This window comes from Monodelphis domestica, chromosome 2 (assembly GCF_027887165.1).
Source record: "Monodelphis domestica isolate mMonDom1 chromosome 2, mMonDom1.pri, whole genome shotgun sequence".
NCBI lineage: Eukaryota > Metazoa > Chordata > Mammalia > Didelphimorphia > Didelphidae > Monodelphis > Monodelphis domestica.
In genome coordinates this window covers 38669429-38813607 of record NC_077228.1, presented here as the reverse complement: position 1 = coordinate 38813607, position 144179 = coordinate 38669429, and the positions used below count along the sequence as shown (strand labels likewise).

At 39.2% G+C, this 144179-nt stretch overlaps 1 protein-coding gene across 5 annotated transcripts; it reads left to right on the top strand.

Moving 5' to 3' along the window:
• The first annotated feature begins 36380 nt into the window (after positions 1-36380).
• On the top strand, positions 36381-139242 carry LRRC8B (leucine rich repeat containing 8 VRAC subunit B). Of its 5 annotated transcripts, none has more exons than XM_056815373.1 (6): positions 36381-36523; positions 101266-101321; positions 101708-101769; positions 115469-115570; positions 121955-124110; positions 134938-139242. In XM_056815373.1, the coding sequence occupies exons 5-6, from the start codon at positions 121981-121983 to the stop codon at positions 135208-135210; spliced, it is 2403 nt and encodes an 800-aa protein (XP_056671351.1). In that variant the 5' UTR covers positions 36381-36523; positions 101266-101321; positions 101708-101769; positions 115469-115570; positions 121955-121980; the 3' UTR covers positions 135211-139242. The 5 variants fall into 5 exon arrangements, with proteins under 5 accessions (XP_056671351.1, XP_007480421.1, XP_007480420.1 ...); XM_016429835.2 differs by lacking the exon at positions 36381-36523 and adding an exon at positions 46746-46999; XM_007480359.3 differs by lacking the exon at positions 101708-101769.
• The last annotated feature ends 4937 nt before the right edge of the window (positions 139243-144179 follow it).

The following is a 144179-nucleotide window of genomic DNA, read 5'->3' as shown; positions in this document are numbered from 1 at the left end:
CTCTCCAATCTGAATGTTTCAGAATGACCTCTCCAGCTCTTCCCTGAGCTCTTATTTTTAAGGGCAAAATCTTCTCTGTCACCTCCCCTAAGTCCTTACATCTACTAATCACTGTCGATGTTTCTAAAGGACCACCCATTTTGAATTCACAGCTGAGTAGTTTTAATCTCTTTAGTAAGTCAGGAAAAAAATGCTGCTGTGTCGACAAATTTCATTAGAAAAAACCTCTGAATAAGTTATCACCCTTTTAGGTTTAAGTAGTTTACAAGTTGCCCCACCTTTATAGGTACTTAGTATCCCATTGTATCAATTCTAAAACAGTCATGACTCAAAGAACTTCCTGTCCCTTCCATAAGCATGGATCAAAGTACTTTTCATTGTTCTCAAGGAGCTCTCTGTCCTAAAGCAGTCCTAAGTAGGGTAGAGTAGGGATATTCCCAAGGCAAGGAGCCCCCACACTCAAGTAGAGTTCTCACCATCTGCTAGGGAATTTTTTTAAGTAGAAGATTCCCCAATGGGGGAAACCCCTAACATTCATAACTCTGAGAAATTTTGAGGTTTACAATGGGAAGGAACAAGAGTTAGGAAGACCTGAGTTCAAATTCAGCCTTAGAGACTAGGTCATCTGTGTGACCCAGGGCAAGTCACTTTACCTCTATCTGCCTCAATGTCATTATCTATAAAATGAGAATAATATCACCTGCTCTTCAGGGTTTTTATAAGGATCAAACAAATACAAAAGCTGAAAACATCATGTAAATGCTAGCTATAATTATTTTAGATTTTTTTGTATAGGACTTTCTTCATCATTCCATGATCGAATTCTGAACAGCACCAAAATGCTTGCATGGGTTACCATTTCATGACTTTTGTTTTCTAGTTTCATCTTTTAAAAATCTAAATAATCAACATTCCCCCTCATATGAAAATATCTATAGCTATGCCTATATTTATAGCTGTGTCTGTAAGTATATATGTATATGTGTAAATAGGCATATGAATGCATATGTAAATGGTTGTGAATATGTTAATTCATTGAAAGTTGGAATTGTTCCATTCTTTGTTTTTTATATCTCTATTGTCTGGCACAGTTCCTGACATAGTAGATACTCATCTGATTGTTATAGGTGTAATTTCTGTTCTTGAAATTTATGTCTTTTGCCACCAGATGGCAGGAAGGGACCATCTTCATTTAGTCCAAATACAAGCACCCTACCTAATAATCAAAAAAGGGATGGAGAAATTAATGTGAATAAAAAATCCCTTCCGTTCTAGAGCTCAGTTCCTTCCCTTTTCTCTCCTCCCTCCACTTATAACAAATTAAAAAAGGAAAGTATTATCTTCCCTTCCTCCTTCACTTTAGCTAGTTGATTTCATCGGCACCCCAAATGTTCAGATTTCTGAGATAACCCTACTTCATCAGCATTCCATAATAGTTTTACACTGATCTAGTCTTTTAAGGCTTTCAGAGCACTTTATAGACATGATCTCATTTGCTTTTCACAATAGTCCTGTAATCCAAACCTACCCAAGGCTGCATTTAGGGAACAAGCATTTATTAAGTGTCTATTATGAACAGAGCACTTGGCTAAAACAGGTCGGTGCTATTATTATCCTCATTTTATAAATGATGAAACTGGAACTCGGAGAAATTGAGTGATTTGCTGAGGTCACACAGCTAACAAGTTATATGAGGTACTATTTAGTGTCTTCCTGACTCCATGTCCTGCTTTCCACTACTATGTAACACTGTGTCTTGGTGCTATCCATGGTCTGAATGCTATTCACATTCTATTCACTCAAATACAGGGTTTCTTAATATATTGATGCTGTGGATCCCTTGGGCAGGTTAGAGAAGCCTATGGACTCCTCAGACTCATGTTTTTAAGAACACAATAAAACTGAGACTTCCGGTTAAGATGGCGGCTTAGAGAAAGCTAAAGTTCAGATCTCTGGAAAACCCTTCCCAACCGATCTCAAACTATAAGCTCCTAAGGCGCCGAAATTCAAAACGATCAACAGCACAGACCCTGGGAACCCTCCTCCTGGACCTGGACCTGGTTCAAAAGGTACGGCTCCCCTCAAAAGCCAGAACCCGAGATCACTCGGACCTCAGGGGTAGGAGCGCAGAGTCCAAGGCTCCCGGAAGCCCAAGCCCGGCCGGGCTCAGAGAGCAGGGTCCTCAGAACAACAACCCTCAGGGCCTTCTACCCAGTCCAGGTGAAAGTTACTGCCTGGGGCTTCCGCTGCAGAGAGCTGGTCGAAACAACAGCAACCCTCAGGGCGGGCAAGACAGCCTCATGGGCTGGATCCTGCTATCCAAGTCTCAGTGAAAGTCCTTGCCCTCAGAGCTTGGGAAAGCTGCAGCCCATCCCCCCTGCAGGCTGACGAAACAGCCTCATGGCCAGTGATTCTGAAGGCAACTTCCTGAAAGCAAGCCGGGGGGAGAGTGTGGCCTCGTGGTCTGACCCTTCCATTCCAGTCCCAGTGAGGCATATTCAGTTTAACCCAGGGAAAGCTCATAGAACCAACATCTGCCCAGGACTAAAGCCTCTGATCACCAGACAGAGATAAGAAAAGCTAATCCTCCACATTCAGAGATGACAAACTCCACAGAAGCACAGAAGCCCCAAAATACCAAGAAAAATAAGAAGAAAGGGGCGACTTTGGACACATTCTATGGAGCCAAAATACAAAATACAGAGCAGATAGAAGAAGATATACAAGAAAATTCTCCAAAATCTTCCAAAGGAAATAGAAACTCTCCACAAACCCATGAAGAATTTGAATCAGAAATGACCAAAAAGATGGAAGCCCTCTGGGAGGAAAAGTGGGAAATAATGCAAAAGAAATTCATGCATCTACAAAACCAGTTTGACCAAACTGTAAAAGAAAACCAGGCTTTAAAGCAAGAACTAATAAAGCAAAGCCAAAACACCAAGAAATTAGAAGAGAACATAAAATATCTCACCGACAAGGTGATAGATCTGGAAAATAGAGGGAGAAGAGAAAATTTAAGAATAATTGGACTCCCAGAAAAGCCAGAAATAAACACCAAACTGGACATGGTGATACAAGATATAATCAAAGAAAATTGCCCAGAGATTCTAGAACAAGGGGGCAATACAGCCACTGACAGAGCTCACAGAACACCTTCTACACTAAACCCCCAAAAGACAACTCCCAGGAATGTAATTGCCAAATTCCAAAGCTATCAAACAAAAGAAAAAATCCTACAGGAAGCCAGAAAAAGACAATTTAGATATAAAGGAATGCCAATCAGGGTCACACAAGACCTTGCAAGTTCTACTCTGAATGATTGTAAGGCATGGAACATGATCTTCAGAAAGGCAAGAGAGCTGGGTCTCCAACCAAGAATCAGCTACCCAGCAAAACTGACTATATACTTCCATGGGAAAGTATGGGCATTCAACGTAATAGAAGACTTCCAACTTTTTGCAAAGAAAAGACCAGAGCTCTGTGGAAAGTTTGATACCGAAAATCAAAGAGCAAGGAATAGCTGAAAAGGTAAATATTAAGGAAAGGGGAAAAATGTTATCTTCTTCTTTTACTCAAACTCTCTTCTATAAGGACTACATTTATATCAATCTATGTATACTAACATGTGGGGAAAATGTAATGTATAAATAGGGGGTAAAGAAAGACCAAATAGAATAATGGTTCTCACACAAAGATTCACATGGGAAGGGGAGGGGAAGAAAACTCCTATAAGAAGGAGAGGAAGAGAGGGGGGGGGTTACTTAAACCTCAATCTCAGGGAAATCAACTCTGAGAGGGAAAAACATCCAGATCCATTGGGATCTTGAATTCTATCTTACCCAACAAGGGTAAGGAGAAGGGAAAACCAAGGGGGGGAGGGGGAGAGGGAGAACAAAAAGGGAGGGAAAGAGAGGGGGGAGGGGGAGGGAAGAAAAAGGGAGGGACTAAAAAGGGAAACATCAAGGGAGGGGACAAGGGGCACTGATTCAAAGTAAATCACTGGACTAAAAGGTAGAGCCGAAGAAGAAAAGGTTAGAATTAGGGAAGGCAATCAAAATGCCAGGGAGTCCACAAATGACAATCATAACTTTGAACGTGAATGGGATGAACTCACCCATAAAACGTAGACGAATAGCAGAATGGATTAGAATCCAAAACCCTACCATATGTTGTCTTCAAGAAACACACATGAGGCGGGTTGACACCCACAAGGTCAGAATTAAAGGATGGAGTAAGACCTTCTGGGCCTCAACTGATAGAAAGAAGGCAGGAGTGGTAATCATGATATCTGATAAAGCCAATGCAAAAATAGACCTGATCAAAAGGGATAGGGAAGGTAATTATATTTTGTTAAAAAAGAACACAATAAAATTTATAGGATAACAAATATCTTATCAAAATATTAAAAGAACAAGCTCATGGACTCTAGGTTAAGAAACCCTTGATTAGGTTTTTAATATATGATAGTGAAACCAATCACTTTTGTATTGCTATGGATTTCCCTGAGGTTCTTTGTAGCATTCCAGAATCAAGAGAATAAATGTGACATGTAAACTGACATTCTGACAAAGTATTAAGAAGCAGGCAGCTCAAGCTGTCATACTGAATTCAGCGACAAGTCATGCCCATCTTATCCCCTTTCTCTTTTTGGTTGGGGTCATTAAGTTGAGTAGATAAAATAAACTGCCATTGATCATATCCTTAAAGTGATTGGCTCTCATGCTTATAAATGAGGTGGACAGTTAAGGTCTAGATGAGAATAGGTAGATAGATATGTAACTGGTTGAAAAGTCAAACCCAAATGATAGCCATTAATGGCTCCATATCAACTTAGAAGATCTCTAATGGAATCCAGCTGATCCTGTGTTGTTTAACATTGAATTATAGGTCCATCAATTTATAGTCAGCAGGGACTAAGAGGTCATTATTTATCAATCTCTGATGAAGATAGAGTTGGCATGTATTTAATATTTTCAGATGACACAAACTGGGAGGAAACCTAATATGGGGCATGACAAAGTCAGGATCTAAAGTCTTGTTTGGCATTTAAAGCTTTTCACAAACATGGTTCCCAATGGACCTTTCCAGGGTCATTATATACTATTTCTCATTTGTTCTAAATTTTGGTCTTCTTCCTGTTCCTCATACAATATTCCATCTTTCTGTCTATCTGACTATTTGTCATATTTGAAATGTGTTCTGTCCTCATCTCCACCATCCAAAACCCTAAGTTTCATTCAAAATTCAATTTCTACATGATCTTTCTTTATTATCCCCAACTGCTAGTTTTTTTCCTCTTCCTTCAGCCCAAATTAACTTGATTTTATATATGTATACATATGTATATATTTATATATAAACAAAATTATATAAAATAAAATAAATAAAATAACATTAATATATACAAAATTAAAAATATATAACATACACATATAGGTAGTTTATATTCTATCAAGGGAGATATATATATATATACACACATATATGTGTGTGTGTGTGTGTGTGATAGAATGCAAACTCCATGAAGCAAAGATTTTTTAATTTTTGTCTTCAAAATAATAAGAAATCCCAAGCAAGAAATAGGAGACAGCATATATAATCTCTCTATAGGTCTCAATAATGACAGTTCAGAACCTTGAGCCTAAAAGCCCAATAAATAGTAGTATCCCTCATGCCCAGGCCAACAACATTGCTTCCAGCCTGTCCCCTATTGCCCACTCCAGCCAAAGAAGAGAGCAATCTTTCTTTACCATCATCCCATCATCAATACCACTCACACTGTCACTCATTAGTAGGTAAGCCCAAGAACACCTAGTCCTACCTGCCTCCCCAGACCACTAATTTCTAGTCTAGTAGGAATAGCCACTGTCCAGGAAAATAACTTTTAGGGATGAGACCTGGCAACTTCCTCTGCAGATCAGGACCTGCCTCTTCAGCAGACAAGTACTAAAGACTGTTGTGTGAAAGAGAATTCTTTACTCTATTGTCTATATTGAGTTAACACTAATTTAAGAGCCCCTATTTAGTAGCTTACTAGACTGAAGACAGATTTACTCTCCTTTGTCTACTTTTTAATTGAATCAACAAAAGATTGAACACCCTAAAAAAAAACAACTCACCTAGTAAGATACCTAGAGAATTCACAAATCACTTACTTAGAATTCCACCCTTTTAACTCAGTCCCAAACTTGTGAATCCTATGATTAGAGTTGACACCTTTAGAGGCCTTTGATAAGAGTTGACACCTCCAGAGGATGAGAGGTGTGAATCTCACAGACATTGTCCCCTGGGTAGTGCTAGACAATTTGGAAACTGTGATTGGTCCCTTTGAAGAGCAGCAGGGACAAGAAGTCACCATAAAAGCAAGCCCCAAACTCCCTCAGAGAAGGTTGTCTTGGAGAAGATAGTCTGAAGAGATTATCTTCCAGAGATAGTCTTCTGAGTGGGGAGGGTCTTCAACAGAGCTTCACTGGAGATTGCAAATTGGATTGTGGGCTTGGAGCCAGGCTTCAATTTAGAATCTGAATCCTGGACTACTTCATTGGGTAAGTGAAAGGCTGACTCCTTTCCTAGTTTCCTAAGAGACTAGCTTCCATATTGGAGGAGGCTGAGTGGTTACTCACCACCAGCCTTCCTGGGTGAGAGCTAATTAATCTCTGCCTGGATTAAGTCAACCCAGAGTAAACATTTAGGATAACCTCTCTAACTTCTTCACACTTCTCTACTTTATTGTTTCCTCTCTGTTTTTGTAAATATTTGTAAATAAATTTCTGACTCAAGATATAATAAATATTGACCACCACATAATTTTATAAAATTATTGTCCAACCATTAAATTTAACCCTTACACTGTCGAATGCTTTAATATCTGAAATAGATATGGCTTTACTAGTAGAAATGTCTTTAAAGAAGGTGCTTCACCATTTACTTAGCCATTGTACCAAAGGGCTCTAGGGCTTAATCCTATTTGTCTTAGATCCTCATCTATAAAATGAGTTGGAGAAGAAAATGGGAAACTATTTCAGTATCTTTGCCAAGAAAACCCCAAATGGAGTCAAAGAAAATCACATGCAACTGAAAATGGTTAAACAACAACAGCAATATAATATTTATGTAATAAGAAATAAATGGTCCATAGCTTTCACCAGACTGCTAAGGGAGTCCAGAACACAAAATATGTTAAGAATCCCTGTTATAAAGTAACTTTCTCCCAAAGTTGCCACTACTTAAGTATCAAAAAGTCATTTCCAAGACCATGAATATCAAATACCATTGCTATATCTTTATACCTCTTTCTTCTGAATGCAGCTATTGGGCAGAAGTTCTATCTCCATCCTTCTGCTTTGAGAGTTTTGCTATTTCTGAATTCCTTCCTCTTAGAATATTGTGGACTCCCTTTCTGTAGTGCAACTTAATCCTTGTCCTCTGGGAGAAGTAGTCCCATCTGAAGTCCCTCTTTATTCATATTGTAGTCACACTGCAGGTGAACTCTGTCTAAAGGATACAGGAAATGGCAACTAGGGAGTTCCACAATCATCTTGAAGGATATAAAAGATTATTTTGGGTAGTTCTTCATTTTGATTGTTTCTGAGATATAAATCCATGAAATCAGTCAGTTTCTAGAAAATGATTTTTTTTTCTTCAGTAGCCTTGTGGTTTCCTTCAATGTGCTATATAATGCTTTGGGAGTGGGTTTAGTTTCAGAATCTACCTGTTCAGAGCAGGTTTTATCAACAATGGCCTGATTAGCAAGAGTTATAAGATTTGTATATTCACCTAGAAAAGGTTAGAGAACTGTATGTAAATTTCTTTTCACCCTAGTGCAAATACTAATAATATGGAAATAGGTCTTGATCAATGACACATGTAAAACCCAGTGGAATTGCACATTGGCTATGGGAGGAATGTGGGAAGATGGGAGGAAAAGAGCATGATTCATGTAACCATGGAAAATTAGTTAAATAAATAAATAAACTTAAATAAATAAATTTCATTTTCTTTTTTCTTCTCTCCCTCCCTCCCTCCTTCCTTCCTTTCTTCCTTCCTTCCTTCCTTCCTTCCTTCCTTCCTTCCTTCCTTCCTTCCTTCCTTCCTTCCTTCCTTCCTTCCTTCCTTCCTTCCTTCCTTCCTTCCTTCCTTCCTTCCTTCCTTCCTTTCTTCCTTCCTTCCTTCCTTCCTTCCTTCCTTCCTTCCTTCCTTCCTTCCTTCCTTCCTTCCTTCCTTCCTTCCTTCCTTCCTTCCTTGACCCAGACTCCTTATTTGGTTGGAAATGCATTTGCCACTTCCAAGTCTAAAACTGGTAAGCATGGTAGCTTTAACCTACTCCATTTTTCCAACCTAGAAAGATTTGCCCCTCCTTAGGCAGACTAATGGCCCCTTTGCATCTAAGGATCATCATATTAATGCAAGACTTAGTATGGATGGAACTACTCAAAGGATCCACTAGTCTCACTATCCCCCAGATAACAGGGATTACTGGAGTCTCTTCTTTCGCTATTACATTAATTAAAAATAAGATAATAATCTTTATCGCTATAATTGTAGTAATCATTTATGTAGCATTTTAAGGTATACAAAGAACTTTGCCTGTGTTAATTCATTTGGTTCCTGCAACAGATATCTAAGGAAGGTACCATTATTATCCTTGTTTTACAAATGAGGAAATTGAAGCTGAGAGAAGTTAAGAAGTTAAGACTTGCTCATGGTCACAAAATTAGATCTCAGGTCTTTTTGACACCTGAGGTCAGTGCTCTATCTACTGTGTTAATCATAAAGTCCTCTGTAGATATATGGAAATTTCAGCATGCTTGCAATCTGAACATTCCATGCTACATCATTATCATCGTCGTCGTCATCATCATCATCATAAACAATAATAATTACTATCTATCTAATGCTTTAAGGCTTGCAAAGCACTTTATATTTGCTAACTCCCTTGATCCATGATGTAAGTATTATTATTCTCATATTACAGATAAAGAAACTGAGTCATAGAGGTTAAGCTACTTACTCAAAATTATCCAGAGTTTTAACTGAGGTCTTCCTGACTCCAAGTCCAAACTTCTATCTACTGCTAGTAAGAGGAGACTTGGATCTCTTACTTTTCTCTCTAGACATTGGTATATCCTTTCATTTGAACAATACGCCCAAATTCCTGTTTAGTTTTCTGATTTATAATGTATTGTAGTTTCCTAAGTAGTAACACTAAATTCTGCACACAACAGCCATATTAGAGAAAATATCAGCTAGATATGACTTAGTATTTTTCTTTAAAAGAATTTTTAATGTATCTAGGAAAATGCTTCCCACTTATATGTTAAAAAATTGACATTTGTTTAAAAATTTTTGAGTTCCAAATTCTTTTCTTTGCTCCCATCTCTCCCCTTCCCATTGAGAAGTATGAGAATTTGTTTTTAATAAACTATATTAATTCCTACATCTTAAAAGGCCCTGGATTCTTACATTTTTATAGGGCCATGAAATAGAAAGGCTCCAATCCATACATATCAAAAAGAAATACTGAGTTGAAATCTTGGATGTCAGGCACCAGCCAGTCTACAGATTGTTTTACTTTTTTTTCCCCTTTAGGAATGTGTTCCTTTCACAAAGTCTGGCAAACAGAAATATTTTACAATGATGTTTTTCCTGTGTACTTGTGGGAATGGAGAGAGATGAAAGTTTGACCATCTATCTTCTAATGAATTATTTACCAATTAGAGATGTCTTGGGATGTTCAAAGGAGGAGCTGCCTAATAAGCTTACAAAAATGTATATGGGCACCTGATCCAGGTCCATTGAAATCTTTGGCCATTCAAGTGGGCCAATGGCCTGTGTCACTTTATTGGTTATAATGCTAATGTAATCAATAAATTTATATTTCTGCCTCTAAGTCAATCTCTTAAGATAATTTTAATTATAACATAAGGCAAATGATGACTGATTATACATGTGAAAGTCATGCAAAACATTTTCATATTAGCAAGATTGCAAGAGAAAACGTAAAAAAAAAACAAGAAAAAGAGTTTGTTTTTTTAAGTATGCTTCAGACTGCAACCTTGAGTTTATCAGTTCTCTCTCTGGAAAGGTAGATAGCACTTTTCATCATGGATTCTTTGGAATTGTCTTGCAATAATGCCTTGATCAGAGTAGCCAAGTCTTTCACAGCTGATCATTGTTACAATATTGCTGTTACTATTTACAACGTCCTCCTGGTTCTGTTCATTTTGCATCTCATTAGTTCTTAGAAGTCTTCCCAGGTTTTTCTGAAACCATACTGTTTGCCATTTCTTATATTAATATTATAATATGATTTCTATAGTAGTATCAGACTATATATTATAATAGCATAATAGAATTCTATTTCAATCATATATCATAATTTATTCAGCCATTTCCCAATTAGTGAGTATTCCCTCAATTTTCAATTCTTTGCCACCACAATAAGAACAATTCTAAATATTTTTGTACATAGAGATATTTCTCCCTTTTCTTTGATCTCTTTGGGATATATTCTTAGTATTAATATTTCTGGTTTAAAGGGCATATGTATAGTTTTATAATCCTTTCAGCATAGTTTCAAATTGTTCTCCAGAATGGGTAAACTAATTTACAATTCCAGCAACAGTGCATTAGTGTTTGGGGTTTTTTTTCCCCCATGTCCTCTCCAGCATTTGTAATTTTCATTTTTTTGACATGTTAGCTAATCTGATAGGCCCAAGGTAGTATCTCAGAGTTGTTTTAATTTGCATTTCTCTAGTCTAGAGTGATTTAGAGAATTTTTTTTCACATGACTATTGATAGCTTTGATTTCTTCTTCTGAAAACTGTCTGTTCATATCCTTTGACCATTTGTCAACTGGGGAATGGCTCTTATTTTTTATTAATTTGGCTCAATTCCCTATATATTTGAGAAATGAGGAGAAATGCTATAAAAATCCACCCTGATCTCTCCCTTCCCACTTTCCTTCTAATTCTGGCTAGATTGTTTTAATTTCATGTTTGACCTGGCAGATAGACTCAAGTTTTTTACACACGACAGTATTTTTTGAGTTTTTCTACAATGCTGTCATCAACTCCATAATTATAAAATGACTCACTTATTACAGACACAAATATCCACTTCTTTTATTGAGGAGAGAGAGAGAGAGAGAGTAAAAAAGAGATTGAAAAAGAGATACATGTTCTTATCTTGAGCCCAGTTCAGGTGCCATCTTTTCCATGAAGCCATCCCAGATGCTCCAAGCTATAAAAAGAAATTCTTTAATTTCTTTAATTTAATGGGGAACATGGAGGTCCTCTTACCATAGAGCTATGTACCAGCCCACAGTAACAGGAAGTAGAAACTGTAGAGACAGGTAGGAGAAACCATAGAGATAGAAAGGAGGAGCCATAGAATAGAAAGTGAGGTAGGAGAAGGATATAAAAGGGGCCACCTTGGTTGCTTGGCTTGTCAGTTGCTGACAGTGGGTCAGTTGCTGATGGTTAGGGCTGGCAATTATGGGGAAGTTGGCTGCTGGACATGAGTTGGTCATTGGGGATTGGTTGCTGGTGGTGTGGGTCAATGATTAGTTGGTGATTGACATTTAGTTGCTGGAATATAAAGGTGCGCCTGAGCATACTGAGAGGGCTTTTGGCTTTAGCCTTTTGAAGGCTTTTTTGCCTTTTGGGTTTTGGGCTTTTGGTTTGGGCTGTTAAGTTGTTTTTTTTTCCTTCCTTGAACTTTTTGGAAGGTGGCTGGTCTTCATTGATATATCTAATTGGGATTGGATTAAACACTGATTGGGTTGGTTTTGATTGAACTGGGTTAGGTTAGAACTTTGTGGGGTGGTTGTTATTGGCGGTAGATATAGGTAAATGTAGGCAGTAGTTATAGATAGTTATAGGATAACTAGTATAGACATTAGGAAATTTCTTTCTCTATCTCTTTCCTATATTTCCCTCCTTTACTATAATCATTACTATATTCTTTTACTATCTCTATTTTAATTAAAATAAATTGCTAATTGTTAAAAACTGGCTTAAAGGGATAATATTAATTTACAACACAACTATATTCTTATTAAAACTTAAATTATTAAAAGCTGCTCTCTTATTTTGTCTAAATCCCTATTTTAAACCTTACAAAGCTGAAAATGATCTCTGCTATCACAGAATCTTAGAATTGGAAATGGATCTCAGTGGCCAATCTAGTTCATTCTATTTGTGAAAGGAGTCCTTGCTGTAACATATCCAGTAAGTCATCACTCAGCCTGATTCAGAATTTCTTAGCATACTTTGGAATCTCTGCTTTACCCCTTTGACATTCTACCTTGGATCCTACTTATTACATGTTCCCTATTAGATTGTATACTCTCTTGTTTGTTTCTCCAAGGATTACCACAATTCCTTCCACATAACCAGTACTGAAAAAGTAATCTTCTTTTGTTGAATTAACTGAACTGAACTGAAAGGAATAAGATCCCCGTTTGCATGGCAAATCCAGCTTTAGTCACATCTAGGAACTATTTTAGGAAATCCTAAACTGATTCTTTATTTTTTCTTGATATAAAATGTACTGACCATGAAATAATTCAGTATTATATCTCTCCTCCTCCAACTCTGCCCCCAAGAATCAAAATAGAATTCCCTCATATTACCATTCTGCTCACTGAAAAATAAAAGATTATGGAGGAAGCTTTGGTTCTTAACAAAATTTCAGGGAAGTCCCAAGGGTTTTGCAAGTACTTTAGTTGTTCCTTAAAGGCACAAATCTGCAAGGGCTGATTCAACCTCCTACCCTTTGAGATTATCTTTAATTTATTCTGTATTCATGCAAACATGCAAGCAACTATGTGCATAATACACATATGTATATAATAGGTATATGAATATATATAAATAGATGTTGTACATGTGTATATGTATATACATTTATACCCAAATAAACTGTATGCGCATTGTTGTTTGAATGTTGTCACTTCAGGGGGGCAGCTAGCTAGCAAGGTAGATTAAGAACTAGGCTTAGAGACAGGAAGTCCTGGGTTCAAATTTGACCTTGGACAGTTCCTAGCTGTGTAACCCTGAGCTAGTCACTTAACCCCACTGCCTAGCCCTTACTGCTCTTCTGCCTTGTAACCAATACACAGTATTGGTTCTCAGACAGAAAGTAAGAGTTATTAAAAAAAAAAAAAGAATGTTGTCTCTTCCATTAGCCCATGAGCTCTTTGAAAACAGATTATTTTCCCCTTTCTTTGTATCTCCAGATATGTCTGGAACATCAAAGATACTCAATAAATATTTGTTAATTTGATTTAACTTGACCTCTTAAGCAAGGAGAATACAGTGGAAAATAACTGATATGCCTTAGTCCCTGGATTTATATGGATTATCTCTTTAGAGAAAGTATGTTCCCCTCTAATATTGATGAAGTAGATAGGACAACATCTGGGCGGAGAAATCCAGGACTGGTGATTCCCATTGGAGAGGGTGCTTCAGACACTTTTCAGCTGTGAGACTCTGAATAACTCTTTCCTTACTTCACTTACTGTCTCCCTAAGAACTATCTCTAAATAACATGTCATCCAGGCAAACCTCTACTTTCTTCTGCATTTGAAACCCCTAGAAAGGCAGTGACTTGCCTATGGTCACATAGGTCAGATCATAAATCTAGAGCTGAAAGGACCTCAGAAACCACATAATTCAACTCTCTCACTTTTCAGATGAGGACACTAAAGCCCAGGGAGGTCAAGGGATTTGCCCAACGTCACACAGGTAGTAAATCTCAAAGGTAATACTTGAACTCAGGTTATCTGACTTCAAAGACAGTGTTATTTCATGTAAAACATGCTGCCTCCCAAGTAGCAAGTCTAAGAACTGAGATTTGAATTCATGTAAGGAAACAGAGACCCAGGGAAGTTAAATGGCTTGCGTTGGCTCTCATGGGTAATCAGTGGTGGAATAGGGATTTGAACTCAGGGTTTCTGCCCAGTACTTTGCCCCACCATATCATACTTCTGCCTAATGGTGTGGATTAAAGAATTGGAGAGGGATGAATTTGGGGCTCCTGAAATGAGACCACATCATTGAATCAGAGATTTAGAACTTTAAGGAGACCTAGAAATCACATAGTCCACACCTCTCATGTTTGTGAATTCTTTTTTCCTTCTTTTGTTACATTCCTTAGGGTTATGCTTCCAAGGCAGAGTTTCTGCCAGTCCTCAGTAGCGAGTCTTTCTCAGGTTTCTGGGCTCAAAACAACAAAAAAAAAAGTGCATCAGATCCCAAGAGTAACCCAAGCCTTTGGGGCCTCAGGCACAAAGCAGGGGGAGGGGGGCACCTGAAACCATCGCATGTCAGTGGGATTCCTTCCTTTTGGGGCTGAAGGAGAGCTCTGGGCTCAGATCTTATACTATTTCCAAAGCTGTATTAAGAGAATGGTGGGCAGACAGCCTGGCATACCTGCTTTAGGAACCAATAAAGATACCCACCCCCGCCCATATGGTAGAATTGGGAAACATTGGAGATGGCTGACGGTCTGTAGCTCATCTAAATAATTCCTCACTCGCCTCCAAATCTGGTGCCTCCTACTTTTCCAGTTTGATCTCATTACTCCTTCTTACCTTCTGCTTAGAACTGATGCTTTCTAAAGCAAAAGAGTGGTAAGGGCCAGACAATTGGGGTTAAATGACTTTCCCAGGGTCACTCAGCTAGGAAGTGTCTGAGGCCAGATTTGAACCCATTTTCAGACCTGTGCTTTAAGGTTTGAGAAGCACTTTTCATATTATCCTACTTGATCCTCACAAGAACCCTGTGAGGTAGGAGTTATTATTATCTCCATTTTACAGATGAGGAAGGAAGGGCAGGCAGAGGTGCCAGTAACTTGCCTCAGATCACATAGCTATGAATTATCTAAAGCAGGATTTGAACCCTGAACTTCCTTGTTCCAAGGCTAATGCTCTGTTCACTAGACAGCAAACCCCTCAAGGACAGAGTCTGTTTTTCCATTTGTCCTCATATTCCCCAGTACTTAGCCTGGGATCTTATCCATGAAAAGTACTTAATAAAATCTTGTTGAATTGAATTGCTCAAATGGTATTATCATTTCAGTGGACTGTACTATGAGAATAAAATCTAATTTCACTGCAGTTGATAATTTTGGCATTAATCTTACTCTTTTTTGCCCAATGGTGCTTTGGGTTGTTTTTTTTTTTCTTTTAACAAATGAAGTGGTACATTTAAAAAAATGATCACAGGGGTAGCTAGGTAACAGGGTATAGAGAGCCACACTTGGAGATGGGAGGTACTGGATTCAAATTTGACCCCAGATACTTTCTCCCTGTGTGACCCTGGTCAATTCACTTATCCCCAGTCACCTCGACCTTACCACTCTTCTGCCTCAGAACCAATACGTACTATGGATACTAAGTTAGAAAGTCAGCGTTTTTTGAAAAAGTGATCCCTAGGATTTTACTTCATCAAAGAATCATTAAAGAAGAAAGTTATCTCTCTACAAGGGGCTCTAATATAATCTCAAATGATGTTGATTGCTTTATTGTCAGCATTATTTCACCATTACTGTTTACTGAGGGAAGTTGCTAGCCCTGTTCATTCATCTAGTCCCTGCTGGATGCCACTTTTTGGATTTTTGCCCAATACCTTACTGCTTTTTGGTTAATCAGTCAGCAAACATTTATTAAGCATTTACTATGTGCCAGGAACTGTGCCAAGGATACCAAGAAAGGCAAAAAAAAAAACCAATCCCTGTCCTCAGGGATAAGATTAGACCACAGATGATATATTTGAGGTACAAAGAGTTAGGATTAGAGTGAGTAGGAGTCAGGATGGTTTGGAGTAGAAAAGGCTTGAGGCAGGGAGACCAGGTGATGAGGGATACAAACCCTTTCATCTTCCCTCTTCCCTCTCCTTCACTGGAAGTTCCCTATAAGAGCAATGATATCCTAGATCCCCATTCCTCACACTTACTACTTCATTTATGCTTGTAAATTAAATTAAACTAACCAGATGTGTGAAGAGTAGAGAAACAAGAGGAAAAATATGGTAAATACAAATGAGAAAGTAGATGAAGAATGATAGGGGGAAAACTTGGTAGAGATTGGCCAAGCACTACCTCCATTTCTCCAAGTATGTTCAGTATTATAGATCCCTCAAGCTTCTTAGCCACTTTGGGAAAGCAATCTTCGTGGTTAAGAAACTCTGAGACATAGTCTGAGGTGGAGTACATCCAAGAAGCTCTCTACTACTTTTGGCAAGAGAAAAGTGTTCCAAAGGTGAGGTCGCTCTGTTTAAATAAGTCCACTTTAAGCACAAGGTTCTGTTAGAGGCTAGGACAGGCAGAAAAGTCTCCACTAACCAGACCTCCTTGTCAATAACAAGTCTAATATCCATTGGTTCCAAAGGCCATGAAGACAGCTGGAGCAGGTAGATCTTAGAGCATGGTCAGACATCTAAGATACCAAGAACATTGACCAGTCATCCTGACTTTCATCTTGCCAGTGGATTTTGATGACACTGGAAGAGGATGAGGTTTGAATCCCATGCACACAAAAGTCAGTATCCTTTGATGCCATTGGTCTTCTGAAAAGGAATGATTAATGACAAGAAGACTGAATCAAAATTTGTGTTTTTCATGTAGGAATCTCAGACTCATCATGTCTCTCCCTTCACCTGATATGTTTCTCTCTTCCCAAGGATTCTCTCATCTCCTCTTCAAGAGTCTTAACCTTGGTATCATCCTCAACTCTTCATTCTTGTTCATTCCACTTATCCAATCTGTAATCAAGCTTGTCTTTTCTACCTTCACACATTGCTCACATATGCCCCCTTCTCTCTACCATCTATAAAAGGGAATTCTTTGTTCTCTTTGAGTTTATACATGTGAAAGGGAATCCTTTATTCTCTTTGCCTAGTTGGAGCTAACACTTTAGTTAACACTAACTTAAGTACCTCACCAGATTTTGAAGACAGAAAACTCTCCTTTGTCCACCTTTTGATTGAATCAACACAAGCTTGAACTAGGTGGAGGAGCTCACAAACCACTTAGAGAATCCACACCCTCAGAAACTCAATCAGTCAGGAATCTGTGAACCCTTTTGATGAGTATTCACCCCTCCAGAAGGTGAGAACTGGTTCCCACAAACACTCCCCCATGGGCAGTGCTAGACAATTTGGAAGACAGGAAGCCACTATCAAAAGCCCTGAATTTCTGGGGCTAAAGAAGTGGACTCCAAGAAGGAAGTCAGCTTCAAGAAGAAGGTCAGCTCAAGGAAGAAAGTTGGCTTCAGCAATCACCTTCAGCTCAACTCCTTGTCTTGACCTGCCTCCTGGAGGGAACTTGGGTGAATGGATAGCTGGCTTTCCCTTCCTGTCTTCTGGAGAGAGTTCAATTCAGTTTGAAGGTCAACAAGTCCTGGCTGATGTGGAAGAGAGAGAAATGGGAAAGCATGCAAAAATTTAGGAGCAGCTGAAAGTCCTGGCCTGTCATTCAAATGAGAGTATTCTGATTTGGAATCTGACCAGGAGAAGCAGTTGGAGGCAAACCAACTGATGTCTAAATAACTTTTCTGGATGGAAGGAGGGAAGAAGGCTGATTTTCTCTTGACTTGAGACTGAAGCTTGAAGGTGTCTTTTGGCTTCGAAGACAGAAGGAAGAAGGACAAAGTGCAGCTCTCTCTCTCTCTCTCTCTTGCTCTCTCTCTCTCTCTCTCTCTCTCTCTCTCTCTCTGTCTCTCTCTCTCTCTCTCTCTCTCATTTGCTCTGTTATGATAGTGACCGAACTTCCAGACCTATCAGCCATTTCTCTCAATTGAACTATATTTCACCATCCTCCAACCCAAGACTCATTGTAGTATTAGGGAAATCCCAACCCTCTTACCTCCTTTTTAAAAAAAAAAATTTAAGTAAAGGGTTTATTTGGGGAAGACAGGAAAGGATCTCTCTTCCACTCTTCCACACTGAGTAGAGCACTGGAGCAATATTTAGTTAGATAGTCTAATGTTGTCTCTACCCTTTTGCCTATTTCCTGGAGACTCACTGAGGCTAGGAACCTTGAATGTAACAATGTCTGACACATTTTGTTATTGTTCAGTCATGTCTGATTTCATGATTCCATATGGTTTATTTTCTTGTTTTTGCCAAAGATCCTGGAGTAGTTCACTGTTTCCTTTTCTAGCTCAGTTAAGAGATGAGGAAACTAAGGTAAATAGAATTAAGTGACTGGCCCAGGGTTATACAACTATTAAGTGTTGTAACAGTTAAATTAGTTTCTCTGCTAAAAGTATTATATTTTTAGAGGTTTATTAAAGATTATTAAGAAATCAAGGAAATAAGAAAATACAAAATAAGAAAAGCACATGTCTAGGGCTGAATAGCCCATTCACAGCCACTTACTCTACATCTTGAGAGACGTGTGTGCTTAGAAGTGGAAGCAGAGAGCCCAAGTAGGCGGTAAAGTCAGTTTAAATACAAATTTTGTTCTCACACTCAGGTGAGGACTCAGGTGAGATTATAGGGTATTCTGGGAAGTTCCAAGGACTTCTGGGGATTGAAGTCTGGGGTTCAAATCTCCATTTTTACAGTGTCTAAGGCTGGATTTGAACTCATGAAGATGAGTCTTCCTGATTCCAAGCCAGATGGTCTCTGTACTGTACTACCTAACTGTCCTACAGAATGGCTGACACATAGTAAGTGCTTAATGAGTGCTTGTTGACTGACTGACTAACTAATTTTATAACGGCAAGCAGGGTAGTTTGTACTGAATTTAAAGTTTTCAAAGGACAGTATGTGGGAAATGCCTAGAAAGGTGAATTGGAGCTGGGCTTTAGAAGTCAAGAAGAGTTGGTAGCTGGGTTGCTCAGTGGGTTGAGAGCCATAACTAGAGATGGGAGGTCCTGGGTTCAAATCTGGATTTAGACACTTGTGACCCCAGCAAGTCACTTAACCTCCATTGTATAGCTTCTGCCTAGAAAATGATATTTTATATTGATTCTAAGACAGAAGGCAAGGGTTTAAGAAAAAAAGGAAAGAAAAGAAACAGTTCATGTCCCCAAGGACCTCGTGGTCTATTGAGAGGGACATGTATTATGATAAGCAAATACAACATATTTCTGTAGAGTAGAGGAAGGGAGAGAACTAAGTACTGGGAAAATCTGGGTAGGTTTACCACAAGAGAAGGCATATATGCTAAACTTTGAAGAGCAGTGGGGCAGCTCCATGGCTCAGTGTGAGCCATACCTAGAAATGGGAGGTCCTGGGTTCAAATATGGCTTCAGACACTTCCTAGTTGTGTGACCCTGGGCAAGTCACTTAACCCCCATTGCCTAGCCTTTACTGCTCTTCTGCCTTGGAACCAGTACATAGTATTGATTTTAAGATGGAAGGTAAGGGTTTTTTCTTTTTTTAAAAAAAAGCAATTGAGATCCTAAGAGGCAGAGGTGAGGAGGGAGGCCATTCTAGGCACAGAGCACAGCTTGAGTAAAGACATGGAGAAAAGAGATAAAACATCAGGTTTTGGGAACAGTACAAAGAGTCCATTTGGATTGAATATAGTGTGTGCTATGGAGAATAGTGTGCAATAAATCTGGAAAGGTAGGAGAAAGCCTACAAGTTCATGCAAAGGACTTTAAAAGCCACAGAGGATTTTTATATTTCGTCCTGGAGGCCAATGAGTCACCAAAGCTTCTTAAAAAAGGAAGTGCCATGATTGATTTGGCAGCTATGTAGAGATTGGGATGGAGAAGGAGTAGACTTTTGGCAGGGAGACCATGTAATAAGCTGATAGAAAAGTGATGAGAGCCTGAATTAAGGTAGTGGCTTTGAAGTAAAGAAAAGAGGATGGATTCAAGCTACATGGTGAAGGTGGAATTGACAGGAGGAGTGAGAGAAAGAGCCAAGCGTGATTCTGGGGTTGTGAGCCTGGGGGGACTGGAGAGATGATGGTACTCTCAAAAGAAACATGGCGCCAGCATACTGCTGCCCATCAGTAGCAAACATGAATTGCCATCACTAAATGCTAACGAGATTGCAGATGGCATAGAAGAAAGAATACTGACTGATCTAGCAGTCAAAAGACTAACATTTCTTGGACACGTAACCAAGGGCAAGTGAGTCTACCTTACAGGTTATTACAAGAAAAGTGGGAATTACTTGGGTCATTAGGAGGGGTGTGCTGGCAAGTGTTTAATAAGTGGCTCTCCAAAACTCTTTGAAAAAAGTTGAATATGCTTTATTAGCAGCTTTCTTAAGTCTTGAGTGTCAACAACAAAAATAAACCAGACTAATCAGTAGCATTTACTTATTTCTGAGTTGTAAATGCTCATACTGAAAATTTACCAAAAGGCTCCCACCCAAGATGATTCTAGCACACCCCTGGATTAGCACATACCATGCATATATAGTCTCTAAGCCTCAATTTCCCCACTTGTAAAATGGGAATAATGATACTTTTACTACCCTCCACAGACTATTGGAAGGAATGTGCTTTGTAAACTTTATATTGCTATAGAAATAATAAAGTTGTTGCTATTGTTATCCTTCTTGAATTAAATTTTCCTTCTATGTCCAATAGAAATTCTGGCATGAAACTAAAGTTCTTTGCTATTCATATCTAGAGAAAGAACTGTGGGAACAGAAATGCAGATGAAAAGCATGGGTTGATGGGGATATGATTGGGGATGTAGACTCTAATTGATCACCCTGGTGCAAATATCAATAATATGGAAATAGGTCTTGATCAATGACACATGTAAAACCCAGGGGAATTACGTGTTGGCTATAGGAGGGGGAGCGGGAGGAGAGGAAAAAAAAAGAACATAAATCATGTAACCATAGAATAATATTCTAAATTAATTAACTAAACTTTAAAAAAAATTCACTCTATTGCATTTATGAATAACATGGAAATAGGTTTTAACAATGATATATGCATAACCCAGTAGAATTGCTTGTCAGCTCTGGGAACAGGGGAGGGAAGAGGGGTGAGAAAGATCATGAATTAGGTAACCATGGAAAAATATTCTAAATAATTTTTTTTTAAAAAGAAAAAGAACCTAAAGTTCTTGAGACTGGGCTAATTGACTTTTAAGACCTTCCACTAAGCTTCATCTTGCTCAGGATCTTGACTGAATAATTCAAGTCAACAAGCATTTATTAAGTTCCTACTATGTGTCAAGTGCTGAGAATACAAAAAAGAAAGGCAAATCAACATTACCTGAAAAACAGCAATAAATGTGTAATCCAATAAAATTGCAATTACCAAATGGACTATTTTTGGGTCATCTCTCAAGTTTTCGAGTTTTAGAGACTAGCATGAGAATAGTTTGGGACTTCATTATGTAGTAGTTCTACCACTAGAACCACTGATTGAGAAAATACCTTAGATGTCATGGAGCCCAGAACTGGTCTCCATATTTCAGAGGTGGTCTGACTTGATTGAGAATTAAACAAGATTGTCACTTTCCTCAATCTAGAAATCATACTTCTATTGATATATCTCATGTTTGCACTGGCCCTCCTGGCTGCGTTGTATCCACACTGACTCTTATTGAGTCTGCTAAATTCCCTACGCAGTTTTTGCATGAATGATTTCTAGCTATTTAGAGGCACCCAGTTGGTGCAATGGTTAAAGCATGGGCCCTAAATACCTAAGTTCAAATATGGTTTCAGATGCTTACTGGTTGTATACACCTGGGAAAGTAATTTAACATTATACTGTCTGCCTCAGTTTCTTCATCTGTAAAATAGGGATAATAAAAGCATCTTCACTTTTTTGGATTGTTATAAGAATCTAATAAGATAATATTTATGAAGCATTTAATGCAGTGCATAACGAATGCTTCTTTCCCTCTGTCTCTCCCCCGTATTGTTCCCATCCTGTACTTAAGGAATTGTTTTTAAGTCCTTATTTTTTCAAATAAACCTTAACTGGTTTAAGGACCACTACAATGGATATTATAACATCCAGCTGGGAAGAAGCAAAGTTAATGCATGGGAAAATGGTAATAATGGGAGCCAGGATTGTAAAGTAAGTCTCAAATTGTGGAAGGTCTGATAAAGAGTTTCAACTTCATCCAGTAGGAAGCAGGGGGCTGTTTATAGGATTTGAACAGAAGAATGACTTAGAAGACTGATTTGGCTACATTTTGAAGAATACTTTTGAGGAAACCAGGAGTGGAGATAGGAAGATTGACTAGTTGGCTTGTTTGGTTAGAAAGAATAGAAAGAAAGGGAAGGTTGTGGGAAACATGGAGATCTTTGTGCATTCCATTTCTTTCATCCATTGTTTAAGCCATTCTCTCTATTTTTCTGATATCTGAAAATTTGATAAGTATGCTACCACAAAAATAACAATAATTTGGGTTTGCATAATATTGAAGGTTTTCAAAGTTTTTCTTCACCATCAATGAGTGGGAGGTTGGGGCAAGTCAATCAATAAACATTTATTAAGTGCCTACTATGTATGAGGCACAGTGATAAGCACTGTTACAAATGTGGAAAAAAGAAAGATTGCCCCTGCCCTCAAGGAATTTACAATCAAATAAAGGAAGACAACATACAAAAGAAAGCCCAAAAGGTTGGGGATAGAAGATATATCCAATACAAGGGCATAGTGAAAAGGTTAGAGAAGTTCTGTGGTAGTACATCCACTCCTTAAGTGGAGTTTATGGCCCCATCTTCCAATCATAGGGACAGACAATAATGATAGAAGAGACTACTGAATTTGGAGACCTGGCATATGGATTCAAATCCCATCTTGGTTACTTATTAGTTGAATGACCCTAGACAAATCACTTAATCCTGCCTTGCCTTGGTTTCTCTATATGTAACATGAGAGTCCAATCCCAAATCCATGATCCTGCTATGACAAGTATCTGGCCAAGTCCAGTCTTTATAAACATGTGCAATGTGAGCAGCTGATGCAATTCCCACGTGGACTTTGGAGCATGAGACATTCTGTAACTTGTTCCACTTCGCTAACCAGGTAGGGAAGAGAAAGACTCCGGGTTGGCTTTTGTGTTAGAACTGGAACTGATTCAAAGGTACAAACTGGCCAAAGAGGGCTATTTCTTTTTCCTATCTGACTGCTATAAAACTCTAGAGAAGGAGAGAACTCAGGCCCTTCCCATCTGGAGCCCACATTTGACTCTTAAATGTAAATCTATTCTTTGCTTCTTTGTTTGTGCTTCTTAGTGACAGAGTCCTGGAAATGGCTATGATCCTGTAAGCTTTGAAAATCTGGAATATCAAGTATGAGAGCCTAAAAGTATGAGAGCCTCAATCCAGGCCAAAATTTTCCAGAAGCTAGATGGAAAGGAACAAAGTTTTGAGTCACCCCTTTGATCCAACATAGGTCTCCAGCACCCATGGATAAGTTACAGTGATCCATCCATCAGCTGTGTCAAATATGAAATGAACTTTTGGGGGAAACTGCTTTAAGTTTGAGCCCACTCTCCCCAGGAGTCAAGGTGGCTTACATGAGAGTCTGGCCCTCAATTTTGGGAAAAATGTTTTATATTTCTGTTTATTTGATCTTCTCAGGAAATATCCCTTTGAAAAATCCATTGCTATTGACTGGTTAAATTAATCTGAGGTACTAATCCCTGTGATTTAACATTGGTAAGAAAACCCTGGAATGGGGACTTGAGATGATAACAAATTACATGTAATGAAGATGAATAAAATTACATATAACAAATTTCCATGTTCTTGAAGTTTTATTATCCAAATTGTCTCCCTTTCTTCTTCCTCCCTCCTCCCAGAGCTAACAGGCAATTCAATCTGGGTTATATATGTATGACCATGCAAAATGTTTCCATATTATTCATTTTTGTAGGTGAATAATCCTATAAAAACAAAACCCCAAAACACATACACCCCCCCAAAAAACGTGATAAATCATATGCTTTCATCTGCATTTCTACTCCAACATTTCTTTCTCTGGACGTGGATAGCATTCTTTGTCAGAAGTCCCTCAGAATTGTTCTGGGTCATTGATTGCTGATAGTAGCTAAGTCTGTCATGTTTAATCATACCACAATATTGCTTTTATTGTGTACAATGTTTTCCTGGTTGTGCTTATTTCGCTCTGCATCAGCTCCTTCTGAAATCATCCTGTTCATTATTCCTCATAGCACAGTAGTATTCCATCACCATCCTATACCACAATTTGTTCAGCCATTCCCCAATTGATGGGCATCCCCTTTAGTTTCCAATTCTTTGCCACCACAAAAAGAGCAGCTATAGATATTTTTGTACAAGTAGGTCCTTTCTCTCCTTTAAAAAGTCTCTTTGGGATATAGACCTAGTAGTGGTCTGGATCAAGGGGTATGAATTCTTTTATAGACCTTTGGCCATCATTCCAAATTGCCCTCCAGAATGGTTGGATCAGTTCATAACTCTATCAGCAAAGCAGTAGTGTCCCAATATTGTCATATCCCCTCCATTGTTATCATTTTATTTTACTGTCATATTGGCCAATCTGATAGGTGTAAAGTGGTGCCTCAGTTATTTTGATTTGCATTTCTCTAATCAAGAGTAATTTAGAACATTTTTTCCTATCATTATTGAAAACTTCTTCATCTGAAAACTGCCTATTCATATATCCTTCAACCATTTGTCAATTGGGGACTGACTTGTGTTCTTAAAAATTTGATTTAATTCTTTACATATTTGAGAAATAAGACCTTTATCAGAGAAATGTGTTATAAAAATGTTTTTCCCCCAGTTTGTTTTTTTTTTTCTTTCTAATCTTGGTTGCATTGGTTTTGTTTCTACAAAAACTTTTTAATATAATCACAATTATTCATTTTGTATCTTGTAATGTTCTCTTTCATTTATTTAGTCACAAATTCTTCTCCATAGATCTGATAAGTAAACTATTCTATTTTCCCTTAATTTACTTATAATATCACTATTTACAGTTATATCATATACCTATTTTGACCTAATCTTGTCATAGGGTATGAAATATTGATCTAAATCTAATTTTTCCTCTAAATCTAATTTTTCCATACTGTTTTCCAATTTTCCCAGCAGTTTTTGCCAAATTGTGAGTTCTTATCCCAAAAGCTAAGATCTTCAGGTTTATCAAACACTAGATTGCTGAGGTTATTTACCCCTAGTCTATTCCATTGATTTACCCTTCTATTTCTTAGTCAGTACCATATTGTTTGATGATTACTGTGTTGTAGTATAGTTTAAGATCTGATACCACCAGGCCACCATCTTTCACCTTTTTTTCATTAATTTACTTGATATTCTGGACCTTTTGTTCTTCCAGATAGATTTTGTTATTAGTTTTTCTAGTTCTATAAAATAGTTTTTTTGGTAGTTTAATTGCTATGGCATTGATTAAGTAAATTAGGTAGGTTTATCATTTTCATTATATTAGCTCTACCTACCCATGAGCAATTAATGTTTTTCCCATTGTTTAGATCTAATTTTGTGTGAAAAGTGTTTTGTAATTGTGTTCAGTTAACTCCTCCATTTTTCTTAGCAAATAAATTCCCAAGTATTTCATATTGGCTAGAGTGATTTTAAATGGAACTTTGTTGGAAACGTATAGAAATGTTGATTGTTTATGTGGGTTTATTTTGTATCCTGCAACTTTGCTACCATTATTCATTATTTCAACTAGTTTTTTAGTTATTTTTGTAGAATTATCTAAGTATACCATCATATCATCTGCAAAAAGTGATAGTTTCCTTATTGCCACTTTAATTCCTTCAATGTCTTTTTCTTCTCTTATTGCTTAAGATAGCATTTCTAGTACAATGTTAATAATGGTGATAATGGGCATCCTTGCTTCCCTTCTGATCTTATTAGGAAGGCTCCCCATTGCAGATGATACTTGCTGATGGTTTTAAATAAATACTATTCTTATTTTGAGGAAAGGCCCTTTTCCCCTATGCTTTCTAGAGTTATTAATAGGAATAGGTGTTGTATTTTGTCAAAGGTTTCTTTCTGCATCTCTTAAAATAATCATGTGATTTCTGTTAGTTTGATTATTGATATGGTCAAGTATGCTGATAGTTTTCCTAATAATAAACCAGCTTGTATTCCTTATATGAATCCCATCTGGTCATAATGAATAATTCTTGTAATATATTGCTGTAGTCGCTTTACTAGTATTTTATTCAAGATTTTTGCATTAAAGTTCATTAAGGAAATTGTTCCATAATTTTCTTTCTCTGTTTTTGGTCTTTCTGACTTGGGTATCAGCACCATATTTATATCATAAAAAGAATTTGGTAGGATTCCTTCTTTGCTTATTTTGCCAAATAGTTTGTATAATATTGAAATTAATTATTCTTGAAATGTTTAGTAGAATTCACTTGTGAATCCACCTAGCCCTGGGGATTTTTTCTTAGGGAGTTCATTGATGGTTTGTTTAATTTTTTTTCTGAGATAAGATTAATTAAATATTTTATTTCTTCTTTTGTTAATCTAGGCAATTTATATTTTTTATAATTATCCATCCATTTCACCTAGATAATCAGATTTATTGTCATATAATTAGGCAAAATAGCTCTTAACAATTTTTTTATTTCATATTCATTGGAGATGAAATCCCCTTTTCATTTTTCATACTGGTAATTTGATTCTCTTCTTTCCTTTGTAAAATCACATTAAACAATGTTCTATATATTTTATTTTTTATAGAACCAACTCCCAGTCTTTCTATTAGCACAAGAGTTTTTTAACTTTCAATTTTATTAATTTCTCTTGATTTTTGAAATTTAAAATTTAGTCTTTAATTGGGAGGTTTTAATTTGTTCTTTTTTTAGTTTTTTTATTTGTATATATATGTATATATATATATATATATATATATACTATGTGCTGCTGAAAATAAGGCATTTTCCTTTTTTTCCTATTAAATTTTCTCTAGATATCTATTAAATCTAGCTTCAAAAATTTCATTTACTTCCTTTACTTATTTATTATTTGGTTAGATTTATCTGGTTCTGATAGGGGAAGGTTCAAGTCTCTACTAGTACAATTTTACTGCCTCCTTGAGCTCTTTTCATTTCTCCTTTAAAAATCTGGATGCTATATCATTTGGTGCATATATGTTAAGTACTTATATTACTTCATTGTCTATACTACTTTTTATCAAGATCTAATTACCTTCCTTATCTCTTTTAATCAAATCAATTTTTCCTTTATCTTTTTCTGAGATCATGATTACTACTCCTGCTTTTTTAAATCTCAGTTGAAGCCCAGTAGATTCTGCCCTACTCTCTTATCTTTACTCTATATCTGTCTTATGTGTTTATTGTAAATAACACATCATACGGCTCTTTTTAATCCACTCTGCCATCCACTTCCATTTTATGAGTGAGTTCAAAGCATTTACATTTATAGTTATGATTACCATCTGTGGATTCCCCTCTATGTTGTTTTCCTTTTTTAATCCTGACCTTTCTTCTTTTACTCTGTCCCTCCACACCAGTGTTTTGCTTTTAATCAGCCCTCCCCAATTCTCCTCCCTTATATTAATCCCCTTCCTACCACCACCCTTCTCATTCCACTCCTATTTCTTCATAAGGTCTTTTCATCACCCCACACACACTTTCCCCTTCCTTATATTACTCCCATCCCCATCATCCCCTTTCTTATTCCTCTTCTACTTCTCTATAGGGTAAGATAGGATTCTGTACCATGAAGGAATCTGGCTGTTATTCCCTTTCTAAGCCAATTCCAATGAGAATAAGGTTTAAGTATTATCTATCACCATCCTCATCTTTCCATCCACTGTAATAGATTTTTCCTCCTGTGCCTTTTTATGTGATACAATTTACTCTCTTTTACTCCTCTCTTCCCATTTCTCTAAGTGCAATTCTTTTTTTTTCATCCCTTTATTTTTTATCTATCATCCTAAATAGTTTAACTACCACACTTTTTGTCTATGTATACTTCTAACTACTATGATGATGATAAAAAAAATTAAGAGTTACAAATATAATCTTTCCTTATAGGACTGTAAACAATTTGATCTTATTGAAGACCTTAAATTATTTATCTTTCTTATTTACCTTTTTATACTTCTCTTGAATTTTGTATTTGGACATCAAATTTTCTATTTAAATCAGGTATTTTCTTCAGGAATGATTGGAAATTTCTATTTTATTAAATGAACATATTTTTTCCCTGAAAGAATATAGTCAGTTTTGATTGGTAGGTGATTCTTAATTATAAACCCAGTTCCCTTGCTTTGTGGAATATCATATTTCAAGCCTTCTGATCCTTCAATGTGTTGGATGCCAGATCCTGTGCAATTCTGACTGAGACTACATGATATTTGAATTGTTTCTTTCTGGCTACTTGCAGTTTTTTCTCCCTGGCCTGGGAACTCTTAAACTTGGCTAGAACTTGTTATTTGGGGATTTATTGCAGGAGGTGATCTGTGGATTCTTTCAATTTCAATTTTATTCTCTTGTTCAACAATATCAGGGCAGTTTTCTTTGATAATTTCTTGTAATATGATGTCTAGGCTTTTTTTTATTGTGAATTTCAGGTAGTCCAATAATTCTTAAATTGTCCTTCCTGGATTAATTTTCCAGATCAGTTGTTTTTTTCAATGAGATATTTCATATTTTCTTTGATTTTTTTCTTTTCTTTTGTTTTGTTGTTTTTTGATGTATCATGAAGTTATTAGCTTCTACTTGTCCAATTTGAATTTTTAAAGACTGATTTTCTACCATGACCTTTTGATACTTCCTTTCTATTTGGTACATTCTACTTTTCACAAAATTTTTTACTTCATTGGGCTTTTTTACCCTTTTTTTCCAGTAGATTAATTCTGTTTTTTAAGAACTCTTTTCTTCATTGGATTTTTATAAGTCTTTTTCCAATTGACCAATTTTACTTTTTATGCTGTTATTTTCTTTTTGGATTACTTTCATCTCTTTTTCCCATTTTTCTTCCACCTCTTTTATTTGATTTTTGAATTCCTGCTTGAGTTCTTCCAGTGACTGAGGCTAATTCTCATTTTTCTTTGAAGTTTTGCATGTGGCTGCTTTGGTTTCACTTTCTCCTACCAAGTGTAAGACCTGCTTTTCTTTGTTACCACAGAAATTTTCTATAGTTAGGAGTTTCGTTTGCTGTTTTCCCATTTTCCCAGGCTTTTTTGCCTGTGGACTGGGAGTTCTGAAAGCTGATGATCCTGTCTCCTCTGATGATGGCTTGCAGGACTCAAGATTATGAATTATTTTGCTCTGGGCCTAAGGACTTCACCACAGAACAAACTTGAAAGGACCAAGAGTTATGGACTTCCACGATGTACTTCAGGTTAGTGCCAGGGCTTGGGACTTCAAGAGGTGGGTGTGGAGTTCTCTGTTGGTAATGTAGGAAGGGTCCCAGGATCCTAAATTCCCAGGCTCAGAACCTGGTGCAGTAGGGGGGAGGGGTGGTCAGCCTGTACTACTTCTCTGAGAGAAGACTCACACTGACCCCTCAGGGAATCCCCTATGCATATGGCACAATCAGGAAATATGCTGCTGAAAGTCAGCCTGCCCTCATTCCATTTTTCACTACTCACTAATACATATGAACTGAAGGGACTCAGAGTTTGAAAGCAGGATCAAGACAATCAGCTCTTGGGAATAATTCCTAAAAAATAGAGAATGGACTATGGACAGCTAGGTGGCTCCATAGATTGAGAGCCAGGCCTAGAGATAGGAGATGCTGAGTTCAAATCTGACACTTCCTAGCTCTGTGACCCTGGGAAAGTCACTTAAGCCCAATGACCAAGCCCTTACTACTCTTCGCCTTGGAATGAATACATATTGATACCAAGATGGAAGGTAAGGTTTTCAGAGAGAGAGAGAGAGAGAGAGAGAGAGAGAGAGAGAGAGAGAGAGAGAGACAGAGACAGAGAGAGAGAGACAGAGAGAGACAGAGACAGAGAGAGACAGAGACAGAGACAGAGAGAGAGAGACAGAGACAGAGAGAGAGAGAGAGTGAGAGAGAGAGAGAGAAGAGGGGGAAAATGGAGGGAGAGAAAGAGGGAGAGGGAGAGAGAATGGGCTACCTCTCAAGGTAGTAGGTTCTCCTCATTTGAAGTCTTCAAAGAAAGTCTAGAATAACACTTTTTGGATATATTGTGTCAAGGGAATTCCTTTTTAGGAATGTATGGCTCAGACAAGATGGTGAACATGGTCCCTTCCAAATTTGTAGGGGTAAATGTAGTAAAGTTGTATGCCACACTGTTTTCACTCTTTGGTCACTTACCATTGCTCTATTGATCCCAAATAATAATTCTTTCTTACTATTTCATCATTAGTAGAGTTTTTATTTAAAGTTTTTTCTGTCTGCCTTAGTATTTATCAAAAGATTTGTCTGATTCCAAATTTTAGCCTTTCTGACATTGTTCCCATGGGAACATGACATTCTCTTGTATTTGTTCTCAGTTCACTTTCATTCTTTTAAAATCTGAGTTAGTAAATTTATAGAGAGCCACACTGATCTCCTTTAATAGCTCCCCCCCTTTCTTGCTCCTAGGAATCAGATTTGATAAGTATAGAATGCATGACTTTGACCAAGTCACTGATTGTAATGTTACTTAAAAAAAAAAAACAAATAAACAAACAGCTCTTATCTTCTGTCTTAGAATTGGTACTAAATGTCAGTTCAAAGGTGAAAGAGTGGTAAGAGTGAAGCAACTGGGGTTAAGTGATTTGCCCAGGATCATAGAGCTAGGAAGTGTCCGAGTCCAAATTTGAACTGGTGACCTCCCATTTTCAGGCCTGGCACTCTCTCCACTGAGCTACCCAGGGGTCCCTTGGGTATTTTAGTCACTTTTTAAACACAATTCCAAAATGCTTTCCAGAAGGGCTAAAACAAATTACCACTCCAATAGTGTTTTAGTAATGGGGGTCCCATTTTAGAAAGGCCTCTGATAAGTGGGAAAATGCCTGGATAAGAACAGTCAGAATAGTGATGGCCTTCTGTCCATGTTAACTGAGGATCAAGAGAAGAAACTGAGATGTTTATCTGGGAGAAGAGAAGGCTAAGGGATACCAGAATAACTTTCTTCTAGTGTTGTCTTCAAGGATGGCATATAGAAGAGAGATCAGATTTGTTCTATTTAACTCCAGAGGGGCGAACTAAAATGGGTACAAATTATAAGAGGCCAATTTAAATTGTCAGGCTAAAATTTCCTAACAACTAGAGCTGCCTTGGTGGGTAGTGAGTTCTACTTTACAAGATGAATAAGTGCTCTTCTGCTATACGGTAGAGAGGAGCCCTAAACAGCCTGTGCAGAGAAAGATGATGATGATGATGATGATAATAATAATAATAGCATTGTATAGAACTTGTGCATTTTAAAATGGCTCTGAACCCTGGGAGACTACATCTCCCAGAGCTCTCTACTTCAACTTCTTCAGATACATCCCACTTCCTTTGCAAACTTTAATGTTTGTAAAACATTTTACATTGTGTACATTTTTATTTTTTATTTATTTATTTGAATATTATTACAACTATTCTCTCATTTCATCCCCACAACTCTATAGGTGGTAGCTATATTATTAAATCTTGTTAAAGGATGAGGAAACTAAGGCAGACAGAGAGTAAGCAACTTGACAAGTGTCACATGACTAATAAGTATAAGACTGGATTTGAACACAGGTCTCCCTAATTCCAGGTCCAGCATTCTAGCCACTGAGTCATCTAGTTGCTTACTTTCTTTGGGGTTGCAATGCCCAATACAACAGGAAAAAAACCTCCTAAAGTAGTCAAACTCTATCCTTCTCCTAAGACAACACTAACATACAGTTTTAATGACTCTCTAAGATATCAAAGGCCCTCAAGGCTCAATCTTATGATACTAATCATAGTTAATAATTAGTAATTAGCAGGCAATTATTAATCTGTACTTGCCCTCGGGTACAATGAGCAAACTACAGAACATGAGCTAGAAAGGACTAAAGATCATTTAGTCCAAATCTTTCCCATTACAGATGAGAGACCAAGAGAGGGAACGTCATTTGATCACAGTCACATAGCTAGTGACAACACAGACTCAAACTTAAGTCAGTTTTCCCTTTCACCAGTGGTATCAAACTCAAATAGAAAGTGGAGGTGGGGTAGGAAGGGAAGGAGAGAGAATAAACTATATATAAGGATCCCTGTGCATCACATATTGACTTAGAAAACTATATATTAACATTATCTATTATATTTTTATTTATTTTGTTAAATATGTCCCAGTTATATTTTAATCTGATTTGTCACCACAATGGAGTATTGTGGACCACAAGATGCTTTCCATAGTTAAATGATGACTTTGCAAATAAGTCCAAACTCCCATCCACTTTTCTTCCTTTTTCTCTTTCTCTCCTCTCTCTAGTCAGTTAAGAGCTGTTTGCAATTTTTAATGTCTACTATTAGAACTTTGGTCACCCCTGCATCCTGAATGGCACTTTAAAAAAAAGGAATTGTTATAAAGTATCCATATGCCAATTTCGGGTCTCAGATGGCTCTTCTAGGGGAATTTCTTGGGTACCAAGTAAGAGATGCATTTTCCCAGAAAGGATTAGAGCCACAATAAAAATATGCAGCCATAGTGTTTTAAGGTTAAAAAATAACTTTAGGTACATCCTTAAATTTGATCCTTCCAATAACCCCCGGACATAAGTAATATAGGTATTATCATCTCCATTTAGCAAATCAATTGAAGCAAGGCAAGATTAAGTAGATTGCCCCAGAGTATTACATCTGGTGACAGTTAGAACATAAGCCCAGGTCTTCTGATTCAAAAGCCAGTGATCTTTTCTACTACACCATTGTGACAGATGGCCTGGAGGGGAAACAACTGTCAATGAGGACCTGGCTCAGTGTCAGACAATGGCAAACTTTTATTAGATTCCCATTATACTAAAATAAACAGAAAAAAGCAAGAGGAAGTCCATCAAGAGATACAGACAATGGAATTGCCAAGTTAAATTTGTTATACACTTGACAACTCCAAAGGGACTCATGTAGAAAAAGACCCTCCACCACAACCGAAAGAACCAATGGAATTTGAATGCTGATTGAAGCACACCATTCTTCACTTTATTTCCTTCATGAGCTTTTTTTCTTGTATAATCAACATGTAACTATCACATGACAAATGTGGAAATATATATTGCATGATAACACATGTATAACCTATGTCACATCACTTGCTGTCTTGAGGAAGGGAGAGGAAAAGGATGGAGAAAGAGATCATGGATTGCAAAATGTCAGAAAACAATGATTAAAAACTGTAACTACATGTAAGCTAGAAAGGGAAGAATAGAATGGAAAATTTTGTCTAATTTATTATACATTTAAAAAGCTAAGCAATATACATCTGGTAGGAATTCTCTCATCCTGTTCTCTGTATTTGGAAATGATCGTGTTTGTTAGTATCAGACAAGTTCATCATCATTTTTTCATACTGGACATGCTGTAACACCTGGGGAGGCTGAGGCTGATGGATCTCTTGGACTCGAGTTCTGCCACTATAGTGGGCTAAAATGATCAGACAGGTGCCAAGACTAAGTATAGAATAAAATGATATGGCCTGGGAGATTGGGAGTCACCAGGATTCCTAAGAAGGAACCTTAGACCCCCTAAGGGGCCCAAACTGGAAGGAGAACAAGTTAAAGGTTCTGTGCTGATCACAGTGGGACTGAACCCTACATTTCCAATATTAATAATATTAATAAAATAATAAAAAATTTTAAATCCCATTATATATAAAGTACTTAGGAAAACAAAAGAGGTTTAAATCTTTTCTATGAAGGACGTTATAGTGAATAGGGTAATAACAAAGGTAGAAAAATACCAGGAGAGTATATTAAACAGGAAGCCAGTGGAGATCAGGAGTAACTTCTGAGAGTATTTGCAATCTGGAGCAGCAGCTGACACTGGCTATATGATTTGGATAAATCATCTAATATCCCAGATAATTATAATAACAGCTGACATTTAAATAACATTTCAAGGTTTGCAAAGCACTTTACAATTATTATCTCATTTTATCATTTCAACCACCCTTGGAGAGAGGTAATAATAAGTTAATATTTATATAGCCTTTATATTCCATTCACTGAGCTAAGCACTTTACAGGGATGATCTCACTTGATCCTCACAACAACCCTAGGAGAGAAGTATCATCCTTATGTTATAGATGAGAAAACGGAAGCAAACAGAGGTAAAGTGACTTGCCCAGGGTCACACAGCTAGCAAGTGTCTGGGGCTGGATTTAAATTCAAGTCTTCCAGATTCCAGACCTAGCGCTCTATCCAGTGGACCACTCAGCTACCTGCTTACACTTCCTTTTCACCATCATTTCTTTTAATCCCTAGTTTCCTTCAAAGCTCAAATTAAGTCATACTTCCTACATAGAAACTTTTCTGATCCCTTCCCTACTTACTTGTGAATTCCCAAAAATGACATTGTAATTATTTTGTTTATGCTCACATGTATACACATTGTCTTCCTGGTTAGAATGTCAGCTCTTTGGGGGCAAGGATATTTTCTGTTTTTGTTGTTGTTGTTTTTATTTGTATCCCTAATGGGCCAGGGAAATGTTGTTGCTGTATGGTTGTTTTTTAAGTTTGTCCAACTCCCGGTGATCCATTTGGGGTTTTCTTAGCAAAGATCCTAGAGTGGTTTGCCATTTCCTTCTCTAGTTCACTTTATAAATGAGGAAACAGAGGCACACAGGATCAAGTGATTTGCTCAAGTGTCTGAGGCTAGATTTGAACTCAGTCAGATGAGTCTTTCTTACTCTTAGCCCAGCCCTCTATCTCCTGCCCCACCTAGCTATTTAATAAATACTTGTTAATAAATGGATTGCTAATATCTTCCTTCTGAGGCTCTCTTCCATCTTGTATGAAGATAGTTATTTAAACATTGTCTCTCCCATTAGAACATGGAATCCTTGGGGACAGGGACTATTTTGGTCTTTTTTCTCCCCCGTCTCCATTGATTAGCAGCAAATCTTGGGCTATAGCAAATACCGAATACTTACTTGTTTACGCACAGAGTGATTGAAATGCCATCACTTTCTTATCCTGGGATCTTTTCATCCAAAGACAACAGGATATTTATCAAATTGAACCCTGATAAATTAAGTGGATTTTTCTAAGAGGTAGGAGATGAAGAGGGGGAAGAAAGCTAGGATGTGATTTTTTTTTCCTCCAGGGAAATCTCCAGCTTCATGCAAACACCCAAATCTATCAATATGAATTCTATGAGGCTAGTTTTGAGCAACAACTTAGCAGCTGAGGGACATGCCCATATTCCCCGAAGGAAGATGAAAGTGGAAGACCAATCAATGCTTATCCTACCTCTAGCTTTGTCTCCCTTACACACAACGGAGGAAAGGGGAAGTGCCAAGGAATGACCTTTTGTTACACAGAAAGATGAAAGAGGAGGCAACCAGAATCTCAAGACAACCCACACCTTTAAACTCCACCCATACTTTGGCTCTAGTCAGTTTCTTTTGGGGTAGGGTCTAGGTCTCAGCCCTGATCTCTGGGGGTTGAAGGTGCCATTATTTTGCATTCTGTACAGTGGTAGAGGTGGGATAGTACAGGAAGAAAGACCAGTGGGTTTAGTAAGAGTGGGGCATGGGGGAGGTCCAGGATCAAATCCCATCTTTGCCACTTACTTAACTCCTGTGGACCCTACTTTACTCACCTACAAAATGGGTAGGTTTGGGTGAGATTCGCACTAAGATTTCTTCCAGCTCTCTTATCTACAATCCTGAAAGAGTTAGTGGAGGCATTTGTTTTCCAAGGACATTTGGTGGAGACATCAAGGTGGTGTGGAGATAGAGTGCTGGACCTAGAGTCTGAAAGACTCTAGTTCAAATTCAGCCTAAGACATTTATTTACTGTGTGACTCTGGGCAAGTCACTTAACCTCTGTTTGCTTCAGTTTCCTCTTCTTGAAAATGAGTATATAGAGATGGGAGGTCCTAGGTTCAAATCTGACCTCAGACACTTCCCAGTTGTGTGACCCTGGGCAAGTCACTTGACCCCCATTGCCTAGCCCTTACCACTCTTCTGCCTTGGAGCCAATACACAGTATTGACTCCAAGACAGAAGGTAAGGGTTTAAAAAAAAAAAAGAAAATGAGTATAATAATAGCACTTACTTCCCAGGGTTATTATGAGGACCAGGAATGCTATTTTGGTTCCTTTGCAAAGTTTAAAATGTCATATAAATGATGGTTATTATTATTAGCATTGCTGCTGCCTCTGCTATTATTTTTATTGAAAAGGGTGTTGCCTTTTAGCAGCAGAAAGTTGCTTCTTTGATCTCATCTCCTGTCTCTTACTAGAGCTCTGAGACCTTCTGAGACCTGTTGTTCTGATTGGAACTGACTGAAGGAAGCCATTAAACTCCCAAATTCTAAACAGTTAGGAAGTAACGGTGTCAGTTGACAATTTCAGTATGGCTAAGGATAACTAAGTATGCAGGCTCTTAACATGGTGGAAATGAAACTGAAGTTATTGGGGTCCTGGCAAGCCTTTGTGGGAATGGAGGGGTGAGTAGAAATGATCGGTCCCTAGAATGAATAGTCATTAGAGGTAGCTGCATGGTATAGGGAGATAGAAGGTGAGACCTGAAGACCTGAATTCAAATCCAACAGCAGCACTTGTTTCCTCATCAGTAAAATGCAGATGATAATAGCATTGACTTTCCAGAGTTGTTGTGAGATCAAATGAGGTGATATTTATAAAGTGTTTTCCAAATCTTAAAATGGTATTATGTAATTAGGGGAAGAATGGTTTGGTGTTAGAAGGCCAAAATAATTTTCTTATCTTTTCACTGAAATTCTCTTTAAGGATCTAGATATGTTTTAGTTGTTATCTTCTTTAAGGCCAGTCTAACTGGGGATAAGGTCACCCAATGTTTTTCTTTCTGGGATTCACAGTATCTCAGAAATGGAATGACCTGCAGAGTTCACTCACACTTGAACAAAGATCCTTTCAACTATATCTTGGTCATCCAGCCTTTATCTGGAGACTTCCAGTAGGGGAAGATCCATTTCCTCCTGAGGTAGTCCCTTTTACTTTGGAATAGCTATAGTTCTTAGAAAGTTTGTTTTTTTCTTCCCTTATATCAATCAAATACTTGTCACTTAATATCTCCTATCCATAGAGTTCAGTCTTCCACTCTGCCATCTATGTATTCCTCTGGGTTTTCCTCCTGGGGCAAAGCAGAACAAGTCTAATTACTCATCCATAAGGAAGTCTTTTAAATACTTAAAGACAGCTATTATTCCCCTTTGGGATCTATAATCACTTAAAATGGGCTGGCCATTTTAGGAGAAAGAGAAAGGTTCCGGTTAATGGGATTCATGTGATTCAATCACCAAAAGGTCATCTTTTATTTATCATTCTTGTCCCTCTTATTTATGGCTCATCCTTAGGTTCACTTAGGCAGGATAGCCAATAGTTCTTTCTGTTCATACTCTTGTCACTTTTACTAGGAATTCAACAATCCTTGAACTGACTTTAAATTCAAATCCTGTTGAAAGACATAAAGGACTGGGTATTTTTATCTCACTTTCTTTTAACCTGATTCCTTAGATTGTTAGGAAATCTCATTGATTATACCCTAAGGGTGGACACTATATGATTTTATATTGACGGTGCCAAGGAAATGTCTCTGGAAGACATTAGAAAAAGCTCAGCTTTGATCTTTTATAAAATTATGACCCAGCTTTCAAGATCTTTCTTGAAATTCCATTTCTTCCATTAACCCTTCTCTTGCTATTTCAGTCCTTAAGAGAATCATAGCATCAAAATTATAACAGTTGAAATTCTCTAGAGGCAGTATTTCTTAATTTTAGGTTAATTTACTAATTGACTACTCAAGACAATCTAAACTGACCAGTTTAGTCCTTCCACAATCTGGATTGGTACAAATGAGGCCAAATCCCTCTTGAGCTGCTCTTTATATACCCTTTGTGGCCTCACCACTAAGTCCATCCTCTGGACATCCCAAGGCATTTCTGCTTGGCAAATAGCCACTGAGGTGGTGGATTTAGAGACCTCAATTCCTCTCTCATTACTTTATCACAGGAAAAGTAGCATACTTTGTGGAGACTCAGAAGACACCAACATATCCTATCACAGGGCCAGACCACTGTAGTTCAACATGGGAATTAGAGCTTGTTGACTTCTCTTACCTAAAAGAGTTCTTGTAAACAGATAAATAAGGAGTAAGCCTCTACTCTGCTTCTAGCAAAAGCCAACCCAGTGAGGTGCCTTAAGGTCTGGGAGTAAGGCTGGCTGGCCTTCATAACTCAAGGCTTAAGAAAGGTTTCATATAAAAATTATTACAATTCAATATTAATGTCCACTAAATGGTAGTTAGGAGTGATTGGAAGGTTGTTAAAACCCTTGACAGAAATAGGAAAATTAGGAGAAGAGATAGTTTCAGATGGAAAGATAATTCATTTTGCTTTGAATATGCTGAGACTTAGGTCTATTGGACATTCAACTAGACATGTCTAGAAGACAGTTGATGAGGGACTGGAGAGAAATGAGAGCTGTATACATGGATCTGAGAATCATACATATAGAAATAGGACAGTTGAATTGATGGGAGCTAACAAGATCACCAAAAAAAAAGAAAAGCCTCAGAAGTCTCCCTCCATTCATTGGGGTAAGACATGGAAGATGATCTTGTAAGGGAAACTGGGAACAGCTAGACAGAACCAAGAGAAGGCAATATCATGAAGATCCAGGGAATAAAGTTAAACACTGACAAATGATGCAGAGAGATCAAGAGGGATAAAAACTCAGAGAAGGCCATGAAGAGATCATCGATGACCTTGGAGAGAGCAGTTTCAATCTATGTGTTCAGTTGTCAAATTACAAGGAGATTGTAAACCTTAAAATTTCACAGACTTATGAATGTTAAAAATTTTACTCTAGATTGAGGAATCCTCCAATTCCCTACTGAGAAACATTCCCCATTTTGATGTGAGAACTTGCCAGGATCAGAAATGGGAGGACCCCTACTCTACCCGTACTTAAGACTGCTTTAGGAGAGAAAACTCCTTGCTAAACAATGAAAGTACTTGGACCCATGCTTATAATAAGGCAAGGAGTTCTTTGAGCCAGGCCTGTTTTTAGAATTGATACAATGGGATGCTAGGTACCTAAAAGGGTTGGGCAAGTTTTCTCTTGATGAGATTAGTTGACTCAGCTGTGTTTTCTCTCTTTCAGACTTACTGAGGAGATTGGTCGACTTAGCAGAAATTTAGATGGGCAGTCCTTTGGAAAGCGTCTACAGTGATTGGTAGATGTAGGGACTTAGGGGAGGTGATATGAGAAAAAAAACCCTATATAAGAAAAAGCAGAATCTCTTGAGGAGATATCCTTTTGGAGAAATCCTTTTGGAGGATCTCTGATGAGGATCGCTTGGGAAGAATCTCTTGAGAGAGGCTCTGGAGAAGGGAAGTTCTTGGAGGACAATCTCTAAGGAGGTCTCGCTGGAAGGCTCTCTGGTGAAGTCAGCTGAGATGGAGCTGGCCTGGTGTTACTAGAATCCTTGTTTAGGCAGACCTTGTGGTGAGTGTTAAAAGACTGACTGACTGATTCTCTCTCTTAAGACTCAGGTCTAGGCCATATTGGCTTGAGGCCCTTCATAATTATTCCTTTCCTACTCTTTCTCTAATTCCTCATTATATTATTAATTAAAAAGCTCTATAAAACCCAATTGACTTGGTATTTGAATAATTGGGAATATTTCCCTGGCCACCACCTTATATTTGATTTAAAAAAAACCAAGACACTGTAGTGAAACATATTTTCTGCAGTCAAATTTACTCACCCTCTCTTATATCTATCACAATTTATATCTTCCACCATTTTAACTCACTACAGTTTAAGACCTCAACCGTTTTAAATCTCACAAGATGAGAAGTGCTTTGGAGATGAGAAAGTAGAAATAGTGAGTGGATTTACACTGGATATTTCTATGGAGGGAGAGACACACAAAGACAGAGTAACAAAAAGACAGAGAAATAGAAACAGAAAGGAAACACAAACTCTCAGAGAAGACAAGTGATCAAGAACAAAAAGAAAAAATGTCTTTCACTCAGAGAGAAGCAAAAGAGGAGAGTATCTAGAAAAGTATAAGAGAGTTTTAAATGTATAACAAAATGGCAAATAGTCTCAAAATTCTCAGTAAGGTAGATGGTAAGGTCTTCTGATGAGAGAAATGGGTTGACATCTTAGGGCAGTGATGGTGAACCTATGGCAACAGTGCCAAAGGTGACATGAAGAATGCTCTCTGTGGGCACATAGCCACCCTGTCCCTTCTCCCCCCTCCCCCTGAGTCCATTCATTATTTGAAAGGCAGAGGGACTTAGGCCTGATGACATTTTTTTATAACCCCTGCCCCTTGGCCCAGAAGTCCAATGTGTGGGTTAAGGGGGAGGGGTGGGGGGGCACCTGACACCCAGTGGAGGGAGTGGTATGGCATTCTCTCTCTAAAAGATTCATCATCACTGTATTAGGGTATAATAAGAAAGGAATTATTTTGAAAACACTGAGACGGGAACTGCGAATAAGAGTGAAAGAGTGAAAAGATCTATCAGTCTTCCACTCTGTGGGTTTGGTGTGCAAAGTTAGCACTTACCCAGTACTATTATTTCCTTCATACAATCCAGGGGGAAATAGGAGTTAGTGTTCAGAATATGCAATGAGGATTGAAAAGGCAGAACATTTGTAGGCGATGATGAAAAAAAAAAGGATAAACCAGTTTATGTAAGTAAAATGGAGCAAAGTTAGAAATCATGAGAATTTAAGAGGCTGAGAGTAGCTAGGTAGTTCAATATAGAGCTAGACCTTGAGATGAGAAGTCCTGGATTCAAATCTGACCTCCTATAATTCTTAGCTATGTAATCCTGGGCAAAGTCACTTACCCCCAATTGCCAAGTCCTTATTCTTCTGCCTTGGAACTGATACATAGTATTAATTCTAGTTTGAAAGGCAGGGGTTTTAAATAATTTGGGACATCAATATATAAATTGAAGTTCCTGAGGACAAGGGTAGGGGTTGAAGCAGAGGAGACTGTGAACAAATGGAACCTGAGTTTAAAGATTAGCCCTAGAGTGTTTTGTGTCATTAATATGTGACTCTGGATTAGTGGAGAGAATGCTGAGTACCAGGTTACATATAAGATTTGGTATAAAAGATATTCTTCAGTCTTCAAGAAAAACATGCTGTTCTAGACATGTAGGAAAGAAAATACTTCGGAAGTAACACATAGGTAGGGGGAAGCTGGCTCCTCAACACAACCCTGATGTCTAGTTTGCTTGCTTCCTCTTTTTAGTTGGTTTTTAGTTGATTCTCAGTGACCCCATTTGGGGTATTTTTGGCAAAAGTACTGAAGTAGTTTGCCATTTCCTTCTCTACTCATTTTGTAGATGAAGAAACTGAGACCATATTTAAACTCAAGAAGATGAATCTTCCTGACTTCTGGTCTGTAGTTCTACCCATTGCACCTGTCCCACCGCCTCCCCTCTAGAGACTTCAGGGAATTTCCCTTCAGGTGTGATTCCTTTCAGGCCTGTCTCTTGGTCTGAATTATCTTAGACTGACAGGCCAAGTGCTCATCTATTGTGTATTTTCTGTTACATGCTAATCTGTATAATTTTTCAGCTTTCTTTATTCTATTCGCTTGGATAAACTGACTTGCTTGATTTTCACTACTTGTGATTGTCTTTTGTGTAACCTAGTACTTGGTAGAAAGGAGACAAAATGGTGAGTTTAAGCTAAGGGCTATTCTCCTTCTTTTAAAAGATAGTGACCAGGGATGCTGGTAGCTTTTGTTTTGAATCTATTGTGTCCCCAGACCTCTGCAATATTTGAGGAAAAGATAGATAACGGTTCTAATCTGGTACCTCCTGAAAGAGACTGGAGGAAAGAATGCCCAGCCTGGCAGTACTTTGAGCTTTTCCAGTTCCTCCCCTCTAATCTCATGGCAGCTATACTGCTGGCTTTCTTCTTCTCCTTGGAGTGATCCAAGACATCAGTTCATATCTTTCAATAACTCCCTTTGGACTATGTATTTTTATTAGAAACCCCAAGAGGATGTACAATAGTTTACATGCTCAGCATACAGACTACAAAATGTAATGAATTCTTTGAGGAAGGAGGGTGAATGAGGAGAGCAAACAAATAGTTGCCAATAGGCTTGGGATCTGGTAACATATTGTGTTTTTTCTTATGTGCCAGCCTCTGTCACAATATTCAGATTGTTGGACCCCCAAGGAGGAGATGCTGCCCATTGATACTATTAAGGAGAGGGTCTAGAAATGGCAGTGGAAAACAGGCAGCATCCCTCCCTTTGGGGCCACACGGGCATAATGGTAGGGAGAGGGAGAAGAGGTAAAAGAACGTGCCAAAACACTGGAGAGGCTGAACAGAAAAGCACAGGCTTTTAGGTAGTTTCTGAGACTGCAGGGATATGGAAGAAGCATGAGAGGAACAGTGTGAATACAAAACAATAGAATGATGGTTCCACAGGGCACAGTGGAAAGAGAGGATGGGGAAAGGGATCCAGAAGTAGTTATGGATAGAATGATTGTGGGGGAGAGAGCTAAAACTTAGGCAGCCTAGAATTCCAAATCAAGGATTCTGTGTAAAGGAGAATTTGTTGGCCTTCTGATAGCAGGCTCTTCAGCTAAGAGCTGACTTGATTATTGTTTCCTGGGTAAAAAGTGGAAAAGAATGGGGATGAGAGGAGGGAGGAAAGTTGTCTTCAGTCCCAGTCCAAGCATTATAGACAACTGGTCTATTGGCAAGAGATAGGCTTGAGGGGGCAGCTGGGTAGCTCAGTGGATTGAGAGCCAGGCCTAGAGACTGGAGGTCCTAGGTTCAAATCTGGACTCAGACACTTCCAAGCTGTGTGACCCTGGGCAAGTCACTTGACCCCCATTGCCTAGCCCTTACCACTCTTCTGCCTTGGAGCCAATACACAGTATTAACTCCAAGACGGAAGGTAAGGGTTTAAAAAAAAAGAGAGAGAGATAGGCTTGAGAGGGTTGGTGGTAAGTGGCCTGTGTCTGAGTCCTTATTAGTTATTAAAGCAGAAGTGTGGTTGATTTTGTTGCTATTGTTGTTTTGTCATTTTTCAGTTATGTCTGATTCTTAGTGACCCTTTCTAGAATTTTCTTAGCAAAGATGCCTGGAATGACTTGTTATTCCTTCTCCAGCTCATTTTACAGATGATAAAACTCAGGCAAAAGGGGTTAAGTGACTTGCCTAGGATCACATGGCTAGTGTCTGAGGTCAGATTTGACCTCAGAGCTTCCTGACTCTCAGCTCAGTACTCACCAATATAACAATCATCAGGGAGGTCAACTCCATGCCAGAGTCCAGCTCTGATGATTTTTTCCAGCTATGGAGGAGGAAGCAAGTCTTTGGGGTCTTTGACTAAACCTGGTATCCAAGTGACCTAGTGACAAAACATAGGGATAGGCTGCCACATCATGGCATGAGACCTGTGGTTGGACCAAAGTCCCAGTCTGAGCTTGGTAGTCTGATGGTAAGTGATGGGAGCAGAAAACAAGAAGGCAAGAGTTCTCAATGTTATAGAAGACTTGGGCAATGATTACCTTTATGGGACCTTCCAGCTCTAAATTTGTGATTCTACAGTGGAAGATAATCTCAGAGGGAAGGCAGTTTGGGGTGGTGGGTGATTGGAACATGATGAGGCCTAGGAAAGATCTGAAAGAAGGTGCCATTTGACCTGGGTCACGAAGGAAGTTAGAGAAGCTAATCTTGTATCAGGATGGCTCTGATTCCATAATTCAGTGATTAGAGTAAGAGCAGTAGTCTAAAAGACCCAGGTTGTTTAATCATCACTCTCTACCACTTACTAGTCATGAGCCCATTCAATTTAATATGTATTATTGAGTACCTACTATGTGTCAGGCAATGTGCCAGGCACTGATGGAATAATATCTTACTGTCAAAGACTTTAGAATCTGTAGAGAGGAAACAGTTTTTAGAGGAATATATACAAAATATATTGAGTAAATGTAAAGTAACTTCATCAGAGGGGCAGAAGAACGCAATAGTAGCATGGCTTCAGGAAAGGCTTCCTATAGAAGGCAGCCCTGGAGAAGGGAGCAACTAGGTAGCATGGTGGATGGAGTTGGGAGGTCCTGGGATCAAATCAGATTTCAGAGACTGCCTAGCTATATGACCCTGGACAAGTCACTTAACCCTGTTTGAGGAGGAAACTCAGTTACTTCGTCTGTAAAATGAACCAGAGAAGGAAATGGCAAATCAGTATATTTGCCAAGAAAACCCCAAATGGGGGTCACCAAGAGCCATTCAGGAATGAAAAGGAATTATAAGTGGGAGATCTTAAGTGGCAATGGTTAGCAGGCATTTGGAACATTGGAACTGGAACTCCAGAGGGAGATGACAGACAGTTTGGATACTTGTGTGGGAGTCATGTGGGTAGGGATGATCCCATGGGAGCTGATGAAATCACTGAGCAAATGAGCTAGCCATAGGCCCAGAGAGTGAGAGCTATCAGGGTTATGTGGGTTATTTGGCTGAACCCTTGAAAATGACTCATTTAAGGCTCCCAAGGATTTGAATGAATGTAGGTCCTCTAACTTCAGAGCCAGACAGCTTCTTCTCATGTTATCTCACTACTCCTCCCTCTTTGTATTTATGTAGCAATTTTAAGGGTTACCAAGCATACTTTACCAATATTATCCCATTTGATTTTCACAATCATTGTTAAATAGGCATCTATAGTACAAAGTATCACTTAATCAACAAATATCTGTCAAACACCTACTAAGCATCAAGAACTTGCATGACACAAGGCATAAAGTGTTAGCAACAAAGGAGAGACAGACTAAAGAGTCTAGGAAACTGTAAGGAGTGGGGACAAGTTTCAGCTGGGAGGCAGCACCTGGGAGAGAACTTAAAAGAAGAGATGAGGTGAGAATACTCATAGCTGACTCTCCTTCCCTCCCTTCTCTCCAAGGCACTGAAGAAGGAAACCCAGCTAGATAAAGGAAGGGATGAAGCATTCTCCTAGAGGAAACTTTTGCTTTGTTTCCATTTGAGGATTGTTGGGATTGAATCTATTCTGAACTGGGTTTGGTGGGATACAACTCTGATTCTCTTCTCTCACTTTTACCTGAACTAATCCAGCCCACATCTACTCCAAAAGCTGAGTCCTTAAAATCTGCATTTTCTTCCTAGGGAGAGTCCCTGAACACACATTAAAAAGAAATGGAGATTCAATCTCCATAGCAACCTGGAGATATAAATCTTGCCTAATTGAATTATTGTGTTGTAGATTGTACTCTGGGGAAAGAACTTTAGAGCTGAAATAAGAAGCAAATCCTGGACTTAAAAGAGTTCTAAGAAAGTGGGTGGTGGAAATATTAAGGGCACTTAGTGGAGATGGTCTCTAAATGTGGTATTTTCCCCTCCCCCTATACAATTTCAATTCAAGAACCCCTTTCAAATCCCTATAAAATGTTGTAGTAAAGGGACTGTAACATCTCTGCCATTCAGGTGAAGATATAAGACAGGATCATAAAATCATAGAAGAATTTCGATTTCAGAGGCCTTGTAGTCAAATCCCTTTATTTTACAAGTGAAGAAGCTAAGGACTAAGGGAGGCTAAATCATTAGCCTAAATCAGGAAGGTAATAAGTATCAGGGGCTGGATTTTCACTGAGGTCCTCAGACACACGAGCAAATGTTCTTTCACTGGTCTATCACATGGCATGGGTTATGAACCCAAGCATCGTTGTGTTATGCTTAGCTGGGCCACTACCAGATGCAGAAAAAGGACTATTGTGGGGAGGAAAGAAGTATGCTGGGAATAGAAAAAGGCCTTATTTGCTTGGACACTTCGAATTTTAACTTCTTTAACTGGTTGAAACCAGAAGGTACAAGGAGGCAGATTTCTGATGGAAGAGGGAACTTCCTAATACGGACTGCTGTCCCAGGGTGGAATGGGCTGTCCTTTCAAGCAATGACTTGATGACCACTTTGGGGTTTTCATTCAGGGAGTTTCTGAAGTCCTTATAACCTCTGGGACACAGTGACTCCTGGGGATGTTGCCTTTGACTTGAGCCAAGGTGTCAGATCCAAGATGGGGTGGGGAAAGGAGTCTCCTGTGCAAAGGCAGCATCCACAACTTTCTCTTCATGTCTAGAGAAGATTAACTAAAGAGAAGGAGTTTTTCAGTAACTCTCTTGTGCCCTCCTGGGAAAGGTGTGTGTGAAATGGAAGGGGAGGGCTCGCGTGGAGGCCAAGATGCCCAAGCAGATAAGGAGGTGGGCAGAGAACGCTGCCTCGATTGGCATGAGGAGGGTCCAGCCGCCCACTGAACCCCCGGGGGCTCCGGCTCTCTGGCAAGGCAGAGCATTCGGCTACCACCTGCCCGCCTGCGGCTCGGGAGACACAGGGGGCCAGGAGAGGTACGTGGAGCGCCCCGGGAGGAAGAAGCAGCTGCGCTTTGTCTCCCGCAGTGAGTGAGTCACCAGCCCCTGCAGCCCCCGAGGCGGGCAGCTGCCCTCTCCCGCTTAAGCTGCAGCACTAACCACGCCGGCGGCAGCAACAGCAACAGGGAGCTGGCACCCAGCCTGAGCTGCTGCCGCCACTACAGCTCCTTCCTCCTCCTCCTCCTCTCCCCTTCCTCCCTCCCCATCCACGTCCCCTCCCCTTCCCCACCCCCCACCGCGAACTTAGTCAGCGGTTCGCGCCGCCCGAAGCCCATTGGCCGCTGGAACGCGACGCGTCACAATGGAGCCGGCTGGAGGCGGTGAGCCGGGCTGCGCTGGGGCTTCCCACTAAGCCACGGGGAACCGGGAAAGTGCCGGGCGCAGGGCTCGTCGCCTGCCTGCCCGCCCGTTCTCCAGGCTGCCTGCCTGCCTATCTGTCTGCTCGCCGGCCCCGGAGCCGGGGCAGAGCTGCTGCTGCTGCTGGGGGCCGGAGCCCTCCGAGGCTCGCAGGTAACCGGGAACGCGGGGGCTGGGACTCGCAGCACGGGGGAGAGATGGGGGAAGAAGGAAGAGGAGGAAGGACCACTACGACCTGGGGCGGTGGCAGTAGCAGCAGGTGGCTTGGCTGGGCAGGTGCTACCTGCTAGCGTCTCACCTGGGTGCGCGTGGGGCCTGTGGGCACCTTTCGCGAGTTTCATCCGGGCTGGGGCACAGGGATGCGACTAGCCTGGGGGAGGCCCCCTCTCTTCTTGGACAGGGGTCCTCTGACCTAAGACCTCGGGCGGAGGAGAAAAGTAGGGTGTCAATTCCCCCAGCTTAGGTCCCAGGACCTTTCCCCCCTCCCCCAGCTTCCTAAGGTGGGATCCTGAGTCTGGGGTGGGCGAAATGGAGCTATCCTTCAGCTACATCTTTGCCCCGCGCAGGTGAGCTGTTCAAGGCTTTGGATGCTGCTCCCCTAATCCCAGCCCAGTTCCTTTCTTGTGGATAAACAACTATTTTAGGTCTTGGCCGTTCACCTGCAACGTGGTGAGGCTTATGTCGTTTTAATGTTTGTTGTTGATGTGTGGGTGGTGCTACGGAGCCCATCTTCAAGTTCTTTCAACTGCTGAAAGCAGGTGCCTAAGGGTCAGAAGGAAAGGCTTGGTGTTGGCTCACTGCCCTGTGTTCCCAACTGACTTCCCAAAGTCCGTAGGTTGTCTTCAGGTTCAGATGCTACTTGTTCATGACTCTCATGTGTTTAAAAGGAAAAAGAACATCCCCTCCCCTCCAAATGCTACTTTGATGGATTCATTGTTCTGCTTTCCAAAGACTTTCAAAGTATCCCCTGTAATCGGGTATCTGTATGAAATTTGAAGACCATATGCTTTCAAGCCAGAATAGTTAGCTCACTCAGTGTATTCTAAGAAAAGGAATGAAATATTCGAATGTCCAAAGCAAAATCATTCCCTCTCTCCTATCATCCCTGGTCTACAACTTCAAGACACAACAGCAGTTTCACTGTAATTTAAGTAGGGTATATCACAAAAACTAACAGTTGTTCTAGAAGCAACCCTTTACACCCTGGACTCTCCAAGTGTAGATTGATCAGTTTGGCTTGTAGCTGTTGAATGGGCGTCTGCTTCTATCCTAGAAGGGCAATTCTACCCTACTGAGAGTAAAATGACAGCTGATCCCTTAAGAGTGACTTGGGGGTAATTCAGAGCTTTAAGTGCTATCTGTGAGAGCTTAAATTTATTTTAGCTAAAAGGCAAGTTGCTGGTTCAAACAGCCTAGGAGCACAAATGAGGGTCTTACCGAATAGTACAGTCTCCTCATAGCTTCTTTCTATATATCTTACTTTAGCACTCAAAATAGCCACCTTCAAATTAGCGCCAAACTCTGTAGCTTGTGAGAAAGCCAGGCCTGTTTCTAGAACTAGAAAGATGTTCTAACATGTCCTGCCTCGAGATGATCCATTATCGTATTTTATTGGTCACTTGCCGTTGACTAGTTGCCCTTTAAAATGAGGAGAGGAAAAGGATTCTTCATTTGAGACCTGCTCTTTCAGTTGCCAGAATTCTCAAAAGCAGGGCACTGCCACTCATAATAATACAATCCTACGTGAACAATAGGAAGAGACACCAAGTTGTGTTGCTATTTAGATTCTCCTGTTTTATCTGGTTCTTATCTAAAATGAGCAACACTTACTTGTTGAAGGAAGCATCTAGAGGGGAATTTGAATATTTAAATATATGAAAAGTTTCTCCGATGCTTTACCAGGAACATCCATTGTGTAATTTGGCCTCATTTTTTCAACCAGGTCTTCAAGGATGTATTATTTCTTTGGTGTGATCATGTTTACAGTTTACTTATACTCATTGTTTTTTTCCCCCTCCCAATACAAACCCAGTTCAACCACTCTTTGGTATATATCTAGTTTCTTTTAAATCAAAGTCAGCAACTATTTTACTTGTGAAGATACTGATAAGATTAAAAGTGAAAACATTCTTATTGTAGGTTTCTGTGGGATTGTTTCCATCCCCTTTCACATATCATGCACTTCCTCAACTGAGTGGCATATAGGATATTCCCACACTCCAAGTTTAGATCTTAAGACCCAGCAGGGTAGAGAAGACCCTTCTAGACAGTATCAAATTTTTACCAATTGTGGTTTATGAAGAAATGTTACTGTCATTTCGAACATTGTATCTCCTCCCTCTCAAACTTAGCCATCTTCCTGCCCAGGGCACAACTGTTTACCTTGTATATATTTCTTTGATGTCTATAGTTGTTTATTGTCTCATTGGAATGTGAATATCCTAGGGGAGGAGGACTTTAGCTCCCCCCCCCCCCCCCCCCCCCCCGCCCCCTTCTTTTTAGCATCCTCAAAGCTTAGAACAGTGTCTGACATATAGTAAGTGCTGAATAAATGTTGACTTGACCCAGTTTCCTAACCTCAAAGTTAGCATCTCTTTTCCTCACTTCCCATACCTAGTCAATTATCAAGTGATTCTGGGATCTAGAGCTAGTTCAACCTCCTTATTTTATAGATGGACATCTGAGGTTCAGGCAGGTTTAAATGTCTTTTCCCAAGGTCACACAATAAATATCAGAGACAGGCTTTGAATGCAGATCTCCTGCCAGCATAGACAATGCTCTGTATTCACTCTATCAGGCCCAAACATGTGGAACATCTGTCCCCTTTTCTCCACTCCTACAACCACCACTCTGGTTCAGACTTATCCTTTCTCCGGACTATTACACCAGCCTCCTAATTTATCTTGCAGTTTATCCTCTACCATGTAGGGCTACAACAGTTATCGAAGTGATAGCCTTAATTCACATACACTCTTCTTTCTGGCATTTAAAGGGCTTCACTGTTTGGTACCATCCCATTTTTCTAAACTTAATATACATTACCTTCTGCACTCTATAGCCCAGCAGACCTGGCTTCCCTGCTGCTTCTCACATGTGACATTCCATTTTGTAGGTGCCTTTGTGCCTTACATGAGCTCCAGATTTTTACTTGGTTTGGTTTATCCTTTGCCACCTCATTGGTTTTCAGATTTATTGTCCTGTCTATATCTAGGTAGTAAGACTATGGCTATGCTCTTGCTATTGTCAAAGGAAGAAGTCTCTCGTTGATTAAGGGCATTAAGTTCCTGAAGTAGTCATCTTGCAGTGCTCACCACCTCCAGCTCAGAACCTTCTGGATCTTTGGAGAACTGCCACTTTCCCAAGATGCTTAGCCCTAGGCCAAAATCTTAAAATAGGCCCAGTTTCTTGGTTCCTCACTTTCTTTATGTATTTCTTTCCCACCTCCTATGCTCTTTTCCCTAGGCTACATGTGCTCTTATGCTGTCCCAAATGGCATATTTAAAACTGGCTAAGTCACATACTCTAGGATTCAGCCTCTTCATCTGTCTGATTTGGAAGAGCAATCCCTACTTACCCTACCTTCCTTATAGGAACTCTTCAACTGAGTATGGACTAGGATAGAGGCCTATTGTGGAAGATTTAATTGCAGTTCTCTAGCTAGAAGTCTCCCTTACTGTCCAGGGGTAGGAAAATGTTTGTCTTTTCCTCCTTCTGTTTGCAAAATCTTCCTGAATTTATTATTGAGGTCTAATTGATAGCTATTCATATACACACATAAAACATGGGCTATAAAGTTTGCAACATCCTGGACATACATTATTTCCTTTGAGCACTTCAGTGATGTAGCTACAAAAGTGGGGTTGTTTTCACTTATTTTACAGATAAGGAAAGATAAAGGAGACACAAAGACCTGTCATGAACAAATAGCTAATGAGTCAGAGGTGGACATTTGAACACGGGTCTTCCTTATTCCCAAGTCTGGTTGTTTTGTTCACTACACAGCAATGTCCGTGATACTTCATGGTGTAGCAGTAAAGTGATGAGATTATTTGAACAAGGAGCTGAGCTTTTATGGAACTAAAGAAGTGTTGTCTTTCAAATATTCACCTTGGGAGGCTATACATTTACTCTGATGATGCTGTCACTGCTTTAAATATTTTTAGCAATCCTCTTTTAGAAGAGTCTCCAGAAAGCTTTTCAAGCCACACCAGAAAAAGAAGTCTCATTATTTATAGTTACTCCCCCCTTTTTTGAACTAAAAAGATATTATATCCAGATGGATGATATTCACCCAACTTTGCTAAAAATCAAATCTTTCTCATACGCATATACCTCCCACCCCTCTGCAAAGAATGAAGATTGCTGCCATTCAGGATATTCAAAAGAATTATAGCAGGCTCCAAAGGCCTGCACTAAAATAGCTGGAATAAAGCTTATATTTTCCTTGATTTAAACTCTTAATTGGCCTTCCTGATTCCATTTCCTTTACCTTCCATTCTCTTCTGGAAATTGCTTCTAGATTATTCATGACCACCATTTTTATGACATTCATCCAGTCACGCTTACTGGCTCCCCTCTCTCCCTTATAGGATTGAGGTCCAAAGTTTTTACCTTTATGAATTTAATACCACCACAATCTGGCCTCAGCCTCCCCTTTCTGTCCTTAACACCCACAAGTGTACTATATGTAAATCTTTTCCTGGTTATGCAAATAATGTCTCCTTTACTGTCCCCCCAGCACACCATCTGTTTTCTTGCTTCTACTTTTGCTCAAGATGTTTTTGTTCCTCCACTCTTGTCTGTCTCTTGCTCACTCTAGAATAAGCAATGTTTCCTTCTACTCAACCTGTTTTGGGGAAAAAAAGTGCCATCCCAGCTAGCAATGATCTCTTCTGAATTATTTGACACTTGATCTTCTGCCCACATTTAGAACCTTTTACTTGTGATTTTGTGGTGTTTATTTGCGTATACATGCAAGTGCATGCTCCTCTGGGAGGTCCTGGGGGTAAATTCCCAATTTATGAATGGAGTAATGTTGCAAAGGTAACTTTATAATCTGTTTGGGATTTGAAGTATGTTCCCCACCTCTTCCCATAGAAACAGTATTGTAAATGATGGTTAAATTCAGGCTAATCCCCCCAAAGCCCATTTAATCTATAATATGTTTGAATTTTGGCCCAGGATGAGAAGAGCTAAATCTGGAAAGCTTCATCACCAGAAAGTTGGCTACAGTATGATTTCTTTTTTAGACATAGGATAATAGCTTTTGAGATAGATGTGATTGTATAAAACATGAGGACCAGTGGTGTCCAACTCAAATAGAAACAAGGGCCAGTAATCTCTGCAGAATGATCCTTGTGGGCCCCAAATTGACTAGGTTCCAAAATATAATGTATTTTTTGTTTATTAACTATTTCCCAATTTCATTTTATCTGATTCTGTATACTAAAGAGTGTTGTGAATCCCATATGGCCATGTTTGAACATTGCACTAGACCAACCACCTCCTTCATTTTTTGGATAAAAAATGGGAACCCCCAAAAGGAAAAGTGACTTCTTCAATGCCACATAGTTAGTGGCAAGGCTGGGATTCAACTGCAGGTCCTACTGCTCCAGACTCAGGTGTCTACAGAGGCCTACAGGGGCTATCATCAGCACTGGTAGAGAGTATACACTTATCAGTGAAATCAGAGAGTCTTTAAATATTGAAGAAGTTGTTACAGTATCCTAACACTACCCATTTGGATTCTTTATCTTCAGAGCAGAGGAACATAGAACCTAATCAGGAGGAAATTGAAAAGTTCTTTCTTTGGGGGCGGGGGGGGTGGGAATCATCTGACATAGGGCTTAGGACACTGGAATTCAAATGGGAATGCCTGAGTTCAAGTGCCACCTTATTACACATCAGCTAGTTATTTGACTCTGGGCAAATTTAGCCTATCTATGCCTCATCTGTACAGTGGGCACTTGAGGTGGCCTCCAAGATCCCTTTGAGCTCTAAATCTGTCATCTTCTAATTCTTCTATAGGGTTAGTCCTAAGCAAGCTTTTCTTAATTTTTGCCACTCATCAACTTAGCTTTATGCAAATGTTTCACCATCTAGTGTCCATCTTCCCAGGCTCCTAGCACTTTCAAGCTACTCTAAGCAATATGTGTGTATATGTGTGTGTGTGTGTGTACATTTGTATGCTCACATGTAACTAGACAAGTTCCATCATTTACATCATTTTTTTTGGTATAATGGGAACCAATAATATTTGTCTTGTGGGACTATCAAAAATATACACTGATTAAGAAAAATATACATTGATTAAGATTTTAGGTACTTAGGAAGACACCTGTGAATGGGAAAGGGAAGTGAGAGTAAGTAAGATGAGGAAGGAGGAGTAATAATAGTAACCCAATTTGAAATGTAGACAATGTAGAATAGAATACTGGGTAAGAAATCTAGAAAGGTTGGTTCTAGTCAAATTATGGAGAGGAGGAGCCTTGACTGCTAGAATCATTCTTTATTTATCTTTTATCATTCTTCATTTATTCAGAAGGATGCTTGTGGAGGAGGAGGAATATGTAGGATGGGATTGAACAAGGATAGGTTTGGGGCAGGAGAGGAAGGATCTTAGCTTTAGAGCTGCAAAGGGATGGGAAGGTCATTGGTCTAGAGTCCCAAGTGACCTGAGAAGGCTTGTCTTTCAGTCCCCTCATTTTAAAGACAAGGAAACATTGAGATCGTAGCTGTGTTAGTTTCAGAAGCAAGACAAAAAACAGTGTTTTTAACTGTGTTGTCAAACAGCTAAACTGGCCTCGTTTTGTTGATCTGAACTAAAAATACAATGGACTGTGAAGACATAGAAGGCATTCCATTAAAAGATAGATGCTTCTCTGGCATGAATGGCTGAGATTCTAACCCATCCCTCTCATTGAAAGGCAAAGAAACTACAGTGAAATGATATAACCCATGTTACATAATGGTAGGGACAGGACTTGAAAAAGTCCCTTTCATCAAGCCTATGTCGGTCCTGATTTGAATCAACTGGTCCAAGAGGCAAGGAAGAGGAGCGTCATCCAGCTTATGAGGCGGGCATGAGCATCCTCTCAAGAAAGGCTTGGTTCCATATAGATTCTTCAAAATGTCAATCATGAGAATAAGCTGTATCCACTTTTGGAAGACATGTGCCTCGCTGTACTAAAAACAGATGATTACTGCTTGGGAATTCTTTACTTTTGCAGGACTAAATTCTAAAGACATCTGTAAAGGAAGTCTGCTTGGGAAGATAAATAGATACAATGAATGCTTTCTTGAAGTTAACAAATTTATCTTCCAAGTATTATTTTTGGATAAAAATGTGCATATTCTGCCCTAGAGGAAATCAGCTGGTGGGGGGAAAGCCTCTTGTTTCATCCTTGGATGAAAGTCACTGAAATTCTGGAACTCGTTCCCACCTCTGATTCCTTTTAGGCCTTCAGATGCATCTACATGTTCAAAGTAAGCATCCTGTCTTCAAAGCCATCAGTTACTCTCCATTCTTTTCAAAGGAGATCAACTGTGAGACTGACTTTATGGAAAGAATAGAAAAGGACAACTCTCATCCTCTCTCAAGAGCTATCTAATTATGTCATTCCTTTTCCAGTTTTTCTTCCTCTGCCTACACTCTGTTCTTATTTTTAATCATTTTTTGACACCTCCAAAATAGTTGAGAACCAAATGATGGTTAACTTTACTGGCTAAAGTAATTTCTGAATCAGTAACTAGGAAAAAGTATGGATGAGCTACATACAAATTATTGCGGAAGCCTTATATTCTGAGCAGAATAAAATGAACCCACAAAGAAAGGGTTCAATAATTACACCAGCCTTTCTCAAAGTACTTTGGCCAAAGAACACTTCTGACCTTGAAGTATTTTTACAGAACTCATAAATAAATGCTGATTTTGGGGTAAGGATGCAAGTATATTGATTATGTCAGGTTTATCGGTTAGGCCGGCATCATAACTGATACAGCCATACAGGTCTCCATGGCTCTCTTGTAAACAGGGATAGCCCAAGTTGGGTCAGGTAGCCTTTGGTCATTCCAAGATATCTTTATTGTTGATAACTGATTTTGAGGTGGCTCATCAACTTATCCATTCTTCCTCATTCCCACACACAGGTAGACAGGTCACATTGGCTGGAAAAGGATCTTTCTTTCTTTCATCTATTAAGCAAATTCTGTTAAAAAGGAAGATATTCCTTAGAATTCCTAAGGACAAAAAAATTACAAAACGCAGACTAGATGGTATCTCTGACCCAGATCCCAGAGGAACACACAATAATTCTCCCCAATGTAGGAGTTAATACAGTATATGAAAAACAAATTCTCAATTCTAAACCCGTGTTTCTCTCCATGGCCCTACCATCATCCAAGTTCAAGTTAACCTTTGTTAATAACTTTAGTGCCATCCGTAAACCTTCCTCATCCTTCACCTTTCAGAACCAATTAGCTGCTAAGTTTTGCCAGCTGTATTTGAAAACATCTCCCTATCTGTTCTCTTCCTTCTTTTCACTCACTTCAGACACTTATCACTTCTTGCCTGGACAATGGCAGGGACTTCCTAAATGATCTCTTTTTTTCCCTTTTTTTTCCAATTTGTTTCCCAGTCTCCCAAATTACTTTTATTTTAATTTCAAAATTAATACAAAGTAAAATGAGCATATATATATATATATATACATATATAGATGGATTTATAAACAGAAAAGAGGATTATTTGTGCATGAAATTGCAAATCTCTATTATGTACAAAGTTGCTTTTCCTTTTAAGTGTAAAATAAATTCAAGCCATTATTATCAAAGCTACCCTGCTTGTCTGTAGTTTCTCTGACTTTGTGTTCCCTTTTGTGCATTAAAAAAATCCTTCATGACCGTATTTTTTCTTTACTTTCCTTTTTAGTGACCTTTTCCCTTTTCCCTCCCACCTCCACCCCCCAGTGGGAAAAGAAAAAGAAAAAGGAAAACTGATAACAGTTAGAAGCAGGCAAAACAAATCCCCACATTGGCCATGTCCAAAAATGCGTGATTTATTCTGCACCTTGATTGAGCCTATCAACTTTTTGTGAGGAAGGAGGGGAGGTCCCATGTTTCCTTTTGGGACCCTGGAATCATAGTTGGTCATTTTTTCTGTAGTTTCCCACCTGACTCCTTTCCTGGACTTTATAATCCTTAGAAACTCATCATCTTGAAAGATCAATATCAACATCCTCTCAGCATTCCCTGCCCCTGAGGCTTCCCCCTAATTCCTTCCCTCAGACTGGGGAAAGTAGAGGGAGGGTGGACATTGGAGAGCTCCTTCCAAATCCTCCACCATTTAAGGATGGCAGCCTCATTATTCCCCAGCCTAGCTGGAGGATTTCATCATGACATTTTCCCCACACCCACACACTTCAGCTTCCTTGTGTGTGTTGTGTTCCCCTGTTAGACTGTGAGCCCCTTGAGGGCAAGGACCATGTTTTGCTTTTCTTTGTATCTCTGGGCTTAGCATAGGAACTAGCAGGGAATAGGCAATTGAGTTGGGTTTATTGACTGTGGACTGTCAGAGTTCTTGAGGCTTTCAGAGTCATATATCTTACAGTATTATTAATGTATACATTGTTTTCTTGATTCTGTCCTTTTCCTCAGCATCAGTTCATCCGTGTCTTCCCAGATTACCCTGAGAATATCTTTTCCTAATTTCTTATGGAGCAATAATATACCTTTGTATTTATTTACATGGAATAATTTGTTCATTTACCTCCCAGTTGATGCACATGCCTTCATTTCTAGATCTTTTTTTATAATAAAAATATCTACTATAAAGATTTTTCTGTAGATGAATCCTTTTCCTCCTTTTTTCCATCTCTGTTGGGGTATAGGCTCAGCAATAATGTCACTAAATGATGAAATTTAGCGAATTTGAGAGCATAGTTCTAATACAGTTTTCTGAATGAATCTTTCTAGGATATATCCTGTTTTGAAAAAACAAACAAACCTTCAGCAGCAAGTTATTCCAGTATAAATTACAAGTTGCTCATCTGGCATTTAAAATTATTGACTCCCACCTACCTTTCCAGGCATTTTATCATAACTTTAAAACTAACATTGTAAACATTTGCAGATTACCCCTCCCTTAGTTTGTGAGAAATACCTTATACCAAAGGAAAACAATTAAGCAGAATTAACAATGTAAGCACTTCATCTGAAAGTGCATGCAGCATTCCACACCTGGAGCACCCACCTATTTTTAAAAAATGTTGATCTATTTTCTCTTCTTCCTTTTCTCCACCTCATTTAAAAAAATAAAAGAAAAAAAATTTGTTGCAATAAATGTGCATCATTAAGAAAAACAAATTCCTTCATTGGTTGTATATAAAACTATATGTGATGCATTCTGCAGCCTAATCTGCTCTTCTCTGTTACCCTCTCTAGTCACTGATTTTAGTATTTTATCTCCTACCTCTGTACTTTTTCCTAGATGCCCAAAGTGTAGTCCTTTGTCTCTGTCCCTTAGAATCCCTAACCTCTTTCAGGCTCATCTCAGGTTCTGCTTCCTTTTCAAGTTTTATTTATTTTCCCCTTCCTACTTGGTAAATATTCTTTCCCTTCTTAAATTATCTTATGTTTACATGTATGTGTATACATATTATGTGTAATATGTATACACATATATGTGGTAAATATAGATAATATACAATATATGGGTATATATCTTCACATATGCATATATACATATCTATATATGTGTGTCTATATATACATACATGCACATTTATAATACTCTATGATAGAATATGTAGTCATACTTATTATATATACATATACACATTGAATATTCTTGTATAGTGATGGTGAACCTTTTAGAGAGACCTAGTGCCCAAATTGCAACTCTCATGCTACATGGGAGCCCCACCACCTTACCCCAGACAAGGGAAGGAGGAAGTGTTCCCATTGGGCTGTTGGGCTGAAGGGCAAGTGATGAAAGAGAAATGTCCTCAGGTCCAGTGGAGAGGGGGAAGGGAGCAGCCCCCTCTAGCATGCATGCCATAGGTTCACCAACACAGTTCTAGGAGAACCATGGGTCCATAAGGGTGGAAACTACTTTGTGTTTGTCTTTGTACCTTTAGTGCAAAACATAATACTTTGTACTTAAATATTTGAATTGAGTTGACTTTTCATCTAAACTTCCCTCTTAGTGTTCTTAAAACTTCTAAAAATTGAATCCTTTTGTTTACTGCTTTGATTAGATATGGCTTTTGGCACACTTTTTCCCTTGTGCCTTTTTTGGGGGTATTTCTAGCCTCCTGTTCCATCTTTGTGCCTTGTTACTATGGCAATAGGCACCATAGAAATAGAGAACAAAGCAGATGGAATATATGTTCCCATCATGTTTTACAATTCTAAAAAGAGATCAGGTTTTTCAGGCATGACTTGTTCTTTATTAGAGATATCACTAGACTAGTAGAGCTGGTTACAGCTGCTTCAGGGCTCAGAACCACTTAGAATAGTGGGAAACCCCTGGCTGTCCCACCTTATGCTTCCTTGTGTTATTTCCCCTTCCATTCAGGACACACAGAAGTGACTTGAGAACTGCTGGATGCCCCATCCCTGACTATTTTCTACATTTAGCTATTGAAGGAATACAGAAATGCTTTGCCAACTGCTCCTGCTGGGCAGTGATTCTGGAGAATCTTGGACTGACTGTGAGATTCACCATCCCCTTCCCCCCCTCCCCCCATTCTTTATCATACCGTTGCTCCCGTTTTGTCTGATTTTGCTCTGCAAGCATGTGGACCATTTACTAGCTTTGACCCTTTCTCCCTCAGACATCTGCGTTCTCTTACTGAATCAGATCAACATTATTGACTATGGAGCTGGTTCAGGATTTTTATAGGCCTGGTAAATTACTAGTCAGTGTTAGCTATGGCCATGATTTCTGCTCATTTGGGAATACGATGAAATATTTCATCACACACACACACAAAAAAATCACTAAGAAAGGCACCATCTTGCCTGAAGCCTAGGTGTAGATTTATTACCCATGGTAACTTTTCTCACAGGAAAGTAGGCATTTTTACTCAAAATAGCAGTCCTATGAACACATTTTCTTTGTTCATCAAAAGCATGATGCTTCAGGGACCCAGTATATGCTAATATACAGTGAGTGATCTTTTAGTAAGGTTTTATGAGCATTCCTCTCATAATATTTCATTCGGTTCATTTTGGTTTCTGGATGTACTTTGGGGGAGATGAGATTTGAATTTATAAAACTTACATATCTTTTGGAGTTTATGAAGCCTTAAATCAGTTACAAAAAGGATTTCGAGATGAGGATATTTCATTTTTTAATTCAAGTGTTTGGTGAGTTGGGGTTGGGTACTGGAGATCTCAAACATGATCTCATTGTAGTTAAACTCATATCTGTATCTCCATGGCCCTGTTTAGGGTTTTCTTGGCAAAGACATTGGAGTGGTTTGCCATTTCCTTCTCCAGCTCTTTTTATAGATGAGGAAACCGAGGTAACCAGGGTTAAGTGATTTGCCCAGTGGCACATGGGTGTTTGAGGCCAGATATGAATTCAGGAAGATGTCGTCTTGACTGAGCTTGATATTTTATACACTATGGTGCCACCCAGCTGCCCCACCATTACTATAGAGAACTCCAGTGTAGAAACTCACTTCAGGGACACAAATCAATAGCTTCTACAACAGTTAGTAGGGCGAAGTGGAGATTCTATGAAGAGACTTAGATAGGAGACACTAGGTCAGTGAGATTCAATACCTTGTCTGTGATCATAACTCAAGTGTGACTTATCAGGCAGGACTTGCATCCAGGTCTTCCTGACATCATGGTTTATTGCCTTTAATAAAGCAGGATTCCTAGTGTTTTTTTTAATAAATTCCATAATTTATCACATTTGCATATAAGAAAATGAAGAGATTAATTTCAGTTGGATATTAGTTCTTTCCCAGCTATTTCCCATAGCCTTTGACAGGTCTCTTGGTATACCTACGAGAAGATAGAAACTCCAGATCCAAAACCAATTCATAAAAAAAATATGGAAGTTAGTGTAAAGCTGTTTAGGGTGTATGTCTCTTCCAGGACATTGGCATGAATGAAAGGATGCTTGAGGCCCCACCAACTCTTAGATCTGGGATTCCACAGGTAGCCTTTTTGCCCTTGCTAGGGAGGCTACATTGTGGCTGATTTGGCATAAACTTGCCACAAAAACCTTTTTGGAATCATCTGGCCTGTTCCAACTCTTTGCTTAGTAAAAGCCACATTGGAATCGACTTAGCCTCTCAGTGCTTCTGTCTCCCTGGGGCAACTTTTCTTTCTTGTTGAATGAATGAAGCAGCGGGAGTTCAGCAGTGGGAGTCAGGAACAGGGAGTCCTGACAGTGTGGGCTTTGCTGGGCACAAGAAACGTAATATTAACCCTGTTGAATCTGGGCTTCACCTGTGAAGTGCTTTATATGTTTGGAGATTGTTTTTGTGGCGGTAGTGAATACATTGATTAGGAGTAATAATAACATGAATATAATGCAAAGAGCTGGATTTCTTAATATCCATTTCACTTTCTTTGGATCCTCAGCACTTAGCATGGTGCCTGCTACATAATAGGAGCTTAATAAGTGCTTGTTGACTTACTGACTTGTTGGAAACTGATGAAAAAGTATTTTGAACCTTTAAGAATTATGTGAGGAAGCCTTGAATGAGCCAACAACTCAGAAGTCTGCTGAAGAGAGCAAAAAGATATTTCTTTACTTCCTTTTTCCTTCCCTCTTTCTTTCCTCCCTCCTCCCTCTGTGTCTCTGTCTATCTCTTTTTTTTCTCCTAAAATAATTCAGTGGCTCCAAGATCTCATCCATAGAGGCATTCATTCCCTAAAATGATACAGGTCACACTTATCTGAACTCTGCTTGTTCATTTCCTCTTCTAAATTGGCCATAGGGTGCTCACTCTATGTGCTTGGAGGCCTTCCCCTTGAGCTTTTGATATTACATCATTCCAGCAGAGCATGGAGGCTGAACTAGTAACTTTCTCTCTCTTTTACATCATAGGATCATAGACTGAGATCTAAAAAGAGCTCATAGAAGCCACCCAGTCCAATTCCTTTATTTGCAAGTGATGGAAGTGTAGGCCCTTGGAAAGAGAAAGTGGTCAAAGGATAGGGTCAGGTGCTCAGTAAATATTGGTGGAAAGAGCAAAGTGAGCAGGGGTGGGTGGGTGGGACTAGCAACAATGTTATTTGACTAACGTTTGAAAAAACCGGCAAAAGAAGTGATAAGAGGGAGACTTGGGAAATGTTTTCAAGTATAGTACTTGTGTAGGACTCTGGTGGGGGAAAATGGGCTGATACTGGATTGAAGGAAGGAAGTATTCACTGGTGTGTGGCAGGCAGATTTCAGCTCAGCACACATATTCTCTCTGTCTGTCTGTCTGTCTCTCTTGTACGTTTAATAGTGGAGTGCAATCACCTGTGAATTAGTGCGCTCCCTGTCTTTGGAGATATTTAAGCAGAAGCTAGATATTAGGGATGTTGTGACCTGGATTTTTTTCCTTAGGTGGGCATGCCTGTTTCCTCTGACTAGAACTCTCTCCATCCTCAATTTTGCCTCCTGACTTACTTCAAGTTTTACATAAAGTCCTACCTTCTACAAAGGCCTTTCCCAGTCCTTTTCAACATTATTAGGTGGCTATAGAGAATTTTCACCATTTATCCCCCATGTCTGGAACTCTGTCTTGGCTTCCATTAAGTCTTTTAGCCAAGGTCTCATTTCCTTCCTTCCTTCCTTCCTTCCTTGCTTCCTTGCTTGCTTCCTTCCTTCCTTCCTTCCTTCCTTCCTTCCTTCCTTCCTTCCTTCCTTCCTTCCTTCCTTCCTTCCTTCCTTTCTCTTTGTTTCTCTCTTTCTTTCTTTCTCTCTTCCTTCCTTCCTTCCTTCCTTCCTTCCTTCCTTCCTTCCTTCCTTCCTTCCTTCCTTCCTTCCTTCCTTCCTTCCTTCCTTCCTTCCTTCCTTCCTTCCTTCCTTCCTTCCTTCCTTCCTTCCTTCCTTCCTTCCTTCCTTCCTTCCTTCCTTCCTTCCTTCATGTTGGAGGTAAGTATTTATTTCTTTGTCTCTTGACAATTGGCATATATTATCTGCTATTCTCCCCCTAAATATTAAGGTCTCATTTTCTGCAAAAAGTCTTTCTCATTCTTCCTTAATCTTAATACTTTTACAATGAGATTATCCATACATTATGCTCTATATAACTTGTTTGTATGTTTTTTCCCCCAATTCAAGTGTGAGCTTCTTAAGAGTGGGAACTATATTTATGCCTTATTTTGTACTTCAAGTACCTGGCACAGTGCCTGGCAGATAGGAAGTGCTTAATAATGTTTGTTGAGTGAATAGTGGACAAAATGTTTCTTAGGGTCCTTTCAGCTCTCAAATTCTATGATTCTGGGTAATTAGGTCAAGTGATTGTTGCCTTAAAAATCACATGTTTTAAGAAGTTTCAGGAAAGTAAACACAGAAATGATTCAGACACTTGGACAATACATTACCTTTATTAACAAGTTTGCATAGTTCAAGGCAAGATTTTTTCCTCACTAACCTCAACAAAATGGAGCTTAGAGATATATAGTGATACTAAACCAAGTAGTAGCCATCATCTTTAGAACCACACCGTGGACATTTCCCTCAGAATCATCTTGCACACATCTTTGGCCTTTGAATTTACAAAGTAAGAAATAAAGATTCTGTTATCAGTTGCATTAATGAGCATTTTGTGTTGAATTAATCTTGGATTATAAGGGAGAGGCCTCGACTATTAGTGTGAAGAGTAATTCTGTAAAAAAAAAAAATTATTTTAGGCCTACCATTGATTGATGTTTGTTGTTCAATCATTTTTCAATCATGTCCAACTCTTCATGACCCCATTTGTGGTTTTCTTTGTAGAGATCCTGGAGTGGCCATTTTCTTCTCTGGCTTATTTTACAGATGAGGATACCAGGGTTAAGTGACTTGCTCAGAATCACACAGCTAGTAAGTGTCTGTGCCCAGATTTGAACTTGGGAAGATGAGTCTTCCTGGCTCAGGGCCTTCACTCTATCCATTGGGCCACTTAACTGGCCTATGAAGGGATCACTGATTGATTCTAGTTCCACCATTATAATGAACAACTTGAATACTTTTCTGGACTGTTTAAAATAAAGAAAATAGATGTTCTTGTTGACTTATTGAAGAGAAGACTTAGTGTTTTCCTTTGCTGGTTTTAATTTTTTTTAAACCCTTACCTTCTGTCTTAGAATCAATTCTGTATATTGGTTGCAAGGCAGAAGCATGGTAAGGTCTAGGCAGTTGTAATTAATTGACTTGCCCAGGATCACATAGGAAGGAAGTTTCTGAGATCAAATTTGAACCCAGAACCTCCAGGCCTGGCTCTATCCCCTGAACCACCTCCCTGTTCCTCCTTGTCAGCTTTTAAAAATCACTTGGGGGGGGGGGCAGCTGGGTGGCTCAGTGTGGCTTGAGAGGTTAAAACACAGTAGGGATTCCAAGATGGAAGGTAAGGGTTTAAAAAAAAAATCACTTGGTCCAGAATCATTTCTGCGTTTATTAAGTATACCATTTTTACCTTTAAATGTAATAGTAAATCTTTGTTATGATGCATTTCAGGTCAGGACATTCTGGTGACTAATTATAGGTTTATATGTTGCAAAACAAGACTTTTCTTCATTATCTCCAATAAAGTGGAACTGGAGTTACAAGGTGGTACTAACTCAAGGAGTGATCATCACCTTTAGGACCAACATGGACATTTCCCTCTTAGAATCACTTTATATATCTTTGTCCTCAAATTCTGAGACACAAAAGAGTGTTTATTAGGGAATGTTATTTCCAGCCTCCACTCTCTTCCTACCTCCAATCTTCTTGCCTTCCAGTCAGTCTCCTCTCTTTTCTGCCCTTTAGGGATAGAGATTGGAGCTGTGATTTCATTGTTGAACTACCACAGGAGGAAATTCCCTCTGTTGATGCAGATTGGTACCTTCTCTTCTACTTACAGTCTGAGATAATTGCCTAAAGCACTAGTTAAGTGACTTTTCTAGGGTTACACCACCAGTATTTGTCAGAGGCAAGATTTGAATCCAAGTCTTCCCTGACTCCAAAGCCATCTCTCTATCCAATATTCCTTGCTGAAGCCTCTGCCCTTCATATCACTTCCAGGATAACCTTCCTTGTGAATGTATAGAGTCCTTGATTTGGCAATATTCAGTAGTTTCATATGTCTGCCAAGGAAAGTAAAAAAGGTGTTGTCTTCCCATTCCTGGCCTGCCATCATTGTCCCCAAACTTTTTACACAGGGGCCCAGTTCACTGTCCCTCACACCACTGAAGGACCAGACTATAAAACCATAAAGCTAACCCTACCCCTACCCCTAACTGGGCAGCAGTATACACAGTGTGGAATCCCCTCCCCCAGATTGCCACTCACCATGCTGACGTCTTCCATTGTGCAGTCACATAATCCTTTGCGTGGTGCCACCACATACAGTGCTTCTCTCATTGACCACCAATGTAAGAGGTGGCCCTTCCAAAAGTGCAGTGGGGGCAGGATACATGGCCTCAGGGGGCCGCATGTGGCCCATGGGCCATAGTCCTGGTCTAGGGCCATCTTAGTTTTCCAGTCTTATGGGGACTCCATATTATAGCCACCCACCTTCCTAGCACCCCTTACACATTCTGCTTCCCATGCTTTTGCTACCCCTGTTGCCTATAACTAGGGTCTCTCCATCCCATCCTCAGCCTCCTGAATTGACTTCCTTCACTGCCTTTAGATTCCCAGTTTCAATGAAGCCTCTTCTGTGAGCCTTTCCAGATTCCTTTTGACAGTAGCAACCTTTCTCTGTTAGCCTCACATAACAATTGGTTTACACGTTTCATATGAACTCACATATTTGTGTCCAGTCTGTAAGCTCCTTAAGTATTTATCTATTTTTAATCTAAACAATGGGTCCATCCCTTCCCAATTGCATCAGACATCACATAGAAGTCAATAATAAAATGTTAGATGAATGAACTAATGGAAACGTTCACATCTCCCCCAAAATAATAACATGAATCATTCTCTGTTAACTAATGTGAAATGGGAGAAAAGAGGCCACCATCTATTCTAATAAGCCCAACATATTTTTTTTTTGAAAGAAGTCAGGTGGAACCAGGACACCAACTTCTTTTCTTTTTCCAGTTCATAAAATGTAGATGATGGCAGAGATTTTGTGCCTGTGGGGGAAGAACAGCAGCCCATGAGGTATGGGGTTTAGTCAAGCAACTCCTATATGGGTGGTGCTTTTAGGGATTTGATGCCACCAGCATCGAGTGCCCCCTTGGAAGCAAAGAGCACTGTAGATTGGGATTGCAGTCTATAATTTCAGCATTGCTCATAATGACTAAAACTCACGGTTTTAAGTTGCAAATAATGTAACCTGACTTTGTTAAATTGATTTAAAATCAAAAAACATTTATTCCAGCGTGTGATCATTTGAAATGAAAATCTTACTGATTTGTCTTTATCAGGAGCTCTGAGATACTTCTTCACAATTGTTTGCCTGGTGAATTCTATTCCTTTTTTTGTATCTATAGCTCAGCAAAGGAAATTTGACCACAGGATTACAATAACAAATAAATATTTATACTGTGGAGTAGTAGAGAGAGGTTGACCTCAGAGTTAGAAAGACTTTTCAAGAGGTGCAAATCCAGCCTCAGACATGTGCTGACTGTGTGATCCTGGGCCAGTCACTTAATTTTTCTGAGTCCTAGACAACTCTCTGAGATGCTAAATTGCTGAGCTGGTGCAGCTCTGCACCAGTAGAGGAATTTTCTTCACTGAAGGTTTCCTACATTAATAAAATCATAGGGTCCCATTAACAACAGATAAAATTTATCCCATTTCCTATTCTATTCAAACAGCTCACATATGAGTGTAATATAGGCTTAGGGAGTGATGGGACCAAGGTAAGATCCAGATAGAACATGCTGGAAAATGTTTAGAAAAGAATCAACTTTTTCAGCTGGAGGGATCTGATCAATGGAGATTATAATGATAATTATATTATTATTGATAATAATAAGAATATTCAATAGGATTACTTTATTAATTTAATCTTAATTTTTAATTACTAATGATAGTATAATATTGAAAAATTAATATTATACCAAATGTAATATGCTAAATGTAATATTTTAAAATTAGTTTGGAAATATTTTAGTTTAAAAAGATTATTGTGGTCACCATTTATAAAAATAATTAACCCTTAAGTCATAAGGATGATAGAAGCTCTTAACAATTTAATTTTAATATAAATATTGTCTAAGAAAGAAATAATGAGGGAAGGAAACAGAAATAGAAAAATATTTCCTCCTAGCCTACCACCATAATCTTACCAGCTCACAAGAGTGACTTCTGCCTGGGCAACCAATGCTGAACCGCAGAAAGACCCCCCCTCACAGCCAAATACCTCCAGAGAAGAGCCCAGCCTCCTCTATGTTCTCATTTTTATAGTCCTCCTCCATGTCTGTCCTTTCCCTCTGTGTGCTTGTCTACCACCTCGCAGGAACCAATCAAAGTCTCTCTGACTCAGTCCCATAGCTCCTAGTTCTGAGTTGCTAATGGGCTGGCTTGGATGAGCAGAAAGTTCACCATCCTGGGAGGAAGGGGTTCCCTTTATACAACAGTAGCTAGTATTTATATAACACTTTAAAGTTTGCAAAGTGCCTTACAAATAACCTTTTTTATCCTCATAATAATGCTAGGAGGTAAATACTATTATTCCTCCACTTTTACAGATGAGGAAACTGAGCCAGGAAGAAATTAAGTGATTTTCCCAGAATCTCAAGCTAGTGGGTAGCTGAGGCTGGATTTGAACTCAGGTCTCCCTAACTCCACCTGCCTATATGCCTATACAATGGAGGTGATGATTAAGCAAAGAAGAAGATTCTGACTGACTCATAATGAGCAGGTGGCATCTTCCTGGCATCTGTGTAGTCCATTTTGACTGGAATATGTGAGCTGGAATCAAGTGAGATAAGAACATTGAGGGTAATTTGGAATCAAATTCATCTTTTAATCAAGTCATTTCTCCCTGGTTGCCTCATGTGTTCTCCTCGTGAGCTGGAGAAGGAAATGATAAACCAAGGAAATGCCAACTAGGACTGAACAATAAGAACAAAAGAGAAGTAGTGGGCTTTGGTTCCTTGCAGGAGCATGAACAGGAATCCATAGTTATGGAATCACCAGGTGAAGCTTCCTGGCTCTCCATTCTGGGAAACTACCTGAAGATCCTGTAACTGTGAGGGCCATAATTAACCCCGCTTAAAGGAGAGGCTTTATCAAGTAGTGACTGGTATTCTCCAAGCGTGGCAGCGTGGTTGTAGCCAACCCTTGGTCTAGAGCAGTGTCATCATGAGCCCGTAAACTCAGGGACAAGCCTACATAATTAGAGCAGTCTTTCTTGCTCCCAGGCTCCATTTATTCTGTTTCTTGTGGCTCAGTAGAGTTGCATTTTGGCATGAGGGGAGCACACACTCCTCCATGTCACTGCCTTGGTCTTAGTGGGTTCCTTTCCCCAGAAGCTTCCAAACAAAAGCTTACAACTGTGTTTGATGGCTGATGGGACTCTTATTTAGGTGCCTATTGTTCTAGAGGTCCTCCTAGGTTCTATGATCTAGATTCTTCCCTTCTTTCTTCAGATTGTCCCATAGAGGGCATAGCTTTAAGTCTGGAAGTAGGGAGGCCAGTAATGTTTATCTGGTCTAACACCCTCATTTTTAGTTGAGGAAATGGAGACCTAGAGAAGGCACAAAGCTGTACAAATTATAAAAAGTATAATCAGGATTTGAAACCAGATCCAGATTTAGTGATCTTTAATCATCTTTTTCTCAATGATGATATTCTTGTTCCTTGGGAGAGTTCATTTGTCTACATGGGTGGCCCTTTTAAGTATGGGACTATACAGTTCTTTCAGACTCCCATTAAGTGCTTTTTATGGGGTACATGTGAATCCTAGACTGATTTTGTTTTTATCTCCACCACAGTCATGCCTTACCACTGGCTTATTGGGTTAGTTCTCACAGATTTATTTAGTGCCATTCAGAACGTGCCCTTTCAACTCAGCTTGCATTTTATCTTCCTAGGTTGTTTTTGAAGTGTGGCCAAATTACTTGGTGCAGTAAAAATTAGAGCTGCTTAATTGCTGACCCTACAGGAACACCGAGGACACATTAAAATAAATGGCCATAAGGGGAATGGATCAAAAATGCCACTATAGCTGAAAACCATTATTCACCTTTCACAGAAACTCTGACATTATATCAAGTGTGGTTCAAGAATACCTGCTCCTTTCAACACACAAAGGAAGAAACGTGGTCAGACTTTTCTTCTTTTGGAAAAATTGCTGGTATATTTTTCCTCTAGAGGAAGCCCTCAAAGGGATCAGACAGGATCCAAGGTTCTCAAAACTTTAATAGTTGCATATTTCAGCATTTTGGGAATTTGACATTTCTGTCATTTTTTTTGACCTGCTAATATCATTTAACTACAGGCTTAAAGACAGCTTTTGTTTTTTTTCTCTTTGGTATTCAAAGAGATTGGTATAGTTTTCATTGCTGAAATATGATCTCCTTAGAGATCCTTTCTCTCTTAGAAAATGGGAATCTTTCTTCCATTTAAAAAATAATTGCAAAAATATTTTGTCAGCTGTAGGCATTTCTGTTTCAGTTTATAACAAGAACATTATTAAGGTTTGGGGACAAGAGGTGGTGAATGATAGGAATGGAGGACTGGAAGTCTGAAGAGCTGCATTTGAATCATTGCTATGCTGTGTCTCCGTATCTTTGGGACCTTGGTAGACTAGTCATCTGATCTCACTGAGTTTTAATTTCCTCCTCTATAAAATGGGAGAGAGGGGTAGATAAGTTCAGAGTCCCTTCTACAACCTTTTGATCTGTGATCCTATGTTTTTGGGGGGTTTCGGGTTTTTTTTTTTTTTGAGGCAGCTAAATGGCCAAGTGTGTAGAGTCCTGGGCTTCAAGTCAGGAAGACCTGAGTTTGAATCTTGACCTCTTATTAGTTGTGTCATCCAGGGCAAGTGTTAAACTGGAAAAACACAGAACTATTAAATAGTCAGAAAAACCACTCTTTAATTAAGGAAAGGGATTCAGTGCTTTCCTTAAGGTCTCCACACAGAGCCCCAAGGCTCTGGTTGCTCTGGCCACTGACCCCTGGAAGTGTCAATGCACTAGATGACAACTCTGAAGAGCCATGACAATTGGGAAGCTTATATACTCTTTTGGGAAACCAAGAGACAAGGAAACATGATTGATTGACATTACCTTGGCTACAAGGAAATGGGAATGTTCAGCCAACACTGGCAGACTTAGGAAAGAAACCATAGCCAGAAGGGCTAGGATGTAAGGGAATGGACTACTTACAAAGGATACTGAAAAGGGTGGTCCCTGCACAGGAGTGGTCTTCTTGGGAAAGGATCTCTGATACAATGGGAGAAGCTACTGGGACCAAGGGATACTTAACATTTGATTAAAATCCTTTAAATCCACCTAGCTAAGTCCATGAACTATCTTAAGGTATATTATTCAGACTGAAACTGCTAGTCTAAGATTCCCTTGGGGTAGATTCTCAGGGGAACCAAGGGCAAGCTTTGGGTTTTCCATCTTTTAAGCCTACTAAAATTGGGGTTCTCTTGGATTCCACATCGACACAAGGAACTGTCAACCTGAAAAATAAATTGTAACTACTAGAATAGTTTAATTAGAAAGAAATCTTTAATCAGGCAGAGGTTGGAAATCCCAGAACCGACTGCCCTGGGCTAACCACATCTTGGGAAAGACTGCTAGTAATATAACTATTGGGAATTTCCACTGAACTGCAGAACTCTTGAGTCCTATATATACTATAGGGAGTATAGGAAAGGAAGAACCACCAAGGGGTTGTAGATGTAGCCAGAAGCTAGGGTATCTGGGATGTGTCAGAATACAGGAGGAAAACTAGGAAAACAGAAAAGGATACTTTAGATTAGATTAGATTTTATCTGCCAATTTTGTCAAGGGTGATAGAGAGATACTATAGCATGAAGTATCATTTTATAAATTCAGTTTTTCAGGGCCAGATGCAGATTTCCAGGAGCTAGAGGAAATCTATTCAGAGTCAGTTCAGTTCATTCAGTCTTTTGAGTTTTTGGTTTCAACCTCACAAAGAGAAGCAGTAATGAATATAACTAAGATGTCATCATCAGAGCTCACATCAGAACTCAGCCTCTGTGTCCTCATCCATAAAATGGGCGTAATAATAGTACCTTCCTTACAGTATTTTTTATTAGGATCAATTGAGATGAACTTTAAAGTGTTCATATAAATGCTAGCTATTACCATGATCACAATTATTATTTGGAAAGACAACCAACCTTTTAATTTCCATAAGAAGGACTGCAATGTAACTTCTAAAGCTCTTTTGAAAGAACCAGTTTTTTGTCTTCTCTCCTAGATGAAGGCATTACCTGGCAGCTTTTATATTTTCATAGTCTTGGATTGCTTTTTCACAAAGAGTGGATTATTAGAATAGAATTTGAAAGTCAAAGAATTGGAAAGTGCCTCAGGGATGCTAATTGCATTGTTTCTAATATGTTAGGGGAAATGGCAGCAGTCAAATGTTGAGGCATCTTGCATTTTATTTAATTTGTGGTATGCCAGGCATTAAATGGTTGCCTAGAGTGATATTTCTGATGTGTGTCCCTTTGTATTCCCTTTTGAAGCTTCCAAAATCACTTGGGGGAATTTGCCATTCTCACTATTAGCTATTAAGTCCTGACAAATCTGGAGACTCTTTTCTGCCTGTCCTCTCACCCTTGTTTTTCTGAAACTTGGGGATCCAAAGCAATCGATGATTTCCTGAGTTGAAGTCCAACAGCCAGACCAGTTTCTGTCTTGAAACAGTTCTAGCATAAATGACTTTGTTGAAGATCCTTCCTAAAATTTAGGGGGTCAAATTTAAGAAAGCAAAGAAAACCCATTATACTTTATCCTAACCCTAGAGAAATTAGTAATTAATTTCAAAAGTATATTTATTAAGCAACTACCAGCACTTTAAAGCACAATTATTCATTATTTCAGTGGTAACCAGACTCTTTGGGGCAGAGATACTGGAGCAATTTGCTATTTCTTCAGCTCTTTTTACAGATGAGAAAAGTAAGGCAGAGGGTTAGACTTGCCCAGAGTTGCCCAGCAAAGATACAGGAATGGTCTGCCATTTCCTTCTCCAGTTCTTTTTACAGATGAGAAAACTGAGGCCAATTGGGTTAAATGATGCCCAGTCACAAAGCTAGTAAGTATCTCAGGCTGGAATTGAACTCAGATCTTCCTGACTTTAGGCCTGGCACTCTAGCTACTATATCTTCCCTGAGGCACTATGTTGAACACAAAAAATAAGAGGAAAGAAAAGGAATAAATATTTGCATAGCACCTACTATGTGCCAGGCACTTTACAAATAGCATTTCATTTAATCCTTCCCCAAAAGGTAGATGCTATTATTATCCCCATTTTATATTTACTGAGGAAATGGAGACTATCAGAGGCTTCCCAGGAACAAACACACCTAGGAAATGTCTAGGGCTGAATTTGAACTAGTCTCTTTGACTCCAGATTGAGCACTTTACCCACTGCTCCAAAAGCTTGCTCTTGAAGAACTTATTTATAATCTAGCATTGAAAAAAAATTCTTTCCCTTTTGGTCTTTTATCCTGATCAAGAAGGAAAAAGTCAAAACCAAGAAAATTAAAGGAGTTTATTAAAAATACATTGGGGGTGCTGCTAGATGACAGTGGTAGAAGCACCAGTCCTGGAGATTGGAGGACTTGGGTCAAATTTGGCTTGATACTTCCTAGCTTTGTGACCCTGAGCAAGTCACTTAATCCCAACTGGCTAGCCCTTCCTGCTCTTCTGTCTTGGAACCAATCCTCAGTATTGATTCCAAGATGGAAGGTAAGGGCTTGTTTTTCTTTTTTAAATTTGCCAGGGGAGCAACACACTGGCAAGCTGATCACTGAAGATCAGCCTGGATTTCACTGTAAAACTTCAGACAATTTTGGTAGGTTCTTATCAGCAAAAGAGGTGCCCCCAGGCAGCTTAGTCCCTCCCCAAGGATGAGACCCTTAGTACAGGGCGGACACTTCCCACACAGGTGAGACGGAACTATCCGCCACCCAACAGAGACTGACCATTGATTGGGATCAATAGGTCAGAGTCAAACTATCTTCCAACACTAGGTAGGGAGGCAGTTGTATGAGCAGTGATAATGCTAGAGTTAAGGATCAATAGAATTGAATGATTTGCTGGATATCTCATGGAAGTGACAAAGTTTGGAAGGGAGACAATGAAGATCTAAATCATTTTAGGAATCTGGCTGTGAATGGGAGAGATATGGGACATGTTTTTTCACTGCATGGCAGTAGAGTGAAGGGATGGCAGGGATCACCTTCCCAGATGCCCCCTTGCTCTCTGATCCACTTCCACTTTAGATATTCCTATTGTGCTTTATGTAGATCTCTACTTTTTCCCAATCACTTTGTAGCTTTTATTGTGTATAAGTATCAAACTATGTATATGTATACAAACTATGTATAAATAGCAACTTTTTTTGATGACATGGCCATTTTAGTTTTTGTCTTCCATTTGGGGCATAACTAAATAGAAACTACAAGCTTGTAGCATTGTAAGAGTTTACCCAGATAGTCTAATCCAGCCTTCTGCCCATGCAATGATTAACAGTGTCCTTGAAAGCTGATTATTGGGGCAGCGAGGTGGTGCAGTGGATAGTGTGTCAGGCCTGGAGTCAGGAGGACCTGGGCTCAAATCTGGATTCAGACCCTGGGCACATCATTTGCCCTTTTGTCTTAGAGTTGTTGCTAGGACAGAAGGGTAAAGCTTTTAAAAAAAAAGTGATTCTCCACCCTCTTTTTTGGTAATTCTGATGCTCAGAAGTTCATTATTTAATAATGAAGCCTATTTCATTTTTAGACAGCTCTCATGATTAGTTCTTATGTTATGAATGAATGAATGAATGAATGAATGAATGAATGAACTCACTTTTTAGGGCACCTGTACTATGTGCTGGGGATACTAACAAAAAAGCTATCAAATAATTTGATAAACAAAGGCTAACAAACAATAAAAAAATACTAACACATCCTAATATGGGGAAATATCAGCAAAGCATCTTCTTTAGCATCATTTCCATTGACAAATTCATAGCTCTTTCTGATATGGATTCATTTGATGATGTCAAGGACTTTGATGCTGAGAATTTTCTGAGTCGAAAGTTGTTGTGGCTGGCTAAGTGATGAGGGCTTCAGCTCCTGCAGAGGCAGTTGCCAGGTCACAGGTACCTGGGGATCATTTCTCTGGAATGTGGCTTCAACGGGTTGGGCTGACAGCAGAGCTGGTGTGATCTGGGAGCTAAGGGAGAGGCTTGCTATTCTTGGAACCCTTTAAACTGATCAAGTGCCGTATGCTTGCCCATCATTTCTAGCTCTTTCTTTTGGGATTGAATAGTCCAATCTCGTTCCCATAGCAAAGCTTTCAAACTTAAAGAGAGCTATCAGGCCTTGATGTCTTCTCTTTTTCATGTTAAACATTCTTATTTTCTTTAATCATTCCTTATGTGACTTGCTCTCATTTAGCATCCAGAGCTCACATCTGCTCTCTTCTATAAGAGCTCCAGTTTGTCAATGCCCTCCTTTTTTTTTTGAAAATCCTTATTGTCCATCTTAGAATCCATACTGTGTATTGGTTCTAAGGCAGAAGAGCAGTAAGGGCTACACAGTGGGGGTTAAGTGACTTGTCCAGGGTCACATGTCAATGGCATTCTTAAACTGCCTTACCAAAATACTGCTACACCATTGGTGGAGCTGTAAATTGGCATAACCAATTTGGAATGTGCCCCCAAAGTCACTAAACTTAACCTTTTAACCAATGCCACTATTACACCTATACCCTAAGGAGATCAAAAAAGAGGAAAAGGTATTACATGTACTCAAATATTTATAAAAGCTTTTTTTTTTTGCCTCCTTTCCCCCTGATAGCAAAGCATTGGAAATTAAAGGGGGTGTTCATCAGTTGAGAAAGAAAAATATAAAAGCAGTTTTAGGAATTTGGGGGTACTCCTGACCCCAGGAACCCCTTTGCCTTTTAGTTTTGTTTTCTTTTTATCTCCTTGCTGCTTTTACTTGAATTTTCCTGAAATGCTTTAAAAGTCTTAGCAATTCCTTTTACCTGAATGCAATGGACTGTTTTTAGGGGAAAAGTCTGTGTGCTTGAGCCCTGGGTTCCCAAAGATCAATTGGCCTGGATGTTACCCAAGTACTGAACAGTCTTGGCTTCAGCATATCCCCAAACTGAATCTGTTATCTTTTGTCTCAAACCTTGCCTTCTTCTGAACTTTCCTCACTTCTTTCAAGGGCCAGCACCACTCTTCTAAGCATCCTGCCTCACAACGTCAGGGTTATGCTGACTTCTAGTTACTTGTTCTCCTATTATATATTCATGAATCTTGTTTTCAAAGGACATGCTGATGAAACCCATTTCTCTTCTTAGTAGAGAAGTGGTGGACTCTGGATGCTGAATGCTACATGCTATGTTGGACTTTCTGTTAGTTGTTTTTGATAAACTATTTTTCTTTGGTTTCGAAAAGGAGGGTTCCATGTCGGGGACGGGGCAAATATCTGAAAAAATGACTAGCATAAGAAACTGTAAACACCAATGATGTTTAAAAGGAAAAATAAATCAGTGTCGCTTGGGAGAGGAGGAAAAGTTTCTGCAGTAGTTGCCAAGTGTTAAATACATGTGTACACACATATGACCACCCCTATTGGATTTTAAGCTCCTTCAGTACAGGCAGAAAAACTCCCATCTCCCTTAAGATCTAGCACAATGTTTATACATAGTAAGGACTTAATCAATGTTTGTTCATTTACAAATAGTCTTTCTAAAGAATGTAAAAACCAGTATGGACTAAAGTAGTTGGGTTTAGAAGAAGACATTGTAAAATTGAATGTGAAAATTAAGTAGGATTGGGATTTGCAAAGAAGAAGGAGGAGAATGGCCCAGGTTTGGAAAAAACATAAAAAGGGACAGAGGTGGCTTTGTGAACTTGATATCTCTATGAAGAGATGGAGTTGAAGTGGGGAGATTCATACTGTGGAACAGTGGGAGAAGATGCTGTCTAGATAAGATAGATAAGGGTCAGGGTGGAGGGAGGGGGGCAGATTGTACAAGGCTCTGTCTGAATAACAAATATGACCTCAATTCAGCAGACAACTGGAAGCTTTTTTTAGCAGGGAGGGATATATAGAAAATATTTCAGGAAGATTAATGCCGTGGTGGTATATAGCACTCCTAGGTCTGAGAAAGAATGAAGGCAGGGAAATAAGAAGGATGTTGAAGGCCCAGACTTGACTAATGACAATGAGAATGGAAAGGAAAAGTCAAATTACATCAGAAAGGAAAAGTTAACAGGCTTAAGTGATTGATATGATACAGGGAAGGAGAAAGGAGAACTAGTTGCCTTTTATTATATGGTGCCTATTGAGGAAGGTTGGTTAATATCTATGGTCTAGACCTAAGACAGTTGTGTTTCTGTTTCATTTCCTATTGTCAACACTATGAGTTTTAGGCAATATGCCTTAATATTAGAGGCATTAACTTAGATTTATGACTAGTGCAAAATGACCAAGCTGATTCCGGAGATCAGACGGTGTGCTACCCACTTCTTGCCAGAAATGTGATAAACTCCAGATGCAGCATGGGACCTATATTTGGGGGCATGCATGATGTAGCATGGGGATTTTTTTTCTTGACAGCCTACTTGTGTAACTGGGCTTTTGAACATGCACAGTTTGCTTATAATATGGAGCCCATTGCATCCTCTACCACTTACGGGGTGGGATAGCCTCTTTTTGGCTGCCCACATCTTTAAAGCTTGTGAGACAGAGTTGGTTGATCTCTCTCTTTCTGCCATGTTTTTGACTATGCTCATGGAGCTGCTGTCTTCAGCAATAACCTAAACAGTGACAATAAAAAGGAACTTGCCCTTCTCCTCCTCCCCTTTTAACTAGGCTTCAAGAAATGGGTCTGGAGCTTTTGGTTTCTGTTCTGGTTGTTTCTATTCTCTCTCATTTTTTGGCACTGCCACAGGACCCAGTATTGGGCCACGGTGCTCTTGGAGCTAGAGTTGCAGGAAGGATGATGCAGCCAGCTGGACATGTGCTTGGAACTAGACCCTAAGGGAAGTTTTGAACTTGGGAATGTAACCCCAGTCCCAAAGCCCTTTGATGTGGGATTCTCTCCTCCTTGGAGATGAGTGCCTTGTCCTGTGCAAGAGGAAGGATGGAATTGGTAAAAAGATATTGGAAATAGCCAGCTTTAGTCTCACTAGTTTTAAGAAGCAGACAGTCAACCAAAGAAATCTTCCCTATCCATGTGGGAGAAGACAGCACACTGAGCATACTCAAAGCCACTACTTATAATAAGTTTTTTTTTTCCTTTTAAATCAAGGAGTGGGAGGGAAAGAAAACAAATAATTGAAAAACAATAAAAATGAAAGATTAAACAATTGGACTGTGAAAGCGTAAAAGTATTGATCTAAACCCCAGCTTTCTGGTGTCGGATGCAAAATTTATGAAAATGAAGACACTTTAATTTACTGATGGTTATAAATAAGGCAGCATCTTTTCTCTAAACCATTAGTTTTGGATCTAGAAATGTGAACAGAATACCGGTAAGTTTGCTAATTGTTCTTTCCTACTGAAGACGTTAGGCCAGTGTGTTGACTCTTAACTGCCAAAGCAGAGAAGTTTAATATTTTGCCTGTGAATTTAAAATACATCCAGCTTCACCTGCATCTCCAACGTAAGAAGATAGTTGGGGAACACTCCCTTCTGAGCATTTTCCTTGAATAAATCAATTTTGGCAATACATTTTATATGATTACTACCACAGCTCCCTCTAGAAAGCATAAAGCTTTGAGGCAGAAGTTGTCCTGGGAGGTATTTTGTATTTATTAATACCCGTTTGAAGAGAAACCTGAAGTGATGGTAATATTTCGAAGTAGGCAATTTGCTTTCGTGGCCTTCTTATGATACGCCATCTTCTTCCGTTATGGCTCCCCCTCCCCCTTCAAATGTCCAGTCCCTTCCTCACTAGTATGGGACGAAAGGACCCAGCAGCAGACATTTTGGATACCTTTCTGGAGTTGTTTCCATTTTAAGTCTTGATTCCGAGCGTCGGAGGGAATGTCTTCTTCCGAAATCCCACCTTCTGCAGGAAGCGTTTCCCAACTCTCTGCCCTGTGGCTCCCACTCTTACTAGAGCCTTCCCTCTGAGATAACTTCCCCTATAGATCTCATTTGTACTGAGTCATTTTTCTGTTATATTCCTCCATTAGCTTGATCTCCTTGAGAACAGGGACCACGCTATTGCCTTTCTTTGTATGACCATGTCTTAGCATTGTGCCTGGAACTTAGTAAAGCACTTAATTTAATAAATATTAGACAGTGGCAAGCAGTGGAGGCAGCTAGGTGACTCAGTGGATAGAGTACTTGTCCTGGAGCAAGGGTGACGAGTTCAAATTCAACCTCAGACACTTCTGGCGCTGTGATCCTAAGCAAGTCACTTGCCTAGCCCTTAACACTCTTCTGCCCTAGAACCAGTCTTTAGTATTGATTCTAAGACAGAAGGTAAGGGAGAAGGGGGAAGGGAGAAGGAAGGGAAAGAAAAAATATGAGGGGCAAGACCAAGTCCTTTTTACGGCCCTTCTAGTTGTAATTTCAGTGGTCTACCAAGAAATCTCATGTTGAATCATCATATCATATCTTTACAGCTAGTTGACTTAATGAATACAGTATTGAGCCTGGATTCTAGAGGCCCTGAGTTCAAGCCTGGTCTCAAATACTTGTTAACTTATATTACCCTGGACCAGTCACTTAACTGATGTCTGACTCAGTTTCCTCTTTTGTAAAACAGATAATAATGACACCTACTTTTCATGGTGGTTAGGATAAAATGAGATAACATTTGTAGAGCATTTTGCAAACCATAAGGCACTATATAAAAGCTTATTATTTTTATTCTCTTTTTAACTTATGTAACTGAGTATATATGATGTATTTAAGGGAAATTCCTCAACCTTCCCTCTGATTATAAAACAGGAAAATTTTAAAAGAAGAGAAAACCAACAGCAAATATTTGGTTTTACAATTCTTTTATATGACCTACTTATAATTTATGAGATCTATTTGATCTATTTTTGTTGTTCAGTCATTTTCATTTGTTTCTTATTCTTTGTGACCCCATTTGGAGTGTTGTTGTTGTTTTTGCAAAGATACTGGAGGAGTTCGCCATTTCCTTTACCAGCTCATTTTTCAGATAGGGCAACTGAGGCAAAGAGGGTTAAGTGACTTGCCCAGAGTCACACAGCTATAAAGTATCTGAGGCAGAATTTGAATTCAGGTCTTCCTGTTGCTCTATCCACTGCATCACTCAGGTGCTCCAATCTACCTAATTAAAATGCAACAAAATAATATGAGATGAACACGGAGGTTAAATTTTGCTTGGTTACAACAACAGACTCAACTTTCATTATTTATTGCTCTGGTAACATAGTTATGGGCTACATTGTTAAAAAAGTATCGGTGTCCATCATACCCTTTATTTGGAGTGAGACGGGCACCAGCTATGTAAAGGAGTGAATCAAACAATAAGAACCAACAGTGGAATCTTAGATTGAGCTTCTTCTAGGAGCTACATGAGAAATACAGCAAAAATACATTCCGGTCTGGGGTTTATTGTAAAGGCATCGTTTTTGTTGGAGAGGAACACATTGGGAATCGATGTTACTTTGCTTCTTAGTGTAAAACATGCACACCGACATTCAAATATATTAATCTTGACAACTGTGGTGCTGATGAAGCGGTGGCGATATTGGGGCTTCTTTTCTTCATATAAAAATATCACAGAGGAATGGGCATGCTGGGGCAGCTGGAGAGGCAGATAAAGGTAAGGTAGGTGGGGCCATAGTGGCTAGGTTGGTAAACCTGGAGTCAGGAAGAAGACCTGAGTTCAAATCCAGCCTCAGATAGTTATTGTATAACCCTGGGAATATCAATCACCCTTGTCCACCTCAGTTTCCTCCTATTTAACAACAGGGACAATAATAAAACCTTCCTCTCAGAGTTATGTAATGTACCTTGCCAATTTTAAAGGGCTCTATAAATACTAGTTATCATCATCATCATCACTATTATTATCCAACACAAATAAATAGTAATGCTATTAGCCAACAGTTATATAGTGGCTTCGAATGCTTTCTTTACTCACCTGCACTACAAAAACAAAGTGATTTCCTGAGGTAGAAAGCACTAACAAGAAAAAAAAAACACCTCCTTGAGGAGGGAGCCCCTTAGTTCTTTTTTGAGGGGAGCTTAAGGATCATGTGAGGTGGAAGAGATGGGAGACACCTCGTGCAGTGGTGTGGAGGTGGGAGACGAAATAGTATGTTTGATACACAACTAACAACAAGTCAGTTTGACTAGAAGCAAGAGGGCTTGAAAGGGAATAATAATAATTAGCATTAATTTAATGCTTTAAGGGTTGCAAAGTAATTTACAAATATTAGCTCATTTGGTCCTCACAGCAACCCTGAAAGACTGGTGCTGCTATTAATAACTCAGTTTTACAGATGAGGAAACTGAGGTAGACAGCAAAATTCAGTGACTTACAGGGTCACACAGATCTTACAAAAAGCCAAGTTTAATTTAAGGTCTTCTAACTCCTGGCCCATTTCTCTGTCCTTTGTGCTGGAATAGAATGAAAATAGATTGGAAAAGGTAAGGAGGGAACCAGATCAGGGAGGGCTTTAAATCCAAGGTTGAGAAGTGTGTGTTTTATTATAATGACACTATGGAGCCATTATTGTATTTTCACTTTATTGGCTATTCACATAAACCACAAGAGCAGATATTTATTAAGCTCCGACTGTATGTGAGCTGTCTTTTTTTTTTTAAGTATTGCTTTCTGTCTTAGAATGGAATATCAATTCTAAGACAGAAGAGCAGCAAGATCTAGGCAACTAGAGTTAAGTGACTTGCCCAGGGTCATACAGCTAGGAAGTGTCTGAGGCCAGATTTTTGAACCTAGGTTCTCCTGACTCCACATTGGGCTCTCTCTACTGAGGCATCTATCTATATCTTATTTCTGGGTTTTAAGAGAACTTCTAAGAATCTCAAATGCATTCAGAACATTTGTAGGTTTAATTTTTTTGTAAATTAAAATTTGAAAGCATTCTTCTTCATACATATGAGCTAAAAATATATATTCATAGGTAATTCAAGATCAGACTTTTTTTTTCCTAAGCCAAAAAGGTTTCTTCCATCAATTAGGCTACCATTACTCAATTAAATACATGAGAAGTTACATTCATAGAACCATAAAGCTGGAAGGGATTTTAGAAAACACATCTTCTAAAACCCCTCATTTTGCAAACGAGGGCTTGGAGGCTGAGAAGCCAAGGTCAACCAGTTTGAGATTAGAAACACGGTCCCTTGGCTCCCAGGCTGAGCTTCTTTCTACCTTACCACAGCTGCCTCTTGAACACAAATGACCTTCATAGCTCCAATCTCATTTCTCCCTGCTTCTTTCTAATAGCTTCGGGTAGCTTCTGTTCATATGTCGTAAAGGACTTCCATGTCTCACAGTGTCAGGACTGAGGTGGAAGAGGAGTGCATGCTGGGCACACAGTCTTTAGCCTTCAAACCAGGAAAATGCTGATTGATGAAGCCAGCTGTGGAAGCTCCTAAACTTTTCTGCTCGTGTTTGAATTCTCTGCCCCTCTACCATTTATCCTGAGGTGGGCTGGGCTTTTATTTATCCCTCAGAACTTTGAACTCCAGTGGTCCTGCCCCAATTGCTGGTGACTTGTCGCATCTACTTCAACCCATGTTCTAACCTATGTTTCTCACTCCAGCCTGATGACTTGAATTTGACTCTTGTTCCCATTCATTACTGGACAATAGTTTTCCCATTCTTGATCGTGGGCATTCTTCCACCTTCCAGCCATTGTGGTTATGTAGGAAAGGATCCCTTGTGCACAGTCTATACCCATCTCTCTCTCTTACAGACATGGCCTCCAAGTATAAACACATATAATAAATGGTCTTGGTTTTTCTTTTTTGCAGTCCTTATTTACCGAAGCAAATTAAATTTTATTGCTATTGGGGTGGATGTGAGTATCCTGTTCCTTTCCCAGCATGCTTTTTGCTTAGGTAATTGGAATGTATCTGGATAAAATCTATATAAGTCAATTTTTCTTGATGGAAAACTTACATATGTGATAAGTTTCACATGAAGAAATAGACCCAGAGTGTTAGAGAAAGATGCATCCATTTGGTTAGCTTATTCCACTTGCTAAGATAGGAGGAATGCATTCCGGTTATGGCATGATGTCCACACATCTAATTAGAAAGACCTGTTGCCCTACTGGGCTCACAGAAAACCAGGGCTGTATGTAAACTAAGCTATGACCTCAGTCTCTCCGATGAGGTCTTAATTTAATTTCTAGCCTGACTCATTTCCAAATGTATCAGTCATTTGAACAGGCTAAGGCCATCTGCACAGAAGACAATTCACTTGACAACCACACTTCCCACTGTCCTAGTGTTGCTCCTTTCCTTTGGCAATGATTCAATTCTGCTAAACTGAAAATAAATCTGAAGGCTTCACAGCTGTCGAGCGGCTCTGGGTAGCTGAGCAATAACTTGGTTTCATTCTTCCTGCTGCTGGTGCCGCATACATGGTTGTCATCTGCCAAGCCTGCTCTCTCCCACTGATCCCCTTTGCAAAGAAGGAGAAAAAGCACTCGATTTTTCTCAGTTTTATTTTGTTTTGTTGTTGTTATTTTGATTTTTTCTCCCACTGCCCTAGGGAGTCTGCAGCTTGATTCCTTTGGCCCAATGACTTCCTGAATGTATTTGATGAAAAACAGACTTTCCGATCCAGACTCATCCATGTGAACCAGTTAAGAAAAATAATGGCTTCCAAAACGAATAGTAAGATCTTACAAAAGATTTTGGGAGAGGGGGCAGCTGGGTAGCTCAGTGGATTAAGAGTCAGCCCTAGAGACGGGAGGTCCTAGGTTCAAATCTGGCCTCAGCCACTTCCTAGCTGTGTGACCCTGGGCAAGTCACTTGACCCCCATTGCCTAGCCCTTACCATTCTTCTGCCTTGGAGTCAATACTGTGTATTGGCTCCAAGACAGAAGGTAAGGGTTTAAAAAAAAAGATTTGGGGAGCAAAATTTGAGTGAACAAGAGACAGAAATTCATGGGGAAATCTGTGACTAATTTTGTAGGCAAAGAAGCCATGCTCACTTTGAGTCTATCACATATCAAAAACACTCAGTAGCATTCAGAAATAGGTGGTGCCCCAGATGGCTGAATATAGTTTTATGAAAGTTTCAGCTTAGTGATTCCTTCCCCCTTCCTTTTTCCTTTGATTTAAAAGTTTAGAGGATAGAGCACTGGATATAGAGGCAGGAACACATGCACATTTTTCCTCAGATGTTTTTTAGTTATGCAATTCTAGGCTATTCACTTAATCTCTTTGTATGTCTCATTTTTCTCATCTGTAAAATGGGTATAATAAAAGTGCTTATCAGAATTGTTTTGAGGACCAAATGAGATAGCATATCAAAAAAAATACCTCGCAAGCTTCTGAAATACCAATATTAATTTGAAGGGGTTTAGGATGGATAATACATAGGGATTAACATTTAAATACTTTATTTTTATTCAACAGAGAGAAGAGGTTTGGGAAAGGAGGGAGAGGGAGAAGGAGGTCTTACAACTTAATCCTTTAGTTTAAAACTCCTAACTAATAATCCTATCTTATCTTTACTACAATAAACTCCTAAGGACCAGTCCAACAGAAAGTTCAGAGATCTTACATATAGAGTCTTTTGGCAACTAGAGGCTGAAGTCCAAATGAGGAGTCCTAGATGGTCCAGAGAATGGCTGGAGCTCCCCATCTTTCCCTTCGTCCACTCCTATCCACTCTTGTCCAGAGGGCTGCTTGCAGGATAATCCAGGGATGTCCATAGGAACACACATCTACAATCTCGAGTTTCTCTCTCAACTGCAAACCCCCGAGTGAGTCCAACAGTCTCCTCAACGGTTTGGAACCTTTCCCCTGCCAGCTCTGGAATTCTGTCTGTCATGCTTTGCAACCCATTGCTACACTTCAGAGTGCTATATAAAATGTTAGATGTTATTATCATAGTTATTGTATATGTGATAGATAATATAAAGCACTTCACATTCATTTTATGTAAGTGGAAAGTGGAAAGACCTACATGAACGGATGCAGAGTGAAGTGAAAAGAACCAGGAGAACATTGTACATAGCAACAGCAATCTTGTCTGATGATCAGCTGTGAAAGACTTAGCTACTCGCAGCAATACAGTGATCCAGGACAATGACCGAGATTCAAAGAATGTTCTCCATCTCTAGAGAAAGAACTGCTGGAGTCAGAATGCAGATCAAAGCACATGATTTTTCACTTTAGTTTATTTGAGTTTTCGTTTTCAGGTTTTGGTCTTATATGATTATTCTCTTACAAAAGTAAATGATATGGAAGTATGTTTTGCATGATAATGCATGTATAACCCAGATCAAATTGCCTTCCATCTCCAGGAGGGGGAGAGAAGGAAGGAAGACAATTTGGATCATATAACTTCTGAAAACTTGTGTGGAAATTTATTACATGTAATTGGCAAAATCAAATCTCTTTATAATTAAAATGCTAGCTAATTATTATTTTAATTAATTCAGTTCTAGATCTCCCAAAAAAGAAGTGCATTGTGTAGGGGGAAAACTTGGAAGAATTGAGATGGTGAAAATACCCTCATTCATATGATCTGGGATTATAAATAATCATGCTCTAGTCATCTCCCTCTGGAAGATTTCCTCAGTCCTGTTGCAAATGCATACCCTCCTCTGATTGGTTATTCCTTCTGAAACTTCCATTTTGAGGGAAGGACTCCACGGCCATTCTCTCCCTTTTTTCTTGGCTGATTGCTTCTCCAAAATGCCCAGGTACTAGTTCCACTCAGGTACCGGCTTCCCTTCCCCTTTTTCAACTTCTTTTTCAGTTTTTGGCTTTGTTCCTTAGAATCGAAGTTCCTGGAGGTCAGGAACTAACTTTCTCTTTTCTATTTGTATCCTCAGAACTTAGCACATTTTCTGTTATGTGTTTACTCATCATGTCTTGTCCAACTCTTTGTGAATCCATTTGGGTTTTTTTTTGAGAAGTTTCTGGAGTGGTTTGGTATTTCCTTCTCCAGCTCATTTGACAGAGGTGGGAACTGAGGCAGACAGGGCAAAGTGACTTGTCCAAGGTCACACAGTTAGTGTCTGAGGCTGGATTCAAATTTGGGAAGATGAGTGCTCCTGACCTGGCACTTTATCCACCTAACTGTCCATTATCTGATACGCAATCTGTATTTAATGAGTGCTTGTTGATTTGACCCTGATTAGATGTCCTTCCTAGAAACGAGCCTATTAATTTGGAGTCCATGGATCCTCATTAGATCTGTGCCTAGATTTCAGGTGATCCGTGAACTTGAAGCTCTTAATATTTTGACAAATATTTCGATAGAATTGGTTACATTTGTAACTTCATGCATTTTATTGTAAGCCTTTGAAGATATTATTCTGAGAAAGTTTTTTTTTTTAACTAGGCTTTAGCCTTAACCAGACTTCCAAAGGAGTCCATGATATAAAAGAGTTAAAAACTCTTCTTTAAAAAAGAATCCGAAGCAAAGGTCTATTAAAAATCTGTCTGACCTATATTCTAGAACCTTTTATCCTTGTTTGCACATGCCCACTCGCCCACATCACAAACTCAAGACCTGAGTCATTTCAAAATGTTTTATTGGAACTTAGAGTCTCAGAAGAAGTCCTTACCCACTTTCTTTTTTCATTTATTTTTTTCCATTATATTTGTCCTAATTGCATGTAGATACAATTCTCAGTAATCAGCATCTGACATTTTGCAGTCCATCTTCTCTTCCTCCTTCCCTGAGATGGCAAATTGCATGATGGAGGTTGTCCACTTTCTTTTAAAGTCCCCAGTCCTCTATTGGGCACTCTTGTCAATGATCACTTCTACCCCACACTCCCTCGCATCCATCCCACACCCTCACCTAAACAAGTTTCCTTGGAGCTAATCATGAAGCAAGAGTTCTGTGGCCAAGGAAAGGATGGGTTCTAGGTAGGAACCACATGTGAGCCTGCTAAGAGTGAGACTCCTGCTTCAAAGGTTCCGACGAGGAGAGAACTTCCTTTTTTAACAATATAAAACTAATCACACACTCTCCTGACTGGTGAGGTTTGAAAGTCGTTCCCTGGACCACCAAATGTTATTTCTCTCTGATTTATAATGGCCTCTGAAGTCATGTATTCCCAGAACCTAGACATTAGGTTATGTAGAATTTGAGTACTTTCTGGTGCATAAGGAAACCGAGTCTTAAACCAACTGGGATGTAATTTTTTAAACCCTGGTTTAGAAATCATAGAATCATAGATTGTTGTTGGGGCTGGAGTTTCAGTCATGTCTCATGACCCCATTTTGGCTTTTCTTGGCAGATACTGTAATGTTTGCCATTTCCTTCTCCAGTTCATTTTACAGATGAGAGGCAAACGGGGTGAAGTGACTTGGCTAGGATCATACAACTAGTAAGTGTATGAGGCAGTATTTGAAATCAAAGATGATGAGTTGGAGTCATTTTAAAAAATAAATCTTCCATTATTGTCCTTTCCTTCTAGTGTTTCATCTGTTTCCAAATCATCCTTCAGAGTATCTCTTTGAATCTCTTCCTTTGCTTTCCATTCCTACGGCTGCCACCATAATCCAGAGTGAAGACCCAAAGTCGTATAATGGAAAGAGCTCTGTATTTAGAATCAAGATCAGCGTAGATGATACTGAAAGTCCCTTCCAACCCTAAACAATTGATCTTGACAAATTCTCTACACATGGATAATTTTTGTGACCTCCTAATTGATCTGTCTCCCTTTCCCCAGACTTTGCCACCTTTGCCATGAGAATTAAGTGTCAAGAGTTAAGTGTCAATGAAACCAAAGCTGGCTGGAGGCCATCTTCCCGATGAAGCTACCTGGCCAGTGTGAACCATATCTGTAACTTTGGCCAGTTTATATGCAAGCCCTAGCAAATCTCATAACTACCACCTTAAAAGTAATAGAAGACTTGGCAATGAAAGGTTAATTTTATAGTCTTAGTGATATGAGTCTTGTGTTCTGATCTCTCTTTCAAGAAAGCAGTTGTATAACTGATTAATTCTTAGCCCTCATCTTTAACTTTAGTCTTCTTTTGTAGTAGGAGACTTGCTAATGCAGAAGGGAAATTATATCTTTCAGTTTTGCTTAGGTATGCTGGGAGCTTGTGCAACAAGGGACCCGGTGGGTTGTGCACCAGTATTCCTTCCTGCATTCCTTCTTCTTTGAGGCCACGCTGTCCTTTCATAGTGTCTTTATGGTGGATGAATGGAGGTAGTGTTGGCTCTGTACATTATCTGGGTGGCATCATGCCTTCTTTGTGTTTGGTTTTTTCTTTGTTTCTTTGCCCCACCAGGACCTCCCACAATACCCTGAGCATAGGCAGAGATGAATGAATGGTGATTGATGACATTAAGGAAAATGCTCGGTATATCATAAAGCTTTGTCTAAATAAGTGTGAGTTATTATTACTAAATTATAGAGTTGGTTCTTCATTGAAATGTGCAATAAAATTACAAAATAAGATGGTACAGAGGACCACACCCAGGAAAGCCAGAGAATTCCATCATGTCAGCTCAGCCTGCTTTGCCACAGGGAAAAGAGATTTGCATGAATGCTTCTCAGCAGTGGGAGATTTGCCAAAACAACAAAACAGAACCTTGGGCTTTTGAAATCCCTCTTATTAGTGCCTTAATTGAATTGATATTTCCAAGGAAATGTATTCCAAAATGAAATCTAACAGTGTCTTAGCTCACTCATTCAAATGACCCTCTTTCCTTTGACTTGGCTTTCACAATGGATATGCTTTTCTGTTTTCATTTCCTGGTTTACCCACCCAAGTCTGCTGGGAAATGTTTCCCTAATGCCTAACTTAATGAAGAGAACTGTTCTTTCACTCCTAAAATAATTCAAATTAGATTTTTGCATTTGCAATACTCTTTCAGAATTCAGAATTCAGATAACCTGAGCTACCCCACCACCTCATTGAAAGAAATCTCTTCTTAGGCTTTTGAAGTAAATTAATTTTACTTTGTAAAATCGCCATCACTTCCTTCAAACAGCTGTTAGATGATGCACCAGTTGAAGAAATGAATAAAATGTTGGTTACTTAATCACAATGTCTAGAACTTGATCCTGGCCACAGTGGAGGGGGGATCTCATGGTGATGGTGTCCAGTGATTCATGTATAAACAAGAGTGATCTCTGTATTACTATTGTGGCAATTTTATTGGATTTTGGGGGTGTCGTATCAGGTTATGAGTTTTAAAGTGAACATAAAGGTCAGAAGAAAGGTTGGCACAGGAGAGATCTTGAGCCAAGAAAGCTAGGGTTTCAAAACCTAATTCTAACGCGTACTGGCCAGCTGTGTGACCTGAGGCAATCATTTAGTTTCCCTGTGGCTCAAGAACTCTCAAATATAGGAAGTTACAGATCCTGGATCTGCGTTTATGAATAAACACACCCTTTTCTCTTGGACCCCTTATACAGAAGAAATCACAGGACAGATCTGGAGGGAAAAAATGGAGAGTTGATAGGACTCTGTGGCAGTTTCATATTTTGAGTGACTTGTATCATGATCTTGAGTAGATCAAAGAAAATCTGGGAGAGAGATTGGACGTGTGATTTTGGGAGACTAGGAAACTCCCAGGTAAGGCAAAACCTTGACCAGTGCAGATTATCACCCCTGCAACATATAATTAAAGAATTGTCTAGAGCATTGAGAAGTTTAGGTATCAGGCAATAGGCTTCTATTGCTTCTATGTCAGAGGTGAGATTTAAACCTGATTCTCCTGATGTCACAGATGACTGTGTACTACACCAGTGCCAAGAGGCTGTAGGGATCAGTTCCTAAAAGGGCAACTTCCCTTTTCTCCTTCACTCATCCTCTAGTTTTGAGAAGCCCTCTAGTAGGACCATAGGCTTACTGAACTATGTCATACTCTTTTCATTCCTCCTTCTGGACCTCTCTGTAGCCTTTGACACTGTTGGCCATCCTCCTTTCCTTGATGTTCTAGTTTTCATGACCTGCTTTCTCCTTGTTCTCCCACCCATGACTGTGCTTTTCCAGTCTTCTTTGCTGGATCTTCATTTAGGTCATACCTACAAACTGTGGGTATCCCATAGGCCTCTGCCCTGGGCTCTTACTATCTGTTTGTTGACTGACTTTGAACTTGAAAGCTCAGAACCCATTTAATTAATCCAACTTTTTCATTTCACTTATATGGAAACTGGTGCCCATGAAGGTTAAGGGACTTGTCCACAATTACACAAGGTAGTAGGTATCAGAAAAAAAGACTGAACTCTTATTTAAGACTCTTGAACAGAAAAAAAACCCAACCTACTTCTCCCTTCCCCCAACCCAACTTAATTGCATCATCTCTTTTCATGAGAAAGAAGAGAATTAGAATAGGCAGTGATGGAGAAGAAATTTGCCCAGGGATCTGATGTCCTGTACATATACGGGGAAGTAGGAAGGGAGAGAACACTACTGGGGAGTGTCCTGTAAACTAGTCTTCCTGGAACACTTAAAATATATGAAGGAGATGAACATGAAAGAAAGCTTTCTATGGGAGCTAGAGACAAATGAATGCCGGGGTAAGGAGTTTCCATTTTATCCCATGTGGTGGGGGGAAGGAGGTGAGAAGATTTAGGCATCTAGAAGCCTAAGAGGGCAGGGGCTCTCACTTTTCTATCTGATATGTCCAGGGCTTACCATATAGGAAGGGCTTAATCTTTTTTAAAAATTCATTTATTAGAGTGATTATTGAAGAGGCAAAGATAGAAATCTGGGGTCCTATGGTCACCTCAGAGGCTAATCTTGAAATAATAGCTCATGTTTCTATAGCACTTCCAGCTTGACAAAACCCCTTCCACATATTATCTCAGTTAATCCTCACAACAGCCCTATGAGGTGGATGCTATTGTTCTTCCTATTTCACAGAGAAGGAAACTGAGACCTAGTAGCTTAAGAGACTTGCCATTTATCTAAACCTCGTCTTCCTAGTTGACTAAGTTTCCTGAGGACAGGGATTTTGTAAATATTGGCTAATTTGGAAAGGTATAGTCTGTTGTGCTATATGTGTATGCGTACATGCATGACACACGTATGTCTGTATGTACACATGTGTTATACACATATGTAAATATGATAGGTTTGTATATTATATATCAAATATATGTGTGGCTACACAGTAACACTCACACAAAGAAGAGATCCAGATGATGAAAGATGCCCTCTACTACTAATTATTCCGGTTATCCACTGTGGAATACAAGGAGCCTATCTCAGTATAATTAAACATTTCCAAACCAAAACTGGAATGCACTGCCTCAGGAGGTAGTGAGCTTTCCATCAATGGACATCTTCAACCTATGGCTGGTTACTTGTCAGCTGTTTGGACGAGGGGGTCCTTCTCTTCCTTTATCTGTTGAATTCTTACTTCTCCTTTAAAGCCCCCTGCAATAGCACTGATTTCCCTAACTGATTCTTCCCAGTTAGTCACAAAGAACCTTTTCCTCTAGACCTCAGTGTATCAGCATCCATTGACAGCTCTCTAATTTACACAATGCTGAGCATTTTATTATTGCTATTAAGTCATTCAGAGACTGACTCTTCCTGCCCCTTCTAAGTGACCTTAGAATAGAGGTCAGGACCTACAGACTCATCTTCCTGAATTTAAGTCTGGTCTCAGATACTTATTAGCTGTGTGACACTGGACAAGTCATTTCTCACCATTTGCCTCAGTTTCCTCATCTGTAAAATGAGCTAGAAGAGAAAATGGGAGATCATTCTAGGATCTTTGCCAAGAAAACCCCAAATGGGATCACAGAGTCAGGCACATCTGACACAACTGAGCAAATGCATTTTATACCACTCTGTTTTGCCATATCCTCCACCAGACTGGCGTGTCCATTGGTTGTAATGAAATGAGCCCTGCATTTGGAGTCTCTGGGTGCCCTGGTTTTATATCCTGGAACTGCCACTGCATGACCCTGGGCATAGGTCTCTTTATTGCTTGTGCCCATTTTCCTTTCCTCTAAAATGAGAAGATTGGTCCAGACTCCTTCCTTAAAGGTACCTGCCAGTTCTGACTCTCAATCCTGCAATCTTCTGCTCCAGAATGGCAGGGAATGCCCTATCAGTCTGTGCTTATAGCATGCACTTAATAAAGGTTTATTGACTAACTTCTTATCTCTCCTGCTGCACTGAGCACAGAATAATTATTCAGTGCTGCTGTTCAGCTATGCCCCACCAAGTCTTAGATTCAGTGCTACAAGCTAATTATCTAGTGATTGTAGTTCTCCATTAATGGGAAACTTCCTTCCTTATAAGACAGTTCATTCCCATGTTGGACAGTTTTAATGGTCAGTGGAAGAGCTTGAAATTTGATGCCAAAGGACCTAGATTTGAATTCTGGCCTTTCCTTCTATTCTTGGAGGAACCCCAAGTTCATCCTTTGAAGTCTCCGTTTTCTTATCTGTAAAATGAAGGAGGTTATACCAGCTCTTTTCTGGAGGGCCATTTCAGTTCTAAAATCCCATGATCCTATGGTTTTGGCTCCATTTGGGGCTAACACATGCAATTCTCACCAGCGTGTAAAGACAAAATTGACCCCCCCTCCCCAGCCATTGCTTTCCTCTGGGAAAAGGAGAATGGAAACAGATGCTGTTCTCAAATATAAATAGAAAAATCATTCTTGAATATGGATTATAGGGTCGAGACAAAGGAAAACAGAAGGAAGTATACCGTAGAAATTTTGGGAAAAAATTCCCATTCCTAGCAAATCTGTTTCCTAGGTAATCCTGTTTCCTAGGAGACCCCTCCAGGCATAGGATACTGCCTCGACAAAGGCTTGAAGGCTAGATATAGAATGGTGTATATGGAGAACAGCAAATAGGCGAGTAACTGAAAAAACAAAACAGTTTGGGGTCAGATTGTGAAGGACATTCAATGTCAGAGGAATTTTTTCTTGACCCTAGAAGCTTTGTCAACAGGAGAGTGACCTAGTCACATTTGTGCTTTAGGAATATAAGTTTGACACCTGCCTATGTAGTAGAGGATGCTTTAGTGTGAGGTAGATGAACTAGGGAGACCAATTAAGAGGCCTTTGGCAACAGTGCAAGTGAAAAAGGGTATGATGGTCTGAACCAGGTTGGTAGATGTAATGGATGAAATCTACTTAAATTGAACCTTTACAACCTTCTTCCCCCTGTAGCTCGAATCTGGCTCCAGCTCAGCTTGGGCTGGAGCTTCCCCCAGTGAACCTCCAAATGATTGTTCTGGTACACTGGCTACTGATGACTTGTTTCTAGTTTGACTGGTCATTACCATCCTCTTGGATATCATGTGCATCAGCATCTTCTACCCACATGGGCATACACTGTCTGACACAGAGTGCTTCTATACTGGCATGGTCATTTTTAGACTTCTCCTGAAGCCCCTCTCCTGCCTCTTTGCCTACCATATGTACCAAGAACAAGGAGGTGAGTTCATCCTCAACAAAGGTTCCTTTGGCCCATTGCAGGAGTGCAACATGAACTAGACCATTGACCTCCAGGAGGACCCTGCCTCGGCACATTCCTTCACAGACCTGGAGAGCAAGCCAGTAGCTCAGCTGTACTGAGCTTCCTTTTTACATGATATCTCCAGAAATCTAGATCTCCTCCTCCTCCTCCTCCTCCTCCTCCTCCTCTTCCTCATATATGCTGGGCATTGATTCACTGACCCTGGGGACACATTCTGTTCTCCTTCATCTTTCTCTCCAGCCAAGAGAGCACTGGATAATGGCTGCTCCCCATCTCTGTTTCCTCATAGAATAAAAAAGGGGGGATCATTAGAGATATTGTGGAGATAGAATTGGCAAACTTGTCAATAGATTGGATGTGGAGGTGATTAAAAGTATGAACTTAAAAGCATTTTCCAGTTGACAGATGATCAAAGAATTATGAACAGTCAATTCATAGATGAAGAAATTAAAACTATCTTTAGTCATATTTAAAAATGTTCCAAGTCAGTATTGATTAGAGAAATGCAAATTAAAGCAATTTCCAAGGTACCACCTCATATCCATCAGACTGGCTAACTTGACAATCGAGGCACTACTACATTGCTGGTGGAGCTGTAAACTGATAAACTGTAAATAACTATGATAACTGTAAATGTAAACTGAACTATTCTGGAGGAGCAATCTGGAACCATACCCAAAGGGCCATAAAACTGGGTATACTATTTGACCCAGCAATATCAATACTAGTATGTATACCAAGGAGATTAAAAATAAGGGGAAAGAACCTACCTCTACAAAAATATTTATAGTAGCTCTTTTTGTGGGAGTAAATAACTGGAAACTGAAGGGATGTCCCTCAATTAGGGACTGGCAGAACAAGTTGTGATATATGCTTGTAATGGAAAACTATTGTACCATAAGAAATGGCACAAAAAGATGATCTCAAAAAACCCTCAAAAGACTTATATGAGGTTATGTAAAGTGAAATGAGCAGAACCAGAAGATCTTTGTACTGTTTTATTGACATGAGAAATTATTTTTCTCACGTTCAGTTAAAAAAGCCTGTAGCAAGTTTTCAACGTTGTTTAGACCTATTGAATTTGAAATGCCTATGGGGCATCTGTGTTGATGTGTCATTCCAACAGTTGTAGATATGGAACTGAAGCTCAGGAAAGAGCTACAGGTTAGATAGGTAGGTTTGAGAGCCATCTAAAGAGAAATCCAGGAGTCTTTCCAAACATTTGATGTTCAGTGCCAATGGGTTTGACCCATTGACTTCCATTATTTTTTTGTTTTTCTGGTATGAACTGAACATCATCCTGCCCATCAGTCAAGTGGGGCCAGTTCTGTCCCAAACAACTCCTGATCATTTCCAAAATGTTCCAGGTCTTGTTCCCTCTGTTATTCTTAGATGAACACTTGAGAGAAGCCCATGTGGAAGAAGATTTAATGAGTTTAAATGTTGTGATTGACATGATTGTGGTACCAGCCCTCTTTAAGGGGTCAGATGCTATTTAGCATAAACAAACAATTTAAGACATTAAATAATGATTGGGGAGTCCTGGATATAGTCTCAAAAAGAACAGTTTCTAGGCTAAGATTGATTAAAAATCATGGATTAAGAACTGGAAAAGACCAGAGAGGACATCTAGTCCAACCTTCTCATTTTACAGCAAAGGAAGTTATAGCACAAAGTGGTTCTTGTCCAAAGTCACACAACGGTTTGAGTGTCTGAATCAGGATTTGAATCCAGGTCTTCCTGATCACATCCCAGTGAGTCAGCTGTTCTGAAATAAAAAAAACTATTAAATAAGGCCAATTTCATGCAATACCACGTTCAAACTAAAAGTAACAACAAACTTAGTCTCTGCCTTCAAAATCAGGAGTACTCTTGACACAGCAGGACCAGTAATGTAAGGACCAATGATTATGACAAAATGAAGCAGCCCATTAGAGTGAAGATAGCTATGAAGCTTTTACATGTTGATCAAAAGGGGAGAAAAGCTTACCTGGCGTAGAAGCTTGACATTTTCTATCTTCCGTGGGAAGTGGGGGGAAAAAAGCGGCATGGCTGGATTTAGCTTTACCTCATTCTTGGATACCTTGAAGGAGCTGCAAGCCCATTTCTCTGGGTGCTTCCCACCTCCAACAACCCCTCCATGCCTTCTTGACCTGTGCAATTCCTGCTGATGTCACTGGATCACAGATTTAAGGGTACAAGGGACCTTACATGGAATCTCATCTCCTTCTCTTCATTTTACACCCAGATGGGTCTGAGTGATTTGCCCAAGGTCATGTAGCTTTTAAATGATAGAGGCAGAATTTGAACCCAGGTTCTCTGACTTCAAATCCCTTTGTGTTATACCATGTTATTCCCTATATCCTCCCAAGCTGGTCCACTTAATGTTCAAGGATTGGTTTGAGCAATTTTTTCAGGAAAACCTTTTCAAGTCACTTTGATTTTTCTGACATAGTCATGAGAGCCTGATCAATATAAATTTGGGAGAAATGCATGAAATATTGATGATGTGAGTCAGAAAAATTAGGGATTTGAAAACATCTGATTGAATAAAAATTGTTTAAAAAAATAATAGCCTATTACTATTACCCTACATAATTGGATAGAGAAGGAGCAACATGACCCAGAAATTGTTGGCTTAGAACCGTGAAAGAAGGAACTACTTCTTTTTTTGGCTGAGCCTTTTGGAGGTTTCTTTTGAGTCCAGGAAGAGTCTGAATGCCAGAGAATGACACTGACCTTGAAACATTTGTTATTTTGTCATCTTTGGAGACCAAGTTCTGAAAATAAAGTGTATTCTCTTGATGATTTTGTTTCCTTTCAAGATAAAGCCCCAAGGACCGAGACAACCTCCTGTTCAAACCATTTTGCAAAGGGTACCTTCTGCCAGACACCACCTATTAAAGTCCTGCCCTCCAGTATTAGCCTCTTACCCACCCATTTCCTTTGGGTAGATAGAAACAAGAAGCCGAAGTTCAACAGCATTAAATGGGTGTTCGCTATTTTTATATATACCAGACCTTTTGGGGGAACACCAAAGACATATGATGAATACAGTTATCATTCTGACTTCTGGGAGAGCACTGTGCAGATGCTAATGGAGGTAGAAAAGTTAGAGAAAATCAAGTCCTTGTTCTCATGCAGCTTACAGTCAAGTAGAGAGAACAGCTGTCTATTGGTATTTTATAATACATTTGAATAGGGGGCAGCTGAGTGGCTCAGTGCACTGAGAGCCAGGCCCAGAGATGGGGAGGTCCTGGGTTCAAATTTGACCTCAGACACTTCCTAGAGATGTGACCCTGGGCAAGTCACTTAACCCCCATTGCCTAGCCCTTACAACTCCTCTGCCTTGGAACCAATACATAGTTTTGATTCTAAGATAGAAGGTAAGGGTTTAAAAAATAATACTTTTGAATAATAGGCCATATTTCTGTAGCACCTTAAGGTTTGCAAAGAATTTTAGAAACATCTATTTTATTCTCACAACTCCGGGAAGTAAATGCATCATTTAACAGGTGAAGAAACTGAGACAGATCTAGGTTAAGTGACTTGTCCAGAGTCATATAATTAGTAACTGAGGTTGAATTTGAATTAAAGTCTTCTGTCTCTGTGTCCATTGCTCTAGCCAAATAGCTGCCTGCTTTAGTATATGGTAAGTATTAGAGAAGGCGAAGCTAGGGTAGCATGGTGGATAGACCACCAGGCCTGGAGTCAGGAAGATCTGAGTTCATATAAGACCTCAGACATTTACTAGCTGTGTGAATGTAGGCAAGCCACTTATAACTGTTTGCCTCAGTTTCCTCACTTGTAAAATGATCTGGAGAAGAAAATGGCAAACTATTCTAGTATCTGTCGAGAAAACAGCAAATTGGGTCATAAGAAATCAGACACAGTGAAACAGCAAAACAACAAAGTGTTAGAGAAGGGCAAAATAAAGTGTGCAATGTGGAGTATGAAGGAAAAAGTAATGACTCAGGAAAGCAAGGAAGATTTCCTGAAAGAGATGGCTTTTTAATTTGGGTTTAAAAGATAGGAATTCAACAAGTAAAGAGAGAGAAAGGAGAGAATTCTAGGAAAACAGAACTCTGTAAAAAAAGTCACAGGAGTGTGAGAGAAAGCAAAGTCATCTAGTTTAACCGGATAGAGGGGGGTGATGATAGAGCTGTGCCACACTGTGAAGGACCTTGAATGCCAGGGAAATAAATTTGAACTTGTCTTGGTCATTAATAGGAAGGGACAAGATTTTAAGCCATGGTCCTTGGCAGGGAACCTATTTATGTGTTGTCTCTGCTAATTAGACCATAATCTCCTTGAGGGCAAGAACTGTCTACTATTAAAATTAATTGTGGTTGGACTTTGAATATTACTTATATAGGTGGTCGCCAGGGATTTAATTTCTAAATCCCAAAATGAATTACTAAAGTAAATGGAATTTATGGTAGTTTATTTACAATATTTACAATAGAAGAAAGATATTAGATATTAAGGAATGAGAGAGAGAGAGAGAGAGAGAGAGAGAGAGAGAGAGAGAGAGAGAGAGAGAGAGAGAGAGAGAGAGAGAGAGAGAGAGAAAGAGAGAAACTCTGGCTTCTTCTGATACCAATTAGAATCTCTAAGCCCCAGCCAAGGGAAGAGAATCTCAAGAAGATAGGCCTTACCTGGAGGCTTCACACCTCCAGAAAGTTGGGGTCACTAAGTCAGCTTTTCACTCACCAATGGTGACAGTCTAAAAGAAGTCTGGGTGTCTGCCTTCTGGTCCCTCCTCAAGGGTCCATCTTCCAGTCCCTCCTCCAAGTCATTGCCCAAATCTCCAAACAACTGTCTCTGAATGTCTGAATCCGAATGAATGATCCGAATCCAAATGATCCAAATGAATGATCCGAATGTCTGATCTGAATGAATGATCCAAATGTTCTCTTCTGCCTTTTGATCCTCTTTGTAAAGATCTTTTTCTCTCGTGTCACCTCCCCTAAATTTTCATGTCTACCAATCACAGCAGACGCTTTTCTCCAGGACTTCCCACTCTTTAGTTCTCACCTTCTCTGGTTAGATTACATCTTTTTAGGTTACTTAACACCTCTTTTGTTAAGTTCACCTTTTGTAGTTACTTAACACCTTTTTTGTAGTTAAAATCTAAAAATAGATTGTAGCTTACAATTTTAGATTCACTATAAAGGAAGAGCTAAATACCTTCATTGTTACAATTGGGAGATAGCTAAAATCCAATCTTCGCACTACCTTTTCTCTTTGTATCCCTAAAGCATATATACCTGTTAAAGGTAGCATAAACCCCTTTTCAATCATTCATTAACAAAATCAGATATAGACATAAGGTGTATTGGTATGTTAGGCTGAGGAATAATGGATTGGAAGTGGGTCGAAAGGTGGAGAATTGATCATCTAGATCAGTAGTTCTCAAAGTATGTCTGAGAACTTCTAGGGCATTTCTAAGGTCAAAACTGTTTTGCAATATATTTTAATTTCAAATATGATAAGTATCGAGAGATAGAATCAAAACAAACACAAGCTCTTTGGGGTCCTCATTGTTTTTAAGCCTGTCAGAAGGTCCTGAGACCAAAGTTTGGAAGTCTAGACAGGTGGTAATGAAGGCATTTACTAGAGTGATGGGTTTGGGATTAGAATGGAGAGGATAGACGTGGAAAATGGTCCACAAGAGTTGGTCATTGATTGGATGGTGTTTTAAATATAATGTTTAATCCATGTTTGTTGAATAGTGTGGGAAGGCAAGGGCCACAATCACAAACTCCTGAAGATACCAACATGGAAATGATAAGAATATTGTGTTTGTTGTTTGACAGAAAGAGTCATTTGGGGAAGATGAAGAGAAGAGTTAGTGGGAAAGATACAGAGCTTTGTATTATGTTATTTATATTCATTTTGGTCATTGAATTAAAGGAGCTTTAGGACACCTAAGTAAATATGTCTTAGAAACCACCAAGAACTCAGAGAGGTCATGTTCTGGTCAAGATCTGAGTGGATGTTGAGATCATGGTAAGGAAAACTATTGCCATAGCCAGTGATGGTGGTCCATGCCTATAATTCCTGCTTCTGGGGAGGCGCTATAGCTGGTGGGTCTCCTGAGTTTCAGAGTTCTGAGCTGTGGTAGGACCATTAATTTAGGTCTTGAAGCCATCTGCTTCCTTTTATAGACAAACTGAGGCTCAGTGAAAAGAGGGAAAATATTTGGCCTGAGGCCACACCTAGGGAGCTTGTTTTCTTAATGTTTGGAAGGCACAGAGAGATGTTACTTTTAAACATTTCATATTGACTTCAAGACTGGATTGGTTTAACAGGCTGAATGATGTGCTACTGATGTTCAGTTTTGCCTAGTTTCATGATAAGTTAACATTAGATCCAATCTTCTTTTAAACTTACTAACTTCATTAGGAGTGCCAGTAAGCACTTATTAAGCTCCTACTATGTGCTAAATGCTGGAAATACAAAGAAATGCAAACAATAGAAACAACTCTTATGGAACTCAATCTACTAGGGGAGACAACATGGAAATAACAACTATGAATAAAAACCAGTTAGGTTCAGGTTAAATTAAAGGTAATCAGTAGAGGAAAAGCACTGGCATTAAGGGAGACCAGGAAAAGTTTCTCTTAGGAGGTGGGATTTTAGTTGGAACATTGAGGAAGCCAGTTAGTGGAGACAGGATTTGCTGAGATGAATGCTATCTCCAGTGGATGTCTCTAACTGTAATTTTCATGCTAAAGTTATACAGATTATCCACAAATGTCCTGGCATTTGTTCTCTCTTATATGGGTTAGTCCATTGGTTTACTGGAACCTCCGGTCTTCAGTTTGATAGGTAACATTCTTTCAGATTTGTGGGAAACCTCGCCATGAGAATTAGGCTGGCAGGTTGTGTATTCTCTCATCTTGGGGAAAAATTAATTGTTTATAAAACCTCAGACTCCTGACTGGACCTCTTGGCCCGTGGACCTATCATGTGGCAATAGAAATTGAACTCAGACGCATTGATCTTAGTTTTCAGAGTCTCTTCTCTGCCCCTCACCCACTGATGTTTTTTGAGAGGGGATGGAACTCAGGACAATTGCTCATCTCTGATCCTTCTATTCCTCTTCCATTCTTAACAGTACTTCCAACCTCCCCTGGGAGTGGCTTAGCACTCACATCTATTAGTCAGTTCTCTTAATACTAAAGGATGTAATTTTATTTGCATCTGGGAACTTGAACTCATCAAGGGCAACTAAGTGCTTTCTTACTATGGCAACTGAGTGCTCTCGTACCATCCCCTTACTTATCTTGAGTTTCAGCTGCCTATTAATCATTTTTTACTTTCCTCTCTAGTTCAAAGATCATTTTTCTTGACAGGAAACAGAAGCAAAATAATTATTGAGCGACATTCTTCTCTCCATTATTTGTCATTATCCTGAGCATTATTTCTTACTTTTTCTTTGCTGTTTTAATTTTTTCTATTTTTCTATGTTTCTATAAACACACACGAGAGCTTTTCTTGTCTTTAGCTTTGTTTGCCAACCTCAGCTCATGAGCATTCCTGATGGTATTCTTACCAGGCTACAAGATGGTTTCATTTTCACCTTCTGTTACCTGCATTTGCCTTCCCTCTTCTATAAGTATTTTGATTTGATTAAGATGATTTGAAGTCAAATCTATCTTGACTCAAAAGTTCAGCTCTCCTTCCAACATCCTACTAGTGCTAGTGTGGGAATCTTTTTTGTTTTTATTCATGAAGGTATTTCCTTTGAAAACACTGTGCAAACCTTTAAGGCCCTTTGTAAGTTGGTTAACTCCCCATTTTAGCCCAAAGGAACTTGTTGCTCCTAGGTGATTGCTCATATTACACCTGGCCGATGACCTTGAGTGGCCTTCTCTTTGGAGTCCTCAAGGATCTTCTAGCCCTTCTAGCAAGACTTCCCAAAATCAAACTAAAGGGTGAATGTTGACCATTGGAGATACTTCTCTGAGACTCCACAGATAAGGAGTTGGGCTTGGCATTTCTACCACTATGGCACTAGTGAAACATCAGGAGGTTTTGTTAGTCCACAGGCTCTCAGAAGGAGACAGATGTGGGGTCAAAGGCAGATCTCTCAGCTTTCCTGATAAAGGGATCTGGGCCTTGAGTCCTACTCAAAAGCAGATTAGCCTCCTGTGACCGTCTTATCCTTAGCTCCTACAAAGAGCTGTTGCTCTCTGTGGGTTGTCATTTTGGCAGCTTCTGAACAGCAGGTAAGATGTTGAAAAGGGTAGCATTCCATGTCAAGTTGCAGGTCCTCCAATATTCATGTTATTTTTTACATTAATTCTAATATATTTGGTCATTTTGGAGATCTTTCCCTTAGGTTTGAATACCCCCCTCCCAATAATCCTTTTAGTGTTTTCTTTGGGAAGAGGAGATGCATTCGATACATGGGGTAAAATCCGTTTTTATAGCAGTTTTGAATCCAATGTATTGCTTTCAGGCAACAAAATAACCATCTTGGCATATTGTGTAGGCAGTTGATTCTCTCAGAACCACTGTATCCTTTTCTTTTTTTCTGCTTGTAAATATTTGTTATATGAAGTAAGCCTGTTAAACATAGACTCTTCATTTTTTCTTATTTTTTTTCTTTATATATATCACTGGTGAGGGAAGAAAAGCAGGATGATGGCTTGCTATAACTTTTTAAAAAGGTTGCTTATAGCTGGTATTTCCATACTCCCTCCTTAAGGCCAAAGCAGGCAATGTATTAGAGCAAAATGCTGTCCAGATAGCCAGTTGTGGTTACTATATCCGGTGCTTCTCAATTATTTTCATCCTGTGGAATAAGGGGAGAGTTTAGCTTGGGAGGCAGCGGTGGGGTGGAGGGAGAGAGATTTCCTCCCTGCCATGCACAGACAAAATATCTTAAAATTAGGTCATGTGGTAGGATATTGACCTTAATTGGAAAGTGGAGCCACATTTCTCTGTTTCTACCATTGGAGAGTAATATCCGGAACCTGGGATGATGGGTTATCATCACCATGAGAGCCTTTGTTACGCGTATATTCCCAGCAAAATGTCCCTGTGGATAGGGGTAAATGTCTGAGAGTGCATCTGGAGCCTGCAGTTCAGAATAGATTGTGCCTCAGGTGTATAACAACATACCTCATTAATTGCGGTCTTCAGCATGAATAATGCAGTTTTTTTAAAAAAAAATTTTGATGGTAAAACTTTCAAAGTTCCCACATTGTGAGATGAGTGCAATATAGTCACTATTTTCTCATGTAAAGAAACTTTCTTTCCACCTCGCCAGCCTTCATATTAAAAAAAAAAAATTAAGGGAAGAGGTTGTGGGCTCTTTAAAAATACTGGAAATTTAAAATCTAATGCTTGTGCTTGTTTATAAATTTACGTCGTAGAGGTGGGTGTTGAAAACTTTAAAAAGCATTAACGGATAAATAAGTTGTCTGATATTTGCATTGCTTACAGAAAATATAACAAAATACCTCTTGTTTCTCTTTAGGAATTCTTCAGCAGAAACTGTAATTACTGAGGTTCTTGTTGACCAGCATTCAGAGGGTAAGTCTAGCCATTGAACTTGCAATCTAGTGAGGGAAAGGGAAATTGTATTCCTTGTTGAGTGAGCCCCAGACTTCCACCAAGACCTTGTCTCCCACAGGTTCTCTAATTTGTCTACCTAATGGGGTAATTTGTCTCTAGACTCCCTGGGTTTCCTAAGCAAAAAATCAAACCACTTATTTTTCCCCAATTTATCTTCTCTTCATGCCTTTGACCAATATCTGGACCCTAAAAGGGTCAAAAAAGCCTTTTAGTAGTCAAAGATCTGTCACAGGTAGAAAAGAAAATAAAAATATAAAAAAATTTGGGGAGGGAACTAGTCTTGCCCCTTCAACCTTGCTAGTCTCAGATAACAAATTCTTATTAATAGCATTTCTTTGTTTTAGATTGGTTCATTCTGTAATCTCAGGTTCACTGCCTGCCTATGGGGAAGCCTCCTGAATAAATGGTAGGTTTGGGGATGTTCTGTCAACATTCCTGTTTAGTCACTTGCTATCTAAGCTCCGTTTACTCACTGACAATGAAAAAGACAAGGAAATAAATACAAATCTGGGATTCACCGTCACTCAGTCTAAGCAGACAAATACAACAAAAAGCAGATACTAGCATAGCTATGAGATTGTCCTATACATTTGTAGATACTTGGAGAGCTACAAAGATAAATATGTTCCTGGCCTTCTGGATTTTATAATTATTAGGACAGAGCAAACATAATTTTTCCTGATCTCTTGGCCCTTCTCTGCTGCCTATAAACACACCCAGGCCTCCCCTGTCCTTCCTTTAAAAAAAAAAAAAAGCACTTGCCTTACCATCCACTTAAGACATTATTCTATCTCTCCTCCCTCTCACAGTAAAACAAGGAAAAAAGTTGTTCACATTCATTGTTTCCTTTAACCCTGCCATGCTCTTTGCAATTCTGCTTCTAACTCCTTCACTCAAGGGAAACATCTTTCTCCAAAATTACCAACAGAATAGTTGTCAAATAATTCTCTGACCGTATCCTTTTTTTACCTCTCTTTAGCATCCTCCTGCCTAATCTCTCCTCTCTGGGTCTTTGCAACACTGCTTTCTTGATTTTCCTCCTTCATTTCTGATTAGCCCTTTTTTCCTTTGCTTTAGCCCTAATTTTCCTTTAGCCCTAATTTCCTTTGCTTCATCATTATCCACATAAGGTCCACTAACTGTGGGTATACCCCATCGTTATGTCCTAGGATGGCTTCTCTGTCTATACTTTTTCGATTCCCTTAGATTCAACCCTCATCTCCTTTCAGATGCCTCCCAAAGAGCTGTATATCTAGCCCCAGTCTCTCCTGAACTCCAGTCCCACCTCATCAATTACCGATTGAACTTTCCCAATTGTAGGCATCTCAAACTCAATACATCTAAAACATCTCATCGCATTTCTCTCCTGAATCTACCCCTCTCCTACTTTCCTATTTCAGTTAAAGGCAGCACCATCCTTCCAATCTTTTTTGTAACCTTGGAATTGTCCTCAGTTCACACTCCCTCAATTCTTCCTTTATAACATCTCTTTTCCTCTTTTGTGCTCACACAGTCACCACCATGCTACTTCAGGCCCTCAACAAGTCTCATGTAGACTGTTATAATAGCTTCTTTTCCTCCAACCTCTTCTCCTTCCAATCCATTCTTCACACAATTTCCTTAAAGCACAGGTCAGGTTCCATTCTGCTCTTGCTTAAGCTCCAGTGGATCCTTTGTTGACTCTTAAGGTTAAACAAAAATTTGTTTTTTAATCATTTGAAAACCTTCCCCATCTGGGTCCTGCTTGCCTTTCCAAATTCATCACATATTTCATACCTTTCAACTCTGTAACTCCATCATGAAACTACCGACTGGTTCTACTAAGGATCTGTTTTTTTAATCTCCCCCTGGGCCTTCATTGCTCTTCACACAAACTCTTCCTTCTGTGTATTGGTTCCAAGATAGAAGAGTGGTAAGGGGGGTGGGTTAAGTGACTTGCCCAGGGTCACATAGTTAGGAAGTGTCTAAAGCCAGATTTGAACTCCCATCTGTAAGCCTGGTTCTCAATCTACTGAACCATCTTATCTAGCTGCTCCTCCAAAATTTTCTCCTTATAGACTCAGTAATACATTCTTCACAGTGAGTGTTCCAGATCTTTTCAATTCTTGTGGAATCTCCAAATTTGCTTTCCAAGCAAATGACCTCACCTCTTAATAACTTTAACTTGGAAATTCTTTTGCTTGCCATTCATGGATGTTTTCAGTCTTACTACAACCTATTTTCCCCCATTGATTCCTTCTTTTTTTTTTTAAAAAAAAACCCTTACCTTCCGTCTTGGAGTCAATACTGTGTATTGGCTCCAAGGCAGAAGAGTGGTAAGGGCTAGGCAATGGGGGTCAAGTGACTTGCCAAGGGTCACACAGCTAGGAAGTGGCTAAGGCCAGATTTGAACCTAGGACCTCCCGTCTCTAGGACTGGCTCTCAATCCACTGAGCTACCCAGCTGCCCCCCCCCATTGATTCCTTCTAATTCCTTTACTTATAATAATTATAATTAATATAATATATAATATTATAATTATTATAATAATATAATATATAATGATATAATGTTATTATATATTATATTATAATAACTTATAATAATTGTCTTTGCCTGTTGAAATCATCCTTCAGGACCCAGCCTAAATGCTATCTCCTTCTTGAAAATATACTTGATTTCACCCTCCGAACATCCCCCTCTGTTCCATTCTATTTTGTGTTAGGTGTGCATCCTAGCACCCCTACTCTTCTGTAATCGGTTGGAGGACAGGACCTACCTTTAACAATCTTTGTATCTCTTCCAACTAGAGTGTATGGACTGGCTTAGAAATATTTGGAAGAATTCAGGTTGGTTAGAGATGTTTATGTTGTTTTTACTGTGCCGTTTTTAGTCAATAGTAGTTATTTCTTTAAAGAGATTTTAAATAAACTCCTTGGGATTAAAAAAAAAAAGCATTTACTTAGGTTTAGGTAAAGAAGTCAGCTGCATGACCTTACCTTTCAAAAAGTCATCCAATTTGAAAATTTGTTTTTTAAAGAATTTAAAATGTTGGGAAACTGAAAATGTCAGGAAGACCTGAACCAGCTCCCCTGTCACCATGACTCATGTGATTTAGGGGCATTGCTCTTTGCCTGAGAACCATTAATTTGCTTTTCCTTAGCTGGAGAGGACAGTATGAAAAATGTACAAATTTTCGGTCATTAGGTTTATTTCTTTGAAGCATTACTTTGCTCTTAGAGTTTTGAAAGATGAATCTTTAATTCTGGGACAAAAGTTTATACTTTCTTATGATGAATGATTTATACATTGGCTCCAAACATTTTGGAAATTTGTGTTCAAGTGCCAACAGCTTATGAAGGATATGGAGCATCTCAAGCCCAATTTTGCTCTGTGCTCTGAGATTGCCTTATTATTACGTGGCTCCTAAGACAGCCTGCACATACCCAACAGACCTTGAAGAGTCTCTAAGGTTTTCTCTAGAACCATGCATGACTCAATTATTTTTTTTCTTTTAGAAATCTTGACCATACTTCTAATATGAAAATTCAAATATGACTCAGATTTGGACATATGTATTATTAGCAATGTAACTTAGAGCAGACATTATTCCTAGTAGGTTGGGATCACCACAAATCCCTCTGACTACATTTTACAGGCAGTACTGTACTTGGGCAAGTCATCATTGATAGTTCACATATAGTGTTGTTGCACTGTCTTTGAGTACATTGCTTATCTAGAATAACTAATACACATTAACCTGCATAAGAAAATAATTCCATATTAACACTATAATTTTATGGATGTATATACTCTCTCCATGATTGTAAATCATGAACTTTCTTTATCTTAGTAGATGGTTTTCATGAGTTATGACTCCTTAGAGCTAGAGGGGGCTGGACTGTTTATCTAGCCCAAAACCCTTATTTTAGAAATGAAGAAAATGAAATGAATTGCCCTTGGCCACTTCATTGTTTGATGCCCAACTTATTATGACATTCCTTTCTGAGCTTAGTTTGGTTTGGCCTCAGATGACACCGACATTGTCAATATTTTTCAAGTCTTGACCTTCTCTGACTTGAAAGTATTTTTATTCTGCTTTGATAAGCCTTTGGAAACTGGGGCCCCATCCATGCCACAAGTAGAGTCCTGAGTGGAGATGAAAAATAAGTTCCTCAAGGGTAACTGAATAATGATTGCCTTTAAGTAAATGAAAGGCAATTAAGAGAATACTTGCTGTTTGTTCCCCATTTCAACGCAACACTGAACAGGAAGAATTGTGATTCAGGAGAGAATTCAGATAGGATATTAAGAAAATTGTGAACTATTGGGCTTATCACACATAGGAACTAGCTACCTTGGGGAAAAGATTAGGGTTTTTTTTCTTTCTTGGGGAACATTTTTAGCTCTAAAAGGTATTGGAGTTACTTAGCTTGTCCCTATCAATCACTGAGAGCTCTTTGAATGTGCCTTTCCTGAAGTATTGAAATACAAGTTCCTGTTGGAAGAAGGTCCTGACATTCCTGAAGTATTTATTGAGTACATGATGGATGCAAAGTAACACTATACTAGATAGAGGAATGAGATAGAGACAACACGTGCCCTAACAATTCAGAAAAGGGACATCTTTGGTGGAAGTGCTTTAAGGCACTTTAAGAAGGTTTCATGAAGGAACTGGAACTTATCCTGGATCTAGAAGGATAGATGAGAGTCTGGTAGACAGAAAGAAGATGGGGAAAAGCCATGAGCTTGGACTGAGAAATAAACAAGACAGCTTACAGTAGAGTGGGCCAAAAGGTACAGATTAGAATTCATGGAATGATGAGTTTCTTTTTTGAGACCCATTTGTAAACTGGTAGTAAATAACTATTGTAAGAAAGAGCCCAGTTCATCTGCCACCTCCTCTGGGAACCCTTCTCCAATCCCTGTATTCTTTCCCCGAATGTTATAAGTCACTCCTTACTCATCCTCCTTTTATTGTACTTCAGTTGGTCAGTTCAGTGGGCATCAATTAAGCAGTTACTAAAGGTAAGGCACTATGGATACAAAGACAGAAACAAAAAGTATCTTAAGGATCTTGTGTTTTCTCCATGGACCCAAGGAACTAAATATAAAGTTAATTTCAATAGAAGGAGAGCATTTACAGCTGTGGTTTCTAACTCATACACAAGAGTTTGAGCTGAGTCTTCTTGGATGTCATAGACTCCATCAGTCTGGTGAAGCTTTTGGACACCCTTTCAGCATAGTGGTTTTAGATGCATAAAATACATAGGATTACAAAGGAAATCAGTTATATTGAAATAGTTATCAAAATATTTTTAAAACAAGTTCATGAATTCCAGATGAAGAATTTTTGAACTAAACTAATGTCTCCAAAGTCTTATTATTATCATCTTCCAATTTTCCAACCAATCTCTGATTTTCATGAACTTGACACTCCTATTCCTTCTATCATTGTTAGAGACTTCAAAGGGGAGAGCAAAACCCAATGCACAGATCACATATATTCCAGAAAGATATATGTTTTTGCAGAGATGACTTAGACCCAAAAAGATCTTGGGTAGATAGCAAGAACAGGAAATGTGAGAGCCGTTAATAGCTCCCTCAGGTACTGCCAGGTGATGGGAACACTCCTCCAGGCTTATATAAAGTTTCTTCTCGTCTTGTGCCAGCCTTCTTCATGCCAATAAAAATACCATGTGAGAGTCATAAAACGAGTCTTTAGCAGCAAAGCAGTTTGAGACTGGATTGCTCCTGCTTGTAGATGTAAGGATCTGGCTGGATCTCACAATTGCCTTAAAAATAATAGACATTCAGTGACATTGGGAGGTTGTGTTGATCTTTACTTGACTGGTATAGCCATACTAAATACCTATAAATAGGCTTAGACTGATCTTGATAGATGCTATTTAGGGTTAGAGGTACCAAATGTGTATATATATATATATATGGAAGATGAGTTTGTGAAATTAGAACAAATGGAAAAAAAAACTTGTCACACTTTTAACAGGCTGATTTAAGAGGCTATAGGCAGCCATGTGTCAAAGAACAATATTAATATTCAAGGAGAAAGCATTGCCTCAATAAGGGGATTGAGATTAGACCTGTGATTTCATTGCTATAAGAACCTCGACAATGAAGAAATGCAGATCAGCACCTTTTTTGCAACTTAGGAGCCCTATAGAGGTATCTAGGGTCACCAGTTAAGGCACTGGCTGATGCTAAAAGGCCAGCATCCTTCCTTTCTTTGAAACTCCTATCACAAACCACTTCAATTCAGGCTCTGAGCTCTTTGCTATTCTATTGTTAGCCTCCGATTTTGGGCTGTCTTGTCTTCAATCTGTTCTCATTCCAGTCCATGTTATGTACCACTTCAGTCTTGTCATCCTTCCTCCCAAAAGGTCATAAATTCCGTATAGGGTGCCTTCTTAGTGTAAGTAGGCTTTAAGCTTAATAAGGTAGTTAGTTGACAATAGCTTGAATGTTGAAGGATGGGTAGGAATTTAGGGGGAAACTGAAGGCAAAGAATAATATGCAGAAATGTATAGAGCTGGGAAAGCCCTACATGCATGCAAGGGCCAAAATGAAAGCCAGTTAGGATAGAGACTGAAGTAGGAGATTAGCCTGGAAAGGGTGAAGTGTGAGCATAAAGGCAAGAATAAGGGAGAGAAGAAAGTGGTAGAAGGTTGCAGTTGAATGAAGTCTTAGTGATGAGAAGGTGAGGTTTAAGACAGATATGATCACGGCTGGATTGCCAAAGGAAAGTGGAGAAAGGAAATCATTGGATTGGAGTTATGTGACTACAGTTATTGATGTTAAAACTGAAGTCCATGGTAGGAGATGGGTAGGGAGGTAAGGAAAGATCGTCATCCAAACCTTTGAGAAAGATAGGAGAAAAACTGAGAGATGTGCAATTAGATGACAATAAGAAGGATAGAAAGAAGATAGCATGGATTTCATAATACCTATTGATTGATTGAAAAGAGGAAAGATAATTGAGGAATGAGACTAAAAGAATGGTCTAAGAAAAATGTAATAGGGTGATACCAGAAAAGTTCTTAACAGTAAGCTTCTTATTCTCAAATGAAACAAATCTTTTAAGATCTTGTTGTTCAGGCTTTTCAGTCTTATCCGACTCTTCATGACCCCATTTGAGGTTTTCTGGGAAAGATTCTGGAGTGGCTTGCCGTTTTCTTCTCCAACTCATTTTATAGATGAGGAAACTGAAGCAAACAGGATTGAGTGACTTGCCCAGAGTCACACAACTAGTGAGTGTCTGAAGCTAGATTTGATGAGTCTTCCTAACTCTAGGCTCAGCAGTCTATCTACTGTGCTGCCTAACTTTAAGACCTTTATGAAAACAAAAATAAATAGCTCTTGATGGTTTCTAGATTTAGAGCTGTATGGAACTTTGAGGTTATAATTCCAACTCCCTCATTTTACAGATGAAGAAACTGAGGTGCAAAGCAACTTGTGGAGGGTCAAACCACTAGTAAGTGTCTGAGGAGTCACATTCAGGTCTTCTGAACTCAGAAGTCTAGTGCTTGTAGCCATTATGCCACCTACCTTGAATTATTTTAATATAGCCCTGACTAGAGACCAAGAACCAAGACTTAAACAATCTTGAAGTTGTGTCAGGCTCTTGGCATCTTATGAATATAAATACTTGTAGTTCTTATTTATGTATTTTTCTTTGATTATTTTAGAGAGTTTTAACTGTAAAATAAAGATTACTGGGACATAAATATGCCTTGCTCCAGTGTTGTCATTCCAGTTTGCGATCCACAGAGATAAGATTGCCAAATGAATTCATGTACTTTGAAAAGCTTTTATGGCTTTCTAATGAAGGCTGAAAGTAAAAGGGAAAGGATTAGGACCATAAAACCCTTTTCCCTTCACATTGTTTCTTTGATCTGACTTATAACATTCATATGTTAAAAATCAAGATTGATTTGGACTGAATCCTGGTGCTTTGCTAAGATACTGGTGGGAGCAGGAGGGGGGAGGATCTTAAAAACACAGAACTGAATATTGCAGCAAGACTAGAAAAGGGCATTTTCTGAACCCTCTCCAACTAGCAATTGGAATGAGAAACAAGCATCTCATAGTGTACAAGGGTCAGTAAGAGTCGTTACAGATCATCGGATCCAGATGGGGCATATTTTTAAATATTAAAATCTTGACAGCTCCACAAAAGAGCCTGTTTTGGAGGGGAACCTTGGCACCTCGAAGTCTACGCCAGAAGAGCACTGGCATAGTGCAAGCTGTGCCAAGCTTAAAAAGCCTTGAGTAGGGAGGGGCCTGGCAGAAGGTTATGTGTCTGTAGTCCAAGGAGGTCAGAGGAGCTCATTGCCAGGTCATCTTCAAGAATGGGAAACTTTCAGCCAAACTCTCAAAGACCTTTTACCAAGCCCAGAGCAGGAGATGATCTGCATTGGTGAAAGGGAGTGCCCACACCAACAAAATCACTGATCCCTGAAGTTTTGAAGTCCAAGTAAAATATTAATACTGCAGACTGGTGGAAATTCAGTAGTGGAGCAGTACTTCTGTACTAAGAAAGTAGAGAGTATACTATATAGTCCGTTTATAGAAAGCTTTCAAGGTTTACAAAGTGCTACATGTATAATATTTGATCCTCATGACAACCCTGGGAGGTAGGTTCTGTTATTATCCCTAATTTTACAGATGGGGAAACTGAGGCATACAGGTTAAAGCAGGGTCACATGAGCTAGTAAATGCCCATGGAACTCAGGTTTTCTTCATTCCAAAATCTAGCACTTTCCACTGTGCCACCAATCAGACTGTACCTATTCCTGGGCACACTATATGAGCTAGAACCTCCAAATTCTTCTTGCCCCAGGAGTAGAAAGCCTGATTGAGTCACAAGGACAGCATCCCTCTTCCTGTAGACATGACTGTGTACGCAGAACACTTGATTTGGCTAAATCCGTAGATTTAGGGGAAATTTATATTGAGTGGGGAAATTTATATTGAGTTTTTGCTGTATCCTGTGCAATTGTAGATAAAGGATCATATTCAAAGGCATTCAAATGTAGGAATTTAGTTTAATATACACACATATTTAACACAGAAACATCTGGTGAAAGGAAAGCTCAAAGAACGTTGCTGCTCCGATTGCATCCCCCCAGGGTTTTGTTCCTATAACCATTCTCTGGTAGATTAGTTTACAGTGTGATCTCATTAAGATCATTTGAGAATATCACCAGTTCCTGTTAGCTCATATTTCCCTCCTTTTAGCGTAGGTTATGTTTTCTGAGAGAAGAAGAGAGACGGATGGACAGAGACACAGAGAGAGAGAAGGAGAGAGACAGATAGAGAAACAGAGTCAGAAAGAGAGAAGAGGAGAGGAAGGGAGAGAGGGAGAGTTTGATCTATTTCAAAGTATTTTGAAGAAAGCAAGCCTATAATAAGACTCTAGAATTATGCACTAATTATCTTTGATCTTCATTATGAAACACAATGTGTGTAATAGCTGTTCCCATTTCAGAATGTCTTTACCACACACTCTATATATACATGCATGTGCTCGTGTTTTGCTTTTAAGTTGATTCTGTGAAATTAGGAGCTGATACCAATCAAGCGTGTCATAGCCAACACGTTTGCCTCCTTGTCAGGGTCATCGCTCCATGCATTTTTACATGGATGGTGCTATCTCTGCTTCAGTTGGATGGTTTCTTTTGGATGGTGCTTGATCGTGGATCCATAGTACCTTGTAGAAATGATTTCAGCTGCCATTTTCTTCTCACGCTTAGGTTTTTTGGTAGTGTTCTGAGGTCCTGAGAGGTGTGTTACTACTCCCATGTTAGTTAGGGAAATAGTCAATACTCTGACCTATTTTTTTTCTTTCTCAAAACTCTGTGGGCTGTTTGTTTCAAACATGATCCCCTCTAGGGGAAACATGTGAATTGAGCCTCTCCCATCATTCCTTTGCATGCCTGTATCATTTTTCTGTTGCTAAAGCCTCTCTTGTGACTGTAACTTCTGCCAGTCACCCCTTTCACAGAAAATGTTTTTTTTTTTAAGTTGTGCCATTTGTTTGTCTTAACAAATCCCTCAAAGGCTACATTTTACCAGACTCCAAAGTTTCCCTTGTCAAAAGAGGTGCCCATCTCTGAATTGCATCCTCTGTGGCAGTCAGTACTGTTTGTTTCTAAGTGTATCTGTGCCCTGTGGTCATTTCTCACAAGCAGTGAAATGAGGTCAGTTAATGGCTGTGTTTAGTTTATTTGAATGTTAGAATCTGTAGCGAGTCATTCTTATAGGATGAAACCTAGAAAATGTTGGTTTTATTTTGTATAAATGGAAAATAAAAAATACCCAGAGTTAATAGCTGCATAGGAGACTAGTTAGTAGTAGCTGCTCCTGAATATTATTGCTACATGAAAAAGCTACAAACAAGACCACGAGCCATAAACCAATATTTAGCTGAACTATTCCATGGACCTCTTCATTGGGTTCCATGCTTCACCTTCACCTGGTTCTTCATCTTCTATCTGATACTCACATCTCATCAGTATCTTCTCCCCCTCTAACCAGAGGGCAGGGCCATGAGCTCCTTTATTTAAGGAGGTGACAGCCCAGGCTTCTCTCCATTCCTATCAGCTACCCTGCATGTAGATTTCTCCAACATGGTGCTACCTTGGATACCTTCTTCTTCCCATTCCTTTCAGTTTCCTTTTCTCTATTGTCTTCCCCCATTAGGTTATAAACATTTCAAGGACGCAGGACTCTTACTTTTTAAAATTTGTATTTGGGTCCCCACTGCTTAGCATAGTCCCTGGCACATAGTAGGTACTTAATAAATGCTTATTGCCTAACTGATTTCTCCATCCTTCTCCAAGGTACCAAAATCATCTTCTAAAAGTATGGGTCTGATTTCATCACTCCTGTTTAAAAACAATCTTCAATGGCCCTCTCTTACCTCTAGAATAAAATATAAATTCTTCAGTTTGACATTTTTAAAGTCCTTCGCAGCCTAGCTCCTGTCTCATTTTCCATATTGGTTTCACACAACTCCTTATTCTAAATTCAGTAGTGTAACTACGTTGTTCTAACTGCTTTTCCCCAAATTCTGCCACCTTTCTGGCAGATTCTCCTATCTTCCACTTCAGAGCCTTTGCCCAGGCTGTCTCCCATGTCTGTAATGTACAACCTCCCCATGGCTACCTCTCAGAATCTTTATATTATTTCTTAAGGGTTCAATTCAAGTGCCTCCACCTATAAAAGCTTTTGGTTAGTGAACTCTATCCCCTCAAATTATATTACATTTATTTAAAACGATATTTGTAAACAGCTGTGTAAACTTTTTAAGAGCTATATAAAGGCTAGTTATCATCATCATCATTATTATTCCATATAAATGTTGTATCTCTTTCTCCCTATTCAATAGAATGTAAGTTCCTTGAGGACAAAAATTATTTTTCCTTTTGTCGTTGTATCCCTAGTCCTCAGAACCAAACATAGAAGTCACTTCATAAATGATTGTTGATCAGACAGCTAGGTGGTTCAGTGGATAGAGAGCCAGATCTGGAGACGGGAGGTACTGGGTTCAAATTTACCTCAACTACTTCCTAGCTGTATGACTCTGGGCAAATCATTTAACCTCAGCTGTCTAGCCCTTACCACTCTTCTGCCTTGGAACTGATACTTAGTACAGATTCTAAAACAGAAGATAAAGATTTTTAAATAAATAAATAAGTAAATGCTTGTTGATTTGAATAGTATTTTTCTATTAACCCAGTTATTCCCAACCAAACAAATCATCAGAATCCAGCTGTGAACAGGCTGAAGCAATGGTGTAGTCCCAAAGGAAACAACCACAGCCCCGAAGCCCCGAGCAGCCCTTCACTGGATGTAGATGGAGAGGAACAACCCAAGTCACCACAAAGATCCATTTGAAAATGCTCTCTCACCTCTCTGTGGGAGGAATAAAGCACAGAGAGACCTAATTCTTTCTCCTCTTTGAAGAGGTGCCTTTTGCTCTAAGTCTAAAAAAATATGACTAGGGAACTCAAACTAAAAAATCTAGCTGATGTGAATTCTAGCAGTCAATCAATGTATTCTAAGTTCATCTCCCCCCCCCAATTTATGTAGCTCAAAGAAAATCAATAATTTTTTTAAATGGCCTGAAGTTTTCCTAGCTAGCCTCTCTGCAAAGGGCTTTGAGTTCCTTGGAAGCCTTATCAGTCACTAAACATTTATCAGTTGCCCATGAGAGGCTTAATAATTTTTTTTAATTGTACCATAGTATTATTTTTGCATGTATGTTCACATATTGGCTTCTGAACTGGTTCTAAAATGCTTTCTGGATAATATCTAATCTTAACAGCCTTCTCACAGCCTGGGAAGTAGCTGATAATCTTGTGTTCTAACTGAAGACCAGAGGATGGGGGCCAAAAGGGAAAGGATGATAACTTGAGTAAGACAGCTTGCTAACGTCAGTTCACGTTCGAGCCCTTATCTGTTGCTGTCCATTTGGTACTTGGTCCTATGGTCTATCTCTCACTCAAAGATAGCATTATTCAGTGGTTGGTTTAAGTTCCATAGCCCTGCTCGCCAATTTGTCGACTTGTTCATGCTGTTAAAAGGGGAGCTATTTTCATTTCTGGCTGGGGAAAGTAAAGAGTTTGCCATATTTATATTTTACGGTAAGACTTTGTGATATTATTGCATTTGTTAGTCTTTGAAATGTTTGCAAATATGAAAAGCTAATAGGAATTGATAAAACTTTTTTTAATGCTTCATCAGGTTATAGTCCAACTCCATTTGCTCCTAGGGGTTTAGGTTGAGGTCAAAGAGTAGGTTTTTTATTTACTAGACACTCTTAGTAAGAAGGCTATTATGAGATGGGGAAGGGAGGGAACAGTCACCAAAGTAGGTTTTAAGAAAAAAACCAGTCGGGTTATAAAACTTCTCACTGTTAGATATCAGGTTTGCTCAGAAGAATTTATCCTTTTACCACTAAATGACTCCAAGGACCTTGTTGAAGATGGTCGTAATAGTTAGCATTTATAAACTGCTTTACAGTTTGCAAAACACTATGAATATTTTCTCACTTTATTCTCACAACTCTGGAAGCAGGTGCTATTACTTCCCATTTTGCAGATGAAAAAACTGAAGTAAAGAGGATATATGATTTGCCCAGGGTCACTCTGCTAGTGAGTATCTGAGTCTAGATTTGAACTAGGATCTTCCTGAATCCATATCTAGTACTCTTATCTATCTACCACCTCTAAATGTCCACAGGTGGTCACTGCCATATCAATGTTTGGAATTTTCCTTTGCCATTTGGAAAGGACCAAGCATATTCAAGAACCCTATTAACTCATCTCTTAGCCCATAGCATGGTTGGTTCCTTTTGTAAAGTAGCTGTTTAGTAAATATTTGTTTAACTGAATTGAATGATATAAAAAATTGTATTTAAGGGCCCAGAAACTCTTCCTTGACCTAACAATTAACTGACTCAAAAAAATTAAGCAGCATTAAGGGCTCACTTACTCTTGAAAAGATAGCTACATCTTTATTCAATGAGCAGAAATTGGTCCCTGCTTCCATTTTCTAAGCCCGAAAAAGTTTCTCCAGGGAGCTCTTCCAATTAATAAAGCTCTGCTCAATGTCAGGAGCCATGCTGAGGGCAAATGTGTTTGATTAAATACTCAAAGCCCCAAATTCCTGATGAATTAGGAATCCCCTGGGTGATAGATTTTAGTGGGCATGCCCTTTAAAACAAGTGGAGCAGAAATTGGATGGATTGGTTGATCCCATGTTGGAAAACTAGTATTGGTAAAGTAACTCACCTCTCTTGAGAAGGGCATGGGAAAGGGCGATGTGGGGAGGGGGGCAGGGATTTCTTTTTACCTACATTGAAATTATTTGTATAGAATGCTGGGAAACTGAAGTGATGTTGACCTTGAATGTGAAAACATCTATTGTGTGGTTGCAATGGAAGTCAGGGAAAGTCTCTAGGCAGAGTTCTCCTGAAATGTGTGTAATGTGTATGAGGACCCCTTTTCTCCATCCTTTCATGCAAAGGATGCCTTGCAATAGGAATGATAACTTTGTTTCTGTTGTTGCCACTTCAGGATGCCTTTATTTCTTCCATCTAGAATGAAGACAAAGGCAGAGATGGTGTGCCTACGAAACTTCAAAAGGTGTAGACCTCCGGACTGAAGAGTAGCTCCCTTGCTTTTCTTCTTTTCACCAGTGTAGTAAGTAAAACTATTCTAATTTCCATTTGTACTGTCCTGGACTCCAATAATACATAAATATACTTAGTTAAACTCACTTTGAAACATTTAATATGTGTTACATACCTTTATCAATTTTAAAGCTACTTGATCTCTTCTAGAAATGTTATTTCCCCCAAAAGTACTTTCTTGAACTTTAACTCTTAGTAACCCAGTGAGGATTACTAGAATATTAGGAAGGAGCATTCCAGGGCATATAGTTCAACCACCATCACCCCCAGTTTGAACAGTATGGGCCATATGGTATAGAGCAAAATACTATGGATTTGGAATCCAAGAGCCAGAATTTGGATTTGTAATTATACTACCTTTGTGACTCTGGGCAAGTCACTTAATCTGGAAAAGGAAGGCAACAGGGTGGACTAGATGGCTTGTAAGATCCCTTCCAACTCTGATTCTATGATCATATGATCCTGTACACATACTTGGCATTTATTCATCTAGCCTGTTTAAAAACTGACAGGGACAGAGAACTCTACTTTTCAGGTAGAAAGTGTTGTTGTTCAGCCATTCAGTCATTTTTTATTGTGCCCAACTCTTCATGATCCCATTTGATGTTTTCTTGACAAAAATATTGGGGTGGTTTGCCATTTTCCTCTTTGGTTCATTTTATGGATTAGGAGACTGAGGTAAACAGGGTTAGGGGACATACCTAGGATCACACAGCTAGTAAATGTCTGAAGTCAGATTTGAACTGAAATCTTCCTGCCTTCTAGGACCACTGTTGTATTCACTGAGCTGCCTACTAGGAAGTACTTTTTTCTTATAAACCAACATCTGATTTTCCCATAATTTCCCATTTTTCTTCTTTGAAAAATATTGAATAAGCCTGCAGCAGCTTCTACATAGCTGCTTTTCTCTTTCTTTAAATGAATTGTTTATTACATCAAAATTCCCAGGTTAACTTCTTCCCTCCCCACCTTGTAATAGAGAAGTTAACATTTGGACAAAAAGATATACATATATATAAAATAATCTCTTATTTTTATTGATCAGTTCTTTCTCTGGAGGTGGGCATACACAAGTTATTCTTCAAACAATATTTCTGTTGCTCTGTTTAATGTTCTCTTGGTTTTGCTAATTTCACTCTTCATAACTTCATGCTGGTTGATCTTTCTGTTTTAAAAAAAATTACGTGCTGTTCATTTCTTATAATGCGCAATGGTATTCCATTCCAAGCATGTGTCACAACTTGTTTAGCCATTCCAAATTTGATGGGCATCCCTAGAGTTTCCAGTTCTTTGCTACCACAAAAAGAGCTGCTATAAATATTTTAGAATATAGCTATAGGTGCTTTTCCTTTTTTCCTGATCACTTTAGGAAACAAATCTATTAGTAGTACTGCTGGATCAAAAGGTATACACCGTTTTATAACTCTTTGGGCATAATTCCATATTGTTCTTCAAAATAGTCAGATCATTTTACAGTTGCCACAACAGTATATTAAATTAGTCCCAATTTTACCATTCCTAACATTTTTCATTTTATTCTTTTATTCTTTTTGCCAATCTCATATGTATGGTATATGAGTTGCTGTAATTTATTTACATTTCTCTAATCAATAATGATTTAGAGAATTTTAAAAATATGTTTATATATAGCTTTGATTTCTTCATCCAAACACTATCTATTCATATCTTTTGATCATTTGTCAATTGGGGAATGGCTCATATTCTTATATATTTGACAAAGTTCTCTATATAGTTTATTTTATTTCAACAACCCTTAACCTTCTGACCTAATATCAATACAAAGTATTGTTTCTAAGGCAGAAGAGTGATAAGGACTAGGCAATTAGGGTTAACTTGTACCCTTTGAACTTTAACTCTTGGTAACTCAATAAAATATTAGGAAGGGGCATTTCAGGGCATGTAGTTCAACCTCTCAGCCCAGTCCAGAACAGTATAGGTAAATAGGAAATAAGTGGTATAGACGGGGGAAAAACTGTGGATTTGGAGTCCAAGAGCCAGGGTTTAAATTTGCTAAAGGCAGATGTGTGACTTGCCCAACATCAAATAGCTAGGAAGTGTCTGAGGCCAGAAATGAACCCAGGACATGCTGTCTCCGAGCCTGGCTCTCTTGTTTATTGAGTATCTATCTACTTATCTAATTGCCACTCCAAATAATTTAAATATGAGACTTGGATAGAGATCCAAGAAACTGACTATAAATTTTTTGCTCAATGTCCTGCTTTCCTCCTAATCTTGACTACATTAGTTTTATTTGTACAAAATCTTTTTCATTTAATGTATTCAAAATAATCCATTTTACATCTCACAATGGTTTTGCTCTCTTGTTTATTCATAATTTCTTCTGCTATCCATAAATCTGATAGTAATATGTTCTCTGTTCTTCTGATTTGCTTATGATATCTCCCTTTATGTCTGGCTCATGCATCCATTTTGATCTTATCTTGGTAAATGGTGTAAGATGTAGGGCCATGTCTAGGCTCTGCTAGACTACTTACTTTCCAGTTTTCCCAACAGTTTTTACCAAAAAGTGAATTCTTACCAAAAGCTTGGCTCTTTACTTTTGTCAAACACAAGGTTACTATAATCTATAGAATGCTACTGTTTGTTGTATATTTGTTCTGGTTTGCTCTACTATTTCTTAGCAGTACCAGATAATTTTGATAATTACTGTTTGTTCCCATGTCAAGCCAGACCTTTCTTGTATCAAGTAACATTGTATACTTACAATGTTAATGCAGACCTTTCAATTTACCCCATTGGACTCCATCTTGTTTTGTACTTATTTGAGCTTGTTGAAGCTTTTAAATACTCATTTAATCTTTCACTGTATTAATTATTTATCCTAGTATTGCTTCATTTGTACATTTGAATACTGGGATTCATCCAATAAAATGATAAACAAGACAAGAGCCCTAGAATTCCCACAACTCTACAGATTTCTATCAGGCCAGCTTATTGAGCAACTCTCTTTTGGGTAAAGCAGTGGCAAATCCACCTGATTGTATTTTCATCCAGTACACATCGCGCATTTTACAAACAAGATAACATTCATAAAGAACTTATTCATAAAGTACTCGGTAGGGGATTAAGAAGTGTTTCTTGTCTTCTCTGCCCTTCCTACAGTTGTCCATATTTTTCCACAAAGATACCAGGAAAGGCATTCTTCTAGGTTTTATATAAATCAAAGACCCGGTACCTTTGACATTCTACTAGTGTGGTAATAGTTTTGATCAGCGTCACTGGCAGGAGTATATTCATGTTTTCAGAAATCTCCCATCCTTAAAAAATTGGAAGTGGGTCCTTTGTCTCCCAGTAAGGATTACAAACCCTCAGTGACCTTCAAGAGTTGCATGGCGAAAATGAAAAACCATCTCTTTGCAGCTAAATGGCTGATACGCTTCTCTGAACATAGGTAGGCTATTCCTTAGATAAGACACTCAAAATACTCAGAGCCTTCCTTGGAAGAGCCTTCCAAGGGTCCCAAGCTAACTCCATGCTGTGAAAAATCATGGTATGGTATCTATCTTTTGGTCGGTGTGTTACAGCCCATTCTAGAACTTTTCTAGAGGTGAACCTCGAGTTCACCATTCTCAAGTTTCTGAACTCTTCCCCCCTCCCCCTTTTTTTTAGTCCCAGTTACCTCCATGCCATAAAGTAGGGACATTAAAGGAAGGACCAAGGGTATTTGTTTGGCATGCCATGCTCTTAGTTTGTTTTGTTTTCTTGTAGAGTTTTGTTTTGTTTTCCAGAATTGGATCTCAGTGCTACTCTTCTTTAATTTCTGGAGTCTTATCTCTCTTCTCCATTTGAATTCCAAAACAACATGTTTCCTCTTCTCTCTAATTTTCCCATAATAACCAACTGTATAGTTCTTTAATGATCTTCTCACTGGAATGGGCTAGGCAAGGGGGTTAAGTGACTTGAACTCAGGACCTCCCACCCCCAGGTCTGGCTCTAACCATTAAGAAACCTACCTTCTTCCTTCCAAGTCTGCATCTTCCACTGACTCACTCTACAGGGCTCCAGTCAAGTTAGGACCACACATTTGGACTTAGACACTGGCCATCTCATGTTCCACTCTCCTGGTCTTGCCAGATGCCAATGAGAGTTGATCTTTAGCCTTGACAAACTCATGATTTTGAAAGAGTACAAGGCAGATCAAGGAAGGAACGGAGCATTTTCCTATCCATATTGGATAAATGACTTTCTAATTTTGGACTGGAAATCCAGCTTATTTTCCTAAAGAGAAAATATCATGTAAATAATAAAGAGTGTATCCCAACCATGCCAAGCACTTAATCATGTGTCATAATCTGTGACTCAGAAGCAGGGTCTCATCTTCAAAGCTGTGCCAGATTTTGTGCACGAGAAACATTTTTGAGAATACAACCATTTATTCAGGGCAGGTCGTTGTTTTCCATCCCTTCTAGTGGCTGACCCTGTTGTTGCCTCGCTTTCAAATATTCTGAAGTTTGACGTGGAACCAAATTGTTCCGAGATCACTTGCTCAAAGGAGAGTAGACCTGTGAACACGTTCCCTGGGTGCAGTTTAAATGAGACCATGTGCTAAGTGGATTGACACGCCTGAGAGGAAGCTGGAGTTTTTAACTATTTTGTAGCCCTGATGCCTTTTGGCAGCTTGGTGAAGCCCATGTACACACACACATCAAATGCTTAGGATTGCCAAAGAAACCAATTGTTTTGAAAACAGATTAGTTTTTTTTTTTATCCATCCAGGTTCACAGACCACCCATCCAAGCTCTTCCCCCTCAGATTCTAACCTTGGGCTTTGTGGGTTACACCTCAAAACCATTGCTCTAACTGCATAGGAGATCAGATGCTCTGGGTGGAAAGAAGGTCAGACCCATTGAGCTTGCTCCAAATTCTGAGGGTTTTATTCAGTCTCTTTGAGGAAGGGAAATTAGGCTGGAAATGTTCGGAGAGCAGCACACCTAGGGTCCATCACTACAAAATAGAGTTTGGCTTGTGTTTCTTTAGAAGTTCAACTTTGAATAGATTTTGGTGAGGGTAAAGGGTCCCCTGTTTAGCTCTGCTTTCACAGAGACTGCAAGGATGGATTTGGACAGAGCTCAAGGCTCTATACCAGGGTTTCTAGGTCTAACCTCTTTTAGGATGACCTGATGAGAATCCTAAAAGAAACCTAATAGAAAAAATTCTAATAGAATATTAATAGGGAACTAGCGGGCTCAGTGGATTGAGAGCTAGGTCTAAAGACAGGAGGTCCAGGGTTCAAATGTGACTTGACACTTCCTAGCTGTGTGACCCTAGGCAAGTCACTCTACCCCCATTGCCTAGCCCTTCCCGTTATTCTGCCTCAGAACCAATATAGATAGTATTGACTCTAGGACAGAAGCTAAGAGTTTGAAAAAAAACAACAACACAGCAGGTAACTGGGTCTCTCTTCGACCAGTCAACTCCTCCACCTGTCTTCAACTTATTCTTTCTTAAGAAGTTGGTATCCTTGGTAATAAACATGTTTGTCTAGCCTATTATCTCCTTTTGGGCACAGAGATTTTATTTAGAGGCAGGTAGGTGATAGAGAGAATAGAGTGTTATTGCCCTGGAGTCAGGAAGATGCAAATTCAAGTCTAGTCTCAAGCATTTACTAGCTGTGTGAACCTGGACAAGTCAATTAATTAACTTAACTGCCTCAGTTATCTCTTCTTTAATGTGGGAATGATAATAACCCCTACCTCCCAGGGCTGTTATGTGGATAAAAGGTGATAATATTTTTGGAGTGCTTTTTTAAAACCACGAAACACTATATAAATGTTATTATCAGCAATTAGTATTATGGTAGCTAGGTGGAATAGTAAATCTGCTGTTGGATTTGTAGTAAAACAAAAAACTGGAATTCAAATCCAACCACAGACCTCTGCTAGCTTGGGACTATTGGCAAATGACTTAACCTTATTCAACCTCAATCTCCCTATAACTAAAATGAAAATAATAGCACCTACCATCTGGCTTGTTGTGAGGATCAAGTAAGAAAGGATTTGTAAAACACTTTATAGACCTTAAAGTGCTCTGTGCCCTTTGTTCTTCAGTCATGTACAACTCTTCATGATTCCATTTGGAGAGTTCTTGACAAAGATACTGGAGTGGTTTGTTAATTGCCTTCTCTAGATTAATTTAGAGATGAAGAAACTGGGGCCAACGGTGTTAAGTGACTTGCCCAGGGTCACACAGCTAGGAAGTGTCTGAAGGCAGATTTGAACTCGGGAAGATGAATCGCTACCATTCTACCATCTAGCTGCCCCTAAAGTGTTCTGTCACATGAATTACCACACAAGATTGGAAATGGATGTTGGAAATACCTGCTTCACTGATTTTCTTTGTGGTTCTTTTCTAGTTGCTGTCATCTTCCACGTGAACGCCATGCTCTCACTATCAGAGCTCAAATACATTGCAGATGCCCAGTCCTCCTACCATATTTTGAAACCATGGTGGGATGTCTTCTGGTACTATCTCACCCTGATTATGTTGCTGGTCGCCGTGTTGTCTGGAGCTCTCCAGCTCGCTGATACCAAACTCTTGTGCTGTCTTCCTTGTAAAGTAGAACTCAACAATCGTTGTGTAGTGCCTTGGGACATGCTTAAACTCAACAGCACCCCCTCGAATCCCCTGTTGCCGGTGACACCGCCGATCCGAATCCAGAATGACCTTCACAAGCAGCAATACTCCTATATAGATGCGGTGTGTTATGAGAAGCAGCTCCACTGGTTCGCCAAGTTTTTCCCATACCTGGTGCTCTTGCACACCCTCATTTTTGCTGCGTGCAGTAACTTCTGGCTTCACTATCCCAGTACCAGCTCCAGACTTGAGCATTTCGTCTCCATCCTTAATAAGTGCTTTGATTCTCCCTGGACCACTCGCGCCCTTTCGGAAACTGTAGCTGAACAATCTGTAAGGGTCCCCCTCAGCAAATCCAAAGCTTTGTTTTCACCATCTGGATTATCTACAAACATCAGTGCTAGCAAGCAGTCTTTGCTCTTTGCCCAATCGGGCTTAGACTCGGGTATTGAAAGCCCAACTTCCAGTGTCCTGGACAAAAAAGAAGGCGAGCAAGCTAAAGCCATCTTTGAAAAAGTAAAAAGATTCAGATTGCATGTAGAGCAGAAGGACATCATCTATAGAGTATACATGAGGCAGATCATAATCAAAGTCATTTTATTTGTCATCATCATCGCTTATGTCCCATATTTTTTGACCTATATCACCCTAGAAATTGACTGCCCCATTGACATGCAAGCCTTTACGGGATATAAACGCTACCACTGTGTCTATTCCTTAGCTGAAATTTTCCAGGTCCTTGCTTCATTTTATGTGATCATGGTTCTATTCTATGGTCTCACCTCTTCATATAGCTTGTGGTGGATGCTGAGGAGTTCCCTTAAGGAATACTCCTTTGAGGCATTAAGAGAAAAAAGTAACTACAGTGACATCCCAGATGTCAAGAACGACTTTGCGTTCATCCTTCACTTAGCAGACCAGTACGATCCACTTTACTCCAAGCGCTTCTCCATATTTCTCTCAGAGGTGAGTGAGAACAAGCTGAAACAGATCAACCTCAACAATGAATGGACGATGGAGAAGCTCAAAAATAAGCTAGTGAGAAATTCCCAAGACAAGGTGGAACTCCATCTCTTTATGTTGAGTGGGCTCCCCGATAACATCTTTGAGCTGACTGACATAGAGGTGCTCAGCCTGGAGCTGATCCCTGAGGTCAAGCTACCAAACTCCATTTCTCAACTGGTCAACCTCAAGGAGCTGAATATTTACCATTCCTCCCTGGTGGTTGACCGCCCTGCACTGAACTTCCTGGAAGAGAATTTGAAAATACTACGCCTGAAATTTACGGAAAGAGGGAAGATACCCCGTTGGATATTTCATCTCAAAAACCTCAAGGAACTTTACTTGTCTGGCTACATTATGTCTGAGACCTTGAGCCCAGTACAGAGTGAGGGCTTTCAGGACCTCAAGAATCTGAAGACACTGTACTTGAAGAGTACTCTCTCCCGGATCCCTCAGGTGATCACTGATATGCTGCCTACACTACAGAAGTTCTCCCTTGATAACGAGGGGAACAAACTTGTGGTGTTGAACAATCTGAAAAAGATGATCCATCTGAAAAGTCTGGAACTCATTAACTGTGATTTAGAGCGCATTCCTCACTCCATTTTCAGCCTGGTCAATCTGCATGAATTAAATGTCAAAGAAAACAATCTCAAAACCATTGAAGAGATCATCAGCTTCCAACATCTCCAGAACCTCTCATGCTTAAAGTTATGGCACAACAATATCGCCTACATTCCCGCCCAGATTGGCACCCTTTCCAACCTGGAGCAGCTCTATCTGGACCACAACAAGATCGAGAATCTGCCACTGCAGCTCTTTCTCTGCACCAAACTGACACATCTGGATCTTAGCTACAACAACCTGACGTTCATTCCAGAGGAGATTCAATTTCTGACGAATCTGCTATATTTTGCAGTGACAAACAACTATGTAAGTGGATTTCTCGCAGTTCTGGCATTATTGTCAGAGCCTTAACTTGTATCATGGTAAGGTCAGGGAAGGTATCCAACACGACAGATAGGTAGATGTGCGGGCAGACAGGAAGGCTGATATGATACGTAGATGAGTAGATCAGGTCCCGGAGGAAGGAGGCACAGAGGTAGAGGAGGGAGGCAGATAGGTAGGAAAAGGAGAAAGAGATGGGAAAGGGAGGCAGATAGATGGGAAGAGACAGATAGATGGGGAGAGAAGCAGATAAATAGGTAAAAAAGTAGGGTAGCAGGGAGGTAGATAATGCCAACTGTATGTGTTATATGAGAATCAGTATGGCATAATGGATAGAGAGCTGCCCTGGATGCTCTCTCTGACACATATTAGCAGTGTGACCCTATCTAAATCCCGTAACCCCTGAGTATTCCTCCAGAACTTTAAGTTACTCAGAGATTCCAGGGCTGAATCTTTAGAGGGAATTTCTTGCCTTAAAGAATCCCACATTGGCGAAATCCTGACCAAAAACAAGTTATCTCTGGCATCCATGTGATTAGAGTGCTAGGTTAGCCCCAGGAAGACTCACATTCAGATCTTGCTTGACTGTGTGACCATGTTTTAAGACCCTTAACCTTTCTGTGCTTCCAGCAACTCCCTAGACTTCATTCATGGCATCATGCTCAGGTTGTGAGCTCCAGTTGTGGGGGGACATCCTCACCCTCAGGAAAGCCCGAATTCTTGCTTTGTTTGCCAAGTGTTGGGGATACGAGGATCAGTGAGCAGGAGCCCCTTAGGCATAGATTAGAGGCAAGAGTGTGAGTCTTCAAATCTGGAACTTTGTGTAGCTGTGGGTAGATCACTGTTTCTCCCTGAGCCTCAGTTTTCTCATATGCAAAATAGAGAAGAACATTCTACTTGGCTCAGAGGATTGTTGTGAAGGAAGGACTTTTGAGCCTTGAATTGCTATGTCAGTACATAGCTATGTTATTATTGAGAAGATAAGGCTCAACCTTAAGAAACCTGCATTTTGACAAGGGTGCTCTAGAACCTGTGCAAAACTGATACAAATGATCCAAGACAGAATGTGTGTGAGAGTACAAAGGGCTATGAGTTTAACTGAGGAAGAGATTACTTCTATGAATGAAATGATATTTCCCTTGAGTCTTAAATCAGGGTAGGATTTCCTTTTTTTAAGTTTTATATTTTTAAAATATTAAATATTTTAAAATATTATTAAAATAATATTTTATTTTTACCCAATTACATATAAAGACAATTTTTAACATTAAAAAATTTTTTAAGAACCAAATTCTCTCCCTCCACTGTCCTCTCCCCTCACTGAGAATGGCAAGCAATCTGATAGGGATTTTATACGTAAATGCAGAATGTAAAACACTTCCCCCCATATTACTTCTTTTGTGGAAGAAAACTCACGCAGGAAAAAATGAAGAAAGTGAAATATAATATGTATTGGTCTGGATTCAGAACTAGGTGGCTTTTTTCATCATGAATCCCTTCGGATTGTCTTAGATCATTGTATTGCTGAAAATAGCCAAGCTCTTCACAGTTGTTTATCACACAATATTGCTGTTACTGTATACAGTGTTTTGCTGTTCCTGCTTACATCACTCTGCATCGGTTTGTGTAAGTTTCCAGGTTTTTCTGAAATCATTTGGCTCCTCATTTCATATCAGATAGTAGTATTCCATTACTACTACAACTTACTCAGCCATTCCACAATGGATGGGTATCCCCTCGCCTTTCAATCCTTTGCCACCACAAAAAGAGCTGCTCTAAAAATGGATGTACATATAAGGTCTTTTTCCTTTTTTGTTTTTTATCTCTTTGGGCTACAAATCTAGTAATGGTATTGCTGGGTCAAAGGGTATGTATTATTTTATAGTTCTTTGGGCATAGATCCAAATTGCTCTCCAGAATGGTTGAATCAGTTCGCACCTCACGCCAACAGTGCATTAGTGTCTCAATTTTCCCACATCCCCTCGAAGTTTTGTCATTTTCCTTTTCTGTCACAATAGCCAACATGATAGGTGTAAGATGGTCTCTCAGAGTTATTTTAATTTGCATTTCTCTAATTAATAGTGATATAGAGCATTTTTTCACATGACTTTGATTACTTTGCTAAGAACTGCCTGGTCATTTTCATTGACCATTTATCAACTGGGAAATGACTTGCATTCTTATATATTTGACTCATTCTTCTATATATTTAAGAAATGAGGCCTTCATTAGAGAGACTTATAAAATGTTTTCAAATTATGATTACTGTATATTGTAGTAATTACAAATACAGATACCATTTTTCACTTCTGACTGCCACCTCCCCCAATTTGCCTTCTCTTCTACCAGCCCCTGCCCCTTTTCTCTTATCCTCTTCCCCTCCTATTTTCCTGTAGGATAAGATAGATTTCTATACCCAAATGAATGTGTGCGTTCTTCCTTCTTTTGATCAATTCTGATGAGAGTAAGGTTCAAGCTGTTCCCTCCGCATTCCACTGTAAGAGCTATTTCATGCCTCTTTTAGGTGAGATAATTTGCTCCATTCTATTTTCCTTTCCCTCTTCACTCAATACATTTCTCTTTTCTCATCTCTTAATTTCATTTTTTAGCTCTCATCCGATCATATTTAACTCACACCTTTGCTCTCTGTCTATGTATACTCCTTTTAACTGTTCTAATAATGATAACATTCTTAGGAATTACAAGAATCATCTTCCCATGTAAGGACGTAAACATGTCAGTTTAATCTTAATGACTCTCATTTGATTTCTCTTTCCTTTTTATTTTTTATGCTTCTCCTGAGTCTTGTATTTGAAGATAACTTTTTCTATTCATTTCTGGTCTTTTCATCAGGAATGCTTGAAAGTCCTCTCTTTCATTGAATGCCTCTTTTTCTCCAAAGCAGGATAGAATTTCAAAAGATGGGGGATGAGGGTACAGGGAACATGCTTTCATCTCAAGCAGAAGAATCAGTACTAGTGAGGAAGGATGAAAATTCTGGGCCTGTTTCAGAAGATTCCTTTAGTTAGCATTTATTAAACACTTAACTGCACTATACTAGGCACTAGGGACACAGACCAAAAAAATGAACCTAATCCTCTCACCCCCCCATCAGCTTTTACAACCTCTTGGGGAGGGGGAAGAGAATGAACATCTACACATACACAAGAATTTATATAAAATAGATACCAAATATTTTCTGGGCAGAAAGGATCGATTAATAAGGGAAGGGATGAGAATAGACTTTTTCGAGGAGGTGATTCTTGAGTTGAGCTTTGAAGGAAAGGGATGAAAGTACACAGAGCATATTGTAGGCATGGGAGCAGTCTGGACAAAAGTACCATATAGAAGATGGAATGACATCTGTGAGGTGTAACAGTTAGACTGGTTTGCCTTAGAACATCAAGCCTACAAAGGACGATAAAAAGTACGCTTGAAAAGGGAGGTTGAAACAAAAATCTAAATCCCTTCATTTGATTCTTTAACTAAATGGAGGAATGGGTATTCTGTCTCAGGGGTAAGAGACAGTCACTTGAGCTTTTTGATCAGAGGAGTATCACAATCAGATTCTTTGCTTTAGAAATAACAACCTGAAAGGGAGGCTAAAATGAAGAGGATGGGAGAGATTGGATTCAGGATTCAGAATTGGAGAGCTCCTTCCATGCCTGCAATATGCTCTGTGCACTTTCATCCCTTTCCTTTAAAGCTCAGCTCAAGAACCACCTCCTAGAAAAAGTCTATTCTCATCCCTTCCCTAATTCTTAGGAGGATTCTGACAATAGACCAGAGAGTTGTCTATACTGGAATGGTGATCATGAGTGAGGAAAAGGGAAGACATTGAGATCTCTTATGGAGATAAAATTGCCCAGACTTGACACCTGAGTGGAGATGAGTGGTGAAGAGGAGAGGTGAGAGTCTAGGATGATGACTCCCAAGGTTGAAAACCTGGATGACTGCAAGGATGGAGGTATTCTCAACAGATATAGCAGAATTAGGAGTAGTATGATATGGAGGGGATGATAATGAGTTGTGTTTGGATATTTTGAATTGGAGAGCTTCTCAAGCAGGAGATAGTGAAAGACAAAAATGTATATTGCTTTTAGGTCTGAAAAGCATTTTGCAAACATTTTATTTGATCTTCACAACAACCCTGGGAAACAGGTGCTCCTATCACCCATTTTCCAGATGAATAAAATGTTAGCCAAAGGTGAAATGACTTGCCAAAGGTTATATGGTTTATAAATATCTGAGGCTGGATTTGAACTCAGATCATCCTAATTCTAGGATTCACATTCTCTCCATTAGAACACCTGAGTGGTGATGCACTGAAGGGAGCAAGTAGTCCATTATGGTTATAGTATAGAGTATATCCTGGTAAGTACTTTGACCTTTAGTAGAAGACTCATAAAATTCCAGTCCTTATATCAAAGAAATCTCAGACATGATATGCAATCTTTGGTGCTGGATCTCTTTTTAAAATGCCACTAGAAGCACCTCATTTTTTGTAGTCCAAATTTTATTTCTTTTTAGCTAGCTAGAGCTCTATTCTATGTGATTTGGCTAAAAATGCATCCATCCCCAAGCAGTTATTTCAGAAATGCCATGATGCATAACAGATTTACTAGAAAATTTGGAGATGAAGGGAAATGTTAATGCTGATTTTTCAGGCAAGATAAGTTATCCTAGCCATTACTTTGACACTTTGATATTTTATAGTAGAAAGAACAAAGCTGTTCCAAAAATGGAAGGAAATTTCAAGTGTCTAAAAGTTTACAAGGTTCTGAAGCTACTTAGGACTGACCTGGAGAGAGGTTCCTGGCCAAGGAAGCTTGCGTTTTCAGGCACTATCTGTCCTCTTGCAAGTGTGCCCCACCACCCAAGAGGAGCTCAGAATGACTTTACAAGAAACTCACCAAGTACGGATTGGTGTCATTTGGGACAGAAGTCATAAAAGCACAGTTTATTAGCTTGTTACCCAATCCCAGACTGAATTTTGCTCATGGAGTCATTGACATTTGCCAATCTTGATAACTGAAAGATTCCAATCTGAATTGGCCATCAGGATCTGTGCTTTTAAGTTCTATGAATCATGGGGATGAGATCCACGTATATTTGTTGAAAAAGTCCTACCTTGAACAAGTGAGGCTCTTTTATTCAGGTGAACTCTCATTTGTCAGAATAACTCTCGGATCCCCTGGCAGGATTCTCTGAGAAACAAATGGGTTCACAGAGCATCAACATCTAGTGATTACTGGCACGATAGAGGAGAGGAAATGAACTAAACTATGGCTCAAAAATCAGGACTCGAGTGCCTGCTTGGGCAATTATTAAGCACTCAACCATCAGTAACTCACTTCCCTTTCAGGACCATATATATATTTATATAAGCTTTCTTATATATCTATATGCTCATAGAGAGAGAGAGAGAAAGCTTATATATATATATATGCTCAGAGAGAGAGAGAGAAAGAAAGCTTATATATATATATATATATATATACAGAGAGAGAGAGAGAGAGAGAGAGAGACCCTGTGAAATTCCATCTTCCCTCTGCCACTTATCCCTTGAGCTTTCTTATCCTTAGGTCTTTGGTCTTTCTGTTTTAAATGCTTAGAATACTCTTCTTTTCCTTTCTAGTCATTGAATGACTATTTCGATGCCCCTTCCCCATCAAGCTTTCCTTGATGATATGACCATAGGTCTTATATCTAAAAAGACCCTAAAAATAAACTCATTTACTTCATCCTCTTCAATTTTATAGCTAAGGACACAGGGTTTTGGAGAAATTAATTAGCTTGCCCAAATTTACACAGAGAGTGATTGGCAAAGGCAGGATTTGAACTTGAGTCCCATGGGGCATCTAGGTAGTGCAATGGATAGAGCACTGGACTTGGAATCAGGAAGATTGACATTGGGCAAATCACTTAACCTTGTTTGCTTCAGTTTCCTCATCTATAAAATGAGCTCGTGAAGGAAATGGCAAATCACTCTAATAGCTTTGCTAAGAAAAACCCAAATGGAGTCATGAAGAATCAGACATGACTGAAAATTTTCTTAAAAACAACCTATGGTTAAGTTCGCTCCACATTCAATGTACTTTCTACTGTACCACATTGCCTTCTAACTGTTAATGCTTTTTCTCCCCCTAGATTTCATATCCCATTTTGTTTCTACCACTCATTTACTTATTAAAGTGTTGGATTTGAAGCAGAGCTGAGTTTGGGTCCCAGTTCTGCTACTTATTTATAATGTGCTTTTGGAAATTCATCCTGTTGGAATCAGTTTCTTCATCTGCAAAGTGAGGATGATGGCATTTCACTTCCTACATCATGATGTTACTGTGCCAATCACATGAGATGTTTGTTAAGTGTTTTGTGGTCCAAAAATGACCATAAGAATATCAGTGTAGTGTTTTCATTATTAACATTTGTCTATGTATAATATCCCATTAATGGACCCCTAAGTTACATGTGAACAGAGGATTCCATTTCTCTACAATTCTGCATCTCCCCAAAAACAGAGCTGTGCTCACATACAGTCAATAGTTAACAAATGTTTATGGACATGAATTAGAAAGCAAAGAACTGGATTAGATGTTTTCAGAAAAGATGCTACTGATGAGAGCCTCTCTATGTCTGAGACTAGATTTTTATTCAGGAAGAGAAGTGAGATCTGTATGTTACCAAAAGCCAGGGTGAAGTAGAAAGCCCATGTACAATATTTCAGGAATACAAGAAAATTGCCCAGAAATATTGAGAGCTAAAAGAAAAGTTCTGATTCATGAACTCCATAAATCACCTACAGAAAACAACTTCATGGTTTAGTCACTAAGGAATCTAATGGTTATGCTTTGGTCAGAAAGAAAAGCATTGCAGTGATCATTTGTGTACCACCAGATCAAATTGCTTATCATCTCCAGGAGTGGAGAGAGAAGAAAGGGAGGGAGACAATTTGGATCTTCTAACTTCAGAAAATGCATGTAGAAAACTTAGTACATGTAATTGGGAAAAATTTTTAACAAGAAAAGCATCATAAGTAACTCAGTGAGCCTTTAACTCTTAAGAAAACAAATACAAACAATCCAATATTACACTTTGTTTGCAAGAAAAAAAAGGATTACTTTTCCAAAATATCTTTTTCCCAAAGATGTCATGCATGCTAAAATGAAATAATGCAAAGCTGAATATTATTTTATTTTCTAAACCTTTTATCTTCTGTCTTAAAATCAATACTGTGTATTCATTTTAAGGCAGAAGAATGGTAAGGGCTAGACAATGGGGGTTAAGTGACTTGCCCAGGGTCACACAGCTAAGAAGTATATGATTCCAAATTTGAATCCAGGACTTCCCATCTCTGGACCTGGCTCTCAATCCACTGAGCCACCCAGCTGCCCCCTGAACATTTTTTTCAGTGAAAATAGACATTCAACAAGTAGTTCCTTCCTTAAAAACAAAGAAACAAATGAAAATACAGATGAGAGTCTTAAACAAATTAACATTTTAAACAGGAGAAAGGTAAATCAGAACCATTAACAAGGAAAGAAAAAACAAGACTAACTCATTAGTCTAGATCAAGCCAGTTGTTTTCCTTATGTTGTTGAAGAACCAAAGCGAAAGGGAATGGAAGGGAATAAAATTTATATAGCCCTGTGTTAAGCACTCTACAAATATCTCATTTGATCCTCTTATCGGTGCCCTTACCTTCTGTATTATTGACTCTTAAGACAGAAGAGTGGTTTAAGGGCTAGAATATTGGAGTTGTGACTTGCCCAGGGTCACTCAGCTAGGAAGTTTAGGTGCTATTGTCATCCCCATTTATAGTTGAGGAAACTGAGGCAGACAGTAGTTCGTGACTTGCTTGAGGTCGGTCACACAACTAGTAAATGTCTGAGACTGGATTTGAATTCACATCTTCCTGACTCCAGCCCCAGCACTCTGTCCTCTATTGAGAGAGAGAGAGAGAGAAAAGATCTAAGGGAACTATTTAAAGGAATCAGGCCATGGGAAGGAGAAAGAAATGACATAATAGTCCAGGGACTAAAATCCACATTATATCATAAATGAATCATTATGTTTTGGGAAGTGGGACATTAACTCTGAGGAAAATCCCTCAGGTTGGAAGAAATGAGGTATGAAGTAGAAATTGTTTGGAGATCCTTCCAAGTCTCCTCTCAAGGGAAGCTGGTGGGGAAAGGCAGTCTCTTCCATCCTTTGGATTCTTTGACCTGCTTAGGGATATAGGGGAGTGAGGTAAAGTTGTATTGTGTCAGGGGTTGGGGGAGACTCTCTCAGGAGACCCATTTCTCTGTGTAAGCTAAATCCACAGTCCTGTGATACTCTAAATAGCAAGCTAGATTTCAGATCAGACTTGAAATGGAAAGAAATAAGAACAGAGAAGGAAATGAACATTCACTGGATGCCACAAATGAATGTTACTCAGCATAAAAGAAATAATTGACTGGAACAAGTGGGATGGAATGAGATGCTAAGAATTCTGAATCACACTAGACTTCTGGAAGCAAGTGGGATGTAAAGAGGAATAAAAAGAATACACATTTTTAAGTAAATTCAAGAAACTTGAGGCCCAACAAGAAAACAGGAGGAAGATAAAGAGACCCTGGGATCAAATGCTAATCACAGAGACTAAATGCTGACTTTAGGAGGAAGAAAATAATCAATACAATGTAATTAGGTAGAAGAAAATTCATATCTAACAATTATAACTTTGTAAATGGATTAAACTTCCCAATAAATCATAGAAGAATGGCTGGATAGTTAAGGAGACAAAACCCAACACTTTACCTTCTCCCAAGAACTGGATATATGGAGTGTTTTACTCACTATAGCAAAATGATAAAGAACGACATCAGTGTTGCACATCTGAGTAACTGGAAAGGGTGATGGTGTCCTCAGCAAGAATAAGGAAGTTGGGGAGAGTGGATTTACTGGGAAAGGGAAAGGTGTCTGCTTCAGACGTGGTGAATTTGAGAATGCCTTTGAGAAATTCAGCTTGCAAGGAGTTAAATGGGAGGTGAGCAAGGGAAGGGTTAAAAAATTGAGACAGTATTTTTAGGGGATCTGGACTGAAGGGACTAGGGAAGGCAGAGGTTTGTCACAGGTGCTATGAAAGGTAAAAGGATGGTCCTGAAGGAATGAAGGCCCCATTAAGATTAAATGACAATTTGTAACAAACTCGGCACAGTTATTTGACTTTCTATAACAGTATTCAACAGCATTTGAGTAGGAAAATGGAACTGTTGGGGTTTGACAAGGCAGGAAATGCCTTGAGATTCAAGGATAGAAAATAGTGCATGGTTGAAGAGGCTAGCTGTAACATCCTTGAAGGATTGGATGAAAAGGTGGTAGAGTCAAAGGATTGGAAATCATGGTGGCCATAAAAGAGTTTTATCATTGTGAGGCAGCCTGGTGAAGCGAAGAGTCTTGAACTTGGAGGTACCAAGATCTAGCTTCAGATCTTGCCTCTCAGACACTTAATAACTGTGTGATGCTAAGCAAATTCTGTCTTGGTTTCCTCATCAGTAAAATGTAGAGTTTGGATTCAGTGGTCCCCTTCCAGCTCTTAAGTCAACATGCCTATGTTTGGGAAGAGTAAATTCAATGCAATGATTCAAGGTTGGGAGCTTACAGAAAGGAATTGCAGAGTTCTGGATCATCAGTCAATTAACAAGTATTTAATAAGCATCTTTTTTTATTCCAGGCATTGTTCTAGGTGCTGGGGATACATGGAAGAATTAAGCCATCCTTAATCCTAATGAGCTTATATTCAAATAGGGGAGACATCACATAGATAATAAATACACTGATATTTAAAGTCATTAACACAAGATGTTTTGGGTGGCAGGGCATTAGTAGTTGGGCAAGATCAAGTAAACGTTCAGGTGCAAGATGGTGCCTGAGCTGTACCTTAAAGGAATAAATAGACTCTAGACAGTAGAGTTGTGACAGAAAAGTGGAGGGAGTATATTCCAGGCATAGGAGAGAGCCAGCTAAGAGTTTGAAGTCACAGAGAAGGTCTCTAATGGCTTGGGTTGGAGAAGTTCCTTACTTTTACTGAAGAAATCACAGGTCTAGAACCTTTCCAAGGCAAATTGGAAGTAATTTTGAGGTGGAAGGCGGGGGCTGGGGGGGTCATCAGTAACGGAGTGGGGAGAGATCAGGATAGGTCTCCTAGAGAAAAAGGCCTTTGAACTGAGCCTTGAAAGAAGTTAGACAGAGGTGAAGAGGTTAGTACAGTTCCAGAATGGGAGTCACCTTGGCAAAAGCATGGGAGCAGGAAACAGAATAACTTGTATGGGAAATAGCAAGAAGTCTGACCTATGTCTGCAACATCGAGTGTGCACAGGAGACTAACATACAATAAACATGAAAAGGTGAGGCAGGGAATTGGTGCCAGGTGTGGAACACACAAGCGTACCCCATCTGCTTTCTGGCTCACCCCTCCCTTTTTTAGGGAAAACAGGCTGCTGAGAGAGACCCTTTGTCATCATGGGTCCCAGGAAATGTGTTTTTAAATGCATAAAGTAAAATGCAGAAGAAACCAATTAATTATATGGAAATTCACTTTTTGAAACATATTAAAACAAAATAAAAATCAAGTTCCCAGATTCCAGGTTAAGATCCTCTGCTGTAGGAGCCAGGGTAACTCCAATTATTAATTATTCTATTTTTTTAAATGCTCCTTTGGGTGGTATCTTTCCTTGAGCATTGAGTAATAGCAAGGAAGATTTTTCCTCCATGTTTCTTCTGCATGAGTTGAGCTTTCAGCGGCTGTGTCTTCTTTTTTCTTCTTAGATTGAAACCCTGCCAAATGGATTATTTCAGTGCAAAAAACTGCAGACTTTACTCTTGGGGAAGAATAGCCTGATGACTCTGTCCCCCCTCATTGGGGAGTTGACAAACCTGGTGCAGTTGGAGCTCATTGGAAACCACCTAGAAGTCCTCCCCCCGGAGCTGGAAGCATGTTCCTCTCTGAAGCGGAGCTGTGTGCTTGTGGAAGAAAACTTGCTGAACACCCTGTCTCCCCCGACCACAGAACGGTTGCAGACATGCTTGGATAAATGTTGAACTAAGGAAGGAGACACATTGTGTCTCAAGATAGTAAAGATCCTGGGACTTGGAATGAAAAGCATTTTTAATCTCTCTCTTTTTTTTAGTTGAAAAGAGGAAAAATTGATGGGGAGAATTCATGCATCAGACATATACCCATTGACCTGCCATGGCATGGTTAACTAACAGAATGCCTCGGCTGTCCCTAAATCCCATGGGTAAAAATAATACTGAAAGAGTATGTGCTTTCTAGGAGTGATCAACCTTTAACGTAACTGAACTGCTCCAAGCAGGATATGTCTATGGTGATGTGGAGAAAGGCAGCCATTAAAACCATACTCAACTTTTCTTTGGAACAGGAAGAGTGGAGTGGGGCTCTTAAACTTCTCCTTTCCAATTAATTATCTGAGATCTGTCATTTTAAATGTCTCCCCCCCCCTCTATCTCTCTCTCTTTCACTCTTCCCCCCCCCCATCTCTCTCTCCCCATCTCTCTCTCTCAACATTTATGACCAAGGTCATCAAGATAAGTTTCCTGAAATATCCTCACCACCGACTTTGATTAATGTTCTTAAAACATATTAGCCTGGATGCATTGTTGAAGAGAGGGTAGTCTTTTTCCTCTCAACATTTACTTTTTTTATTGATTGGTTGAGTCTTCCTTGCTCTTCTGTTCACTGTGGGAAAAGTGAGGGATACTAACAAATCTCCTGCCTTAGGTCATTGCACAAACTCCGGAACAGGGTATTTGGAAGAGGTGAAAATTTTGCATGTTCCTTAAAAATCTTCTCCCTTTCCATTTTTCCCCCCAAAGTCCCAATTTAAAAAAATGTATACCCCAAAGTTTTATATTCACAGAATGTATGATGTACAATTGTTTTATATTATGTATCTGGGGACTCCAAATCCAAGGAGAATCATTTTTCTAAGGTACAGAGGATCTAGGGAAATGTTATTTCTCTAAGCAACTTCTAGTTTATGTAGTTATGTTTTTGTTCTTTATTAGGATTCTCAGGTTGTTTGCTTTGTGTTCAGTTCACCAATGTTCTGTTCATCTGTAATCAATTGCTTTCTTTTGCTACTATGGTTAGGAGCATGACTAGTGTTTCATTAGGGGAGAAGGGGGATCTCTGAAGTATTTAGTGATCCCTGCATTTGAGAAGAGAGATCCTCAAAATCTACCTCTTCCCCAGTTATTGAACTATTGTACGGGTACAAATTCTTACTTACTTGCAAAAAAAAAAACTCGGGGAAGGGGAGAAGGGAGAGATACAGAATTGAGATTTTTACTCTTCATTTAATTAAATACTTGATAGAAAATTAGTAACTATTAACTCAAAACATTCATTTTTTCTTCCATTTGCATGATCTGTAGTTAAAATGCCATGAGAAAAATTCTCTGTCTGAACCTGATGTTTGCTCTCATGGTCGGTTCTCAAATTTGCAAATGATGTCGCTTTAACACTGAAATTTATCTTATGGCTTTCTCTAGTTCTTCAAGAATATATCGGCTTTCTTCCTATAAAGAACTTTGTGTTTTACCTTTTATTGTATGCAACATTGCAAAAATAAATAATAAAATCCATAGGCACGCTTTCAGGAAGAATACATTTTAATTTCTTTTTCTCTAATGTAACATGGCATTAAAATGCCTCACTGAGGACCTAATCTGTGTGGTCTTCTCTTCAGACTGGAAAACATTTGGGAAATAGAGTGCTGTAAATATGGGGGGTTTATTTTTTTATTTTCTTAATTTGTCTTTTTGTTGCAGAATAGCAAAATAAGTCATTCAGTCATAGGAAGAGAAAGCTTATTTTATTATTTTTCTCAGGATGGTGATAGAGACAACAGAAGGGGTGGTGGGAAAAAAAAAGATTGACTAAAAGAAAAGTGGTAAGATTTTTTTCTGAAGAGGAGTGAACAGGATGAAATCTCCCTCCTTATCCAAACATGCCCACAGTCAGGGCATCGAAGTTCTCAGGGATCCCAGTCAAGGATGGTCAGATTTTGTTTTGAAACTTCAGAAAAGGCTCATGGGTAGTAGACGTCCAATACCCAATAAGGGACATAGATTTGTACAGAGCACTTTCTCTCCATATGTCTCTGTGCCTGCCTACCCACACAAATATACAGATCCAAATACTGATGAAGGCGTGTAGATGGGGAGAGTTCTTTAGAGATAGATGCCTTCTTGTCATAAATAATGATAGGCAGTATGGTTAGTGAAGAGGCAGATCTGAGTTCAAATTTTGTCTCAGACACTGCCCCCTATGTGATTGCGGGCAACAATATCAGTTTCCCAGCACCCCTAGGCAATTTGTTACAGTCAGATGGATAAAATCACAGGTTTAGACCAAAAAATAATCATTATCATCATAACCCAACTCATAGATTATAGGTAAATATGGTGATATAGAAATATTTGCTATCTATATAAATAATTTGGCATGTATCTAGTTAGAGCTTCATATATATAAATTATATTCAATATTTATGGAATATAGAACCAAAATAGTCAAAATCTAATTTTTAATCGAAAAAGATTAACTTAGGTTTTGCCCCCCTGTTTTTAGTCATAGTCATTCTCTCTCTCTCAGTCCCATTGGGGAGCTGTAGAAATGCTGTTAGAACCTATAAGAAGCCGAAATGGGCAGCTAGATGGCACAGTTGGATAGTGCTAAGGCCAGTCTTAACTTCCTGAATTCAGATCCAGCCTCAGACCCTCAGGTCACCCCTGTGACCCTGGTCAAGTCACTTAATACTGTTTGCCTCCGTTTCTTCTGGAAAATGGATTGGAGAAGCAAATGACAACCACTCCAGTATTTTTGCTAAGAAAACCCCTAAAGAGGTCATGAAGAATTGAACTTGACTGGAACAACTCAGCAAAAAAATAGCCCTTAACACTTTTATTTCACCCCCCCCCAAAAAAATAGGAAGTGATTTTTTTTAATGAAATATGCATTTTCTACCACTCTGGTAACTAGATTAGATTTGCTCGCAGTGAATGAAAAGCTACCAGGCTAAATGAATGCCCTTAGACCTAGTTAGCTAAATCCTCTTCAAGTAATCCTGTATCCATGCACCCCACTCCAAATAACTGTCAGGAAGGAACTTCTTATTAGCAGGAGGATCTGGCCAGTAATACACACAAGAAAATGTTGCGGTAACCTGGGTGGCATGATTCGACACTGTGTCACCATCTGTGCCACCAGAGCAAGGTACCATCCATACTTAAAATCCTTGTGTGTAGGTGACATTAATTTTTTTAATATGGTTATATTAAATTTCAGCTACTAGTTGACAGGTTAGTGAAGGAAACTACTTTTAAGATCACTTTAAAAGCAAACTTTTATTCTACAACTGACTTGATTTCAGAGATTAATTATTGAAAGTATATTAAAATATAATTTAAAACCCATTGTCGCCATTTAATTTTTAAAAGTGCATTTTCAGCCCAAAGTATGGCTTTTTACAAAAAAACATGACACTAGCAATGGTCTTGCTCCATTTAAAAGAATCTTTCAAAATGTAATTTCATTCTAAAATATTTCCCTTTTAACCATGATCTCTAGTGTCTCAATGTTTCATTTCCTCAATAATAACCCATTAAAAGGAAGCTAAATACCGAAACTGATTTGAATTGCACATGTGATTGTTGAACATTCCTGGTAAGAAGTTGGTCAACTTTCTTAGACACTTTCCCAGATGCCATCTGTAGCTCTTGTAGACCACATATTTCTATTCTCTGTTCCCAGACTTAGTATCTAGAAAAGGGAAACCAACCCTAATCTGCATTGCCACTGGACATTAATGTGTATTTAGGAAGTTAAAAAGGATAAATCGAGCTCCTCAGGGACTCGACTGAAGGGACAGCTGGCAGATGATTCAGGAGTGTGAGCCACAAGGAATTTGTTGGCATGGAATCCCCTTTTGATGGGAAAAAGTCTCTATTTCCACAGTCCAACTACCGGCATGATTCATAATTTTGTGTAATTATAATACTGAATGTTCTGTGATTGGTTCAGAAGTTATTAAAATAGCTGGATGACAACTCTATGACCTTATTGCTGTTTTTTATCTTCCTGAATTTCCCGGCATTTTCCTTTCATCTATAAATTTCTCCCAGCAGCATCCAAATATTATTTTAAAGTAATATGTTCAAGGGGGCAGCTGGGTGGCTCAGTGGATTGAGAGTCAGGCCTAGAGATGGGAGGTTCTGGGTTCAAATTTGGCTTCAGACACTTCCTGGCTGTGTCACCCTGGGCAAGTCACTTGACCCCCATTGCCTAGCCTTTACCACTCTTCTGCCTTGGAACCAATATACAGTATTGATTCCAAGACAGAAGGTGAGGGTTTAAAAAAAATAATGGTAAACATGATTGGTTAGAAACTTAAGGGGACTAGTAAAACTTCCTGCACTCCCCACAGTCTCCATTAAAGATGTTCCATTCATGCTAGAGGATACATGCAAAATATTTGAATTGAAATCCCTAGCAGAGATGCTTTCCTATGATAAACAAGGAAGGTAGCCGAAGAGAACGGAGAGCACTGTACTTGGAATAAAAAACCCCAGGATGCCATCTAGCAACACAGCCACCTAGCCATGTGACCCCAAACAAGTCACTTAAAATGCTCTAAATCTGTATCCTCATCTGTAAAAAGAGCCTATAGTATTGCCTCTTTACTTCACAGGGCTGTTGTGAGAGGATCAAAGAGAGACAGTGTATGTAGCTTTGTTTCCATTAGTAGCTGTGCGGTCCTTTCAGTCTTGTCCAGCACTTCGTGACTCCATAAGATACTGGAGTGGTTTGCCATTTCCTTCTCTAGCTCATTTTACTGATGCAGAACGGAGGCAAAGGCAATTAAGTGACTTACCCAGGGTCACACAGCTAGTGTTTGAGGTCAGATTTGAACTCATGGAAGATGAGTTTTCCTAACTCCAGGCATGATACTCTATCCATTGCACCACTTAGCCATCCTTCTTACCACTCAGCACTATATAAATAAAAGCTGAAATAAATATTGTTATATTTGAGTGTGTGTTTATTTGGGAGAAAACAGAATGAAAAGCCCCATGTTACAGGTACATTTTTACTCTTGCAGGGTGAAAGGGAAGACCTACAGACTTTTTATCTTTAGGAAAGGATATGTGAATGTCCCCAAGCCCCTCTATTTGTGTGATATACTTTTCTCATCAGAGTTTCCCTCTCTAGATCTGTCTGCGGGGTGCACAAAGCCCTGGGGAACAGGGATTTCCTGTGGACAGGATTTGGTTAATAAAACTGTATACGTGAAATGTTCTACGAGAATAAGGAACACCAAATGTCTGCAGTTACGGCAAAGCTTCCCAACCATTTGGGTACAAATCAGCAGTATGGAAAAGACCACCATCATCTCACTTCATTGGTTTATTCCCTTCTCTGCCCATCACATTTCTGTTCACCGGGTGGAAATACACTAAAGTAAATTTCAGTGCTTAGATGATGAAGTGGAGAGAACACTGGGCTTGGAATCAGGAGAACCTCAGTTCAATGTGATCCCAGACACTCATTAGCTGTGTGACCCTGGGCAAGTCACTTAAAAAAAAAAAACCCTTCCCTTTTGTCTTAGAATCAATACTGTGTGTTGGATCTAAGGCAGAAGAGTGGTAAGGGTCACACAGCTAATGGGGGTTAAGTGACTTGCCCAGGGTCACATAGCTGGGAAGTGTAAGAGACCAGATTGGAACCCAGGATCTAGGTCTGGTTCTCAATCCACTGAGCCACCCCGCTGTCTCCAAGGCAAGTCACTTTTGCTCCATTTCCTCATCTGTAAAATGAACTGGAGAAGAAAATGGCAAAGATGCCCCAAATGGTGTCACCAAGAGTCTGAACAACTTTCATTAACACTCCTTGCTGAATACAAGATTGAAAATCTTGAATTGGGATAACCTCTAAGGAGGGTCCAAGCATGTATTAACTATTGTCAAAGTCAGAACCTGGAGGACAAATTCTTGCATGGGAGTTCTAAAGTTCTAGCACTGCTGTGGTAGTCCAATCAAAGCATTATTTAATTGAGAGGTGGGGACAAGAAGTGACTGATGCCCGGCAGCTAGGAAGATGCAACGGTACGTTGATGTTACAGGCATGTATAAAACCTTTTCCTTAGAGGGGATCCCCCAAAACCACAATGAAATATTCTCTATGAAGTACGCTCCAATATTGAGAAATCAATTTTGGAGGAAACTTTCATTCAGTTGTTTTTAAAATTGTGATCACCAGCACTCATCACTCTTAAAAAAAAAATACAACTCTAGAAAATGTGCAGGTGAAGACAATTAAGGTGTGAAGAAGTCTCTTCCTTAGGAATGATTTCTTTAAAAATACAGATTTTGTAATGGTTTGACAATCTTGGTTTCCCTTTCCGACCCCAAGTTTTTGATGGAAACCCGATTTTTCTTGGGAATTCATTCCCACCAAACTACAGTGGTATTTTGATCAGCTTTGCTGGTTTTAGAAATTTATTTTCTGAAAAAAGTTGGCATTTATAATTAAAAAAATAAAAATGGATTAAATGTTGGAAGTTAACTTGTTTTGTTTCTTTGAATCACTTGACTTGAAGGCTTTTTCTTCAGTGGTCGAAACTTTCCTCCCAGTGTGCCCTCAATAGTCAGATCACTATCCTATTCACCAAATTCACCTTAGTAAAATTTTCACTCATGACACCAAAATGATTAAGGATAAAAATGTTACCACGGCCACAAAAATAATCATTCTCTACAAGAGAGCTCCTCAGATAAAACCTGTGTAAATAATGGTATGGTGGTGGTGTTTGCCCTTCATTTTCTTTTTAAAACCCTCTCCTTACCATCTTAGAATCAATACTGTATATTGGTTCTAAGTCAGAAGAGAGGTCAGAGCTAGGCAATGGGGGTTAAGTGACTTGCCCAGGGTCACCCAGCAGGGAAGTACCTGAAGCCATATTTGAACTGAAGACCTCCCACCTCCAGATCTGGCTCACTCTCCACTAAACCACTTAGCTGCCCCTTACCCTTCATTTTCAAAGAGGACCGTGACTTCATGATGTTGAGGTCAGCCTTATTACCATAATGGAAGTATCTAAAAATTAAAATACTAAAATGACAGAAACATGTAGGCTGTTGGTAAATGGCATGGAGTATATTATTGCACATGGAAAATGAACACTGACACAGCATTCAAAATTATAGATTAATCAAAAGTTGTAAATGTAGACTTATTTTCAAGAAAGTTTTTATTTTGTTTTCCTGTTAAGTTGTTTAGATCCATTTTAAAAAAATCCTTGCCTTCCATCTTAGAATGGTAAGAGCTAAGCAATTAGAGTTAAGTGACTTACCCAGGATAACACACGTAGGAAATATCCGAGATCAAATTTGAACCCAGAATCTCCCATCTCTAAATCTGGCACTCAATTCATTGAGCCACCTAGCTGCCACTGAAGTTCATTTTTAAGAACTAAATCGGGCTTAATAAAATGACCTGATTCTAGTGGTGATTGTGGTTGGATTATACAAATCGAACTTGTGGATTATTTAGTATTTTTCTTTCTATCTTCTGGTTTGAAGATCCACCCCCCATTTGGTGCCCTAAAAATCATAGTCTCAAGCCATTAAATCTTAAAACTGAGATGAGCTATTACAGCTATTAGTTATATTATACTACAGAGCTAATATATGTTAAAGCTTTTAAAGCTCAACACTGCCCTGAGACTTTGGGGATATATCATATGATCAATCAATTAGAGATTAAAGTCTCTTCCAACCTTGAAATTCTAGGATTCCATCGTTTAGATCCTCCATTAAAGGATAAGAAACATGGAACAAAAAAAAATGAATCAAGACAGTCAGAATTGCTACTTAGTAGGATCTCTGATTTAGTTCATTTTTAAAAATTTAAAATATGTGGATACAATTTTTAACAATCATTTTCTGACATTTTGCCATCCGTGTTCTCTCCTAAAATGGCAGGTAACATGATAAAGATGTGTTATTGTTCAAAATATATTTTCATGGTTGTCATGTTATAAAAGAAAACCAAAAAAAAAGACATATTGGTTACACGAGAAAAATTCATGAGGAAATTAAGGCAAGAATGGCAAGCTTCAACCTGTAGTTAGACTCCATCAGTTCCTTTTATGGCAGTAGATAGCCTTTCTGTCAAAAGTCCCTTGGAGTTGTCCTGCATCCTTGTATTGCTGCCAATAGTTAGGTAATTCACAATTAATCCTCATCCATTATTGGGGTTACTGTGTACAACATTCTCCTGGTTCTGCTCACTTCACTTTGTATCATTTCACAGAAGTCTTTCCAGATTTTTTGTGATCATCTTGTTTGTCATTTCTTATGACACAATGGTATTCATCACAATCATGTACTACAACTTGTACAGCCATTCCCCAATTCCTGGACGTCTCTTAATTTCCAGTTGTTTGCCACCACAAAAAGAGTTGTTAGATTGTCTAGTGGTAGTCTCTCGGTGATCGAGAATGACGGTTGTCTTTGTGCAGTTTCATCTACGGTGTACCCTCATGTGGCTTTGGAGTCCAAAGGCTGAGGCGCACAGTTTGTGGCACACGGGGCCTGGGACGCCAGTTGTTACGGGAGGTGCGGGTGTGGCCTGGTGTCGGCGTTTACGCGCAGCGGCAAGACGTCGACGTCGCTCATCTTCAAAGGTGGTGGCAGCCTGGTGAATGTGGGTTCTCCAGCTGCTTCTGTCAAAGGCAGCGAGTTCTAGTTGCTTTGGTGTCATGCCAGCCCACTTCAAGTCGGACTTTAGCTGATCCTTGAATCTTTTCTTTAGTCGGCCTTGTTTCCTGAGTCCAGCTGACAGTTCACCATAGAATACCTGTCTTGGTATTTGCTGTGGGTCCAGGCGGATGACGTGTCCAGACCATCGTAGCTGGGTTTTGAGGACCAGGAATTCGATGCTGGTGGAGTTGGCTCTGTCGAGGACTTCCTGGTTGGTGATTCGA

Coding starts and splice junctions, on each gene's coding strand:
- LRRC8B (XM_007480359.3), top strand. CDS start 121,981: ATGCTCTCACTATCAGAGCTCAAATACATTGCAGATGCCCAGTCCTCC. Junction 124,111..134,937: donor TTGCAGTGACAAACAACTAT/GTAAGTGGATTT, acceptor TTTTCTTCTTAG/ATTGAAACCCTGCCAAATGG.